Raw genomic sequence first — 143200 nt, 5'->3', positions numbered from 1 at the left:
GTAGGCTGGATTAAACTGGTACCTGCAGGGAAAAGATGCTTAACGATTAGAGCCTGAAAAACAATCAACAAGATGTTCAGTTACAAAAATAAAAAAAGATTTAAAAAAAAAAAGAAGAAGAAGCGAATCATAACAAACATTTGATCTACTTTGACAGATCACACTTCATGTCATTTCGTTGCTGTAAATCCCTTTGAGCTGCATTTCCTGCATGAAAATCGCTACACAAATAAAGTTTATTATTATTATTATTATTGACTGCATCTGTATGGCGTCAGATTTCGGGTTCGTGCAACTTACAGCTTCAGCACCGCCAGGTTGGCCTCCAGGTCGTAGGAGTTTTCTCTGGCTTGCGTCTCCACGTAGCGCTCCAGCGTTGCAAGGTTTTCTGGGTTGTACCTGCGAGGAAAGGTGAGACGGCAGACGTAGATTATGATGTACCTGAAATCTGCAATGCAGGTCTTTAAGGATTCTTTGTGCAGTTTTTTTTTTCTTCTTCGCAGTAACAACAAGTTCTGTGTTTCTATTTTGTGGGTTCAGATTTGCACATTTGATGACGATGACCATTGTAAATAAAAAACTGGAGTCACTGGCAGGTCAGCCAGGTAACATCTGTGTCAGTACTGAACTGTTATAAAATAAATAAATAAATTAAAAAATTAAAAAGCAGCAGCGAAAAGTGAATTGAATTTGTATCCTAAATCAACAAACACGGGAGAATAAAATAATTTATCTTTGACTGCAGTAAGCAGAATTTGATTGTTTGGAGATTCACTCACGTGCTTCATAACTTAATAAACTCAGAAGGTCACGTGAGTCTTTATTATTAATGAACAGCAGAAATAATAAAAAATTAAAAAAAAGTTTGACTTCATTTTAGGATTGTAAAGTCTGACAGACCGGAAAAGAAAGCTACTCGGATTTTAATGCTTTTACTTTCATTGTTTTTTATTGTTATTATTATTATTATTATAATTATTATTATTATTATTATTATTAATACACCGACAGCAGACTCCCAATTTAAACATGATTAATGTCGCTGACTAACGTTAGTAACCGGGCTGAGCTAACGTAAGCTAAGTCGCTCGGTTATTCCGTTCGTCACGCGGATCAATCGTACCTATCGATTCCTCGCAGGAGGTTCCCCACGTTCGTCCTCATCTGTTCTATTGGCGACGACATTTGGTCCAAACTTTACCGGTAAACTTAAAAGTTTTTTTAAAAAAAAACAAAACTGATTATTTCCTGCACGTGGGCCACAAAAGTAGAAAAACGGGGCGGAGGGAGAAAAAGGTCGGACCGGAAAGAACGACGCACAGCAGGACCGGAAGTGTCGCCAGACCGGTACGATAAGCTTTTCTAAATGCGTTTCTATTATATTGACAGAAAAAAAGAAAAGTTATTTAATTTGAGATTGTCTTCGTGTTGTCACTGTTTTTCATTGTACCCCCTCGTAGTTATAATATCGATCATTTTTATTTATCATTTTACTATTTTGCAGTTCCACCCTGTGGCCTCCAGAGGGCGGTAAACAAAACAGTCTATGAGACTTCGGGAATTTTTAATTTTTTTTTTTTTTTTTAAATACAGTAGGGATAGGGGGAAGTTTTTTTTAATGAGAAAAATAACTTCAGAATTGTAATTCTATTGTAAAAAAAAAAAAAAAAAGTAAAACTATTTTGTGCTTTAAGCTGTCACACAGCAATAATTAAAAAACAATTTTTTTTTTTTGGTCACATTTGGCCTCAGTCGTGAATTTAGACTGTGTAGGAAAGGGTGATGACCGAAAACTTGTCTTTCCATTTAACCTCTGCGGGAGGAGAGGAGGGAGGGGGGGAAGCACTGTCTGTAAAGTTGCTGAGCTGATATCATGGAACTAAACCATAAGACAAAACTGAAACATGACATGAAACATTGACTGGTTGATTGATACGGGAATTATTTATCATCAAACACCCACTTTTGTAAATGTTTGGTTCTTACCTGTCAAATATGAATAATTGCTGGTTCAGCAGCAAGTTAAGACGGTTCTGACGTACTGACGTGGCATTGAGGGTTGAGGACGGTTTGTGCTACATCTTTTTTATTTATTTATTTTTTTTATCAATAACCTCTCCATCCTTCGCTCCTGTGTCTCGGTTGAAGTTGAGACAGTTATTTGTGGTTAACTGGGTCGCGTTTGCGTGTCTGTCACACGTGGGTGTTTCTGAGACTGTGGGCAAGCAGCCAGGTCGTCTTGCAGGGCTGAAGGACGAGGGAGGATAAATGTCAAACTATGAAGGTGAATCACATGTTTGGCATTGCAGATGTTGTCTTTATTCTGACTTCCTCTTTTACTTAATGAATAACAGGTTCAGCTGCTTCAGCCCACCAGACTCCAGACTGAAGCATCTCAACAGATATTCGGTGGCTTGTCGTTAAATGTTGTGCGGACGTTCGTGGGACCCAGAATACGGATGCTCCTGATTTTTGGTGAACCCCTGACTTCATCACCGGGTCAACGTGAAGCTCCCGAGTGTTTCATACAATCCTTCTGCAACAAATAGCATTTCACGAGATTTCAGGGACAAACCTGAAATGAAAACGCCCTTTCCGCTGTGCTGTAAGATGCTACAGATACATAACTGTGTGTGTATCTTTCATCAATCCACCCTCATCATTCAGGCCACGATTCAAATCATTTCTTCACAAAAGATCGTTTTCAGACCAGAAATAACAGAAGAGTGTGCGTTAAATAAAATTTGTACTTGTTAACAGGATGTAACCAATGGCCCATTATTTAAACAGCATACGAAACAGGAAACTGACGGGGAGCTCTGAGCACGAGTGACTCTTTTGCACAGCGGGAACACACATTCACACACATTCACACACACACACGCACACACACGCACACACACACACACACACACACATACACACATACCGCACACACCGCACAGACACAGCTCAGTAGGTGTGAAGATGAGACTGAAACTTACACTGAAAAACCCCAAACAGCAAAACTGCAATTATTCAGCTAGAAGCCACACACAAGCAGTCACCTAGATGTTCCCAAAGAGACACACACACACACACACACACACACACACACACACACACACACACACACACACACAAACACCTCTCTATCTCACATGCACACACACTCAACAGGAAACAAAATTGGATTATTCAAATGAGATGTTCAGAAAGCATGAAGGAGGGAGTGACAAAGGCAGGGAGGATCGATAGCAGGCTGAGAAACAGAAACAGGAAAGTGTGTGTGAATGTGTGTGTGTGTGTGTGTGTGTGTGTGTGTGTGTGTGTGTGTGTGACAGCAGCTGAGAGAGAGAGAGAGAGAGAGAGAGAGCGTGTTTCCTCAGCAGCTCACTTCTCTGAAAGTTTTATCAGCTTTACATGCAGATGCAGTGAGTGTGTGTGTGTGTGTGAGAGACTGTGTGACATGACCGAGGAGGATTATTAGCGACGTTAAAGCGACAAGATGGATTTCCAATACAGGGCAGCTCTGGATATCTCCACCAAGAACCCTCAGGACGACTTTGAGGTCCTGCTGAGAGTCGGAGGGGGAACCTACGGAGAAGTTTATAAGGTCAGAGTCTGCTGCTGCTGCTGCTGGATGCCTCCGCTCTTTATCAGAGGTTTTAATCTTCTAGCTGATTTCAATCTTTCACAGAGAAAGTGCTTCTTGAAAAAGTTTGAGACCAGAGTTTTGTTTTTGCTTCTCAAATCAAGCGTGTCCTACTTCTTCCTCCAAGTTGCAAACACATCTGGTGTCCCCCCTTCACAGTTTAATCCAGTACATCAAACGATCTGTTTTTCTTGGGGATGAATACGCGGTGTCGCGCTCACCGGGAACATCCCGATGACCTCCACAAGGACGTTAAGGATGCGATTGATTGTTTTTTTTTTAGTTTCATCGGTTTATTGCAATTATAGCTACAGAGCAGCTCTAATGCTGCTGGAGGAAGTGGTTTTTACAAGAAGTGAAAGTATTTTTGCCGATAGCTGAATGGTTTTTTTTTAGATCTGAAAGAAAAGTCAGTTGAAGCTCTTGATTGTAATGAGCCCACTTGGAAATGTTTGGTCGATGCCCTTTTCAAGTGATTATTTTATATTGTCTAAAAAAAATTTCTAAACGAAGCGTAAGACACTTTAAGGGCACTGCCGATCTGTGTGGGGAGTCAATGAGGAGTCAAACAGAAATCTTTCTTCAGGTGTGATCAAACTATCTTTCCTTTCAGACACTTTTTATTTTTTCTGTTTTTTTTTTTCATTGCAGTGGAACTTTGTGTGTCTTTATTTTTACTTTAAAACTGATTTTAACACCTGATAACTCTCACACACACACACACACACACACACACACACACACACACACACACACACACACACACACACACACACACACACACACAAACATACATCTGTCAGTTATGCTGTGGTCTGATGTGTAAGGTAAACAACAAAATGGTTGTTTCTTTGACTGCAGCACATCAAGATTCATAAAATGCTCTTTAAAATAAATATTTTGATTTATTACTCATTTTTGGGGGATTTAGTTCCCATTTCTGAGCTACAACGTTTTTGTTTTTTTTAACAATTGTTAAAAAGTTAATGCTATAATTGAACCAAATAATGTTCACATTACAGGGACATGTTATTATTATTATTGTACAGGACTTATCTTATCTTTATTTATGTCTGTGCTGAAGTTGAACTGAAACCTCTGTTTGTCCACAGATTAAAAGGACAGTTAATCTAAATCACAAAAGGAACATATTACCCCACTTAAAGATAGCTGACTCGAATCATGCAGATGATTTTGGTTTTGGGAGGTTTTGAGATATCCAGCTCTGAAAGTACAAACGGAAACTGCTTTTCTGAAACAGTGCGTCTGTTTCTCTGTAAAAGTCACAGATCTTTTGGACTACTTCTTGTTGTAGTATAAGATTTAAAGAAGAGTGGTGCCTCACCAAATTGCACTGTGAAAACTTATTTCAGCACCCAGAGTTCCTGTTGGCATGACAACTACAACAGATCTGCTTTTAGAGTACAAAGACCTCAACAGTCACACAAAACTTGAGGACATAAATTTAATCACAGCGTATGTTGCGTTGGGATTATAAATTAAATTATATTTTTAACCTTCTTCCAAAAATATTTATCAAACCATTTAACAGTTGTAGAAATTTCTCGCCACTCTGCCAGCTTATTAGGCAACTGCATCGACAGAAATCACATCCAGGACACTATCAGCATCAGTTTGTGTGCATGTTTCCTGAACGTGTGGCCTCTTGTGTAGATGACAGTATTTTTGAGGATTCTCTGGTGCTTTCCTCACAAGATACATGAAACCAACAGTTGTATAAGTTGCTATCAATCATTGCTCACTCCAGCGTTGCAGTCATCTGATTTGACTGTTTCCATCCTTTCAAGTGACACATTTTTGAACGTGAATGACTCTGTGGTGCTCTCCTTTGTCAGTCACTGAACAGCAGAGACTCATCATTAGAAAAGGACAATAAAACTTCTCATTAAACAGAATATAGGACTTATTTTTGACCTTATCAGTTTGTCAAGAGCTCCATCTTCTCCATCACTTGCCTGGTGACGAGTTGTGTTTGTCCAAACTTGCTCTCTTACTGATTACGTTTATGTGCAGATCATTTTCTGTGAAGGGTTTGAGTTCACTGGCAACCCTTCGCGCCAAATGTAAGCAGTCTGCTGTGATATTAAGATTCTGTGGAGATTGGCGGGTGGACAGAAAACGCTCGACATAAGTCTCATTAAATACTTTAAATCAGTGCTGGCATTTTCAGTGCTTTAATTTTCCAACACAGAAACATTTAATTTGTGCTTTTTTAGTTACTGAGTGCCGTGGTGATTCAAAACAAAACAAAACAAAACAAAACAGTGATTTAATAGTTTACAGTGGCAGATGATATGTGATTGTTTCTGTGATTTTTACGTGAGTCATGAACGCTGTGATGGTGAAGGACAGTTTTAACGGTGACCATGGAACAAAGAGAGTACCACTACAAGTTGATGATGAGCATGATGATAGCAAAGAAAACGAACACTGAGCAATGTTGCTGTCAGGGTACAAACACCGTGTCTTTGTTTTTGTTACTGATATCTGATATCACTGAAACAAAGACCGAACACTGTCATGTGGTGAATCTTTGGTAATTCTTCTCCCTGTTGGGTTTTTGGGCCATTTGTGACACAAAGTCAAAAACAACATGTATTTCTTTTCTTTTTGGTCTTTTAAAAAAAATAAAAAAAATAAAAAAATTCAACATAACATTATAATTTAAAATATTGAATCCAGACTTAACATAGTTTAAAGATTTATGGTCTCAAATCTCACAAATCTTTCTTTTATATCCTGTAGAATCACCGACAGGTCAAAATATTAAGTAGTTCAACACTATTTATTACAGATACCTTAAAATTAATGTTTGGATTCCCATCAGATGCAGTTCTGGTGATTTTAAGCTTTGCAAATGTATGTATAACACTGATGCTGACATGGCTATAAACTTCTCCTCGACTGGTTGGTGTTTTGTCTCTGATAATTTGGGTTTGACATCCTCAGATTTAGCTGAAAGCTTGGATTTTTTTTCTTAATACAGCGTTTTATTGTTTTTGTAGCTTTATGTTATTTAAATAAAATGAAGAAACTCTCTTTTCAGCCAGCATTAGCTCAGTATGTTCATTCTCTACTGTCCCTCCATGGTGTCTTGGTGACATCATTCAAAATATTACTTTATGATATCTTCAGTTGGGCTGTGTAATTTGCTTTAGAGTGGCTGTTGGCTCCCTACTTCAACACGTCTGTGGACAATTTTCCAACTTTGGGGGACGTCAGGCCTTTCAGAGTCCAGCTGTTCTGCCATGTTGTGAAATCAAATGTAGTAAATGGTGATTTTTAACCGATGCATGGCAGGCTATCTGTAGAGCGAGCTCACTTCCTCTTTACAGGTCAGTTGATATCGTTGATCTGTTTTACAGAACGAGAGATTTGCAGATTTGCATAGTTGCCCTTCCTTCGCGTATGAATGCACACCCACACGCAGATATGATTGCACTTACACATGCACTTGTATTGTTACGTGCAGTACAACAGAGGTCATCCTGCAAATGCAACACTATTGCACCATCAGCACTGGTGAGAAAGTAGGCCTTTCATTTATGTGTGTGTATGTTCGTGTGATGGCCGTTATAGCCGCAGGAGAGAGTTTTTAGCTTTAAATTCTGGAAGGAGGAACGTTCAGAAAAATAAAAAAATGAACAGTGCTTCAGCGCATGCGATCCCTCCATCCTTTACACAGATATGAAGTCATGGCGGCCGATGTGGCGGTTCTGGATGAGTCAGATTTGCATGATACAACTTGACACATTTTTGTTTGCGTTTGTGAAAATGTTCGCATGGTTTCTGTATTTCAACCCTTTTATTTAAAAAAAAAAAAAAAAAAAAAAAAAAAACTGGTGCAAACTGCATCACGTTCTATGTGTGCGAAAAGCTGTTTTTCTCTGAAAACAAATTTACATTATGGGACCAGATGAGCGATCAAGTATGATCAACACAGAGTATCAAAACGTCCATTTGTACTGTATATATAGTATAAAGGAATCTGGACATAAAAAGTGTCCAGCTGTGATGGAGCCAAACTAACTCTAGTTTTAAATAACTGCGCATTGTACAAAAGCAATGAAATTAAAATGAACACTACTGGACGTTTTGAGACCTTTCGGATTACACTCACGTCTCCTTGACTTTTGTAAACAAGAAGACATTGTGACATGAACCCAACCAACATTTCTGTCTGATGAGTCTGACCCTCCTTTATGTATTTTTTCACAGTTGGGATGGAAAATAGTACCTTGTTACACCGGTTGGACAACCTCACACTGCTGGTATACAGGAAAGACCCAAACATCAGAGCATTTATTTCCAAGTTACAATGAAGTGAACCCACATTGTTCCTCTTATCAAAGCAGGTTTATCATATCCAAACAAGCTTTTAATGATATGAATACACTTCATTGTGTTTCCACATAAGGAAGCATTTATTTTTAACAGCCATACAACCATGTGTACACACAGCGCCCCCTACAGACAACAGAAAAAAGAAACTTCTTTTTTGCATTGTCCGCAGTCTCATTATAAAGTAAGAAACTATTGCTGCTGCAGCCGTTATTGTTGCTGTGGTGTCTGTATCCTAAAATAATTTACACTGTTTGAATCATAAAGTTTTAACGACATATGATCGCGACCGATGCTACTCAAAATACAGCATTAGCGTGCGAGGGGTTTATTAATGTTTTAAATTTCATGAACCCTCCTTTAAATGGCCCCTTTCACTGATCAGATTTTGCTGGTCAAAGGTCACTGTGACCTCACATCTATCCTGTCCGTCCTTCCCATTCCCTTCAACGTGATATCTCGGGAACTGCATCCTATTCTCGTGAACGCTATGCAACAACTGATCGGATAAAATGATAACATGATTATATTCTTCACCCAAAAGGTCACCTGAACCGCGACATCACTACGTTCTGCAGAGCTACTTTGCTTTCCATTTTTCAGCGCCATGACTCGAGAACAGATAATTGACGGTGACCACAGTTTGAAGTGATACTCATCTTTGGAGTCCACCCTCAAACTGTGCTAAATGTGCAGATCTTTTTATAGTTCTGTTGGGTTGAACATGTCTGTGAAGCATCCACGTTTTACAATTTGAAGCTTTGCAGCAACGTCCAGATTCGGAGGCATTGTCTTCTGTTGCAGGTACAACTTTGTTTTCTATCACATTCATCTTTACTGGCCAAATATGTGCGCACATAAGGATTCCTTCAAAGTCTCCAGTACTTATATGATATGAATCTTCATGGGCAAACATGGATTTAAACTGCAACTTGACGGTTTGGCAGAGGCACACCACTATGTGGTTATTATAGTTTGATATCAGTCAAAAGGTTGAGAAGATCCCACACAAATTAAAAGGTCATGATCCACACATCATGTGTCCTTGAGCAAATTATTGCAATAATATGATATGAACATAGACTGAATGCATACAATTTAATGTAAAAGCAGGCTTTCTCTGTCTGCAGAGGTATGATTGATCTGATCACTTCCTGTGTGTGTTTTTTGTCTTGAAATTCAAGTCTTATTCTGTTGCTCATTAACTGCTGACAAATTTATTTCTTTGCATCTCTAAAAGTAAAATTTTAAACTCAGAAGCTGTTCGCTGCACCTGGTGTGTATTTGAGTGTGTGTGTGTGTGTGTGTGTGTGTGTGTGTGTGTGTGTGCGTGCGTCCGTGCGTGCGTGCGTGCGTGCATGCGTGTGTGTGTGTGTGTGCGTGTGTGTGTGTGTGTGTGCGTGTGTGCGTGCGTGTGTGTGTGTGTGCAACCTCAGATGCAAAATGAAGAAGTGAGATAAATGAGCAGCGGACTACATGCAGGATCTGCCTGCAAAGCCGAGTTAACTGTGTCAGGTGTCTGCTGAAACAATGTGGTTTTGTGTGTGTGTGTGCATGTGTGTGTGTGTGTGTGTGTGTGTGTGTGTGTGTGTGTGTGTGTGTGTGTGTATGTGTGTGTGTGTGTATGTGTGTGTGTGCACGCATATGTTTTTTTTTTTTTTATAATGAAATGTACTTGAATTTAGTTGGCGGGGATTTATCTTTAACCTGAAAAAGAGGAAGAGAGAGATAGTTCTGTTTCTGGGAAAATCACGCAAATGCAAGCACATGCCAGCCTCTGTGTGTGTGTGTGTGTGTGTGTGTGTGTGTGTGTGTGTGTGTGTGTGTGGCTTTCTTTACTTAAATACATACAAAATTAATTGTCCTTGGTGCAAAAGACAAAACAGCGATTTCAAAATCCTGAAATATTTTTTGCCATCACGGAAATCTAATTTATAGTGAAGTCTTAAAATCCTGCAATAAAAAGAGGTTATCAAAAGAGGAAATATTTGTATTTCCCACTGGGTCATCAGGAAGCGTCAGCTTGTTTAGAATAAAGCGGGTTGAGTCCTAACAAAGGTCTCCACAGAAACTGAAATACATCACACGCCTTCACAGGTCTGCACCGGCTTCTAGTGTTCAAAGTGAAGCTGCTTGTAGTCTCTCAGTGCTTCAGCAACCAAAATGCATCATCTACCTGCAAACTGTCTCCAAGTTGAACCACGAGCGCTTCTGTGTCCTTACATCTTTGTAAATGGTCTGCACCGCACGTGTGTATTTCTATTATTCTAGACGCGATATCTCAGGATTGCTTTGAGGAAATTCAGGAAACGTTCAGTGGAAGTAAAGAATGAAGGGATTAGGTTTTGGGGGTCAAAGGTTAAAGGTCACGGTCAGTGTCGCCTCACTTCAACCCGTGCTCATGATCGTTACATCTCAGGATTCCCTGGAAGGAAAATCAAATATTCACACGGCCCTAAACGACAACGTGATTACATTTTGGTGGTCAAAAGGTCAAAAGGTCACGGTAACCCGACGTCCTTTTCATTCTTGTGACCATCAAAACTCGCAAAACTTTGGACCTTCTTCTGATTTGGCATTCAATTTTCACTTGGACTCAAGGTCAGAGGTCAAGGTCACAGTGACCTCATGTCCGTCCCATTCTTATAAATGTGATGTCACAGGAACGCAACAGTGAGCTTTTATGTCAATGAGGCAAATCTCAGTGATTTATTATTCGAGCAAGCCGGATCCACTTCTGTCCTTTTCCTTCATCTCCTTTTCTCGTTTCCCTCGAGGGGGATTGTAAGTTTGCGGACGTCGTTGGTTTCGGTGCGACGCTTCGGGTGTTATCACGGAGGACTGCGAGAGGAAACACCCGACTGGTGATCAGAAGAAAGTAGTAAACACTCACTTCAAGGTGGAAATGTTGCTGTGGAAGGTCCGCGGCTTTTTGTTATGACGTGCAGCTCTCATGTTTATGTGTGTGTGTGTTTGGTTGTTTACTGACTGCTTTCAAGGCGTATTTCCTCCCGGTGACCTCTCTGATGTCCCACACTGACACCACGACACACAAATAGACTCCTCTGGTTGACTGGAGTTTCCGTTGTCATGGCTGCTTTCAAGGTCTTACTGACCTTTCAGCCAATAAATGCTTTTGTTTGTCTCAACACAATATGACTGCACTACTTCTCTTTTCTTCAGCTTCCCACAACAAAGTACGTTTCAGGTACAAGTCATCTGTTTCTATCTGTAAGTATTTTTGAACTTTCCCAGATCGTCGCCGGACGGTAACACCTTTGTGTTGAGAGTTAAAATCAAACAGTGTTACGGTGTCCTTAAAGACGACGGTCGACAGTTTGAAGGGCAGGACACGGCCAACATGTGAAACAATATTTAACGGATTAAAGTTTGCCAGTCTGCACGGCCATCAGCTGGATCTGTATAAAAACCTGAGGACACGATGTCAATCAAACCCCCCAAGCGCTCCTGTCTTTGAGGTCTCATATCGAATTAATGATAGTTTTATTTTCAGAAGAACCGCCAGAACATTATTCAGAAGGAGGGAATTTGGGTAATGAAGGCATAGTGACCTGACATTCATTGACTTTGTATTTCATGAGAGAAGTTGGTGGTTTTTGAACCTTGAAAGGCTGAAGACGTTTCGTTAACAACAAACTTGTTTTGTTTGGTAACCGTGTGCTCCCGGCTCGAGAATAATGTTTGAAGTTCAACTCTGCTGTCATTTTGTCAACTAGTCATTTAGTGTTTTAGGTGAACGGTGTCCTTGAAGTGCTGAACTTTCTGTTATTTAACACTTCATCTATGAGGCGGTGGAGTTTCTGTTCCAGTGTTTACTACCCGCCTTGTCCTCCCTGACCGAGTGCCCTTATGACTTGTTTTCTATTTAAGATCTAATATAGTGTGAATGGATATTTCCTCTTGGCTGGAAGCTCTGTCATGTCTAAACGGTCCTCAAGTTAGCTTCACCTTCACCAAAGGAGTCTTAATTTATCTTTATCTTTGTTGTTCATTACTGGACACCTGTCCATCAAACTCTGTGGATTAAGTTTGAATGTGTAGCGTTAGTGTTATTTCTTCTTTTCTTTTTAGCTAGTGAAGCTAAATACCAGTTTTTAAAAAACATTTTTTTATCATATTTATCCCAGAATATCATAAATTGAAAATGTATTAATCATTTTCATGGGGTGGGGTTGTAAAAAGATGGAAATTAAAACATCAGGTGCTTTCAACCTGTGATGGAAATGAGCCCGATGGACTGTGTGTTGCCACTTAGTACCTGCCAAGCTTCAAATAATCTGAAGCTGACTTCAAACATAACTCGGTCAAGAAAAACAATGTGATTTGTCAAAGATAGTCTGATGTTGGTGTTTTTAGAGAGCCTACACAGAAAAGCTTTGTCAAGTTAGGGTTAGCTTTTTTTTTTTAGCTTTAAAATGTATTTGTATACCAAAAAAAATTTGTGTCATTGTCTCTTTAGCCTGTTTGATACCTGTGATATTAATTAATTAAGACCCACCTTTACATTATAGTGAAGACTGCTCTGGACATGTGTGTAGCTTTAACAGACAAATTTGTAAGGAGATGTAGATCAACAGTGAGTGATTCAACTTCTCTTTCGTTCTTTTTTTGTCTTTTAAATGATAATTTATGAACTCTGATTGCCTTATTTGAGATATTCGAATTTTCAACAGACGCATTTTTGGTAATTTGTTTGTTTAACATGAAATGTGTTTTTCTCGACTCTGTAAGTCGAACTTAAACGTCTCATACAAGCTTCAACTTGGTCAACTTACTCCAACAGAAAATGAACATGTAGAAAATACCAATGCATTATCAAAGTTGTCTTTGTGGTTTATTGCAAGTAAGCAGAACGAAGTGACATCTGCCGTTTGATAGCACACGTTTAAAGGTCACTGTGTGTGTGTGTGTGTGTGTGTGTGTGTGTGTGTGTGTGTGTGTGTGCTTTTTTTGCACTTCACTGATCTGGACAGCAAACATGCAAAGAAAGAAAACAACTCAAGCACACCACATTTAAAAAGTTCCATCATCAAATGAATGACGGCTGCAGCGTGAAAAAGAATAACCTGCATGTACCTGTTTGTCTTATTTGTTTTTAGGCACGTAACAAGCAAAATGGAGAGCTGGCAGCCATCAAAGTCATCAAGATGGAACCAGGTAAGAATTTTATTTGAATTATTGTACTTTGATCTCATATTAATGTTTGCATTCACTTTTAATGTCACATTTTATTATTAAGACCATCAGTTAACTATATTTGCATGTTTTGTTTTTATAACATTGCTGTAATGTAAGATACTAAAATATTAAGACGAAGGTATTACTACCACTCGTTTGGCCCGTGGTTAGCTAGGGGACTGAAAATCAGCTGACCCGCCTCAATCTGGTGAAACACCTCAAACTAGTTGTAATGCTTTGTAATTACTGGCCCACACACTCATTATAATTCTATTGCAGCAGCTTATAAAATCACAAAACATTAAATTGCAGTGAATTTTGTAAGGGCATAGCTGGGCACACACACATATTTAGAAAGCGAGGGAGAGTGATTATTTCTCACAGTGGGACAGCAACATAAATCATGCAAATAGAAGCTATGAAGCATTTGATTCCTCCAGTGACCAAAGAAAATCAGGCTGCAACTGCATTCAATAGTACCTCCAACAGTTTGATTACTCTCATCATCTCCCAACAACTGTTTGTGCAATCAGGCACTCTAATTAGCTTAAACTGCAAAAATGAGAAACCCCATTAACTCAGTGAGTGAATGAGCTCTTTGCTGCACCACAGTAAAACAAAAAAGAAAAAAAAAAGGGTCTGCTGTTCCACAAAGTAGTGCAGCAACAATCTGACCTCGTTATTCAGACCATTAAGATAAAGTGTTTCTGGCTCCAAATTCTAGTGGAGATCTCAAATGTTTTACAAAGAGGAAACAAAGACTGGAGGCGTTAAAGGAAAACAGAAGAAAAGGAAGTTGAACAAAGCTGATACCTCCACCCATGCACATCACCAGAGCTGTTGAGGTTAAACATGCTACTATTTACGATAGCTTAGATGAAGACGCAGATAACAACCTGCTGGCTGAGCCGACTGGAGGATCAGTCAGCACTCACAATCTGACCAATCAGAATGACCTGCAGAAGGGGAGAGATGAAGCACAATATCTATATTTACAAACCAAAAAGTGCAACTAGAGTCTTAACAACATACCATATAACCCAATGACGCCACCTGTGTTCAAATGTAATCCTACGATACTATTGAACATGTGTTTTCTGTCTCTGTCTGGCTCCACAGAGGATGATTTTTCAGTCATCCAACAGGAAATCGTCATCGTAAAAAGCTGCAAACACCCGAACATAGTGGCGTATTATGGCAGCTACATACGGTAAGATGTCTGCTTCTGTTTCTTCCCTCTCACTCTTATTAATCTTTGATGCATCGGTTCACTCAGAGATGCTTTTCTTGTGTCTGCAGAGCCAATAAACTGTGGATCTGTATGGAGTTCTGTGGAGGAGGCTCCCTCCAGGATGTCTACCATGGTGAGAGAGCGTGTCTAGTTATCAGTTAGTCTGAGCATCAATCAGTTTTATCTACAGTGCAAAATCACCATGCAACTCTCTCCGAATTCACTTTACAGTACCGTGAATTAAATCAATGAAAACCACATTGAAATATCAATCGTTGCAAACAAATCTAGTTCTCTTCAAACATCTTCCTTTTGACAATGATGTAAAGTATAACACCTTAAACTGCAAATCAACCAATAAAACCGAAGCAATATTTAAATGAGAAGATATAAGAGGTATTAGAAAGCATGTAAACATATTGAAAGGTGCTTCATTAGCACTATATTAATGAGGCATTAATGCTATTTTTACGACCTCTGTGACCTCCCTTTGAAAACTGACCTCAGTATACACAACAAGTGTTTATATTGCTAATGAAAAATAGTTTGGTTAGTTGATGCTGAAGTTTGAGGCTGCTCCACCTGTTACTGGCTTTGACCTGCTTCCTCTCGTACGACCACGAGAAAGTTTTACAAAAAAGGCAAAAGAATAAAAAAAATAATTCTGCAATTTCGAAATATCAGCAGACAAACAAACATATTTAGGTCACCGACACACTTTTACAACAGAACCAGAGGCTGTCAATAGTGCAGTTGTTGCAAACAGTGCAAGGGCTATTATGAATTTGTGGCAACAGCGTTTATAACTTGTTCCAGTCTTTAGTGCTGCTATGCATATTAATATTCAAGCCAGCATTACACAACAACAAGCACTACACAGCTCTGTTATGGTTGTCATGAGCCTTGATTGCTTTGTTTGCCTTTTCCTGTATTAATTAGTATGGATATATTATAATTAAACAACTGAATTCTGTTCCACAGTGACTGGTCCTCTGTCTGAGCCACAGATAGCTTACATCTGCAGGGAGATGCTCCAGGTAATCACGTACTGAATCTTAATTTGGGTTTTATTATTAATATTCTAAAAACGCCCCACGGTTCGTTGTTTCCTCTTCATGCCTAAAGTACATTTATCAACTGAAGTTACCAAGTCTTTTATTTTGGTGACAAACTTATAGCTCTAAGTTCTGTGTTTGTGTGAGCAGGGTCTGGACTACCTGCACGCACAGAAGAAAATCCACAGGGACATCAAGGTGAGTGTGAAACAGTGTCGTGGGACCGACTGATACATTTCCTCTATTATCTATTATCTTTAAATTTCACAAAGACATTTTAAATAAAGTCCAAGCTCTTTACATTCACATCTAAATCTGAAAAATGTAAATAAAACACTCAACACTCTGTAACAAGAAATGAATAGTTAAAGTCCATTTAATGAAATTTCAGTTTGTCTTTTAGAGCTAGCAGATGTTTATTTCCATCTTGTGTGGGTTCATTTCAAGATTACTGTAAAGAAGAGTGCCGCATCTGTTGCTGTTGTTGTTTTCTCTCACCGTCTTTTCTTTCCAGGGTGCCAACATCCTCCTCAATGATCAGGGCGAAGTCAAGCTGGGTAGGTGGTTGTTTGGTCCGCTCTGTTCTCGTGTGGTCGACATGAGTCACTCGTCACAGAAGTGACGGGTCAAATGACAACCTGTTTGCTGTCTTGTTAAAGCACAACTGATTTGTATTGTTATTGAGGGATTAAGTCCTGAATTAATTTATTAAATTTCAAAAAGATTCATAACAGTTTCTTGTAAATTGTAAATGAATAAAAAAGTCCGAATTTGATTTTCATTCAAAGCTTTGATGTTTGATTTTTGTTGTTGTTAATTTACACACCATCATCAGAAACACAGGGAACTGAAGTCACACAGTTACATGACACAGCAAGCTGCAACAATTCTTTATTTATTTATACAGAAGAGCTTATTTTCTTTCATTATTAAAAACGTAATGTAATGCTGTTGAATGTAACTTTTTTAACTTTGTCTTCTGTTGTTGTTTGTTACCTTGTTTGTTTATTAATTGTGTGTATTTGTTCTGCTTTAAATTTTACTCCATACACCATTAAAAATGAGTGAAAGAGTCTTCAAATATGAAAGGTGTTGTGGTGTTCATATTTTTGTTTACTCTGTTGTGCAGCTGATTTTGGGATCTCGGCTCAGATCACGGCCACTCTGGCCCGCAGGATGTCCTTCATCGGGACACCATATTGGTAAGGTCATCATCCAAACATCATTCTCTTCATCATTCCCCAGTTGATTTGGAGAAACGTTTTATCGTCAGTAGCGTAATTGCTCTACATTATCCTCTTTTTTTCCACTCACGCTGTTTTTCTGTCGAGCAGCTCTGCCTTTAAAAACGTTGTCCTATTTCTATGATTAACTCTGCTTGACTTGTGTGACGTGAAAGCCACTTGCTGCTGTTCCCCTCCTGTCCTCAGGATGGCTCCAGAGGTGGCAGCAGTGGAGATAAAAGGTGGCTACAATGAGTTATGTGACATCTGGTCAGTGGGCATCACAGCCATAGAGCTAGCAGAGCTACAGCCTCCAATGTTTGATGTCCACCCACTGCGGTAAATACACCCCAAAATACACAATCTTATCTGTACACCCACACACAGACATTTTATTTTAAACAGCTTTGACCATGCAGGGTTTGAGGTCGCTGATGTAGCTGTTGCGTGACACACACACACACACACACACACACACACACACACACACACACACACACACACACACACAGTGTGTACATACATGCAATCTTATCTGTACACCCACACACAGACATTTTATTTTAAACAGCTTTGACCATGTAGGGTTTGAGGTCGCTGATGTAGCTGTTGTGTGACACACACACACACACACACACACACACACACACACACACACACACAGTGTGTACATACATGCAAACATATTGCATGTACACACAGTCTCACCCATGCACGCTGACAATCACAGAAAACATCAAGTGTTTCCACCACCCACACGTCCGGACTCATGCACACAATACATGCTGCCCCACTTGGCTGAGTGAAACACACCTCAGCGGTCCAGTCCTAAAATAAGTCCTGTGCATGTGTTTGTGACCTTGATGCACGTATACACAGATTCTCATTGCCTGTCGTTTACTGTGTTTCACAGCGTCCTGTTTCTCATGTCCAAGAGCGGCTACCAGCCTCCGAAACTGAAGGACAAGTCGAAATGGTAAATAAAAAAGCTGGAACACTATTAAAGCACACATTATATTCAATCAGGATCAGGTTCCATTTGAATAGATGTTTTCTCCACATACACTAATCAGCCATAACATTTAAAACTCCTGACAGGTGAAGCATAAAGTATAACACAACATCATTAAATCCTCCGTTCATGAGGATTATAATGTTCAGCTGTTGTTAATTCTGATTGACAGAGGCTGATTTATTTCAACGGTTATTTTAAGATGCTGTCAAACTACAGTTAGACTGTATATTGAAAGCGGATCGTAATGATTTCTCAAACCAATTTATATAAATGGGACACACAAACTCTTATGAATATCTCCATGTTAAGGTTCAGAGAAATCCATAAAAAAAAATAATAATACAAAAAAAAGGACCATAAATGCGATTTAAAAACAGCTTAATCTGTGAAGGCCAGTGTAATTCAACAACAGGCATAATGACTAATAACTGGATGTCCCTTATATGCTCTTCACTCGAGTCCCATGTTGCTAAATGCTACCAACATGTCTCCCGTGCGCAGGTCGTCCATGTTTTATAACTTTGTGAAGGCCATGTTGGTGAGGAACCCGAAGAAAAGATCCAGCGCCTCCAAGATGCTCTCAGTGAGTGCTGCTCACTCACATATGCTCCGCTTCAGGCCTATGTCGTGTCATTTCTGTATCACGCTGACTCATTGATGGAGTCGACAAAGAGCGACTCATTTGTAATGGATAGAAGAAGAGAAGTTGTCAGTTGAAGGGGGTAACTATTGATCACAGGTGACGTGCTCCTACATCATTTTGAAGTGTAGTGACACTGATTTGTACAAAACAGTCATGGGTGACAGTTTGGAAGAGATACTACATCTCTAAAGAATTTTATTCTGGAGCTTTACAGAGTTTTAGCTGTTTGTTTATCTGCTGCTTTTCTGTTTTGGTTCACTCTCACTGCTCTCAGCATCATGTGTGGCCCCAGCAGGCGGCGGTTTTAAAAGAAAAAGCTCTAAAAAAAAGCTCCACTTCATGCTGCAGACAGCAGATAGACTGATGCTGTGTTCCAGATGTTGTACTTCTGTACTAACTCTCTCTATTTTGAGTGCATAAGTGCGTTCACACTGGCGAGTACAGAAACATGCAGTGCACCACAAGTACCAAGATGATGCACTCAAAATGCCCCAAAAAAGAAGTGTGAAACGCTGGGCACTTTCCACCCTAAACAGTTGCCATCTTGGCTCCGTAGAGGAAGGGGCGGGGCCACCGGCGTGAAGAATTTTCAAAATGAAGGCTCTGATGAAGCTGCAGATGTTTCTGAACTACTGTACGCCTCTGAATTCATGATAATGTTGCTGTTATACTACTAAATCCAAAAAACAAGCAACTGTTGGCTGGCAGGTTAGCCATGTGTCGCTAAAGGGGGATGACATATCAGGTTTGTGGTCACAGATTGTTTCTGCTGCCCCCAAGTGTCAGCAGAGAGAAGCTGACACCATCTCAGCCTCTTGTTGAAAACATCCTGACAGTCTGACTCAGGTTTGAGCCCGTCCTTAATCTGGGGTCCTGCAAGCTTTGTCTTCACCGGTCTGGAGTGTGTCAGTTTTTTAATCCCCGCCCTGATGCTGACTTCCTTCATCTTTCTTCTGCTCACTCTCTGTTTCGGTTTGCCTGTACTGATGTTTCTTTTTCCGTCCTTCGCTCTCTCCTCCTCGTCTGCCTCTCTGCAGCACATGTTTCTGACCCAGCAGTGCCTGAACCAGGAGCTGACTCTGGACCTGCTGGAGAAGTTTCGACACCCTGAGAAGCTGAAGACCTGCCTGGTGGTGGAGGATGATGAAATGGAGGTCAGATTCTTATTTATACTAAGAAGCTCTTAGGAATCTGTTTATGGGACTCAACCCTTCAACCCTTGCATGTTATCTCTGTCTTACTTTCAGATCAGGCAAAGAAATATTGGATGTATTACTTTAATCTCCTGTCTTTTCAGTCTTCTACCTGGAATTATGGACTCTGATAGTGTTGTGTTGTTGATTTCAGGTGGCACTTCCTGGATCTTTAAAGAGGATTCAGTCTTTCAACAAACACAACAGGGCAGAGAGGACCAACTCTGACAGCAGTAAGAAAACACAGTCACACAGTAACTATTCATGTATTACACATTATAACAATTTATTTTTCCTCTCAATAGTTTTGTGATTCATCACAGTGAAACTGGAAATATCACATCTGATTCGTTAAAGAAAATGTGCACCTTTACTTTTGAAATTAAAAGCTCACAGAAGATTTAGTAGCTTCAAGATCCATAATGTAGAAACATAAATGTTTATATCAACTGTTTGTCTCTCTGTTTATATCCATATGGATTATATTCTTGTCCATTGCTTCACTAAACTACTTCTCAGCACTTTGTTTACTGTGTCTGTGATACTGAAGATGTTTGGCTATTCACTCATCCATGCTCTAGAGGCACATTGTTGAAAGATTTATTCTGCCACGTTTTGTATTGAAGTTTCTTTGAATATGAAATTGTGGGGGAAAAAAATGACTGAATTGCTAACGTGTTAAATCTTTTGGCTCGTGGCTGCTCAGTGGAACAGATCTACACTCAGAGACCCATGAAGACCGATTCACCAAACGTAACGGTGAGTTGACAAACAAAATAGCACAGAATCTTAAATGCTATGTCTTTATTTTACTTCATGTTTCTAATTCCTCAAGCTGTCTGATTATTGCTAAGTTTTTCATTAAATTATGACCGATTTTCAATGTGGTCTCAGACCGCTGGAGCCCAATTACAGGACTCAGACAGTGATGTGTGCCGTCTGTGTTTATTCCCCGTTCAAAGTAAATATTTTTTCTATTTTCCCTGCGGCGCTGTCACGGTCTTTCAGAAAAATCAACAGGCACAAAATGATATACTAAAATCCCTCCGTGTTTTGTCCTGTAAATGTCAACAAGCACAACGGGACACCTCAGAGGTGACCTTTGTGTACAGGAGACATAATTTGCATTGTTTAGCTCACATTCTGTATTCATCACAATATTTATCATTGAGTGAATAAAACTATTTATCTGATACAGCGAGGAGATGGTGTGGATGGGAAGTGTGATCACTGGGTGCTGTGATTTTTTTTTTTTTTAACTTCTAGTTTTTTATACATTTAGATGTTTTCCCTTTTTTGGCTGTAACTTCTCTTTCATATATTGGTCATTTTATTTGTTCCATACAGTTACGACCTTCAACGGGATCAAGCGGCAGCAGTAAGAGTCCAGCGAGGTAACCGGATCACAGATTAATCCCAGGCATCGAGCCACATCAAAGCTAATATCTGATTGAAAAATGTTCACCCTCTCTTTCCTCTCTCTGCCTTCAGGGACCAGGACACAGAGTCAGACGACGACTACGATGATGTGGATATGTAAGAAAACACCACACACTGTCATCAAATTCAAGAAAATACTGCAGTGTATGAATAATATATTTCTAAAACAGCCTCAATTTAAACTGTTATGTAATGTTGGGTGTTAAATATTTTACAAGGGCAGATAATTGCGTGAAAAACTTTCTTATTTGTTAAATCTCAGATAGTAGAAATATTTTACAGTGAGTTGGACTTCCTCCAGCAACCTTTTCTTCAACTGTTTTACTTGATATGAAGTTGACTGTTGTGAGTAATTTCAGTAGGCTGCATTGACACTTTCTTTCTTTCTGTTCAGCCCTACAATACAAAACTCTGGGTAAGCTGAATGAACTCAACTCACATCTGTATTCATGTGTATTCCCGTCCTGAACACACACAGACTGAACCAACACTCTCTGTGCCAACAGACTCAGAATGCCAGCTCATGAAACGCCGCCTCCACTTCCTCCAAAGGTGATTATTCACCAGACAGGAAACAGATCTACACATGAACTGTATCATGTTTATTGCATGTGTGTTTATTAAACTACCGTGGTTGTGTATGCTAAGACAAATTTTGGTTAAAACTGTTTTTAAATTTTAAAAAAAGACATGATCATGACATTTTTTTGGTTGTAACAATTATTAACTTGTGATTTAAGGAATTTTCTGTTGTTTGTTAATGCGAGATGTCATCAAAGATGGTTGAGTTTTTGTATTTATATTTTTATCACATGACTTTATACTTTACTAAACCATTGTTTGTGGAAAATTGTGTCCAAGAAGTGTTTATCTGAGAAGAGAGATCAGGGTGGAAAAGAAATACGGCACTGTGCAACGGTTTTATGCTCTGAAAGTAAAGTTTTTTCATTTCAGCAATAAACTGCAGTAAACAGAGACTTAGTGTGAGAACAGCACCAGATAAAAACAGCACTAGATGTTCTCCATACTTGGCAGGTCGATTGTTCAGCATCTTGTGGATTCAGTCTGTCTGAGTGTCTTCTGTCTCTTCATGTAACCCGAGACTGACTGCACGCCACAACCATCTGTTGCATAATGAGAGTCTAAACATCTTAAGAGAGTTATATATTTATACTATATGCAGACAGATCGTGCAACTACAGAGGAATTTGAAACAATGCAACTACAGGAGAAGAGCAGCAACACATTGATTTGGTTCCTAGTCGGCCCTTGAATACATCAGACTTCTTTCCGCTCCGTCATTTTACACTGTTTAAAAACATTAGGCTTTTTTTTTTCAATGTAAAATGTAAATGCAGAGACACGAAGGATTCATTTGACCAAAACACCTCTTTCCTGCCTGTGTGTTTCTGTATGCTTCAGCCCAAAGCCCGGAGCAGCTCAGAGGAGAGCATGGCGGGGGAAGACGAGCGAACAAGAAAACCCTGCTCTCTGTACGCCCCCTCCCCTATCATCAGGACTTACAGCGGGACGCACGTCCGACCGACACCCCATCCACGAGCCTCACGACACTCAGGTGAGCTGCCCCCACATTTATGTTTCAGACGGCTGAATACCAGATGCACAACAGAGCCGTGAACTTGAATGTGATTTTATTTCATATAACATCTGCAATGTTTTTACAACTGTAAATCTTTCATAGTATAGTATAACGTACGGCTCTTTATCTTTTTGTGTGTCCATATGTGTGTGTGTGTGTGTGTGTGTGTGTGTGTGTGTGTGTGTGTGTGTGTGTGTGTGTGTGTGTGTGTGTGTGATCCAGACCCTGCATCCTTACCTGTCCAGTTGGCTGACATCCCGGCAGACCTTCTTCCTCCTGAACTCCCTCCTAAGGGAATACGCAGACGGCAACTACCGGACCCTGCTGAGTGTGCCAGCCCCATCATGAAGAAACCTCCTGTGAGTTTTAAAACTCATTTTACCATTAAAACAATAATCATAAAGCTTTAGACTTCTTGTAGAGGCTTGAAGTCATGTCATTGAACAGTAACTTCTGCAGAGAGGACAACATGAAAAGATGTAATAGCATCTCCTGTCTCACCAGGTCTACTTTAAAAAGATCTTCCATGGCTGCCCTCTTAAAATAAATTGTTCCACGACGTGGGAAAACCCCACTTCCAAAGGTTGTATCACAGAAAGACCAGCACAGTAAATTCACAACCATCCTCCGTCTTATTGACCTTCCGTCTGACCAGCTTGTGTTTTCCTCTCCCTCCCTCAGACCACCATCTGATCGTGGGGGCGGAGGAAGGGATCTACACCCTGAACCTCCACGGCTCCGAAACCACCATGGAGCTGGTAGGATCTTTATCTAATTTACAGAGATACAGCAAGTAGGTTGTGAGGAGATTAAAGTGAGTTAATCTGGCAAATGGGTGTAATTGAGTGAATAATGCTGTTTTAGCCATTTATTTAGCTCCTCGGGTTGTTGTGATGCAAATCCCAGAGCAAAACATCCAACTAAAGGAGTCCCACTTGGACTGAAAAGCCCATCCAAAAGCCTAAATGAGCAAGAAGGAAGCAGTGGATGAATGGATGTTTTGTCTTTCTCTTCCAGTTGTTTCCTGGGAAGTGTACCTGGGTCTACACCATTAATAATGTCCTCATGTCTGTATCAGGTAAATCAAAAGTCATACATAAGAAGCGCATCCGTGTTTAGCTGTGTGTCAAATAGGAAGCAGAAGCATCATTGGAATTTGGAGTTTAAAGGACATATTGAGGACCAGCTGGCAGAGCAGCAGCGGATTTACTTACTGACTGAGCCACAATAGCTTTCTAATAACTTAAAAACAAATTAAGAAACTCTTAAAGCTGTAATTAATGTAGTTATAGTCGCATTCCCTCAGCGGCTTGTCTGTAAGGCTGTAAACTATCCACATGTTGTCGTAACCTGCAATCTGATGGGTTCATTTTTTTATTAAACATGAATGTTCAGAGCACGAATCAGGTTTTCAGAGCATAGAAGGTGTTAGCAAAGAGGAAACTGCTCAAAAATCTGGTGAGAAATATAAATATTCCTTAATTCATTATGTTGGTATCTTTTGTTGATCAAATTATTGAAAGTGTTTGCAAATAAATTTCCAGCTCTTAGTTTATTTAAACCAGGACTAAAGACTTTTCTGTTTTGTCAGCACATTTTACAAATTAAAATTTTATCCGATTTATTTGGCAAAGCAAAGTCATTTTTACTCTTTTATGATTGTGTTTTGTCTTTTTTTGTCTTTTTTGTTTTTGTTTTTTTACAACTCATAACATCGACATTTCATATTGCCTTGTGGTTCTTTTTGCCTTTTGTGTATTTCCTTGCTGCTAAACAAATTTGCTGAATCTACGCACTAGTGGTACTTATTCTACATGGTTCAGTGATTTTCACGTTTTTATATTCTCTGCACGTTTATGTGGATTCAATGCTGAGTCAGGTGGACTGGAGTAATTCAAGCATGTCATTCATCAATTGCTTGAATACAATTCGATTCATTTTTAAATTGCGTCTCCTTCTGTGTTTGCAGGTAAATCCTCGCAGCTTCACTCCCATACACTGAAGGAGTTATACGAGCAGGCACGGAAAGACCAGAGGATGGTTCCCTTGCCCACTCACAGACTGTTACCTAGGTAACACTGGACTTTCCCTCTCTCTGTATTTAATTTTCTGACGTGATTGAAAAATGTGTTCATGCCAATTAAAAACCATGTTGTCTGCTCAGAAAATACGCAGTGACGTCCAAGTTTCCTGATACCAAAGGCTGCAAGACCTGCTCAGTTGGTGAGGCCAAATATCGCATTATGGCAACAAATAATCACTAGTAGTTGAAAAGTTTTCATGGTAGAAAATGTTCTACATTAAAATGGATGTTGTCTCTGTTTGAAACCAGTCTGAGGGTTTTGAGAAACTCCTGTGCAGCGTTGCAGTGTTGGTTGGTTCTGAGAGACGAGCGGCTCAGATGTGGTATTTGTTCTTGTCTCTTGCAGCCGATAATCAGCAGCGAGGCTGCGTGTTCCTGTGCTGTGCTCTGGAGTCCAGTGTGGTGCTGCTGCAGTGGTATGAGCCCATGCACAAGTTCATGTTAATTAAGGTATGTCTACCAAACCTTATATATTGCTGTATTTCGTGCCTCAGAGGGGCAAAATCAGCTGAATAACTTACTGTGATGTGAAAACCCATGAAAGCTAAATAGGTGTTTACACTAATAATAATGCAACAAAAACATGTGCAAGCTGAGATTTTGTGAAGTAGTGTGATGCGTTGGTCCTATCTTTGTTACCTGTCTGTCTTTCAGTTTTATTTGATCTTTTCAATGGACTGTAAACACCGACATATGCTCATAAAATGACTGCTGGCAGTGAAACAAAGCCTTTTATGGTCACCATTATATTTATGGGTTAGCTTTAAACCTCTCCCCATAAAATGGTTATGGTTTTGAGAATAGACTCGTTGGTGCCCTCAGTTATAGTGTGCACAATGCCGTGGCTATTAGGTTGCAGGTTTAAGTGGCCTTGAATGAAACACTTAACAAACAGCTTTGTTCGCGTCTGTTAGTGAGATGAAGAAGATAAAAAAAACAAAAACACAGCTGAGCAGCCAAATACATCCAAAAGCAGATTATTCTCCTGACTTGCATCTTGTTTCTTTCATGCCTGCAGAACTTTGACTTCCCCTTGCCCAACCCTCTGCGGGTGTTTAAGATGGTGGTGGTGCCCCATCAGGAGTACCCTATGGTGTGTATCGGCGTGTCTCGGGGGTCCAGCCCCAACCTGCCGGTCATTGTAGAATACATCAACCTCAACTCCAACACGTCCTGGTTCACCAGCTCGGGCCTCGGTAGGCAGATACCGCATTATGACATCAGCTGCAAACACAATCTGACCTCCCCGACAATGTTGTGCATTTTATTCTCTTCTTTTTGTTCTATGCTGATGATGGAGGTGTGTTTTCTGTGTCTGTGTGTGCGTGTTGTTACAGAGAAACCTTGCCCAGATGTTGTTCAAGTAAACCAGCTTGACGGTAGCTCACTGCTTGTCCTCATGGAAAGTAAGCGATAGAAGTTTTCTTTTCACAGTGTTTGTTAGACTTTAGACTTATAGCTCTGCGTATAACTGTGACGACAGTACATACGACAGCCTGTTACCTCCACATTATGTTTTGTTCGTGTGCTGCTGACGTAGCTGACGGTATTAAAAGCCTCTCTCTCTTTTTTACAGAGTCAGTACATATCGTCAGTCTGGAGGGAGAGTTGAAGAGCAACAGGCCTATGCTACATGAGCCCACCTTCTCTCATGACGTTGAATCCATAGGTGAGAACGAGCAGAGACAAAACCAGTGATGGTTAATAATTGTAGACGATGTAGAGCTCAGCACTGACTCTCTCATTGTGTGTGTGTGTGTGTGTGTTGTGTGCAGTACATTTTGAGGACACGCTGTTGGCAGTTTGGCGTCACGGCTGGCAGAGGAGAGGGAAGAGCTTCGCGGAGGTGCTGGAGGAAACCACCGACCACAGGAAGACCTACAGACTGGTGCAGACAGACAGGTAGGGCGCATCTGCACTCGTTGTTTCCTTCAGCTCAGCTTCTGTTTATTGCAAACAATCAGGATACTCATCACTTTGTATGCAACAGACAATTTCCCTGAGAGTCACCAACCAGTGGAGCCGAGCAGCCTCATAGGAGCTCTGCGAGGTGCATCGTGCTAAATAACAATGCTAACATGCTAATGTATGTATATTGTTTACAATCGTTGCGAGTTAGCTCTGAAAACAAAGTACAGCTGAAGCTGCTGGGGATGAACGTTTCGACCTGATGACACAGTGCTTCAGAGGAAGTTATTACGATTAATGCCAAAAGCTGTTGAGAGATTTCTCTAAAATCCAAAGATCATTGAAGTCAGTAGGATTTACACTTGAACAAACATCATTTTCATTGACATTCATCTAATATTTGTTGAGAAACTTCAGTTTGGACCAAAGTTGACTGAAAGACGATGTTCATTAACTTTTAAACGGGTTTAAACTCCACTACAGTCGATGCTTGACATCTGACCTTCTCACTGCAGGATGGTAGTCTTGGAAACCCGTCAGACCGAGGACCAGTCGGGGCTGTCCAACCTGTACGCCCTGGAGATAGCTGAGAGCTACGTCATGCTGCCCTGACTGTCCCGTGTGCCGTGTCTGCTGACACAAAGCATCATGACACACCACCACCACCACCACCACCACCACCCCAACTCCATTTCTATATGATAGATAGATAGATAGATAGATAGTTACTTTATTAATCCCCAAGGGGAAATTATTTCGCTACAGCAGCATTTATAGATACAGGAAAGCAATAAAATAACAGTAAAAAATATTAAATATAAAAATGCACAGTATATACAATAAAATAGAATAAAATAAAATAGAATAATTAAATTAAAACTAACTAAACAATAGTGCAAAGTTTTTTGGTTTTTTTATGTTTAAACAACCAAGAAAAACAGACAACAGACAACGGTGTTATTGTTGTGTGATGGATTTTGCCAGAGGGGAGTTATTGTACAGTCTTATTGCAGTGAACTTCTCTACCAGGATTTAATGCATTCAAGGGAAGAGAACAGACACATAAACATTTAAGTCCGTCATCATTAAGTTCGAAGGGCACTGCCACAGTTTTATTTTAGTTTTTTTTTTTTATTGAGATGAGATCAATTATGTCAGAAGGAAGTGATGAATTCACTCTGACCTAGGAGGATTGTTTTTGTTGTGGTCTTTATCCCTCAATCTGGGGGAGTCCGCTCTTATTTATGTTTTCTTCGATTCAGTTTGTGAGATCCAGAACAAGACAGCTGAGTAAACCCTAAATAAGTAGTGAAAGAGGGTCCTCCTCTAACACTACAGAGGAGTGTCTCCTTTCTTCTTCCACAGTATTGTTCGATCACAGCAGCGGCTGCCTGCAAGGACTGAAATATATGGCTTCCTGAAGATGCCAGATACAAGCTGAGAGCTGCTCGTGCTGTGTGTTTTCTATGACCTGAGCCTGTGTGTCAGTGTTGGCTCAAAGGTGTGTACACTTTCTGCTGCCGTTTCATTGTAATAAAGTTCATTACCACAAGATGAGGTGAATTGTATTGATCTCGGAGGGGGAAACGGGACAGATCAGTTAATGAAAGGTGACAGTATAGTTAGTTCAGTGAGCTCTGTTGGTGTGTGGCGAGCAGTGGTGTCCACCACTTTCATTTGTGTATGTATTACTGTAGAGATAATGCATAATATTTCAAATATTATAATATTTGTATTTCATTTATTTGTGAAGAATTGGAAAAGATGATTGACGCCGGCACAGATTTCATTTCATCTGCAGAAATTGGTTTTGATGATGTTGAATGTAAAATTAAGCATTCGATAATAAATTATATAGACAAATGAAGGGGCATGATGCTGTTGGGGAATTATGTATATTCTAATATGATTTTTTTGTTTTGTTGAAATCACAGCCAATCATATTTGCATCTCATTTCAAGCCAGTTCGTTTAAAGTGTGCATAACAAATCCTTAATTTAGAATAATTTATTCAGAAAAGCAAATTTCCTTTCCTTTTTTTTTTTGTTTTGTTATTTAACAGCTCAATGTGAGAATGAAGGTGTCAGATTTCTGCAATTCTAATAAAATCTCTCTGGTGGCACTAATCTTCTATAAAAAGACGCCTCGATGAGGCACCAGACAAACTTCACGGCCCCGCGGTGCTGTTGCGTTCACGGGGGCGGGGCTGCGAGGGAGCGCGCTCCGGGGTCCTGTTGGGTGTCACTTGGTGGTTAAATGGTTGGGAAATCGAGCTGACCGGAGCCGGATGTCCTCTCCTTACCCCTCCAGCACATTGTCAGTGCGCAGTGCCAGGCTGGGCCAGCAGCAGCAGCAGCAGCTGACGCACCATCACACGCACTTTACGCACAGTGGATGAACGGAGGCAGAGACCCGGTCGAGGATGATGCACACCGGCTCAGAGGGGCCGTCTCCGTGGGTTTATTTACCAGGTAGCGGGGGTACGGGTGTAAAATGCACCGGAGCGGACCGGGTGTGCTGGTCGGCCTAGCTGCGCTCGGCTGCTGCTGCTCCTCGTCGCCTCTCCCATTTCTATTCTAGTACTTTTTTTTATTGCAGCGTTATTATTTCCAGGTCAAAATCCCTGTTTCCTGTGCGGCTTGTTTGTACTAAAAATGGCCGGAGATGGCGGCGCTCTGAAGGATATCAATGAGATTAAATCCCAGTTCCGGACCAGAGAGGGCTTCTACAAGCTGCTCACCCTCTCGGACTCGCAGCAGCGGGGCGGGCTGCCGCGGGGTCCGTCCGCCGGAGCCACGCTGGGCCCCGGGGCTGGACCCGGTCCGATACCCGGCGGAGGGGTCGGGCTGCTGCAGGGGCCCGGGGCTGCCGCCGCCGCCGCCGCCGCCTCTTCCTCGTCCAATGCCGCAGCCAACTCCTCGCCTGCGGGCTTCCTGCCCCCGGTCCGGGTCTCCATGGTCAAGCTGCAGCCCGAAGACCCGAGCGAGGAGTCGGAGCGGGTGTGCTTCAACATCGGCAGGGAGCTCTATTTCTACACGTACACCAACATCAAGAAGGTGAGCCCGCTCCTCCGCTGCTGCTCTCGGCCACAATGACACATTTGGATGGTCAGATTTAGCCCAGCAGGCTAACCTGCACAGCTCATTTGAAGCTGTGAGCGTGTCTCTCTCTCTCTCTCTCTCTCTCTCTCTCTCTCTCTCTGCTGAGGCTGCACAGATTTCCTTTTTCGTTATGCAATGCAAAATGGAGTTGGCTGATAATTGTGGCTGAATAGCCGGTGAAGGGTGCATCATGCAGACGGATGCACGGTGTCAGTGAACGCAGCAGGAAGCAGCCGGAGAGGCTCTGACAGCTCTCCATCCACCGCATCTCCTCTACAAACCAGCGGCTCTTCCTCTCTACTGTTCAAATGTTCAAATGTTCAAATGACTCTTTGCATGAAGTTTTTGCTGCAAGGTGAATTTATTTCGCAGGAGATGGTTTACAAAGTGTAGATTGAAAACCCTTATTGGCACTGACTGCATCGCAGAAGTCTGCCTTCATGTTTTCCTTGACCAGACTCTTTCATAACGGAAGGAGGAATATCTGAGTTTGTTTTTAGCATTGCTAGCGTTCACCTTTTTTTTTTTTTTTTTTTTTTTAAGAGAGAGCAGCACCACTTTCTTCTTAATGAGGAATGCTAATAACCCATTTAGGAGGAGCTGAAGGACTAATGCACAAAAGCTTCCCCTCCTCTCTCACATGGCGTGCAATTACTGACTACATTTCTGGATTTAATCCACAACTACCATCAGTGCAGTTCATTTGTCTGGAGTTTTGTGTCATTACAACGGATGTAGAAGTGTGACCTCGTCCGTGGCACACACGGGTTTCTGTGGGAAATACGCTGCGAACACACTCCCATAAGAGGTGACGGTGCAAGATGTGCAGCAGACCGAAGACACAAATCACATTTACTGTAGTCTGGACGTGCACTCAGGCAGCATGGCGTGCAGTCAATTATACTTACCAAGTTTGTAATCTCTCCTGCTGCCACACTGAAAGATTGAAGTGTGAAATAATTCAAATTCACCCTCTTGCACCTTTACAGATAATCAATAGAGATGCATCTTTTATGATTTGCTTCTTCTGATACAGACTTTGATCCACATATGTGTGCTGATACCGAGTGCTCAAGTTGTTCCTCAATAATACCAAAGAAACCGTATTTAATGGGTCTATTTCACACCCAAAACTTTAGGGCTGCAACTAACCAACTATTATCATTAATCTATAGCTATATATTTTTTTTAATTATTATTTGTTTGGTCTGTAAAACATCAGAAAAAAAAAAAGCCTTTCTTTTGGGAAAGCTGTTTGTGTTTAATCAATAGTTTAAGTTTAAGACGATGCTGGATCGGAAGTGGAAAGTGTTCACGGTGGAGAAGCTGGAAGAATAAATGTTTCCACTGAACCATTAAAGCACTGAACTGATTAAACCATCAAATTTTGTCTGAAGAGTGGATCTACAGGCGCTTCAGAAAGTCTTCTGTCCCTTTCTCTTTTTGTACACTGCTTTAGATTTATTTTTTTAATGGATAAAACTGACATTTTCTCCCTTCAAGCTACACACAATATCCCATAACGACAAAGTGAAAACAATGAAAGAAATATCAAAAGCTGAAATCTGTCGTTTCTAAAAGTAGTCATTCAGTACTTGGTAGAAAGCCTTTGGCTGCAGTTATCTCCTCCTGTCTTTGGAAAGTCTCTATAAACTCATCCTATTCTTTCTTTCTGCTCGAGTGTCTGTTGGCTTCTTAGTCACCCACCTGATTTAAGGACCTTCTTCCTCGTTTACTTCATCTGGCCCGACGCCCGACTCGAGGCCACGGGGCTCCCGGAAACAATCAAAGTCCTAGAAATGTTTTTTTCCTCTTGTCCTGATCTTGGTTACCATTTTATCACTGATGTCTACAGAGAGTTCCTCTGACCTCATGGTTTGGTTTCTCTTTTATAAACTATGTTAAGTCAGTTTTAAACACTTCTGTAAACTATTATAAACACAAACAGCATCAAGCTGACGACAGTTTGGAGCCACAAGCAAACACTCCGAGTACTTTTGTAAACGAGAGATCTAAGCTTTTAATATATTTTGTTAGGTTTGCAGAAGAATACTAAAAGCGTGTTTTCACTCTAATTTCATTCAATTTTATCCATTTAAAAGATTGTAAAGTTTGGAAAAATTGGAAGGGAGTCTGAATATTTTCTAAAGTTGACTATAAACGATTTACAAAAATAATTCATAGTTTCAGCTTTGGTCCGCATCGCTAATAATTGGTCTAAACACCCCCAGAAGTCATTTATTGGAAAAATACTGTTGATTCAATTTTTGGTTTTCCTACAAAGCCTAAATTTCCCAGTAATGATTTATTAAATGATTTTTAGTCAAATTGAAAAAGACTGCACTGCACTAGATTTCATCAGATTTTGGTTGAAGATATTCTGTGATATCCGTGTCAGACGTCAGTGTTGACTGTGTTTGAAAAGTGAAGCAGGTCCTCACTATACAACTGCTTCTGCTTTACTCTGCGGCTCCTCACATTCAACGGGAAATTTCTCCTTCGAGGGAAAGGACCTCGAACAAAAGAGTACCCGCCTGTGCGCTGATTTAAAATGACATGCTTATCTAAATGATCAATTAGCGTTTTACAACATTCGAATGCACGTACATGGGCAGGCCTTTTTTTCACAGCAGGCAATGTGGCACGTCACATAGCAGGAAAAAGCACAGGTGTTTTAATGATGGCTGCCTTCCACTTCGGAGAGGTCAGCTGGATCCCTGCCAGGCTTGACTGGGACACTTAATGGAAATGAGCCAGTTAAAATGTCTGCTATGAATAAGGTGTAGAGAAACACTTCCTTCCTGATGCGCCTACATTATAAGTGATGCGGGACCGAAATCTAGAATTAAAATTAAAAAAAATGCAATTCACACCACATCTAGAAGGGATATCTGAACAGGAGGAAGGATTGACAGCAAGCAGAATCTGTTTCAGCACCTGAATATTGTCATTAAACAATGAACCTCCCCTTTAAATGTGCAACGTTTCCGTTGCAGTTTTCTTTGTCTGTAAATTACATTTCCGGCATGATGTGCAGGTGCTCTTCTCTTATTGTGACTCAGTTTAATCCAGAATGACTTTGTCGAACCCCTGAGAGATCAGCTGTGACCTTTCTGTGTGCCGTCAGTGAAGTTTACTCCTAAAGCCGTGTTGCTTTCTCGGCCGTCGGTGTCGGTTGCTTCCTGTTTGATGGATTGCTCTACAAACAATCTTTGCTCCCTCATTCTGAAACAAAACCCTGATGTTTACTATTGACTTTTTTTTGGGGGGGGGACATGAAAAATGTTCTCTCCAACTCTAGAGTAACGTGGAAATATCTCAGTGTCGCTTTCCATTTTCTAGGTGATGATTGGTTTGTCAGAATAAGAAAAACACATCAGCAAATAACAAATGGACCCAGAAATGGAACAAACTGTCAGCACATTGAGCGATTGTTTTTTGTTTTTTTGCTTTCACGCCCTGTCTGATTGTCTGAATGTTAATCTCTGCGCTCTGTTGTCTGCAGGCCGTAGACCTCAGTAAGCCCATAGACAAGAGGATCTATAAGGGCACTCAGCCGACGTGTCACGACTTCAACCAGTACTCCGCCACGGCGGAGAGCGTCGCTCTCATCGTGGGTTTCTCGGCCGGACAGGTCCAGTACCTCGACCCCATCAAGAAGGAAACCAGCAAACTCTTTAATGAGGAGGTATTTCATTTGTTACAGCTTCTTGTTTTGTTCTGATTAAAGTCTGCTGCAGTACAACACAAGTAATTTGTCATTCATCATATCGATTTTTTTTTTTATTTTTTTTTTTTTCTCCACCCCAGTTTAGATGCTGTGATATTACTTAGAAATGCAGACGGTGTCTCCGGCGTTGTCCCTCTAACTCCTTTGTTTTTTTTACTGTCTTCCTGAACTGTCTCTTTCTGTTTAATGGGATTCTCTTTAAGGAAACTCTCATGCAGACTTTGTGTCTCCTGGATCTGTTCACCTCCCTGGGATTGTTTTCCCTCCTCCTCCTCCTCCTCCTCCCGGTTCTCTCTCTTTCTTCTCTTGCGTTTGTTTCTCGATCTCTGCGGACCTTCTGCCTTCCATTGCTTTCTCTCTGCATGTGCCTCTCTTAAAAGTTTTTTGGTTTTTTGGGTTTTTTTTAATCTCATATTTTCCAACAATGAGATGACTCCACCAACTGTTTGCATAAAAGCAAATTCAACTTCAAAGTTGTAACAACCTTCCTCACCCGTTCCTCTCTACTTTCCTCTCCCGTATTCTTCTCCACTTCCTGCCCTTCTCCTTCTCTAAACTTCCCCATCTTCCCTCTGTCCGCCACCTCCTCCTTGTTTTCCAGAGGTTGATAGACAAATCCAAGGTGACGTGTCTGAAATGGCTTCCCAAGTCGGAGAACCTGTTCCTGGCCTCCCACGCCAGCGGTCACCTCTACCTCTACAACGTGGACCACCCGTGCGGTACCACGGCCCCTCAGTACTCTCTGCTGCGGCAGGGCGAAGGCTTCGCCGTCTACGCCTGCAAAACCAAGACGCCGCGCAACCCGCTGCTGCGATGGGCCGTCGGCGAGGGAGGCCTCAATGAGTTTGCGTTCTCTCCGGATGGCGTGCACGTGGCGTGCGTGGGCCAGGACGGCTGCCTGCGTGTCTTCCACTTTGACTCGATGGAGCTGCAGGGGGTGATGAAGAGTTACTTTGGCGGGCTGTTGTGTGTGTCGTGGAGCCCTGATGGGAAATATCTCGCCACAGGAGGAGAGGACGATCTGGTTACGGTCTGGTCGTTTGCAGAGAGCCGCGTCGTAGCGAGGGGGCACGGCCACAAGTCCTGGGTCAACGTGGTGGCGTTCGATCCGTTCACGACTTCCCTGGAAGACGAAGAGCCGATGGAGCTCAGCGGCAGCGAGGAGGACCTCCACCAGGGGGCGCCAAATAACTCCATGCACTTCGGCCGGGTCCGAACAAGCAGCACGTTATCGCGTCTTTCCCGGCACAGCTCGAAAGGCGGCGGTTCGGCATCGGTCACGTACCGGTTTGGCTCGGTGGGGCAGGACACCCAGTTCTGTCTGTGGGATCTGACGGATGACGTGTTGTACCCTCGCCTGCCGCTGTCCCGCGCCTTTACTAACACTTTTGGGCCCTCACTGCCCAACTCCGGCAGCGGAGGGGTCAACAGCACCTCAGGTGGGGGAGGAAGCGGAGGGGTCGAGGGTCACCATCACCCACCCAACACTAACACTAACACTAACACTAGCACTAACACTAGCACTAGCACCGGCACCCCCAACCCTCCGACACTCCCTTTACCGCTTCCTCGCTCCCTCTCGCGCTCCAACTCTCTGCCTCACCCCGCCGTGGCGAACGCCTCCAAGGGCCAGGGGGCCTCTGAGGGCAGCGGGGGGAGCGGAGGAGGGGGAGGGAGCAGCGGCGGCGGAAACACCACCCCGTTCAGCATCGGCCGCTTCGCCACGCTGTCGCTGCAGGAGCGCAAGTCGGACAAGTCCGGCGGCAGCGGAGGGGTGGAGAAGGAGCACAAGCGGTACCACAGCTTGGGCAACATCAGCAAAAGCAACGACAAGATCAACGTGGCGCCGAGGAGCAACCGGCTGGACGCCGCCAAGGTCCTGGGCACCACGCTGTGCCCGCGCATGCACGAGGTGCCGCTGCTGGAGCCGCTGGTCTGCAAGAAGATCGCACACGAGAGGCTGACCGTCCTGGTGTTCATGGACGACTGCATCATCACCGCCTGCCAGGAGGGTCTGATCTGTACCTGGGCCCGGCCGGGGAAGGCGGTACGTCTTCAATATCTATATTGTCTCGTGGATATAACGGTCTTGTTGATTTAAAAGTTGCCGTCACATGTCCTCACAGCCCAACAGTCACGTTTATGTCTCGGGCCTTCCACGTGACAGTTATGATTATCAGTTATTATATTTATAAACTAACTTACTGACTGGTTGAATACGTTGACGTGTAGTTGTGGGTGGAGGAAAGCGTTAAATGTTTTATAAAGTCTCGCATTAAGAACCTTTAAAATATAAAAATAATTCTTCCCTTGAATTGAGGTCATTCCTCTTTTCTCCCGTGTGTTTTTTTTAATTTATTTCAGGACACTCATTATGACGTGTTAATTAACCTACTTGCTGCTCGTTTTTAGTTGAATTCTTTTCCGTTTTGTCAGTAAAATGATGAACCATGCTCAGTTTTTAATACTCATTGATTGTAGCTACACTGGTCCAACAAAATGGCGACGCTCCGTACTGATGTCTTTCGATGAACTTTATTGTCTCGCTCTCTCTCTCTCTCTCTACACCTCGGACACCGTGAAAACAATAAACAAACATAAATATTTTTGACATGTATGGTGAGTTCTTTCTGGAGTCTCTCAGGCAAATGTCCGTTGCTAAGCAGGCTCACATATTAGCACATTAACAATGTCACAAAGTACAAGCTCTCAGAAATGCCATACATGTCAATATAAACGCAAGTCAACAACAATATCCATAAATATAGAAACAAATAAACAATTTACCATGTGCAGCTCTTGGACCATGTGCAGAGTTAGTTTAGCTTGCGGTCGTTCACTCCTCTCTGTCGCTGCCAGCAAAACGACCCACAATGCCACGGTCACGTGTTCACGGCAACTCTCGGTGAGGCCCGTTACTTTACGGCAATGTATAAAGATTTACGGTAACTTGAGCTCAACCAAATTAACTCAACAGATATCAATTGCATATTGATCAATCGTGCTCATTTAACATGCTTGCACACACAAGGAACATTTATAAACGTGTTAAGCTTCAACATGTCTCTTTGACAGTTACGTTGCTATTCTGTGAGAAGTTTTGTTTTGAAGTATTCAGTTTGTTTTGAGTGTATTTTTACGCTCCACAGTAATGACCCAACAGTTGGAGATGATTTCACGTTTCCTCTCCTCGCAGACAACTGGCCTTTTATCTCCCTGCACTTACAAGTGGAGTAGATCTCCTTGGTCTGACTGTCCCCAGTGTCTCACTTTCCTTTGTGCTTTGTCTCTCTTGTCTCTTTTGTTCAGAACTTGACAGCACAGAACGGGAACTCTCCGAGCGGCACGGTGGTATAGCTGGAGGAGAAGCTTTGCACTCGTCCCTCCCTCCATCTCCTCCCGCCATCTCCTCCCTCGTTTGTCGTCGTCGTCTTCTCCCTGTCTGACATCGTCTGCATCGAACTCTCAAACAAGTCAAATTTGGGGCCAACAAACCAGAGACTACACCCGTACCTACCGCTGCAGTATTATTCCCTCAGTATAATCTCTGTACTCGCCACGACCCAAAGGTGGGAAACGCTTCCTGAAAACCAACTTCACTTCAACAGGTTGATGAAGTCTTTGACTCGATAGTTACAAGTCTGGTTGTCTTGGGAACAAAATACAAAAGCCTGTTCTGGCAAATATCGGCTTTATTTCATCTTCTTCATAACCTGTCGTAACCAGCTACATTGGGCAGTGTGCACTTTATGTCCCAAAAATCTGTGGACGCTTGTTCGGTCTTATTTTCTTAATAGTACAGCATACAGTGTTATTTCAGCAACAGTTTGGGGAAGATGCTCTCTTGTTTCAGTATAACGGTGCCCCCTGCGCACAAGGCCAGATCCAATAAGTTGTCCCAGTTTCACGTGGAAGAAGCTGAGTGTCCGGACCTCGGTCCCTTTCAACAACCTTTTAGGGTCGATTACAAGTGCAACATCAGCGTCGGGCTCCTTTCCCGCCACGGCTACCGGCTCTGCTCAACTCTACTCGCATATGGTACCATGTACGTTTCTGGATTTCAGCAATCAAGTAGTGGAGTGAAAACAACAATCATGACCACTATAGTAGCTTGGCTAGTTAACAATGGCGAGTTTGTGCAGGATGTGTTGCACATGCATTGACGCGGCCTTTGCGATGATTCTCTCGGACCAATCAGGGGTCGACAGTGTTTTTTTTGTTGCCTTATCAGTATTAGTTCAGCTTGCTTGGAACTTCTGCAGAGGTTATATCCAAAATAGTACCAGGCACCGGATGCTATCCAACAACTTTTAGCCAGTGGAAGACCAAAAAAATAAAGTGAGTAGAGTCAGCCGAGCCGGTGCCGACAGTGGAGGTGTTGCTGCAGCTCAGCTCCTTGTCCATTTCAAAATCTGTCATTCTTCAAAATAAGTAATGGGTTGTTTGTTTTTCGGCACTTTTAAAGGTTAGATTCCCAGTCAGAGGTTAATAATTTGGATCGACACCTCCTGAAAACCACAAACGAGTATTTTGACCATGGTGTCACCTCTGATTTGTTGGACAGCATTTCTTCCTTTGTGCTGGAAGTGATAAATTTGAAATGCTGCACTGCAGAGCTGAACTGAACGTGGTTTTTCAGGAAGCGTTTTACACCTCGTGCCACTCTGGGAATAAAGTTTATTCCCAGTGCTTCAGCTCCTCCGTGTTTCTCTGCAGAAAGTCGTTTGTCCTTTCTGTCTGTAAGCCTGAAGTAACCAGGAGCGATCGGCAGGCCAGGCTCTGTCGTCATTCCTCCTTCAGCCCCCCGTCCATCCGATCCCCTTCTTTTTCCCCGTCATGCAAAGGACACTGCAAAAGCCACGGCCATTGTATTTAAGTTATTTATTTTATCACAAGACTGTGTAGTAATTTATACTGTAAATAATGAAAATACTCTATAAATACAAAAAGGACAATGTGTAAGGTAATAATGGCAGGAACAAAGCAATGACAAAGCAGGAAAGATGAAGAATATTAATATATGAAGATCCTTGTATTGTACATAGCAACAACACAGTTATAAATTGAATGTCTGCTGTTTTAGGGAACTTGAAGATGTCAATGTGTTTTTATTTTGCGTGATAAGAGTTTCTCCAGTTTTGTCCCCGAAAGCAATTTGGGTTTAATCCGTCAGCGGCGGCGGAAGCATCTCGGGTCCAGTGTGGCTCTGTAGAGAGCGACTGACCTCGAGGCGAGCACAGGGAGCGACCTTGGACGCGGCTGCAGGCCGTACGAGTCGGCCGACCGGCGGAGTTCATAGATCTGAAGAATTACTAATTCTCCTGAACATCCTGCGTGAACAAAACACCATTTTAATGAATAACATGCGCACGAACAAACATGCACTCTTGCACATTCCCAACGTGAAATGGCTTACACACACGTGCACACACACACACACACACACACACACACACACACACACACACACACACACACACACACACACACACACTCTCAATCCCCTGATGGTGTAGCATCATACTTACTGTGTCTTGGACTCCATTCCTGTTGCACCTGAATTGCCTCTTGCAAGAATTTGCACATACAATAAATCCACAGTCCATCTTGAGCTGCCACATCCGGAGGTGTTGTTTTGTTGTTTGATCTGACCTCCATGTCGGCTCCACGAGCATCCCGCCGTTCACTCGCATACTTTCTGTACAGAGGACCTAACAGGGTGTACATCTCGGGGAAAACAGAGCATCTCTGGGGACTGAACTCCAGCTCTGCCTCTGTAGGGTTCGGTCTCTTTTCGACCTTTTGCTCAGATATCTGACACGTTAGTTGAGTTACAAAAAAAATGGATCTTCTACAAACAAACTTTGTTATTAGTAAATTTTGGCTGCTGGCCGTAATACCTACCAAAAAGGTATTTTGTGAATATTTTTGGTGAGAAATAAATATTCTCCCTTTTGCACAAGTGGAAGATTTTCATTTTATCAGTTGCGTTATCTGCAGCTCCGGCTGGATTAACCTCCTGTGGAGCCCCGACTGACCCTCGCTGCACATATTCATTATATCAGCACACATCCAGGAACCAAGCAGCTCTCAAAGGCTTAAATAAGTTGATTTATCAATTAGTCCATTGATTTGCAACAATTTGGACTTATTTTCTCGGTCGTTATAAACAGTTTTTTTTAATCAGATGTTCACTTGAGCTTTTGCACCAATAATGGACATATTTCACTATTTCTAGCATTTCATTGACTAAATAAGGACATTATTGTCAGATGTATTAGTAATTCTCATGAGTCATGGATGCCAACCTCAGCTTTCCTGTGATCTAATAAGATTACTTTGCCTGAGGTTTTCTGTGTTATTTACTTTACAATTGAGCTCAATATAAACTAAAAAAATTGGGTTTTTAAAACTACATTTTTTTTCGGATTCCTTTTACTAGATTGCAAGATGGAAAACCTGTCAAAGTTGATATTGCAGCTCACTGGTGATAATTATAACATGTTTAATTCATCGAATTATGTGGATCCAAATGATACGTAGTGAACCTGGGGCGTCTTAACGGATTCGCTGATTTTCAGGCATTCTTCAGAGGATTTTCAGAGAAATTAGATCATCAGAGTAAATGTCTGGTAATTTTCATCATTGAGTCTAACAGTGTGTGCATGTCAGCTAATTTCTGCGTGGGAGGGGTCGTTATTAGACGTTAACCACTCAGCAGTGACCGACGGATCTGCCAGTTTCAGACTCAGAAGCTGCAGCAGTTTTGAGCACTTCAGGGTTTTTTTGTGCATCTGTGCTTGTTCAAGAGTTGTCGGCCATTCTTGCATCTTGGGACGGTCTGAATCCGGGTGTGTCGGTCGGTCGGTCGGTCGGTCGGTCGGTCGGTCAGTCGGTCGGTCCACTCTTGCCATGATATTTTATAGACATTCTTATACTTCCTCTTTTGTAACACATTTTGAGTGCCCACTCCTGTCCGCCATGTTGTAAACATGATACATATTTGATCTGTTGTCAGGAATCGATGAGCATAATTGAAAAGCACTTTAAATACCAAGACTTTGGTTGTTAAATTCAGAAGCAGGTGTCGGTACCCGAACCCTCGGCCCTGCTGATAGTCAACACGCCAAATCGTTTCTGCCCACCTCCACCAGTCGGAGAGAAAAAGGCAGTCGAGGTGTTTCTGAGCTGGATCTGTAGCTTTTGTTTTGTTCTTTCAGCATGACTCTTATTTTTGGGCAGAAAAAACTACCCTCTGCAAGCTGGCAGTATTTTTATCCAACTTTCGTGTGTGTGTGTGTGTGTGTGTGTGTGTGTGTGTGTGTGTGTTATTGCATTACCCATCTGCCAATACAACCTATAAATAGCAGAGCAACTTCCAGGACTGCAGGAGCCAAGGTTATGCCCTTGGAGCACCAGACAAACCACCGCTTTCTTGGCACCCTGTCTGGGCCAGCGCCAGTATTGTTGCAGACCTGTACACGCGTCTTCGTTGTCATAGCAACAGCTGCGCTCACTGGCTTTGGCGTCGATCTCTAGATGAATGCTTCATCACGATCTCTGCCTCTTCAGATGTTGAAGGAATAATTCACCGCAGTGCGAAAATCATGCACCTCGACGTTCTCCTGAAATACTGACGTTCACGCAGACACATTTTGTTTCAAAGGTTCAAACTTCTCCGAAACAGGTTGTGCAGGTTAATCCGAGTATTTTAACAGCCAAATGTTTGTTTCAAAAATATATATCTGATTAGAAGTGATCACACATGATTTAAAGGGTAAGGTTGTATAGTGTAAATGTGTTCCTGGTGGCGTTGAAGTCATAATACAGCATTATTAAAAAAAAAAAAATCTCAAACTCAGTCTTCTCAAAGTGGAGAGAATAATCTTTCCCTTTTAATTTGTCTCCCTTTGTTTTCCTTTAATTTTGACATTTTTTTTGTTTTTTGTTTCAGTGTGTAAACAGTGATTTTCAGTCCATGTTCATTTTTCTTTGTTAGCAGTTCCTCAAAGTTGAAATCAAATCACAAGGAATTGTATGATGCATTTTGATTGCAGCTTTGAAAGCTTAATCACATCCCATAATCAGGACATATTGTGTGAAGATGACCCAGAATTATTCTTTACAATGTACTCAACAATAACAGAGAGGTAAATATGTGATTTTTGATTTACTTAGCACAGATATTTAGTAAAAAAAAAAAAAAAAGATTGGATTATGGAGCATGAACTGGATATGATGAAACATTTTAGGCTTTTAAGGGCATTTAAAGGAGCTAAAAGATGAATAATGCAATTGTCATTTCTAAATAGTTTGCTTTTAACATTTACTTGTTAAGTTAAATTTGTCAGGGCACTAGAAAAATACGAGGGGTGGAAGAACTTGGTGCTCCTTCTGCTGAACTCGTGGGCTGAAATAGAAGTGACTTCATATCAGATCAGTCTGTGAAATTCACTGTTTAAATGTTGCATTTAATAAAAGAAAAAAGTATGATTAAACTTTTTAAGAAAGCGACCAAAATCTCCCACAGACTACATTTTGGTTCTTGGAGTACATCAAAACTCCCTCCCACTCATATTTGACATTTTTTTTATACCTTTCAACCAAATGTCAGGTTAACAGTGTAAATGAGGCAGCAGCTCCGTGCTTAGATTCATCGGACTGTCGGAGCAGGTCAGAAATCACTTCAGTCAGGTTGCACAAGACTGCAGAAGGATGATGATGATGATGATGATGATGATGTTCATTCATAAGTCAACAAATTTGGGTTGTCTTTCAAGACTTATGTCACATGAGGTGCTTCAGGATTGGTTTGATTTTTGTGCATCATTCAGTGACAAAAACACTCACTTTTGAAGAAAAGCTGCTTTCATGTTTTATCTTCACTGTGTGAACGCTACGCGCTTCGTGTTTACACCTTCGGTTTCAAGGAAGGTTTCAGTATTCTTTTGGCTTTAGAAACATTGAATCTCAGAACAGAAATTAATCCCAGGAGTATTGCAACTTGAGTAAATTCAATAATTCACCTCTCACATTGATGAATTGCTGCGTCCAAGCAGGAAGGACAAAAACAAACAATGCGGAGTCCAGGGGACAAAAAGCAGAGCCGACAACAAGCTAAAATAAATCACGTTGCCTCAAAACACACACACACACACACACAAAAAAGGCTGCGTTCTTCTCAAACATTCGACACCGCCGCAACAAACATCATTCCAGATGTGCTTCTGTGATCGTTTTTACTTCCAGTGGAAGAAAAATGACACTTTTCTTTAATTTCTACATGTTTTTTTTTTTTTTTTTTTTTTCATGTGTGTGTGTGCGCGCGTGCGTGTGTGCCTGTATAAAATATGCATTATCCATTATCACTACAAACACATTATCACACATGCCTTCATGCCTGTTCTGGTGGAAGTAATAACGTCAGAATGACGTCACTGTATCCAGTTTGTATTTGGAGATGTGTTATTAAAACGTGAAAACCTGAAACAGTCACGTTTTTGTTTTTGTGAATATACTGGTTGAACTTATATAGGATATTTTATTATATCCCTCTGATGATCAGCAGAGGGCAGTACAGACAAATAATCGACTTCTCTTTTTACCTGCATAGGAAGAAAATGACCCTTTCAGCCTTTGCACGTGGGGGTATTTTGCCTGGAGGGTTTTCTGCTAAAAAGCTTTTTTTTTTTTTTACACAAATCAAAACCCCCTTTTCTTTCCCCCTCAACCACAAGCCTTTCTGGCAGAAATCCCTGGATTCTTCTCCAAACCTCAGCCTTTCAGCTGAGCGGAAACACAGGAAGTTTGTGGACGTGACGTGGGGCGTGGCGTCAGCACGGCTGTGACGGAAGACTCAAGCCGGAGACAGTCAGCAACACCGGAAACCAGAATAATGTTGTTGACAATAAAAAAAGAGTCTGCAACCCAGTCAAAAGCTGTCAAAAGTGACAAACACGTATGAAACTTAAAGGGTTTCAATTTATGATGGACAGGACTGATATTTTTCTCGAAAGATTGACTGTTTTAAAATGTGTTTATTTATAATTAGTTGATCTAACATGGACCATAGGACACCAGAACAAAAAGCAGAACAAAAAAGTTGAAAAATGTTCACTAGTTAAAGCAACAAAATGTAAAATGGAAAGCTGCATTTTGATGTGCTAATTTGAACCATAAATGTTGGGTAGTTTTTTCTTCTTTTTTTTTTTTTTACTTTGTCAATATTTCCGTTAATCCCATCATAGGTTACGCAAATAAAACGTAAACACGCCAGTAGAAATTCTTGAAACTGTACTATTCTAATCAAACATGAAGTGGACGTCAGTGACGAGACCACTTTTATTTTGAAACGGTGAAAGCGGAAGCAGCGTGTGTTTACAGCTGTAAACTTGACGTCACTACATGTTTGGTGTTTACAATCTTGTGCAGAAGAAACGAGAAAATCGGTATCGCTGTTCGGTGTTTCGGTTGAACATGGAGCAGAAGGAGGAGACGGTGGCGGTCAAACGGTAAGAAGCATTCATTAAAACACTCACGTGATGCGCTTTTAGATATTAAAATATTTTCACTGTGTGTTTGTTGAGTCTAAATGAGCCGTTGAAGCAGGCAGTGAACAACTGCTGCGATCATGTCCAGCTTCACAGCTCAGCAGTGTTTTATTTAGGAAAGTAATCAAGCACATGTTTCCACAGGTCTTTTCTCTGCAGACTTTAATGGTGAAATCTTATTTTAATTGAAGACAATACTCCACACGACAGGTCGTCTATTCCTCAGCAGTAAAGTAATACTAATTTATGGTGTTTTTTTTATTTATTTTTTTACCAGATTTGAGTTCTGTGTTACAGCTGCTTCAATCACAGACGGTGTTTCACTTCATCATGTCAGCAGTATGTGGTTTTTTTTTAATTTTTAATTTTTTTTATGGAAATGGCTTCAGAGAATTAATGTTCACATGTTCTCTGGCTTCTTGTGACTTGGTGGAGTCATGCTTCAGCACAATGGCATGTAATTATAAAAGGAATCTGCCTCCTGGGCATAAGAGTCGAGCAAGATAATAAATCCCTCTCGACTTGGAGGACATTTACTAATTTAAATACTGATATATTGAGCTAAGTGTGTGTCTACAAGGTTTAAGAAGGAGTGTACAGTATAATAAAGCATACAAATACATGTGCTGGCTAATTTTTTAAGTTTTGGAATCACTTGTTTTTGGATATGATGGACTGTTATCAGAGAGTACGGTGGCCAGAGAGGACAAATGATCAAAATAAACACACTTGAGATTTGGTTTATAAATGAGCCACTCGCATGTCACTGCTTTGAAAAGTAACTGGCAGCTGACTTTTACAGATTAACCTGCTGAGAAATGCAGGTTTAGCGGCTCTGTGATTATAACTCGGCTCCTGCAGCTTTGCAAACACAAAGGCTGGAAATAGCTGTGGGAGTGGACTTCCTTAGTCTTGTCACGACGGGAGAGGTCAAATATGTGGGACAAAGTGCACATCCATGACCATGAAATTAACCCCCTCTCCCAGCCCCCACCCACCCCTCCCCCCTCCCCCCACCCAGCAGGTGACGAAGAAACCTGCTGATCACCTGAACAACACACTTATAGTACAGTTTGGTTTGAGGGTCATGATTTATTACATTTAACTAAAAAAACAAACACCTATTTTTCTATTAATTGACAGTTATCGGTCGCTGTGACAAGAGAGGGTTGAAACTAATAATCAATATTTCAATTAGTGGCTTGACAGAATATTAATTAACCACTTATTTGATAATCGATTAATCATTGAGGTCAGTTACCGAGTGACACTGACATCGTCTTGAAAGAAAGATCTTAATTGTAATAATATTTTAAAAAACAAACAACTTCCTAGTTCAAGACAAATATATTATTATCAGCTAGTGATAGGCGGTGACCAATGTTCTGTTGTTTTTGTTGTTGTTTCTGTATAAAAAAAAAATGATGATTTGTCCAAAATCTCTGTTTACTGCTCATTCAGTAGTGAACTACTTTTTAAAACAAATATTAAAAAAAAAATATCTCAAAATCCTGAAATATAAATTGGTATCATTGTCGTCCAAATTCCTGTGGTGGTAGCAAAGAAAGTTGTGTAACAGCGAGGCTTGAGGTTGTGTGTGTTTGAGTGGACGTGCTCTGACTTGCCCAAAAAAAAAAAAAGAAAAAACCTTCTTCCGTGTTTCCACATTTTCTGTTTTGTTGAACATTATGTTTCGACGCAAACGAGGCCGAGATGAATTTAGTTATTCACAGTTTAAATGAGTTATTTCAGAGTCTACGATCAATTTGAAGTATAAACATTAACTACTGATAATGGAGAACATCTTGGAGTGGTGTGCGTGTGCGTGTGTGCGTGTGTGCGTGTGTGCGTGTGCGTGTGTGTGTGTGTGTGTGTGTGTGCGTGTGTGCGTGTGTGTGTGTGTGTGCGTGTGTGTGTGTGTGTGTGTGCGCATGCGTAGTTTTCAGGACTCTTGTTTTTTTTTTACCTTTCACTTGAATGCCTGAATATTGGGTTTGTTTCCTTTGTTCCCTCTTGAGCACATTGCGTTCTGGTATATGAGGTCAACCTGATCTCTACCTGACACACACGCACACACACACACACACACACACACACACACACACACATTGAGCAATAACAAAGTGCAGCTCTGCTCTCTGACCAGGAACACGTGTTCTCTGAAGCTCCTCCTGGCAGACAGACTGCTTTTTGCTGAGAGGAATGCTGCAGGAGTTGACAGCCTATTATTATTATTATTATTATTATTATTATTATTATTATTATTATTATTATTATTATCAGCAGCACTATGGACTCTGGTTGTATTATTAACAGGAGGAGGAGGGGCTTGGTGTCGCCACCTGGGAGCAATTTTGTTTGTCACTGAGCTCATTGCTGTTGACTTTTTGTTGATTACTTGCAGCATTAGACACCATTTGATACTGTTTTTTAAAAAAAAATCTTGTATGCTTTATTTGTCTTTCATTAATTCTCCCATTATTTTCCCGAGAAGGCGATTTAATAGTGAAATGTGCTCAAGGTGACATCTTTTGATCGGCTCCTTCTGTCAGATCAGTCGTACAAAATCTAAAGATGTTCAGGTTCCTGTCAGAGGTGGTGAAGAAAGAAAGTCAACAAATACTCTCCTGTGATTGGCTGGACACAGTCAGGGTTTGGAGCATTGCAATTAAGGCTAATAAAGATGCATCATTTCGACTATGACTTCAACCATAAGAGCACGAGGTGGTGCATATTGCTGTGTATTGTCTAGTAGAAGCTAAAGGACCTGTTCTGCGGGTTTCTGACTGTTCAAGATCCGGTTACGCTGACAGTAGGAGCGGCGTTGTACACATGAACTCGAGGGAAGATTATACAAACAAATCACAAACTGAAAAGACCATAGCTGGCGGTTTTACCTGAAATTACATTAAAGATCAAATTAAACGGTTTAAACTCACAAACGTGACATGACGTGTGTCAGAAGCCAAAGTTGGACCATTTTAACTCCTCCATGTTAATCTGCCTTCTCAGATGAATCCAGATTTTCTATTTTAAATTAAACCAGTATTTCACAAGAGAAAACAAAGATTATATAAACAGAAACTGTTTTTCTCTTCTTTCTGCCAGTCATTTGTTGACCTCTTAAATTTATCTCACGGCCCTCGGAGTGGTCACGCCCCTCATATTTGGGAACCGCTTCTTTTCAAAGGCAAAAAGGAAAAAAAACAAAAAAACCTGAAGTCTTTCTAATCATAATAATCTGATGTGACCGAGCGAGATGGAGGTGTTTTGTGATTTGGTTATTTTGGGAGTGACCCTTTCAAACGTTGGATCCATTAACAGCAGCCTGAAACGGGTTTGTTTTTCCCTGAAGACGGGACACACACACCGCCGACTGTTATCTCATCCTTGCGGTTGCCATGTGTTTGTTTGGGTGACGTAGGTTTGTGTCTTTGTTTGTGTTGGTGTGTGACGGTGGTGGTGTACAAAATATGCCAATCGGTGGTCACATCTCTGTTTTTGGTCTGCGTACGTGTGCTACGCGTCTCTGTTGTAACACGACGATCCTAAAACATAAAAATACTCCTGACGTGAGATACTGCGTCAGGAGCTGCAGCCGTGTTGGCTTTCAGAGAGCCCAGAGCCTCGGTGGGAAACGCTTGATGTTGTGACATTTCCTGTCTGAGGTACAAACAGCTCTTATGAATGACAAAAGTAAGCAGCATTGTCCACCGGGCCTTTCACTGTTTGTTTTTGTTTGTTTGTTTTTGCCTTTGTTTTCTTTGACAAAACGATTAATCCACGACGAAAAAAGAAACGCAAAAGAAGAAGAAACAACGAGTGTGAAGTCGGAGGAATTATGTCAAAACCGATTTTAAGCAGAAGCGAACTCCGTGCTGTGTTTCCATGGTAACACCCAGTGCCTCCAACTGATAAAATGGAGGAAAATATTGCTGATAATTGGTGACTCGCTGATGATATTGCAGAGCAATGGGAAGGAAAAACGTTTTTGAGATATTTGTCAAAAGTTTCACCCAAACATGTTTTAAATTCTTCTGGGAGAAGCGTGCTCTCGGCCTCGCCGTGTTTTTTAGTTTGTAAAAAAAAAAAGAAGTCTTATTTTAGTTGTGAAGCTCAACTAGCTCAACATCTTTGTGGGACAGATAGTCAGACATACAACTAAAGTCTACATTTTCCGGTCCAAGTCGGTTGTCACTGTTAGATCATACAGATTTTATATTCTGTGATATGCTGCACAAATTATAATAAGAGTCAATATTTTCAGCTGTAACAAGAACAATAGGGAATCACAATCTGATCTCTGAATGAAGCACATCCTCTCAGAGTATGATGCTCATAATGTTGAAAGTTATTTTGTTCCTCTTTGTACTCCATAGTATTGTATTACAGTGTGTGAGACCGCCTGTCAGCTGCTCACTCTCTTCAAAGCTGCAAGCTTGGAAGTTATTTTGGAGCTGGCAGTCAGCTGATATCTCCTGTTGTGTTATGTGTTTTTCTTTTTTAAGTACTTCATTTGGGGTCCAGTTTGATTTTTTTTTTTTTTTTTTTGAAGTGCTGACTCAGCCTTTAGCAGGTTCTGGGTGCTGTTGCAGTGAATCTTGCTTTTATTATTGACTTTCTTGCAGTGAAGGAGGCGGAGGCGGTTTAAAGGCTCGTACTCTTGCTGTTTTGGTTTCTGCGTATGTTTGGATGTGATTGTATTCCCACCCGGCCGGCTCAAATCGAACGGGAGAGAGAAATAAAACCCTGCTGTTGTGTTGTCAGCGCACATTTTTGTTAATTTATACTTTTTATCCAGGTCACAGCAGCAGCGCGGGGTGGACTGAAGAGAAGAGAGCGAGGGAGGGAGGGAGGATCTGGATGTTTTCCCAGTCGCTCAAATAAATAACATTTTGTTCTCTTCAGTTTTGTACATTTCTCCCTTTTTATGCTATCAGTTCTGTTCCCACTTTGCAAAAATATCCAGGAATGTTTATAGAGCCGAACTGTCTGCTCGCACATTTAAAGACTTGTAGGTCTTTAGGTCTCTAGGAGACCAGAGATGAACTTGCAGAGCAGCAAACAGCCCTGACTTTACACTAATGGGCAGGAAGTGAGGCGTTTGTTGATGTAACATGAAGTTAAACAGATAGTTATCATAATGATCACGTTTTATATGAGGGGGTTGTTTTGAATTTCCAGCATCTGGTCCTGAACTCCTCAAGTGTTTTTAAAACCTTTACAGCTGAGTTACTGAGGAACGTTTGGGGATTTATTGTAAATCCTAGATCTTATCGCTGGAGTTGAACAAAATTTTACATGAATTGTTCCTTTGTTTTGTTGTTGTTGGTAGGAAATGTGATATGTTTAACACAAACATTGACAGAAATCACATTCATGATGCAGCTTTCATGTTTCATGTGGTTTAAGATTGCATGTTTAATTTCCCATTTTACATAATTCATTTGTAATACAACGTTCTTTCATCCTTTGACATTCTTACTTAAGTCAACTAAAATGTAGTTACGTTACGTCATACTGAACGATTTAAAAATCTCCTCTGCAGAGGCGAAGAGAGATGCATTATGGGAAATGAACTGGTTATAGAAAAGTGTTGATACTGGGAGAGAAGAATGTGATCTTTAGTTTTAATTCTTTGTTGATTCTGGGCTCCTCACTGAAGTCTTCTTTTCTGTCCTTTTTGTTTTGTTTTCCTTCTCTATTTTCCCACAATCCTTTTCTGCTCTAAACCGACCATCATTCCTCCTCATCACACTGTATTTTATATGAATATCCTATGAGGCTTAATTTCTTTATTCTTCTCATCTTATTTTTCCTCTCTTTTTGTTTATTTCTTTTAAATGTTTACCTCTTTTCTGTCCCTATTTTCATTTCTGTCAATCACGTTCTGACCTTCTATCTTCCTCCTCCTCCTCTTCATCCTACAGGACTAGTTTGGAGCAGAGAAAGCTGCGTTCTCGTGATGCGGCCAGATGTAGGCGAAGTCAGGAGACTGATGTGTTTTACGAGCTCGCCCACACCCTGCCGTTCCCTCACCGAGTCTCCGCACACCTGGACAAAGCCGCCATCATCAGAGTGACCCTCAGCTTCCTGCAGATGCACCACCTCCTGCGACCTGGTAAGATGTCGGTATACAGATTGATAAAGTTTGTGAAAATCAAGACTAAAATAGTGCCATTAAAACTGCTGAATTAGGTCCAGTTAAGGCAACGAGCAGGAAGGAAGTGAATTTAATGACAGCAATAATATCCTCCTTAAGACGGCCTCTAATGAACACATACGGATTAGTGCAAGTAAGACGTTTTATTGGACTGCAAGTCGAGTTTGAAAAAAAAACCTTAAAGTTGGAAACTCTCCTGTTGCTCCTTAAAAACCAGAACAATACGTAGCATAAAGCCTGAGTCGGCTCGAGCCTTTAAAAATATCCTGTGGTGTGTCCTGCACCCTTAATCTTCACGTTCCCTTCATGAGTGACGGAGTAACATTGGAAAAATCCGTCCGGCATCTAAAGCTGCTGAATCGGAGAAGCCGCTCGGATACTTTGCACTTTCAGTGTTTTTCTCTTTCGTTGAGTTATTCTGGTGAGATGAGTCGGCTCATTGCTGCGTCTCTCCCTCGGGGTGTGAGCGCAGAGTCATGAACTCATCAATAGCAAAGCTGTTGGTGAATCAATTACAAGGTCTGAAAATTTAGCAGCAAAATGTCCAGTCCCTGGAAAATGGGTTCCCGTTAGTCAGGCAGCGATTACAAAGTGTTCTGCTTCATTAAAAAACTAAAAAAAAAACTACGGGACATTCAGGCATTTAAAGACATGCACTGAAATAGATCTGTAATAATCTCCTGATTATTTTTTTTATAACAGATGAGGGTGAGAAAGAAGAGTCCGACGAGGACGAGAAGGAAGACGACGATCCGATGGACGTCTTCTATCCTCAGGCGCTCGCTGGCTTCATCATGGTGCTCGCTGAGGAGGGAGACATGATCTACCTGACGGAAAATGTCAACAAACACATCGGCATCGCACAGGTACAGCCTCAACGCGACAGCAGGACAGACGCCTTCACAGTCAGCAACAGTACCACTAATACATTTAAGTAAATTGATGCATTCGTTTTAGTGTGTCACTGTTGTTTTTTGTTCACAGCTGGAGCTGCTGGGTCAGAGTATTTATGACTTTGTTCACCCCTGTGATCAGGAGGAGCTCCGAGACCTGCTGACTCCACGCCCAGGTCAGACGCACAATTTCGAAATCCTGAAAAAAAAAAAAGAGACAGTTTCAAAACCAAACAGGACTTAACTTAGAAGTAACACCTTTTGTTTTTGGCTGAGAACGTGTTTTATTCTGGTTTGGTCACATGAGAACAAGACTGTTTCTGTTCGGTGTCATAAATGTCAAATGAATTCTGCAGGTTCATCCACTGTTTTCAGAAATAAAAAGCCTGTCATTTAAAAACAGAGGTGGTGAGGGTTACTCGGATATCAAACTTTAGCAGTTGAATTACCAGCTGTTCTTTTAAGTTGACTGTTTTTGTAAAAGTCCTGGAAACAAATGTCAACACAGACAACGTAAGTTGCCAGATACCCGTGAGCCAGGCACGTCAGCTTTGTCTTTTTGTTTTCAGGTTTGAGCAAGAAATCCCGGAATGAACAGCCGAGCGAGAGAAACTTCTTCCTGCGAATGAAGAGCACGCTGACCAGCAGGGGGCGCAGCGTCAACATCAAGTCGGCTACCTGGAAGGTAAGCACTGACGAGTGTACGCGAGGACACAGAAACACTTTAACCTATCAAAGCAGTTTCATGCAGCGTTGCTATAGTAACAACACTGCATTAAGGGGATACTATCTATGGTACAAAAAAAAATAGAAAATCCAGAAAAGCACTTGGTACCAGAAGTGAGTAGAGTCCAGTAAAGTACATCCAGTGCTGGCAACGAAAAAGTGGATTAATACTCTGCTGGACTTCTTCTCTTCTTCTTCTTCAGGTCCTCCACTGCACAGGTCGCATGCGTCCGTTCGGCGGCGGCTCCACGTCGCCCCCTGCAGCCAGCGTTATGACTCTGCTGTGTGAGCCCGTCCCTCACCCGTCCAGCGTGGAGTTCCCTCTGGACACCCGGACCTTCCTCACCCGCCACAGCATGGACCTGCACTTCACTCACTGCGAGGGCAGGTAAGACGAGAAACATAAACGACCTTGACCTTTGACCTCCTCCCCGTGGCTGAGAGGTGAGAGAAAACACGACAGGAGGAGAGGAATAGAAATCTGTGAATCTCTCTTCGCAGTTAAAATTATTCTGGTGTGTCTCCTCCATCTTTCTGTTACCAGGGTTACAGAGCTGGTTGGATACAAACCGGACGATTTGATTGGACGCTCAGCCTTTGAGTTTCATCACGCACGCGACTCAAATCACATCAACAAGAGCCTGCGCACATGCGAGTACTCCAGAAACCAAATATCTACGTACAGAATCAGTGTTTAGGTGTTTTGTTTAAAGGCGTGTCGATCGTTTAAGCCCACAGAGGAAATATTTTTATAAGAAATGAAGAAGAGTGACTTTGCAGAAGTTCAGGATGTAAACAAACCAGAGAGGACGAGTTTGCACACACAGAAGCAGGATGTTGACATTTACTCTTTACTCATCTCTTTGTGTCCCCGTCTCCCGTGTCCGTCCACATTGTGCAGTGCTGTCCAAAGGTCAGGTGATCACCAGCCACTACCGCTTCCTGGCAAACGACGGCGGCTTCGTCTGGGCGGAGACTCAAGCGACCGTCCTCTACAGCAGCAAGACGTCGCAGCCCGAGGCCATCGTCTGCCTCAACTTCATACTCAGGTACTTTGACAAGCGTGGAGGTCGTGTAACGCAGCTCCGGCTCCAACATGAGACCGTGCTGGTGTTTCCAGGGCTGAACTAGAAGAAGCGGTAAAGGACAGAAACACAGCGGCTCATTTATCCTACTTCTTCTTTACCTCCTCCGTCTCCTTCTGTTGCAGCGCCGTGGAGCAGCCAGACGTCGTTTTCTCCGCCGAGCAGACCCGTTGTGGCCGGCTGCCGAAAGACGAAGCCGTCTCACCGCCGCTCGCACCAGAGGATTGTTGGATTTCCGACGTCTGCGATTCTGAACCCGAGGACATCGAGCGTCCGGCTGAGACTGAAGACGCGGATTCGGATGTCAGCAGCGCTGCAGAGCTCCTCGTGAAGCTGAAGGAGACGCCAGATGATCTCCTCCAGCTGGATCCTGAAGCTGACGACGCCATGGCGCCTCTAACAGGAGGTGAAACAGACCAGATGTTTTTACATGTAGATGCACAACACAAGGTTTATGTTTCTCAAATTATGTTCACGAAGCTGTTAAAATCCTCGTTGGTGAGGATGTTTGCCGAGATATTCAATCCACCTGTCAGGTGTGGCACACTGACACACACACACACACACACACACACACACACACACACACACACACACACACAATTAACGCCTAATATTGTTTAAAAAAAAAATAGAAAACATTTTTTGTGGCCTGTCGCAGGAACACGTGTTCAATAATCATGTTGTTTAATCAGCATCTTGGCAAACAGGAGATGTTGTGCATGAAGTAGTTTTAGATCTTTTAATTCAACTCATGAAAAAGAATGAGTGAAAACAAAAATGTTTTTATATTTACTTGAAAACTAGTGTTGATAAAAGGGTTTCATTCGTTTTTCAGGTTTTCAGTGTTTGGTTAAAGTGAACAGATTCCTATAATGTTTAATTAATGTCATTTTACATGAGGTTCATCTTGTGATGAGATCAGTGAAGTTTTAGTTCAGCTGCTGAACAAACCACGAAACTTTTCACGCTGAATCCTCTCACTGTTTTTCTGTCCGTCAGGTTTTGTTGAGCTGTCGTTTGCCACTTCGACTCATCCAAACTTGGTGCCGGACCATCCTCAGGATCTGTGCAGTCCCCAGCTGAGACAGCTCCTCTCGCCCATCTTCAACCCCCTCACTCCACCTTCATCATCATCATCATCACCCTCCTCACCTGAACCGGTGCCGGTAGCTACAAACCTTAAATCTTGAATACGTTGCAAGTACTAATGTCTCCGTCTCATTGATTTACCGTCTCTTTATTTTGTCTCCGTGTCTGTCGACTTCCCTCAGAGCCTCTGTGAGACGGCGGCGACGGACACCGGCGAGGTTAAAAAGATCCTTGCCTTTTGTCCAGACGATGCTCAAGAGAAAGGAGGACCACAGGAGGTAGGAGCAGAAAACACACGTAGAAACATTAACATAGAGACCAAAACGACTTTACTTTTCCAGGTTGTTGGTGCACAAACTTTTAAAGTTTGAAAAATGTAATCTTTTGTTTCTCGCGTCTTTTCCCGGGGCGTGGAGGCGATGGATCTGGACATGTTGGCTCCTTACATCTCCATGGACGACGACTTCCAGCTGACCTTACTCAACACGTTGCCCGAGGAAGCTGACAAACCCTCGGATGCGACGCCTGCAGCGGCGGCGAGCAGGAAACGGTGAGACGGAGCAGCTCCTTCTGTGCACTCATGTTGCAAAGACCGTCAGCTGCAGCTAGTTATCAGTAAAGTAAGGACGTCTCTTTGGCTCCGAAGGACAAAGTACATGCAAGAGTGAAAGCAGAAACAGTAAATGCCTCACATCTGAATTCAGAGACTCCTGTACAGTGTTGTTGTTGTTGAACATAGACTACTTGCCTGCTTAAACAGGTTGTACAAAGCAACGGAATATATAAACAAATAAATAAAAAGGCCAGGAATTGTTTACAGTTGCTCTCTTCATTTGTCTTTCATTTAGGACCCATAACCCAGATGAAGAGATGCCGGCCCAGCTGATGGTTCATGACAAGAGACAGAAACACGATCCTTCCTCAATAGAAGAGGAACTTCTTCTCAGCCACAGATTACTGGTGAGTTCAGGACAAACGGGATAAAACACTATTTTTAGGAGGTTTATTTTTAAATGTTTTTACCTGAAGGATCTGCAGGAAGATAATATAACATAACAGAAGAGATTTCTAATTCAGACCTATTTTGGTTGTTTTTAAACCAATAAGTTAAATACTAACAGACTGCAGGCTGATTATTACACGGGGTCTTTCATCGAAGCGCTCTAGTTGGACTCTGTGTGAATATTTTCACTTTTTAAATGCCAGAAAGGACCAGACAGGAAGCACAGAACTTCAACTATATATATATATAAAAAGTGTTAAACTTGTGTCCATATGTTAAACTCCATGTTTCAGGGCTGTCTGGAGGAAGCTGACCAATCGGATCTGACCCTGGACCCGGGCCCGGGCCCGAGAGGCTGCAGTCAGCTGCTCACAGACAGAGACCCCGTTTTAGGAGGCATACAGGGCCTCTGTGATACTACAGGTATGATAAACACACACTCACCTAAATGAACAGTAGACTTTAACCCCAACAGTAAAAACTCTGTTCAGTTTTTAGCTGCTAGATAGGAGATGGTAATATTCAGGTGTAACGACACCCTCTGGTGGTCATATGGGACACTTACAGCTACCTTTTTGTAGATTAACATCTCTCCTGCCTCAACCGGATCTGGTAAATGAGTTTTAATTGGGGAAATAAAAGTTAAAACGGTAAATATTCCAGGATCAGTCAGAACAATCACAAGTAAATCTAAAGTGATTGTTTGGTGCTCTTAGTTTGTTTGTTTGCAGCTTGAGGCCAAACTGTACCGATTTTTTGACCTGTGGAGATCAATTGTTCAAATTTGTACTGAACTGTATTTTTTAGGTCAGAAAAGCGTTTCTAAAGTTTAGTCTGGCCTATCTCTCTCTTCCAGTTCTGATGAGGGACATATTCTCGGGACTTACACGAGGCCCCCCAGACCTCTCGCCACCTCTTTCACCTTTGACCTGACAGGCGTTCCCGTCAATCAAAAGTCGGCTCGACGGCCGCGTTATAAAGTGAGAAAGTCGACGCCGGATCTGTCTGTAAACACAGCAACCTGAGCACACAAGTACCGTCTAAACGCAATAGACCGCAAACATACACGCACACAAATCTAGACGCACATGCGGCGTAACCGCGGTGTTGGATCGAACCCGACTCTGCTCCTTGCAGCTGAACCAGGACAGTCTGTTATATTGGGTTTTCTCATTTCTCTGACTGTGAAACAAAAGCTGGTGACCTAGTTTAGATCAGACCAAAGGTCTTTCTTTAACCCGACGCTGCTCAGTAGCTTGTTTTTCCTCATTAATACTTAGTCAGCGATTTAATGTGAGAACTCATCATTGAGGTCTGTTTGTTTTATTAAAACAGCAGGTGGTGCTAATTTTCTTCACATGAACAATGTGAAGGATTACGAAACCTAAATGGGTTAAACAGTGACACGAATACCGAAACTTAATTCTCTGTGCAGCTAAATTACATTTTTATTGCAATAATATTGCAGTTAATCCACATTCAAGCCGTCTGCTTTAGTGCCGGTGTCAGGAACAGGAACACCCGCAACGCCAGCGACCATCAAGTAGGAACAAACAACGTTCCCTTTCACTTCCTGCTCACACCAGCATTTAAACTTGTGAATATCAGTGGCATTGTTCATTTCAGTGGCATATTTTTTACATCTTTCTATACACATCTTATTTTTAAAAAGATACATTTTCTATGAAGTTCTGAGATTTTTTTACTGCGTCTATCTACAAATCCTGAGTCACCGATTGTCCGCAAATGTTTTCATCTTCCTGAGATGCTATGAGGGTGGGATTTATCCTGTCTAACGCTTCCTGTAAGCTAATGCAAGGCAATCAATCACAGGAAAACATTAGCAAATTGACTTCAAACTATAACAATATGCAGGTTTGATGCCATTTAATTTGTCCTTGTATTGTGATTTTAGAACCATAATTGAATAACTTGCTACTGAAGCCATTATCAGGTAAACAAACCGTAGTCAGTTTGTTTACGTATATGCCGATTAGAAATATAATTTAAACATTAGTTTTAGTTCTGTTTTTCTTTGCTAGATTTTTATGACTAGTAACAAATTTTACTTTGGCTTAAATATTTGACTTGTATTCTTCAGTTGCAGTGCTAGATGAAATATTGTAATATTGATGTGGAGGATTGTTTTTATTTGACAGCCTTCTGGTTTTTTTCTACAACCCAGTTTCCTAAAGAGTTGCAACGCCATGTAAAATGTAAACCATGTAAACCCATATTTGATTAAAAATAGACCAAAGACAACAAATCAAATGTTGAAACTTGATGCATTTTGTTTTATGAAAAACAAAAAAAATTCAATTTGATGCCAGCAACAAGTTTCAGAGAGGCAGAGCCTCTCAGCAGTGAAGATGGGGAGAGGCTCATCACTCTGTAAAAAGACTGCCTGGGCAACAAGTACAACAATCTAAGAATAATGTTCAATGTAAAACTGCAAAGAATTTAGGGATTTCACCATCTACAGTACTTAATATCGTTAAAAGATTCAGAGAATCAGGCTAAAGAGGAGAGGGACCATCCAGCTTGTTATCAGCGCACAGTTGAAAGTCCAGGATCCGTGATGGTATGAGGGTGCATTAGTGCACATGGCATGGGTAGCGTGAGCATCTGGGAAGGAACCGTTAATACTAAATGATATATTCAGGTTTTGGAGCAACATATGCTGCCATCCAGACGACGTGTTTCTTAGGGAAGGCATTGCTTATTTTCGCAGGACAATACCAAACTGTATTCTCCACGTATTCCAACAGCATGGCGTCGGAGTAGAAGAGTCCGGGTAATAAACCGGCCTCCTGCAGTCCAGACGTGTCACCCCTTAAAAACATTTGGAGCATCATGAAATGACAAATACGACACAGTAGACCCTGAAATGTGGAGCAGCTGAAATCCTATCCTAGGCAAGAATGGGACCACATTTCACTTTTAAAACTCCAGCAGCTGGTCTCCTCAGTTACCAGAGTGCTGTTAAAAGAAGAGGTGATGCAACACAGCGGTAACCATGCCCCTCTCCCGATGGGTTGCTGACATCAGATGAAAAATTTGCATATATTTATCATAAACCAACAACATTTGTAAGTTCCTACATTTGATACGTTATCTTTGCTCCATTTTCAATTAAATATGGGTTTACATGATTTGCAAATCTTTGCTTTCCGTTATTATTTACATTTTATACAGCGTCCCAACTTTTTTGGAAATGGGGTTATACATATAAACTCTGGAGCTACCAACTCTATTTGTCTGAATTGAATGCAAAACTTTACGTTTTGTTAAATGCAGACACGTTTCAAACCTCTCTGTGTCTTTTATCATGCAGTGGAAAGCATTTACCGAGACACAGCATTTACTCAAAACGACCCCTGTGATTTGTACTTGTTTATCCTGTATTTACTCATGAACTAAATAAAGCTGTTGAAGCAAAAGCTATTGTTTGTTTGTGTGTGTGTGTGTGTGTGTGTGTGTGTGTGTGTGTGTGTGTGCAGAGGTGAAACATTTACTCACTGAAGGAGGAGCCGCTCCGTCTGCAGGTAAATGTTTATCCTCTGTCCAGGATAAAACCGGTCTGATCACCTCATCGCTGTCAAAACAGGAAAAAAAACCCACTGAACTAGAGAAAGAAGCGTTGGTGTCATCGCCTCCGACAACCAGCACAAACACCTCTGCAGAGATTTAATTTAAGATTTCACATATAAAACATCTATAAAATATGGTGAATCAATAATAATAATGTACAACAGAGTTCTACATATGAGGGTCTAATCTAATCCTCCTCACTGCATAGACTTTTTTTTTTCTTCTTACTTTTGATAGTTTCAGTACATTTTACAAACAATATTGATTTACTTCCTCTCAGGTAACATTTTCATTGCAGGGCTTTTTTCTTTCAAGGCCTTCCACCCTGGCAGACCCTGAACCACGACCGGGCTGTTATGAAGACGCATTTTTCAAAGGTTGCAGTCGAGTGTGTGCGTATTCACTGGAGAGGCCGTCTGCTGCTACAGTTATTAAAATAGATGCACCGTGTGTTGTCTTTCATTTTTGCTGCATTAATATTTGGCTGACTTGCAGGAGAGCATTTTTAGACCAGGCTCAAATCAGTGTCTCTGACTCATTACCAGATTGATTTACACTGTTAATGTTTGGATCAAATGAAAATGTGAATTTTTGCTGTCGTTTTTAAAATCTCACTCTGGTGACGGGGACACAAACACTTATTGTATTTCCGAATTTATAATTTTCTTTAATCCACAGAGTCCAGTGTTGTTTAATTATGGTCTTACAGTTGTAAAGCTGTTCCTGATCTTGAGGTAATAGAAAAGGGGTTGAGGGGTAATTTTACAGTGTGCTATCAGCACTTTTACTCAGGAAAACATTTGAACACTTCTTCCACACCTACATAACTGCTGTACAAGGTAAACAAAATAGTGTCCTTCTCCCCACACCGATTGAATCACTTGTGCGTTGGATAAACCAAGTGTGGGCAGAGCAGGCCGAGGTGCAAAGAAAACAGGAATAAAGAAACCGTTGGGAGCAACTCAATTAAAGCAAGTAAAAACACTTCATGGTCTTAAACGACAAAATGTGGTGGAGATTTTTGCATCAGCCCTGCTGTGTAACCGTGTGAATTCACCCTGTTTGCTCAAACTCACTCGGTAGTGTCACACAGGAAAAGCTTTGTCACAAAGCTGAGCTGAGGAGGGAAATCCTCAGAACAACATTTCATTATTTCTGGTAACAGTTTCAAAGATTCACTCTTCGTTCTTCTGGAGTTCAGACTTCCAGCATGTGACGTCACGTCTTCAAAACACAGGGTGGTGCATGTCACGGTGAGCAAAGAGTTCCTGGATTTCTCAAGCCACAGCAGCAGTGGAAGAAGTGCTCAGATCTTTTACTTAACGTATACAGCAATGCAAAAAATACATTTAAAAAAAATCCTTAAGTAAAAGTATTGGTAGCAAAATGTAGGTAAAGTATTCTGAAGCATCAGTGTGTGAGCAGCATGTTCCCGTTGCAGCTGCTACAGGTGGAGCTAGTTTAAATATCCAGTTTAATATCCAGGGACAGAAGATAAATCTGATCGGTCGTCAGATGATAACTGAGAAACAAGAAGAATGAAGTTTGATCCACAAATCTAATTTTTTGATTTTCTCTGATTTTTGGTGAGATGTTGGAAATGTCACTGGACGTTACGCAGATTTTTGTAAGACGTCAGAAGACAAACAGGATGGAAACCACTGGTTTAATATTAAACAGCGTGTTGTATTTTAAAAGGTTAAAGTTGTACAAAGTGGAAATAACACAAATGCAAGTTACATTACGTAAATACTGTACTTGTGTAAAGTACATAATTACTTTCTACTACAATATAAAACTTTGACATAAAACTCAAATTTAAAAGGAAGCTGAAAAGTGTGCTTTCGATACTTGATTTCGTTGTCCTACATATACACATACTGTAATTCATACTGTATACCAAACTAATATTAGTTTACTGCCCTCATCCAACATGTGAATCACAGTAGACTGCTTACAGTAAATAAATCGAGGCTCTTCTCCTTTTCACTTCCTGGCAACAGACTCATTCAACCAACTTCTCCTTTTTGGGTCTAACTGGATAAAAAACTCCTCGAACACACCCAGGATTCACACAGGAAGTCAGACTTCTAACCCTCATCACACATCACTTCCAGTTTTAGCCACCGCTGAGGCTACGAAAAACTTCCTGAGGGAATGACTCATAACATCCTTCTGCAAATTGATATTTTAATGACACTCCTGCTTCCTTCCTTGGAAAACTCCCATGCCTCACAGGAAGTGTGTTTCATTTGCAATGGGAGTTTGTTTTAAGTAAAGGAAGCTTAAAAAAATAGTGTGTTGGAAGAAAGCAATCGCTGGTGACTGATTATTTCAAGCTTATTTCTCTCATAGAACAATCATTTTACCAGCTTGTGTTAAGTGATGACTTGTTGTCAAAAGAAGTTCTTTTATTTAGGTCAATTTACAAATAAATTCTATAAAACTCTGTCAGGCTGCACTGTACATGATGTTCTCTCTGGCTTCAACACTTAATACGCACAATTTGAGGACTAAAGAGGTATCTGCAGGCATTGAGAAGAAGTACGATTGTCAAAGTCTTTGAAAAGGCAAATATAAGATTCTGTTCATGATGCAGTAAAGATTCTTAAAAATAAATCTGCTCAGTGCAATATAAAAGAAATATTTCTTATGAAAGGTCATATCCAATGTTTAAATATGTTTTGAAAGAATTGGACCACTTTTGACCCAATCATTTATTTTCATCTGAGGAACTGAGCAGAAATCTTTTCACAAATTCAGGAAACACATTCTTGCTGAAATGTTCTTTCAGTGTTTGAAGAATGTTTCTCAACCACTTTTGCCTCCTAACAGCTCAGCGAAAACTCGTCATGATGGCTTTGTGTGTGCGCGTGCATGTGCGCGTGCGCGTGTGCATGCGTGTCGGCAGCACCGACGAACCCAGGTGATGCACGTTAGCGTTAATTAAAGTCCCAAACCAGGAAGGACGTCAAAGAAACACCTCAACATTTATTCATCATATAATTCTGTGCAATAACACAATGTACAAATAATTCATTCTGTAAATATTACAATCCATATAATAGTTAAGGTCTGTTGCCACAAAATAAAACAGAAAATACATTCAAGGTCTGTAAAGGCATCAGTCAGTCTGCAGAGGGAAGTGAGGGCACGAACACGCTTTCAGAAATCAGTGATCAAAGAGTTTCATATCTGAAGGATTTGGTCCCAAATTATTTTTCCAGGTTGTGGAATGAAAACTGTTAGTTGGATGATTATTTTTGATAACAGTGTCCATGTCTCCACAAATTTACTGAATTCATTCATCAAATTATTTCAGTGATTAAAACAGGAAGGTTATTTCTTTTAACAGTAGCTTCAAATTAATCAAATACCAAATCATTCTTACTTCACCCACCACTGAATGAACACTAGAGAAACACTTTTAAAGAACATTTGGTTTCCAAGCATTTTTCTTGAAGTCTCTTAAGTATCTGCTGTACATTGAGAAAAAAAAAAAGAAAAGAAAAGAAAAAAAAAAGACATTTTCAAATTAACCTCACAACAAGCTGTTGCAGCAAAGTGCGTGCACCACTTTGGCACCACATCAACATCGGTTGCACCACGGTCCGAGCACACTGAAAGAGAAACGCTGTGCAAAAGTCCCAGACAGAAAGAGTCAGTTGCCATGGGAACACACATGTTGTTGGGTTTTTTTTTGTTTTTTTTTCAGCTAACTTCAAGAATGAAGCCCCGTCACTGACGGGAAGGATAGATAACGTCTCCAGAACAACACTGAAAACACACACACACACACACACACCTTCATATCACTGCTGTCCAGTGAAAAACCTCATAGTTCCTTTTTACTCTCATCTAAAAATATTTAAACAATTACATTCTTTCTCATCACACTAAAACAAGGCAGCATTTAATTGCCATGTTTTCACCAGACAGCAGAGACACATCACTTCCCTCCTGTGTCACATACATTCATACAATACGCTGTACAATCGACAAATTCGTTTAGAAATGCACTTTCAGTCCCCTTCAGCCAGGTCTGCGTGACCTCAAACTGGCCAATCGGAGCTTATCAGTTTAAACTACACCAGCATGTGATTGGTCCTGATGCTGGTGACCTGCAGCCAACCAGGAGAAGCGCAGGCAGCACGAGTCTGCTGTCAGTCCCGGTTTAGTTTTTTAGTTTTTTTTCAGCCTTTATCTGCAGAATAAACACTGCAGCATTTATCTGTCAAAATCGTGACTTCAGTGCCAAACAATGGCACTACGTGTACGAGGAATTTAGTCATAAGTGAACCCCACGGCCTGTCAATCAAGTGTCCTTGTCGTCTGAAAGTGTAACATGTAGCCTCCGGACGTCCCCGTTGCTCATCCTGTCCCTGGGATGGGATGACTGGACCTCCTCATAGGGAGGTGGAGGGTTGTCGGGGCTCTGGCTGGACAGGAGGGGGCGGTGGCTGCCGTCCAATTGATTGTTCAGAGATGACTGTTGAGCCTCCTGAGCCAATAGGAGCTGCGTGGGTCCGGGAGCCGAGCAGGTGGGGATGCGCTGCCCCCAGCTGCCGTACATAGCCTCCTCGTAGGAGGGAAGAGAGACGGGATGTCCGTCCACCATCAGGTCCAGCTGGTCTGAGGAGCGACGGCTGCTGGAGGGGAGAGACGGCGTTATTTAATGCTGAAAAGGCCGGCAGGATGTACAGATGATGATCTCTGATCTCTTTATCCGAAGCATTCACATTCTATATAAAACGACTGCTTCGGCCCGCTTTTCGCATTAAATCGTTGCTCAGTGTGTCCTGCAGATCGGTGGACCCGACAGTTTTTATCCGAGAGTCCAAACGAGTTAACTTTTCTACTGAAAAAACATGTAGCTGAGCTGCACTACAATGTTTCTACAAAGTTAATCACTGCAGGAGATTTAGTTCGACTTCAACTGCGTTCGACTTCGTCTGACTTGATGGTCGGCAGCTCAGGTTTAACATCTGGACACAGACAGACTGTAGTTTAACATCTGGACACAGACAGACTGTGGTCTATTCTATCCTGCTTTCTGATTGGTCTATTCTATCCTGTAGTCTGATTGGACATTATAATTCTGCCCTGCGCAGCGTCACATAAAGTCTGATGCACCCATAAGCTTCTTCTTACCTGTGTGATTGACAGGGGTAGAGGCGGGACTTGACAACGAGGCAGACAGTGGTGGTGAGCAGGAAGATGGAAACGCCCACCGCTGTTGTGGCCATGCTGGGCATCGAGTTGTTCACGGCGTCGTCAGATTTCATGTTCGGACCATCTAAGGAAGAGAGAGATAAAAGTTTAAGTAAAGAATAACTAACAGATACCAAAAACTGAGCAAACATGTGCAGATTCCGGATTCTCAAATGTAAAAAAAAATTTGGCTTTTTATCTTTTCATACGCAGTGTTGGTTTACAGCAAACAGCCCTAGTCAGCTGCTGCAGTAAGCCAAGTTATGGCCGCTCAGCTGCATACAGACAAACAACAGTTCATCAAACCATCAAACACTCATCAGGAGTTTGAGATGTTTGATTTCAAGCGCTGCGTCTTTGCGTGTTTGTGATGGTGGTTTGTTTTTCTAAAGGCTGCTGAGCACGAAGCAGAGGGATGGTTGATGGTTGGAGAGGAGTTGGACTGCAGAGTGAAAGAAAAGCAGCCAACAAGTACTCAACCAACTGCATCCAGATTGCTCTCCAGAAAGTGTTTCCATGTTGCTGAAGTTTTAAATGTTGATTTGGTCGTGACGTCATTACAAAAACGTCACGACAGAAATATTTGATCAAATACGAGATCTCCGACTGGAAGGTTTCTGGTGGTTCGGTGTGTTTGTGTCAGTGACTCTGCAGCGGTAGCTTTCCATGAGTCTCTGACAGTGGAAACGTAGAGGAAACGTTTAATGGTTAATATGGTGGCGTCGCCCGCTTCCTCTTTACGTGCTCTGACTTCCTGTTGCAGCGTGAGTGAGTGGCGAGAGAGGAAGTCAGAACTGGTCTGCGGAAAGCAAAGCTTGTCGTTTTCCTGCACAGCGTCGGCATGTGTCTGTGATCTGATAAGTAGGTCAAAAGGTATGAAGTGATAAAGCTGCTGCTTCTGCAGCTGGGTGGCTGTTCAAGGCCTCAGTGTGACATTTTATGATTATTAATACCACATGATTAAAATGACACTGCCCTCCTGATTAACAGATGTAAAATGTCGGTCAACTGTTCTTCTTGTTTCTACTCATTAAAGATGACACTTAAGATCTGATCTGACAGGAGACTGCAGAGGGGAAGTGTTGTTGTTGTTGTGATGGCAAGAGAATCAATAAATATCCCTTTTATGGAGACTGAAGCATCACACAAGCCATCTACAGATTACATCCAAAACCTGCTTGAGCACATATTTTGAGTATAAGTCACGATATCCACCTCCAGAATATCAAAACAAGAATGAACTGTCATTGAATGTGTAGTCAGCCCTGAAACCATCTGGGTCAAAGCTGCGATGAGTCACGAGTAGATTATACTCCGAGGTAATCACTGAGGAATGCTATGGTGCCCAGTACTGCTGGGAAATACCAAGAAATGTTTAGAGTTTCACAAGTTTCTTTTAATAAGTTTCTTATTAAAGAAGGGAATTTCAAAAGTCACACAAAGTCACAATCTCCGGAGGAACCCGACTCACTGAAGCACACGGGACGGAAATATTCTCACGGCTACGAATGAGGCGTTTTCTGTTGTAAGTTTCTGTGTAAAACTTTGTGAGTAGAAGTTGCATCCACAGTAAAATGTCCACCACTGACAAATGATCAGGACATTTTATTGTTAAATTTATTCTTTCTTTAATTAACTGATGAAGTTTTTATCATAAAATATACGTCAGAAAAGAGACCGGCGTTCCTTCTTCTGTCTAACAATCAGTCTGAAAGTTAAAAAAAAAAAAAAATTATTTACGAAAATGAAAAACAGAGAAAAGCAGCAACCCAGATTTTTAGAGGCTGAAACTAGAAATTATTTGGCCTTTTTCCTGAAAAATTATTCTAATGATTTATTAATTAGTTGAATTTAATTAAATGGATTCAAAATTTGACCTTCTGGCCTCAAGTAAAAACACTAAACATAAATAATCCTTTCAGGACAGTTCAGTTTTTGCACCCCCCCCCCCCCCCCCCCCCCCCACCCGAGTTATTAGTACAGAGAAGTAGCTTCATGTCAAACACAGCACCAAAACAATTCAACTTCAACAGGTAGTTGGACAGCAAACATAAATATATTCTACTGTATTAAACTCTTACCTCTCACAGGGTTGCAGGCAGGAATCGAAGGCATCCACCTGCCGTGCCGGCACCTGGAGACGGGGACCTTGTTGCTGATGTGGTATCCGGGCTCGCAGAAGAAACGAATGGTGCTTTTCTGAGGGAAACCTCGGCACGGAGACGGCTCACAGCGGAAACCTCCGTGTTCGGGCACCAGAGGGTGAGTGCAGTTGCTCAGTCTGCCTGCAGATACACAAGCACGAGAACAAGTTGGTTTTTTTGTGCTTTAGAATTGGAGGTCATCAGGTGCCGCTCAGAGGAAGAATTAAAACAACATTTTCTCTCCCGGTCCTCCTGGGAAATGTGCATTTGTTTTCTTTCTGCTTTAACGAACAGGATAAACATTTGGGAGGTGATTTTTCTCACTCCATCCTTCCACCAGATGCCAGAAACCTTTTCTCATTTTGTGCAGTAAAGCAGGCGTCTGCATGCAGAGTCGAGGCCTGTCCAGGCTGCAACTGTCCACTTCGGTATGGTAATTGTATGACTATCCTGTAACTAACTAACTTGGTAATAATTGATCGATATTAAAGTGATATTTTAGGATAATAAAACAGGGTTCACATCCCTTTGTCTTTTAGGGTGAGAGGGTGTGAGGGTGAGTGTGACATCAGCCGGGAAGTGAAAAGATCGCAAGATAATAGTTTTTACCTCAAACACATGTTGAATAAAAAGCTCCGTGGTGTCTGGATTTGTGGCCTTTATGTTCACACATGTATGTGGCCATGAATTCAACCTTCGTACTGAAAAACTCTCACATGACTAAATGTTGCTCACAGCCATCTGTGCTTTCCTCGGCGGGCAGCGCCGCCAGACCAGCAGACGATCTGCTGCCAGTTTCCTCTATTTCTTCATCGTTCGCCTCAAAAAGTCTGTGTCTGCAGAGTTATGGCTTCCACCGCTCTTTAACCTCAAACATCGACTTGTGAAGAGTAGGACAAGAGTGAAGTTAGAAGTGAAAAAAAAATCATCACTATTTTTTGCAAATGAAATTTGCAAGTGAACAAAGTCAGAGGCTTTCAAGGGATTTTAGCGGTCGTCTTAAATTCAGACATTTAAACTTATTGAACTAAAAGCACTGGGGGTTTAAATGTTATGATATTAATGCAGGGAAGACATATTTTGAGCAGGTCTGATGAACCAGAGAGTTAGTTTCAAACCTCCAACACAGAGCGAGAGAAACTGACTACGTCCTGATTAAAGTTCATTTAGTGTTTCACAATCAGTCATCTCAAAAGTGTCATAAAACCAAATCAAAATATATTGCTGGTGATCCTTTGTGCGAGTCGTATTTACAAAACCGTAGTCCTGGTTTGGATCGGGTGTTTCAGAATCTCTCCACTGAAATACATTTCTCCTCAAACCAGATCCCCTGAAATAGATCTCAGTTCCTCAATAAGCTGCTCTGAAACAGCCAAAGGGCTCCACAACTAGCGGGTTTCAGTTTCATTACTTCTAATCTGCAGCAGGCGGGCCGAGGAGACTAATGAGCAACAATCACCATTAAGTGTTCGCTGTGAACAAATATCTGAAGATAAACATGAATCATTTCGTCTCCCTTCTTTGCAAAAGAGTTACCAACGGACCAAAATGTGCTTTACTTCCCGTCAGGCAGGATCGGCACGGCGAAAACTCAGCTGTTGCAGGAATGACAGTAAATGAAAGAGAAACCACTGAATGCAGGTCGGGAATGGATCGCAGTCTTATCTACTGTACGCAGTGTGTGTGTGTGGGGGGGGGGGGGGGGGGGGGGGGGTTGGAGGTCAGGGGTCGTACCTGCAGTGAGGAGCGGCGAGAAGGCCAAGAGGAGGAGTCCACACGGCCATCGATACAGGACGGACGAAGACATCAAACCAGACTTCCTGATGACACAACAGAGACGAAGGGTCAGAGGGGGAGAAAGCACACAAACACCAGAGGCCATCTTCACACTGTACACACACACACACACACACACACACACACACACACACACACACACACACACACGGCCAATTAAAAGTTGTTGTTTTTTTGTCAGCTGTGAACCAGCTTGTTGTTTTTCTGACTGACGCTGCAATCCTGCTTGTTATGTTAATTCACAGCTGTCAGCTGCTGAGTGTCACCACACCGCTGGCTTCAACACCTGAGAGCACGTCGGTCCATCGCTGTCTCCGAACAACGAACCAACTCTGACAGCAAAAACCTCAAACCTGCTGTTGTCTGCGATATCCAGTTTAAAAAGGTGAACGATGAACAGATAGTCGAGCCCGGGTGGTTTTCTATCTTCCAGTGAAGGGCAGCAGTTTCTTTCTGATGCAAAGAGGCACCTTTCAGGAAAGAGGAGTGTGATTACGTGTCAATATTCAGTCTAGTAGAAAGAAAACTTTTGTTATTTTAACACACACAAAAAAAAAAAGATGACTATTTGAAGCGGAGCCGATTCATATTCAGTAAACTAGTTGCTGCAGCTCCATTGGAGGTACTTTCCCTTAAAAACAATCTCATTTGCAGAAGTTTTTTCACTAAAACTTCAGCCGTGTTCAAATGTTCCCCATAGTTTGGTTTTCTTCCACTGTAACTGCAATAAAAATGATTTCACCTGTTCTGATTCACACAATGAAATCAGACATATGGTAAATTATTAGAACCACAGAAATGTTACTGCAACTTTTCTTTAAAACAAACAAGCAAACAGTAAAACGCAACGAATCTCATCTTCTTCCACTTCATTCCCAAAGAAATGTGGAAACTGGCAGCCACCACTCCTTCACAGAAAATATAATAATTAAAAGCTGCTTCTGTGTTTCACTTTGACTCTTTTAATCTCCCATCAAACATTTCACAACAGTCTGTAATTACAGCTGTAAGTCTGACCTGACTTCAGCCTTTCAGTTGATCCATTGTGAAACTCCACCTCACACTGTTGACTGTTTCAACACTGACCCTGACGACCGCACGGACACCTGACAACACAACTTTATTCACCCCGAAACTGGAATCGATCACCACAACAGATCCAACTCTCTCTCAACAGCTCATTAAGGCTTCCCGGTGCCCACGCAGCCCGACCTCTGCCACAGCAGCAGCCTAAATGCCATGCTGTGTGAAAATGTGTGTGGGTGTGCTTGTGTGTTTTCATGTCAACAGGGATGCCAGTCATCTCGGGAGCAGCGGGGGAAGGCCCACTGTCTCTCCGTGACAGCCACGCTCAGATGGACACACACACACACACACACACACACATACACACACACACACACACACATACACACACACACACACACACACACATACACACACACACACACACACACACACACACACACACACACACACACACACACACACCTTACAGAGGTGTAATACACACACACACACACACCGAACCACACGCACATTCACAGCTCCATCTTACGTGACCACAACCTGCGTGGGAAGTCTGCATCTTAGTCATCGTGGGCACTCTTGTGATATTATAACTTCTGCTGTAATGTTTGTCAAGTTGGAAACAAGGAGGCAGCAGAATTATTGTAGAATTATTGTGACAAAAGAAAAAAAAGAAAAGAAAAGTAAAAAGTCTCTTTCGTGGACTCGTTGCATCTTCAGCTGCCTTTCCTGTGATAAGCGCGCGCGCTGCTCAACCGGGACTGTGAGATAAGTGCCGGGCTCCAACCACGAGACATTTTGCACAAAGTTATGGGTAAAAGTTGCGATTAAAAGATGTGAGGCATCAACGGCGACACGATCAGGACTCACTCCACACATCAACCGCGGCGAGGCCTGAAATGTCATGTCAGGTCTCCCGCTGGTTTCTCAGTTGGCCCAATCTGGCCCGCTTTGTTCCGGGGCGCCGGCGGCCGGCGGGTGCGCAAACTGTGACTGTAGGAGACGCTAATTAGTGACCTCACACCTCGGGGGACAGGATGTCCTCTTCATCCGCTGCTGCAGACAACAAGGACACACTTTTACAGAGGTTATTCTATGGAGGAGGCTTTTGTGTTGTCCTCCATCATCCTCATCAGGACCGAGGTGGATTACGGCCCCCCCGTGGTCACGTGGTCATGTTGGATGACGTAGCGTCACACCTTTAATACGGGTTTGCAAACTCTTTCTTGAAAATATTTTTCTGCCACACATGACGTGATGCAATTTACTCAAACTAAACGTGTGGACTGCCACTGGAGGTGTTTCTTTGACAGAAGTTTGTAGGGTTGCGTGTCTTCACCCACTGAGCCACATCTGACAGTCTGGTGGATCAGTAGCTGCAGTGGGAGGACACGACTGATCTCTGCCAGTCTGAACTTTGCTCTTTCTGCTCTGCTGCTTCATAACATTTCTCTGAAAGTGTGAAACCCAGCAGACAGCTCAGTTAACATTTAAGTTCCGGGCATTATTTGTCTCTTTCATTAACACGTTGACTTTTAACTCCGAGACAGGAAATATGCTCTGGTTGTTTTTTAAAGTATGTTTATGACACAGCGTGTCACGGTATTATAAGACTCATGTGGTTCAGGTTTTAGCTAAAAAAGACATACCTAAATAAATAAATAAATAAATAATTAAAAAAATCACCTTAATACTTTAGCATTTTCCTAATTTGAGGAGAATTACTTAAATTATGTTGCAGAAAATGATGCATGAGCACTTTTTACAAAACACTCTTACCACATCTCTAATGAGTCTCTCGAAATGTCCGTCAAAACACTTCAACACAAGACAGACGGTAGTAAACTGCAGGTTGATGAAGGCTGTAAGTTAATCATCTACAATTTTAACAACTGTGCATCACAACCAGCTCGGACTTTTATCACGTATTCCCTCCGCTGCTTTGAATCAGTCATTTCCATATCGACTCGGTCCAGGAATCTTCATCCTGTCTGCCCCCTCATCACCTTCCGTATCTCCACATCTACCAGAACTCACAACTCTCAACAGCCTACATTGGCTTCATTTATACATCCAAGAGTCGATATTATGTCTATCTGCAATTATTGTATTCCAATTACTCGATTAATCGTACACAAAATCGACAAGTCGATTAACTAACGATTTCAGCTCTGGATTTAATTCCAGGGAAAGTAAAGTGTTGATGTACAACCAGACAAGGACCCCCTGCGAGGTTGAACCGCCTCAAATTAACCCTTTGAGGAACATCTTCTTCCCCTTAAACCCCCCCGGAGACCCTGCTGGTGTCTGTCAGTGTCTAAGTGGAGGGTTGTTAGTGGATGGTCTGTGCAGCCTATAGTCACACAGTTTATTATGTAAAAAGCTCCTTTGTTCCTCAGCAACATCAGTATGTCGGAGGAAGCTTCATGATGCCCGCCTATTCTTGTGATTTCCAAATAAAGGCGTTTATGATGTAACTTCTTTTTTTTTTATCAATATTTTAAAATTCACTATTTTCTCTTTGCAATAATGTCGTATACGTAATTTCTTTAGACATATAGGCAAAACAAAAACAAACAAAAAACCAAAAAAAACACCGCAGTCGCTTTTTCTCCCCACGAAGAGCAGAATAATCGATTTTCCCACGTTTCGATCAGCGGTTTTTCTCAGCTTCGTCTATCAGCTGCTGTCACCGGCAGGTGAAGGGAACATCTCTCTTTGAATGGACCAAACTGAAGCAGTTTAAAAATGTGTCTCACCTGAGAGCCGACAACGAGGTGATCCTGCAGCGGGGCGGCTGGTCGGCTGTTCGGGCTGCAGATGCGTTTTTTCGGGCAGATTTCAGGCTCCGAGTGAGGACGGATCGATCCTCCACGATCAGCTGACGAGCGCAGCTCCTGCTCAGCAACAAGTGGGACCTTTTCGGCTGCTCCCTCCCCTGACTCATCGATCAGCTGTGTTTGACAGCAACACCCAGCTTTTCTATTGGCCGCTGCGGCCGCCAAACACCGCCCACCTGCGCTGCTACGTCATATTCTGGAAATGCTCCTTTCTAAGTCACAGAAACACACACCAACTGTTGCACACTGTTTTTCTTTCTTCTTTTTTTTTTTAACAAATTCCTCTTTTTACGCACATGTACGCGCACACGCACGCACGCGTTTGTACAGCTATCTTTGTGAGGACTGAACAAAATGTCCTCACTCCGATTGGCTAAAAGGAAAACTAGTCTTTTCAAATATGCAGACACATACTTATTTAGGAAAAGGAAGTTGTGGCCAGTACTAACATACAAAATAAAAATACACAAATAACTAGTATTTGACTTGAATATCAATAAAACTAACTTCCTGCAACCTTTAAAAATGAAAGCCCAACTCGGAGAGTTTGGATGTCGGGGACAGGCCATCCTGACATACTCAATGTGCTGATGTTTGCTGGTGTTTGGTGAGTATATCACTTCAACATGCTGAGGCTGATGGGAATGTCATTAGTCAAACAGGTATTTAGTGAAGAAGACAACCCCACAAAACAAACTAAAAAGACAAAGATGAATTAAATTATAGATATTTAACTAAAAAAAACAACAACAAAAAACACATTAAAAGTCATTATGGTGCTGAAAAAAGAAAAGAAAAGATTAAATATTGTCCCAATCCATCAGAAACATGTTCAGCAACTCCAGTGGACAGACGGCAACTTTGCTTGTGGGCCAATATAAAAACTCAGAACATAACCAGAGTTATAAGAATTATAACACTAATTAAAATGACTTTATGAAATACACCGGCTCGGTCATGCAATTGTCTGATCGGCTAATCAACTCTTTTTACTAGTGTTCATATAACGCTGAATTCTGCAACGACTCTAAACTCAAAAACTGTCACAATGACGTCACTTCTTTATTTTCCAACCTCACACAGGGACCTGTTACCCTGTTGTTGTTTGGAGGAGCCAACGCTTCAGGCTGACTGTTTACAGTAAAAGATGAAGAGCTGCAGATGTGGTTGCAGCGCTCATTGTGACTGACTGGGAGACTTGACGGAAGTGCTAAAAATACAAACTGCGCTGACTCGGCCTGCTGCGATGCTGCTGCTGCTGCTGCGATGCTGCTGCTGCTGCAGCAGTGCAGGAAGATTCTTCAGGGTTTCCACGTCGGGCTGCGTCAGCTCATCAGGAAGCTTCCGTGAGCTTTTTCAGGTACGTATGTTATGGGTCAGTGAGGAGCCTGTGGAGGACTCATAGTGACATCTGTAAACACGTACATACAACATAATGTTGGATTCATGCATGCAGGTAAACCTTCATTATTCAATGAAGTCATGCATATTTCTAAAACTCATATATTCATGTTGTAAAACTCCACAACAAAAACGTCACAAGCAGGATGCTGCAAGTCCGAACGGAGAAACATCACAGCACTTCGACACCTCTGCTGCTCGCTGTTTGGCCCACCCTTCAGAGGGTACCCTGATGGTACCCTGATGGTTCCCTGATGGTACCCTGAGGGTACCCTGATGGTACCCTGATGGTTCCCTGAGGGTACCCTGATGGTTCCCTGATGGTACCCTGATGGTTCCCTAATGGTTCCCTGATGGTACCCTGATGGTTCCCTGATGGTACCCTGATGGTTCCCTAATGGTACCCTGATGGAAACAGGGTTTTCAGACCACAACACAGCGAAGACTAAAACTGTGACTAATAGTTGGGCAGAGCTACGCTAGCAAGTATATGGTAAACATTTAGTTTAAGATCTTAAACACGAGCAGATTTTGCGTTTCATCGCTCACTTTCAGAGACATTCAGCAAAAATCACAGCTGAGTCTCTCAGTAATTTCCGAACAGGCCATTTACATGCGCTCATCTGAAACTATTCGGCACGTCATCGAGCTGCTAAGTCATCTGGTGACAGTGCAGCCAACTACAGGTGACAGCAGTTTCCTGGAAGAGTTCACAGGTGGTGTTGCGCAATACAAGTTAACAAGTTAACCTTTAACGCTAATCTGATAAATGTTAAACAATAAATGTAAACGTCTTCATGCTCGTAACAGCAGAATAACATTAAATATGGGAGGGGGGACATTTGTGTTAAATTCAGAGCCCAGTTTAGCCTGAACAGTGTGTGTGTGTGTGTGTGTGTGTGTGTGTGTGTGTGTGTGTGTTACAGAAAACAGACACCATGGATCTTTTACAAAAATTGTATTTGCAAAAAAAGTAAAATTTGCAAAGTGAAGTCTATGTTTTTACAATACCAGTGAAATTTACAAAAACACGATGGTGCAGGTAGAGTTGCTTGCGTGTCTGACAAAACATGTCAATACTGCAACAGATCAACAAAATCAGCTTTTAAACACGAGGCGAGTCAATGTGAATCATAACAGTTCATCAGAGGAAGAATTCATTTTGCTTTTTTGTTTTTTTTTCCTCCTTCTTCTCACGTTTTAGTGTGCTGGTTGGTCAGTGGCGGTTCAAATGACTGTGTTCGCTGTGGAAACCAGACAAGAGACCCTGCAGGGGGCTTTTCAAAAGAAGCAAGACACAGCAGAAGGATCTCCCCCTCCCCCCCCAAAAAAAAAAACCCAAACATGTCTGTCGAGATGCCGCTAAGCAAGGCACTAAACCCTGAACAGCAGCGCTGAAGCTGCTGCCTGGCTGCTAGTAAAGAAATGAACAGACGAGAAGCTCAGCGGTGGGAAACAAAGAGTTGCTTGGAAAAGAACATGAATCCCAGCGGCCCTGCTTCCTGAAACAAAAACCCCTCAGACTCGACCTCGTCTGGCAAAAATACAACTGAGATGACACATTTAACACACACAAAAAAAGAAGCTCCCTCAAACCTGAAGCGATCTCAGCAATGTGAAAACTGAGGAATGTCACTTCTGAATCACTCGAAGGCTTTTCAGGCGTGAGAAGAGTTAAAGCATCGTCCTCTCACGGTCAGCTGACAGTCGCAGCGCCGAGTCAAGACTTCCAATCCGTCAAAGTAGTGATTGTAAATGTTAAGGCATGAAATCACGACACGCCTGCACGCACACACACACACGCACGCACACGCACACACACACACGCACACACACACATCAGTACACAGCAGTGGGATCTGTAGTTGAAGTCTCCTTAACATCTGTCACACCAGTGGAGTGAACAGATTTGTGATTTTCACATTGGTAAATGAAAAGTTGATCAGACGTGGGGACCGACGACAAAATCTCTAACAACCTCGGAGAGTTGCCTTCGTTCACACCTGGAAAAGAGACGCACACACACACACAAAAAAAGAAACTCTTGTAAACAGACTACAGGGACTTCGATGCAGTTTTAGGGCCACCGTTAGGAAAATCAGTAATCAAGGATTTAATTTGAAGAAACAAAATTATAATGTCCGGAGATAAAAGTTCAAAATTGTGAGAATTTTTTTTTTTTTTTTTTAATTTTAATAAATAATGTTCCTCCTATCGTGATGCCGGGACGTGATGTACGAGTCTACAAATAGACTTGTTTTGATGGCTAAAAATAGAAACTCTGCATAAATGCTATGCATTACATGTCATCACATTAACCTAATAACAATGATACTTGTATTAAAACTGCAGGGTTTTTCCAGTGGCCGATATGAAACTCAATACGATCCAGTTATTTTCCACCAGCAACTCATAACCTCTCATGAACTACAGCATTTAGCAGGAGGCGAGTTCCTGTCTTCATCTTAGTGCGATGAATCCATTTGTGCAGTCGTGAAACTGAAATTTAGAAGATCAAAATTCAAAACGGAGATGTGGATTTGGGAATCAAATCAGAAAACAGGAAGGTTCAGTAACTCTCAAGTAAAATGTCACCACCCGAACAGAGTGATCTCGCTACAGCTGATTGTCATTCAGTCGATCCGCCGTCGTGTCTCATAATGAGCGAAATAAAATATGAACATGAAACATTTCACAAGACATTTCGTACTCCGTGAGTCATTATTGGCTCGCTCCACTTCTGACCAGAAAACAGATCCAGAAAACTGACAGATGAAAATTGACGGTCTGGAAAGCTGCCAAAGAGACAAAATACAGAACGCCCACCAGACATTTCTACACAGAGAAAGCAGAAAGAGGGAAGAGGAATGATTGACTTATGTTCAAACCCTGAAGCCCGGCCACAGAAAACCCTCATGCCTGTTTTTAGGAAGTGGAAATAAAATGTGCTTTGAGAGGGATAATTAACTTCATCTTTAAACTCCACCGGCTACAGACGACAGATTTAAACTGTGTGACAACACGACGAAGAGCTGGAAGATACAGGAAGCAAAGCTGGGAAGGAAGTATTCTCACTGAGGTTAAAGTGCAGCCTATTGAAGCATTATCAGCGACCAATCTAAGTAACGCTGCTTTCAGTTCGAGATCTTCCAGGCAGTAATTATGCAGAAATCATCCACAACGATAGAGAACGTACTTCGAGCTTGAAATATGACTTCCTGCTTAGAAGTCAGTCGTACGCTGTGCTGCTACTCTTTTGTACAAGGCCTCTAAAATGTTGTTTTCTCCATTAGCACATGAAGAATCCACAAAAACTCGTCTTCGGAGGACGTGGAGTACAGGAAGGGCTTGCTGCTCTTTAGTGGTGGTATTTGCTGTAACGTCATGAAATTAACTGATTCCTGATGTCAGGAGTTTGAAGTGTTTCTCCTTAATGGTCGATAAAGGAATCGCAGGATGATGAAGTTCCTGCTGCTCGCTCGTCTCCAACCCAACAAGCAGATTTCCTTCATCCAGTGGGATTCTTCCATCGGCTGAAATCATGAATTGCGTCTGAAACACTGTACCAAAATCCAGCTGTTTTAAAAAAAAAAAAGGAACTAAAACGGAGCCGACTCATTTGGATCCGTTTAGTTTAAAGGAGCCGTGTGTGCTGTGAGAGCCACAACCAGACCACCGTGGTTATTGGTCAAAAAAGGTCTCGTGATCTGATCTAAGAACAATAAATGATCAAACTATTTTCTAGTGTATGTCATCTGCTGAAATCACCTGGGAATGCAGCTTCTATCTCTCGTGAACAGTGCTTAAAAAAATCATCACATCTCACTCTAAAATAAAGCAGGAAACACATTATAATAATAATAATAATAATAATAATAAAACAATCACAAAATAGAGATAGTACAACATCAAAAACTGATATATCTCTCTATGTTCATTGTACTTACACAGGAAATAGGAAATAAAGAGAAAAATTCATCTGTTACCGCGACTCCAGTGTTTACCTTTTCACTTAGTGTGTTTGTTTGTTTACAACAGGATCCAGGGATTTTTATGGCAACAAAATAAAGTCCGTCCGACTCAGGTCTGAGTCAAAAGATTTCCTCTGTCAGTAGTAAGTTCTGGGTGTGATGAGGATTAGTGTCCGACTTCGGGATCTGTTGTTGAGAGTAGTCTTTGTAGTGAAAAAATATCGGCTTTCCAGATTGTCCAATGAGATCAAAACGTCGCTCTCCAAAATCAGCCAATGGGCTCTCGGCTCCTTCAAAGCATTCGACTGGTGTGCAAAAACCCCACCTTCACGCTAGAAATCCAAGTAAGGTCCAAATGGGCCAAATGTGGGGGGGGAATCCACAGTCGTTACACATCTGTCCAGGTCAGGCTCTTCGTTGAAACTAAATGTTGACGTGAAATCAGCTAAAAAAAAAAAATCTAAAATAAATCACCCCACCGGCAAGTTGTGGCTGTTCAGCTGTGTTTCCTCCACCTTCGAGTGAGAGCACATACACGCATGAGCCCTAAAACACTGTCGTTAATCAGTGTTAACACACACACACACACACACACACACACACACACACACACACACACACACACACACACACACACACACACACACACACACCACCTTATTGCCTCTGTATTTAGGGAGCTCACTCCCCACAGTATAAAAAGAGAATACTCCTGCACACCGCGTTCACACTTTGCAGCTCACAACACTTTTTCCAAGTGTTTTGCTGGAAGCGCAGGCCTGAGGTCCGCGACCTTTGACCTCTGCGGGCCCCTTCCTCCGTGTGCAGGAGTATTCTGTTCCACCCGAACCTGCGCGTCTTTTTTTTTCTTTTTTTCCCCTTCCAGAGTGCGGAGGGCTTCGCGGCGCTCGTCGTCTCATCTCATCCTGTTCTGACGCATCAGAGGGACGATGCAGGACGGCGGACCGGCCTTGGTCAGGAACGGGTGTTTGAGCAGCTCGCTGGCCGAGGCTCTCTGAGCCGGGTCTCGCACCAACATCCTGTCCAGGAAGCCTTTGAGCAGAGGGGAGACCTGGGAGGAGGAGGCGAGAGGGAGGGAGGGCAGATCCAGCAGTCAGGTGTTACTGAAGTTACTGCTCAAAAGCACCAAATGAGGAAATCCTGGTGTTGAACACACCAACCGGCCGGCTTCGGTTAAATCGACCGGACTGCAGACTCATAGATTGTGAAACCGTAGAACAATTTTACACAAACGCAAAAGTGTTTCATCAGTTCTCGTTTACTGTCGAGATATACTGGGAAACCTGACTTGTAGTTCAGATCTGTTTCATCACGTATGACGGTGCAGACTGAAAAATTCCCGCAATTTAAGTACGAGTGTTTGTGTTTTCTAGCTGTGGACCCATGACCCCTGACCCATGACCCCTGACCTCGAAAAAAAAATCCAATATCTGCAGTCCACGTGAACACGAACCCACAAAATTCACCCAAACAACCTTCACTGTCAGTTTCTAATTAGTTGGAGGACAAACTTCAACGGCGTTATTATTCCTCCGTTGCCACATTATTCTGTCAAAAACTGCTTTATTTTGTTATTTTGCTCTTGTGTAAGAGTGCGTTGTCTTTTTGGATTACATAACACCGAGGTAGCGTGGTGGCAGTAGTAACGGGTCGATGACGCCTCTCTAATTGTTATTCAATGCACCCAAAGAAAAGTCAATCAAAGGTCACAGATTACGCAACATTCCTGTCAGCTTGTGTCACTTCTCGACCTCAAGGTGCTGAAATAAAATAATGACCACAATATATACTAACCGCACCCTCACAAACTAGACCAACTGCAGGTTTTTATCACATCGAACTATTCCTGATTTTCAGAGCATTTGTTTGTGTCGTTTTAGCCGTCGTCAACGAGAATTTCTGATGTGTCACCTTGTGCAGGTTCTTCAGTTTGGGAGGCAGGTTGTCTCGAATCATTTTCATGGCTTTGAGCGGCGGCTCGTTGAAGTACGGCGGCTCCCCGTCCACCATTTCTATGACCATGATCCCCAGAGACCAGATGTCCACCTGGAGACAGCGAGGGACGAAGACGGTCAACGAGCGAAGGAGACAAATAACGGTGAGAAAGAAACCGTGAGCGAGCGTTTACCTCCGGCCCGTAAGGCAGTCTGGATATGAGCTCTGGTGCCATCCAGTACGGCGTCCCCACCAGAGACTTCCTCCTCTGCACTTCCTTTGACACCTGAGCACAGAAACCAAAGTCCGACAGCTTCACCTGAGGACAGATTTGGGAAGTGGGGGGAGGGGCAGGAAGAAACACAGGCACCGAGATGTTCAGATTACTTTTCATGGACGGTAGACGACAGAGAACAGTTTTAACATCACATCTGCAAATGAGAGGTTAGAAGTACAAAACCCCTCGGGGGACTTTTTCAGTTTCAGCTGTGTAAAGATAAATATCAGATTTGGGTATCTTGAGACACAACTCCCTTCTTCTACTTCAATAGTGGAGTAGTTCAGTTCATTCAAATCTGCCAACCAGGCAGCATGAGTCAAGCCTTGCTGCCAGCCACACCTCCTTCTGAGAAAAGCTTGTGTATTACTGAGTATGTAGAAAGAGGACCTACATGTAATGTTGGCCACAAGGCTGATCGCTGATAACTCAAGAGAGAGAAATGAAACAAACCTGCTGTGAGAAGCGGTGAATTGAATGAACACTAACATCGCAACATGCGTCGAGACATCAACATTCGCTTACAGCTTCTCATAAATATAACCCTGATGTTAACACTAACCTGAAGAAATACAACATCTGACCTAATGTTCAGATAAAATCTCCCCCAAACACACCACAGAGCACACAAGTGCATTCAGATAAATACACAGCCACCCTTCTGATGAGAAACCCTCCAGGCTCGGTTGAGTCTGCTTCCCCTCCTCGACCAAACCGCAGGCAGCAACTCAAACTCAGCATCAAAGCATCAAAACATCAAAACACGACACACTCCTGTGAACGCGAGACCACTCAGAGGTCCTCGTGACATCAAACTACCAACTTTTAAGGCGCACCAAGTACAATTTCACTTCAAATTGAATGTCTATTTTCAGATTTATATCTACATGCACATACAAGCTCCTAATTGTATGTAATTTTACCAAACGTTGAATTACTGCACACAGATGATGCTTTATTCCATTTTTCATGCAGTTACCGGTCGTCTTCTGAGACAATCATTAGCAGCGGCACGAGCAACACCAAACAGTGGCTGCAGGTGCTTCATCTGCCTCACGGAGAACAGCAGCGCAGACGAAGCGCTCGAGAGTGTCGCTGCGGAGGACTGCCGGGCCGTGTATGCAGCTGGAGGCGAACTGTGAAACCACAGCCTATGAAGACATCAAACCCCAAACAACACTCATCAGCTGTCATCAAGGACACCGCGGTTTACACGCTCATCTCGGCATCAAATATGTGACTTGCACATCATACATGCTGTAGGTGTGAGAGAGTCATGTAAAACTACAGCAGGCTTGCGAATCTACGTGCAAGTTAATCAACTTAATGTCATCATAAAGTCATTTTCCAATATTCAAAGTGTGATTGAAGAAGCGGTGGACAAACTCCGATCTCCCTGAAATGAAATGACAACAGTTGCTACCACGGATCTCCAACATGTTAAAGCCAGGCTAAGATTATCATCACATCTGCAATCTCAAGCCGCATTTCTCTGGTTGACTGTGAACCGGCGGCAGGATGCAGCACACTGCAGTGAAAGTTGCTTATCGTTCAGCAAATCTTTGATTATATGTGATGTAATCGATGTGCTTAATGAAAGCCGTGACGACATTCAGCAGGAGGCTCGTTTCAACTTCTCGCTTTCGTCAAAAAGTAAACAACATCTGACACAGATAGTTGCAGTACTGTGTCATTAATTATTATCATCATTAATTAATAAATGGGCCGAGACTGAAACACTACAGTCCAAACTTGTGTTGGGAGATATAGGCCATGTATATATGACCATGTATGTGGCTTTCCCCCCCCCGTGGAACCACGTTGGTTTCATATTCTGTAGAAAGCAGAAACTTGCTTGTTAACAGGCAGGAAGTGATGTGGCATCTGCCTCACGCCACAGTAGAGATATTCAGTTCCTTTTACTTCCAGCCACTATTCTCTTTTTAATTTTGTAAAAGTGGATTGAAATGATCTGCAGCTGCAGTCATGTGTGGAGTTTGTCCATCCTGCGAGACAGCAGCTCCATGTCCACCGTGAGTCTTTCTCATGACTCACATTTTGACACATCGCAGCAGTAAAAGTTCAGGTGGAGCTTAAAAACATGAGTAGTCACAGTATAATAGTGTGCTAGTACTGAGACCTGCAATTAGGTCAAGAAAAAAAACATTCAAATTAGGCTTGATAAATGTTATTAGGTGACACCTGGGCTTGTCTGCTTGTTTCTATAATATATATATATATATATATATATATATATATATATATATATATATACACACACATACATATCACATCAAAAGTGAACTACCATATTCACCTTGTTTCTGTAAAAACACACACTGACAAAAAACAACAACAATTAGCTTTAATGACATTTTAATGCCTTTTATAAACTGCTTTTTCCCACCTAAAAGAAGTAAGATGCAGCAGTTGTATTTAGTTATGTTGCTTGAGTGTGGTACATACCCGGCCATCATGAGTGAGGAGGATGGAGTCACTCTTTATATCTCTGTGGATCACACCCTGAGTGTGGAGGACAGACAGCGCCTTCAGGACAGACAGGCACACGGTGGCGATCTGCTCCTCGTTCATCCTGGAAGGAGAAGGACACGGCACACACAGCAATTCAGACTTTCTTCACCTCCTCTGCTTTTTGTGGTTGTATTAGTTCTGATGTTTATCACACTCAAACACAGACCAAGAAAACGCAATAAAAACAAAACCATTTGAACCTTGTGTCTGTGCGGTTCGCAGAGATATGGTCAGCCAAAAAAAAAAAAAAAAAAAAAAAAAGCCGCATGCATCGAAAACAATTATATAACGCAATCGAAAATGTTGCCTTGGTGAAAAAAAAAAAGAAGTAAAATGACACCCGCCAGAGCAGCACAGCTCTCTGTGCCAAACACATTAGGTAACACTGCCCCCTTATGGACGAAAATAAATAATGTGAGTGACGGATTTAATGATGGAGGAATATAAAAACGGCTTAAACCACATTATACATCGATTTCAAGGGGAATAAAAACTCACATGTCCACACATAATGGACTTAGTTGTGAGGTGCTACATAAATACGATTGATGCGGTTTCTCTCTCCCACCTGGTGTGTGTCACGATGTCCGTGAGAGCTCCTCCCTCCAGAAACTCCATGACGACCCACAGCTCGTCTCCCACCAGGTAGCTGTTGTACATCTCCACGACGTTTTCGTGGTGATAGTCCCGCATGATCACCACCTGTGGTTGCCATGGAAACAAATAGCGAGAGAGAGAAAAGAAAAAAAAAAAAAAAAAAAAAAAGGAAAAAAAAACCCGACATTGAGTACAGTTGTGTTATTATTTTTACGCTGCCGCTCCGCTCTGCCTGATTACTCATCTGGTGATTCCCCAAAGTTTAAATTCTACCAAGACAATCAGCAAATCAGTGAAAACGGAGCCGTGTTGTTGACCACCTACATAAAAGTTGAACCTTTCATTTCGTCTGATTGCAGCTCTGACTCGTGAGATCCACTCACTGGATCACGATCTCTTACCTCGTTGAAGAGGAGCTCTCTGCGCTGCTGTTTCCTCAGGTCCATCTTCTTCACGGCCACCAGTTTTCCTGTGGTCTTCACTGTAGCGATGCACACGATCCCCGTGGATCCCTCGCCTATCTTGATGTAGTGGTCCAGGTAGGTCCGCGGATCGCCGGGATCGACGACCATCTGGAGAGCCGCTCTGAACTGCTCGTGGGAAACCCTCTGAGGCTCTCTCTGCGGTGAGCGGCCCTGGGTCGGAGCAGCTGACGCCGGGGGCCCGGAGGGCACGGGGGCCCGCGGGGCTGGAACACTGGGGTGAGGGGTGTGAGGGTGCTGGGAGGCCTCGGGGGTCAGGCTCGGGTGGGAGGTGTGATGAGACTGCTGGTGGTTAGCAGGAGGCTTGGAGCCGGAGGAACCTCGTGTGGAGCTGCTGGAGGGGCCGTTCTGAGGGGACGATTCATTTGGTCGAACCGGCTGGAAGAAAGAGACAGGAAATGTCCTCACAAACACATCGTATGCCGCTGAATATTAATACCACATTTATACTGTAGGATTAGATGACTTCAATCCTCCCTCACAGCGTAAATGTATATTGTAATCAATTAGAAAACTGTTCATGAATACCTTTTTTTTTATTTGCCTAAATTATAAAATCAAATACCTGGCAGATCAAGGTGCTTCATCACATTGATGTTAAAATCATATAAAACCCCAATGATGATTTGCAGAACTAGTGGCGATTGAATTAAACGTAGAGATATTAAAGGAACAGTTAACCAAGTATAAATGGTTTGGGAACATTTTTGATTGACTGTATATCAAAAACAGAAAGTCATGCGTGGACCTGAAAGTGCCTCAAACAGCATGAATAGTTTAAATTTTATGAGTGTATATTTCTGTGAAGCACAACATTGTTCCCTTCTTGAACTTGAACTGCATAAGTGTCAACATTACCTCGAATGCATCATTAACAGCTGAAGAGAATCGGGACTAAATCTGATCTTGAGAACAAAGAGCAAGGTGATAGGAGGTATCATTCATCAGCCGGTGGGTTCAGTTTGCACCCGTCTGCATTTTTCTCAAAGCCAATAGTTTTCCCTCGGGGCTGCGGTCTTTTTTTTTTTTTTACCTGTCCTGTTGGGCTGCGTCCCCCCTCGCTGTCTGTCCTTGGGTAGGTGTTGAACGGCCGTGTGGTCTGTTGGGCAGTCTTCTTCACGCCCTCTGTTATTGGCAGGTTTGGAGTGCGGATGTTGGGCCCCGAGAGGGGCCTCTTGTCTCGGGGAGACTGAGGACTGCCGTCCCTCGCCACGTAGCTGGACTTTGGCCTCGGGTCACTGGGCTGATCCCTGCGCAAAACCTGCTCCTGGAGAGAGAGAGGCAGGGTTCAAGTGAGAGAAAATTAGATAAAGCAAACATGCCAGCCCACATACACTCTGTATTTTCAGACTTCAAAACCTTAGCTGCCTTTTTTTTTTTTATTATTATTGTATTTTTTACAGTAAAGATATATCATCATTGTGGGAAAAGCAATCCACAGGTTTCAGTAGTAAATATACAATTACGAGAGAGAGCCACGTGAATATAAAGGAGCTTATTATCAACAAATATAAAGTTGTGGTTCTGGGTACAGCTTTGGTCTTTACCTGGTCCCGATCACGAGGCTCCCTGTCTCTGTGGGGGGGGGGAGGCGGGCCGGAGTCGGGTCTGTCCCGGTGGGCCCTGCTGGGCTCCTGTCCTCGGGGCTGCTGCTGGGGCCGACCCTGAAGTCCCTCATCTCTCTGGGAAGGACGAACCGCACGCTGACCCTGGCGGGGGTCTCCTCCGCCCTGGTGCTCGTGTCTGTGCCGTTCTCTGAGAATCAGATGGCTTCAAAGATTAATGAGGATAATTGAGCTCTTTGTCTGCTATGAATAAAATCTCTGTTTCTGTGTCCATCAAATAATTGTAATGTTACATTATCTGAGCAACAAGCTGCTGCTTCAGAAACAAGTACAGAGCCAATACACAATTGTAAATGTACACACCACCAGGACTTTATCACTTCACCTGTCTTGTCTGTCTGGGTATGAGTGGTGTCGGTGGTGAGGATCTCCGTTCTCCTGCCCTCCTCCTCCTCCTCCTCCTCCTGAAGAGCTAGAGTCCCTGCGAGGCTGGATGGGAGGGCTGCCTCGTCGCAGGGAGTTAGAGCGAGTCACAGACATGGTGTCAAACTCATCCAGCAGCCATGTTAGAGAGCCGTCCACTCCCAGCTTGCTGCCACGTACGATGGGCTGAAGATTTTGGACAAAAAAATATTTTTTGGTGACAAGATAAGAGGTCCTAATCTGCCTCCACAGTGAAACTCATCATCTAGAAATGCAAAAAATGGTGAGAACAAACTCTATTTTGGGATTTTCTATGAATTCACAATGTATTTTCCCCAGCTGACTACTTGGTGGTTTGTTTTGATTTTTGCTCATCTCACCTTTCGTGGTTCAACGGTGGTGATGACGGTTGCATCGATGAAGGGTTTGGGCCTTTTGGCTGTGTCTTCGATGAGTGACTGCCATTGTCGTGGCAGCCCAACAAACTTCTGCTCTTGTTCATCAAAGTCTGTGTGTACACGATGCTCAAAATTAGAGGGAGCCGAGATCTGGATACGAGACTTCTTCTTTTTGGTGAACATGATGGCGGCTGAGGCAGCTGCAGCCTCGCATCAGACCTGCAGGGAGGAAGGAGGAGAGAGATGAACGTTAGCAGGAAAAACGCAAGAAAACATGCAAATGGGAAACTTCCAAGGGGCATGTATGTAAAGTAAGACACACACACACACACACACACACACACACACACACACACGGGCCTGTAGATAAACAAAGGCAGCAACATCAGAAAACACTCAATGACCGTCTTCACTTTTTTAAATTCTTTGGAAGAAACTTTTCATGGACGTATGAAGGTAAATTGGTTTCCTAGAGGATGCAATCAATTATTAAATCTAATGAAGCAGCGAGTGACAGTTCAAGAGTTGTTCCCAGGCCTAATACCAACACATACTGCTGGGTGACATTTTCATTTGATGGTTGCGACAGGATTAGGATTCAGGGTGTGGTGCTGTGGGTCCCAACCGCAGGAACAGCATTAATAATAATTCTGCAACTCGATGCTCCAAATAACAGCTAGTGATGACGGTGCAATAATCACAGGAACACGTGCAACATCACAGATGTCCCCTCTTAATCAGTGGAATCATTCAAATCCTCTACTGCTGTGGTTGGCTGAAATAAAAATAAAAAAGCTGCAGATGGTGGAGAGAATGGTCTCGCTGAACCGCTCTGCTTTGTTGGTGCGTATCAAAAGAGGCACTCCCAGTAGTCAAACAGAGGTCTGCAAGCGATCAGTGTGTTAGATGCAGATCCAGGCTAAGAAGCTGACCCGAGGAACTGAGGGGGCAGTTCGGCCTGTTAAATTCAGCCCCTGCCGTCTCTTTGTGTTTTCTACCAAACGGTGTTCCCAACTTTTTTTTCCATTCACTCTGGAAAAGAAAAGAACAAACACCGAGGGGAGTTTAAAAACAAGGCGATGCGGCAGCGATGTGGGGGCAGACGGGATGGAGGGAGGGCGAGCTGACTGTGAGGGCGATCTGGGCGGGTTGAAAGTTAGAGGGCATGAGTCATGCTGCTGAGCTTACAGACTGCAGTGTTAATAAAGTCTTTCACAGCAGGAGTGTTTGAAGTCATGCAAGACCCGCCCAGGAACACACAGAGAAGAAGGGAGCTTCACGGCCAAGAAACGCAACGCTGACACGGAGCTTCAGCACAAAACCCTTCTGCAAAAAACCAGAGGGGGGAAAAAAAAATGGGGAAAATTGCAGTACAAGACATAAAATGGTAAACGGTGTCTTAGATGCTGCTACGCTTAGAAATGCAATAGCTGACAAATGCCCAAAAACACAAATCAAGCTGGTTAGGAAGAAAGAAAACACAACTAACATGCACAGGAATAGATTTACTGTAGTATTATTTACTTATAAAATACTCCCAACTGTCATAGTCTTTTAATGACACCACAAAATGAGGATATAAATCACCAGTGTGTTCCAGTAAAGTTTTAAGCTCCAGATGTTGCAATTCCTGTTATCCTCAGAGCTATTTTTGTTTTGTTTTTTCAAATCTGATGTTGATCTGGTGATAATAGCGCCAGCATCCGCAAATTGTCAGTTATCTAAGCGAAGCTAGTTCAACAATAACATACATGTTCGGTTATTTTCTCTTAGAAACTCCTTTTGTTTCATTAACAAAACTATCTGGGAACAGCACGGTTACAACACTTGGTGATGAATGCCTCTTTTAAACTGGTGACAACAGAAAAGAGGGGTATAAATCACTGCAGAGGCTTATCATTAGTGTTAGGCCGAGACACCGATGCAGTCGATCAGTACGTCTGAAGTGGAGGACACGAGAGAGAAACGAGAGCCTTCAGGAAGGAGGAAGTTAATGATGAGAGTCGAAGGAGGCGGCTGGATGACTTCTGAAAACACCTTCGGAGGATAATAACATAAACCTATCCCGTCATCAGATGGGAACCGACGGATCTGAAAGCACGAGGAGCGTGCAGCGTTGCTGTTCACAGACAGCGGTCTGGCTTTTTCCTGCGTTTGGAAATATCTCAAACTCGGAGCCAAAAGACGGAGGGTGAAAAACAAGATTTTACTGCCGCTGCGAGGAGCCAAGAAGTGATAAGATTTGCGTGTAACGAAGGCCTGAACGGCAAAAAAAAACCAAAATGACGGAGCTGTGAGCTCGATGATGTTGTTTGATTTGAGAGAGAACTCGATTCACCGGGTGACTTGACTGTCGCATGAACGAACACCGACGGGTTTACGTGTCACGACATGTTATGTTCGTGCAATCAGTCACTCAATGGGCAGGAAGTGTCAGGAAATAATAAGAAAGTGGAGTCGGTGATTCAACTCGTTTAAATATGACAAAGTTAACACGCAGGAGTTGAAGTCGAGTTTTCATTTACTATGTTGTGCTTGAATGAGATTTCAAAACCTCGACTACACACCCCACCCCTTTCAAAATCATGTAAATACCAAAAAAAATACTGCTCTAGTATCAAAAGAGTTTTGTACTGGCAGACAGGTGTTGAAGGAACAGGTGAGCTCCAGGCGTTACAGACAGGGAGAGTGATCGCTGTAGCAGGTGTCCAACCAACCCAGACAGCCCCGGTGGGGCTCAGCTGACCGCATCACTCTCCACCCCCCCCCCCCCCACCCCCCACCCCATGAAACTGGATCTCTGAGTGACACCGACGACGGGTAACAGCTAGTGTATGGATAGCTGAGCTGGGTGCTGCTCACACCGTTAGTATCTACTAGTATTCAATCTGTCCAAATATAACGCAGCTTATTCAGATAAAAATAGTTTTATTTTGAAAAACTTTGTGATTGATTTATGTGGGGGTTTTTTTTTGGTACCAGCTACCAAATTTCTGACATCACCGTGTCCTTCATTAAAATTTCACAGCAATATTACCAACAAAAAAAAAAAGCCGTGGATCTTGTAAGTCATTACTGAACATATCTGTGATAATATAAGCCCACAAAAAAACAAACCACTCAAAAATATAAGTGTGCTCACTGATCAAAGGTACAAATTATGTTTTGCAAAAGGAATATGGCTTCTTACACTAACTGAGGCTCCACTGCTGCACCCCCCCCATCCCCCCCCCCCCCCACACACACACACACACTCAAACACTGGTAATTGTCTCACACACACAGTAAACCAGATGCTATAAAAGGACCTCAGAGCAACACAAGCACACCCTTCCCTAGCACAACAATCACTGTAGTTATAGCGTCCCTGTGTTTTTTTCCTTCCTCCCTCCCAAACATAATCCACCTCTCATCATCATCATCTCCCACCCTGAATCTCTCTTTCTCCCTCTACTCCCCTCAGTCGGTCTCTCTGCTCCCCCTTTCCCCCCCTTTTAATAGTTTCCCACCCTCCTCCCACATTTCCCCTTCTTCCTTCTGAATCCAACCTCGCTCTCTCTCATGTATGCCTGGCTGAACAGTGAGAAAGCCTGTCTGGTCAGTGGGCCCGAGCCAGCCTGATGAGCTCTAGATGAAGCTGCTGTCCTTTGGCCTCATTCAAGTATTGTACATGGGTGGTCTTGCACTCTGAAGGACACTGTCACTCAGTGTTAATGATAGGCGCTGCACTATGGAGGATTGGAGCTGGATCCAAATATACACAGCACAACAGGGATTTGTTTCGGAAACACTTTTACTATTTGGTGCATTTTTTATTTTAGTTTTTTGGTGTGTTACTGATAAAGCTGTAAATTACATTGAATAACGACCGGATGAGTTAACGTTTCGTATGCCCGCCTCCCTGTCGTGTCCAGGTGTGCATCGTATCCGTGTCCTTCTCTCTATCACTTCCTCTCTCGCTCACTTTGTTCAGGCCGGTCGGGTAAATGAGGTTTATTTGTTGGCATCACTGATGGGAATCAGTGCTTTGTGTTCTGCAGTTGCAGCAAAACAGATGGCGTCACAGTATGCACCGAAGAAGATTATAAGAAGCCTATTAAAGAACTTACTTATTTCCATTCATCATAGTGCAGCTTGTAAAAACACACTAACGAATATAAACCCCAAAAAAATGATCTGACTTACTTTAATCCATTAACACGAAATGAGAGTTTTTAAGTGCTTATTCAAAATGAGCAAAATGTTTGTTCTCTTCAAAACACGGTTTGATATCATCTGTTTTAACATTAAAGATGCTTCAAATAAAACTGGGATTGAAGTTTTTTTTTAAGTACATAAGATGAATGTCATCTTTGAAAATTCGGTTTGAGCCAAAACACTCAACTGAATAATTTCCGATTTTATTCTCTAATGGCTCGTGTCTGTGGCTCTATTGCGGCATACTTCACATAACTGCCTTCCTAAGAAGACACTAACAACACTCAGGGGTTAAGAAGGTCAAAGTAAACCAACTTCAAAAAGCCAAAATAAATTCAGAAATGGCCTGGAGAATTTTATTAGCTTAATTTTGAGGTCAATAAACTCCTGTAACAGCTTGTTAGTATGTAGTTGATTGATTACAAAATATGCAGAGGAAAACTAAATGAGACCATTTAGGGCTTTGTTGAGCACATATAAAAACTAATATTTAGAAATGCCTTTATTACAAGTACTGATGTTTGAAAGCGTAACATGAGCTGAATATTAATGCTGAACTGAAGTATTCTGAATATTTTCATTCAGTTACCACAACTTTGAAGGCGGTTTTAAGTTTTGCTCACCAGGTTACTTATCTAATGCAAAACAACGACCTTTTTGGACCTTGGAAATACATTTATTTATTTACATATAGGACGCAATAACAGAGAAACTGTGAAATTTTGCAGCCGTCCACATGTCCAGAATTGAGGTATTGAATAGTTTCTAAATGTCGGCCAAAGAAACTAGTTCGACGACGCAAAGTCACCAGCCAAGAACAAAAAATACCAGCCGGCAATTTCTCACGCTATTGTTGACCAAAAGGTAGAACAGAGACACTAATCTAAAAAGCGATATGCCATAAAACAGACCATAGTATTCTCGCTGCGGGGCTTCTTGCTGGTGCTGAATCAGGGTTGATAATTAATAGCCTGTTCTCTCACTTTTGCAAACATACACAGGACAGCGCTTCTCTCCCAGCGTTTTCCCAGATCACTAACTGTGACCTTGGAGCTACTGACTGCTCGAACCACCATCAGCCTGTTCACAACGCTGTGTGACGACAGTCTGAGTTGAAATATTACACAGTAATAATATATACGAGTATTATACTCTCATTTACAGTGGCTACGATTAAATGTCTGCATATAGTATAATACAGTCGGATAGTTCTCCCTGAAGTCTGGTGTTGAATCACAACACTGATGACTGCTCCTCTCCTGTGATATTCATAATGACAACTTTAATAACAAAATTATATCGAATTCCATCAATCGCTAATCAGATTGATTTAGAATTTAAAAAAACTCTAAGTAGCTTAAAGTTACCCAATAAGATTAATATATACAAGAATAAAACCTAGACGGTTAATCAAGGACAAACAGGATCAGACTTCAGTGTGTTTTGCTCAGTTGGCATTATAAAAATAATCCATCAGAAAACGATGTCTGTGCGTACCTCAAACAAGAAACACCAAACTACTTCCTTTGATCAAATACCATGAAACCAACTCAACAAACCTCTGAAACATAACGAGGCCGACAATCCAGCTCCCGAATAAGTTTTAACACAAGGACAGAAGGAAACAACGACTTGTTCTCGACCTCATCTCCGTGTGTCACCGACACTTGTGCAAGCGAAGACAGATGCTCCGGGAGGGGGGGGGTGGGGGGGGTCCAGCAGCTGTCTGGACAGTCACACATATGAGCAGTCAGGAACAGGTTTGAATGGCGATACTCAGTAAGAGGGAGGGAGGGAGGGGAGGAAGAGGAGGGAGGGAGGATGGTTAAAGGAGACAGCCTCGGTCCCCAGCAGCTCCAACAGAAATCATCTCTCTCCCTCGCTGCTTGGTTTCTCACTACCTCCCCTCCCTCCCCCCTCCCTCCCCCCTCCTCTCACACTATGCAAACAATAAAGTTATTATGCTGGGTTTTTTTTTTTTTTTCTTTTTTTCTGACTCACAGTTAATCTCATGCAACGAGATTATTTTAAACAACAGACTTCTCGTTGTGGCCCCGATTAACTTTCCTCTCGGTCACAGCGACGCAGCACGAACCGGAGAAGTTGGGATGTAAAAAAAAACAAAAACTAAATAAAACAAAACCGTCCAAACTCTTTAAACACACGATGAAACTCGGGAGTTAAAAAAAAACCCACCAACAGCGATGCACTCGTGTACGAAAGTTATTGTTCGGGAAATACTCACTTTTTTGTGTTGTTTTTTTTTTTGTAACCAGAAATACTCCTTTAGCCAGCAGCGACGCACACTATCCACCTGATCTCATGTCGGAAACGCAGCTGAGGAGGATGAGGAGGAGGAGGAGGAGGAAGAGGGGTGAAACGCAGGCTCCCTGCAGCAACAAAAGTTGTTTCCGCGGAGAAATCAAACTCGGCTCCACCGTCGGTACGTCTCCGGGAGAAAAATAAACATCCGGCAAACCGTAACCGACACACACACACACACACACACACACACACACAAAACAACAACAACAACCAACAACAACAGCCCCGGAGATGAGACAGGAAAAAGTGGTGTAGCTTTGGGCTGTGAACACAAAGTGTGTCGCATTCCTATGGTTTCAGCAAAACGCGGCCCAGTATCATGACGTCACAGAGAGAGAGAGAGAGAGAGAGAGAAAGAGGAAGAGAGAGAGAGAGAGAGAGAGGGAGGGAGTAAGAGGGAGATTAGCACGAGTTAGCACGGGTCTATGAACAACGCTATGTCCAGTCACATAGAGGTCATAAATAAAAGGCTTTCCTCTCCTCCACGCTCCCTTCTCGTCACGCAGACCGTGTTTTCACAGGTGTTGAGGTACCTGCGCTGTCACGTGACCCGTCCGCGACTATTTTCACTCCCAATTACTCTTCGTGAATAAAATGAACCAGCGTGTGAAATGAAAATCAAAAACCTAGAGGTGTTTAGTTAACGGCATAGAAAAGTAGAAAACAAACTTTGGGCATTTTTGATATAAAAGTAAAAAAAAAAAAAAAAAAAAAATGTTTAAATAGTTTGACCAACTGCTGATTTGTTTTTAGCTTTTAGATTTGGTTGAAGTTGATCTGCAGATAAATAAAAAACTAAACAGACCAACCCTTACTTAGGTGTTGGCTGATATAGCAAAAAGATATATATATATTTCAGGGAATTCCTGCAACAATTACTCTTGACAAAATGACACAACACTTAAAAATATATTCATGAATAATTTCAAGAGCATACAATTACATTAAAATAAGAGCTATATATGTCAGCAAAAAAAAACTAACACTTATGGACAAAAGAGTCGCTCCTAGTGACTCAAATCTAAGAAAATTCTTCCTTGAAGTTTTTTAAGAATTTCCCCTTGAAGTTAAATATAGACCCTGTCAAGATAAGAGATATTCACAAAGCATCTTATCCCTTAAAGAAGGATTTTGAGAAGCGTAAGAATCTCTTAAGCAGAGCAGAAAATGGCAGAAAGACCAAGAGGTTGGAGAAATATTCACCAAACCCTGACCTGCTACAGATTAGGTCATGGAGGAACGGCGTTTGTAATCAATATTATTAGAAACGCCCTCAACGCTACCAAATGAAAGTGATCACAGCCCCAAGATATTTAGCAACTGAAAAAAAAAAATGCAACTGTGCAGCAGTGACGACTTCGAGTCTGCCGTCATAGTGATTTATTTTTTATCATATTAAACATCATATTATCGCAAACAATAAGATCTGGCACCCTCCTAACAAACCTTACTGCTTCAGTAATGAATAGCACACAAAAAGGTCCAAATGCAGATTAGCAATTAAATGGTAGGAATGATAAGACATTTATTCTAATCTTTTGATTCGCGATTTAGATTAATGAAGAGCCTGTTGTTTTATCTTTTAAATTAATGTATTTTTCACTCGACAACATGACTCACTTTGGCAGAACAGCCGCTGACAGTATGGCTCAAATTAGAGCTATTCAGAGTGGTCTGATCAAGACAGGCTGCTGTGAAATATCATGTCTGCCTGCCAAACAGATCCATCAACCAAACTGAGGCTGAATGACAAAACACATTATCATACATGTAACAAAACTGTAGGCAACACCTGCCAAAGAATGAAGTGAGCACTTGTTTTAATGAAATATTTAATGTAATAGAAATATTTTGGACCGTGTCCCACTTTGACTTTGGTGCCATGAGTGCCGTCAATCTAATTCAATAGAGGAATACCTAAAATACTCTAAGTTGACCAACTGAGAATGATTACATGACTTTTTCTTCAACATATTATATTGTGAGTGGTATTTATGGATGTCTTGTAGTCGTATACAAAACTAACATTACAAACACCGCAGAGGTTACTGGAGTCTCATGTGAGGAACTTACTGAATGAATGAACCTGCTGCTTCAACATCTTTTGACGACACTTTCGTCCCCACGTCCGGCAAATTCAGCATCTAATCACACATTAGAAGACGTGCGATCACCAGCAGGAGTTTCCTATCAAAGCCGGCGTGAGAGCTTCTTACCCGAAAGACAATGTCCACCTCGATCAGGAAAAGGCCTGTTGACATTCCTTTGAGGGTAAAAATACAGCAGGAACTGGTCCACTCAAGATCAGAGCCAGAAACACACAAACCTGCCAATCCCGAGACCCGAGTTCAAACAAAGCACGCAGTGTTGCGGCCAATCAGGGCCGACTTCCAGACGCAGGTTGTGGAATGTGGAAAGGTCAAAGATAAAGATGGCAGAGAGAGCAGAGACCCCGTCGGTCAGCTCACGCATATCTCAGGGCATACACGTGAGCTACTTTGACCGTGAACACAACCGCCGGGATCGTTTTTCTGGCTTTTGCACCTACAGAAATATTTGTGTCTAGTTTACTGGGTGGAGTTCACGAGCTTCCTACAGGGTCAAGGATCACTGCAACGCGCATGATTTGAAGGCATCATGGGAAAAAGTGTGCATAGAAATTCAGGGCCGCGTTTCCTGCAGCTGTTACAGTGTGTGTGCAGACGACAGCCCATAACTCCGAGGCGGTGATGTAAATTCAACATTATCCGCTAGAAAAGAAGTTCGAGTAGTGTATATATACACGAGTGGTTAATCCCTGCATTAATTGTGAACCGCCGATGTTTAACATGTAAAGCAGTTGGGCAGTTGAGAGCTGCAGGATTTTAAGCGCAGCTCCAGCTTCAAACACAAATAATCAAATGAAGCAACGATATTTCCTGGTCTGCTGCCCACTCGTTACATGACGCGCTGCCTCGGGAACGTTGTGGTAAAATCATGTTGCTTTTGAATGTGCTCACAGTCTTTTAGGTTGATTCTGAAATATTAAATTAAGATCAGCAGATATATATATATATAAAAAAAAAAAAAATGATGTGAGCTGAACAGTACATTGACTTGTGTTTAACTCCATTAATTGTGACCAAGCTATCCTCATCATAACCTGCTACCGATAAGACGCTTAATGTCAAACATCAAAACATGCTGTGAAACATGTGATTCACAGCAGCACCGTCATTACATAATGAGGGCGTGCTGTCAAAAACAGACAGTGAGGTAATGCTGCTGTGGTGATCGCATCCATCTGCCGTCTCCGTCGTGAGTCCGGTCACCATCTGAATCTCCCCTCTCATCAGCGAGGTCATCCCATCTGACAATTATGGTCGATAACGGTTCTGCCAAATACCAGTTTAGTGTTTGTTGTTTCGACTCAAAATCCAGGAACGGTTAGAAACTGCGATCAGAATAAGATGCTGTTAAATATCTCTATAACGTTATCCAGTTCCTCTGGGAATCTTAATTGTTGTTTTTAAATTTGTTTGATTTTCTTTTGCAGTAGAGTGTATTTAAACTACACCTATATGATAGGTGATATAGTGATATGCAATCACTTCCTTACAAAATAGCTGTAAATATAGTAAGTGCATGTCTTTTTTTATTTTCTGAACTTAAAGAACCATGAATTTAAAGTGGCAAAAAAAATACCTGATTCATAAAAGTCATAAAAATAAGTAATTCAAATAGTATTTAAACAATATCCACTCAATATATTAGATGCACAAAAATGAAGTGCAATCTGGTACAACTCTAAGTGTATATAAAACTCATGTAAATTTGGTAGCCTTATAGTCTCATGATAAGACCACAAATCCCACAAAACCCGTCACTTTCTGCTTTCTGTTTTGCAGATGAGACGAGAGGTGGAGGAGCTTTGGAGTAAATGTGGAGTAATTTTTAATTTGTGCCATAATGTGCCTTTAAGGTCACAATACTGCAGGCCCAGGATTGGTTAAATTTGCATTGACAACACCTCAGAAATCCCTTTCCTTCCTAATTTATTTCATGTTATTCATCTTAAAAAATTGGCTAACAACAGTGAAACGCTTAATGATACTGGATCCAATTCAGGATCCTGAGAAAGAATCTACAGACTGCCTATGTCATCTAGATTATTCCAGCAATATGGGGATGGAAAAAAAAAAAAAAGGTAAACACAAAAGCAGGTTTTGCCCTCTTGTTTCCGCTGCCACTATAACATACCGCCATTCACTACTGCAACACCAGTACTACCGAGGTGAAGTGCAGCTCCCATCCAGAAGTCTCTCTGCATTGTGTTTGTGATTGTGAAACCTCCATATAGGCTGGAACCTGCAGGCTCATGCTTGATTTTTCAGTCTGAAAATGAAAACAACTACATGAGCAAACACAGAACAAAATTCCCCTCTGTTCCTCACACTGGGATATTTTATGTTGAATATTTTTATCTATAAAATGTCAATTTTACACAGACCAAAGCGACGTCTCTATAGTTTTGTCCAACTAACAGTCAATACTCTTAATTTACAGTAATGTGAATAAAATATAAGAATCTCTAAAGCAACTTTCATGTTTTGTCTTCAGCCTTGCAAACTGCGGCTGAGAATGCAGTTCAGGACACAAGCAAAACAAGAGGTAAGTATAACCTCGTGTAAATACTAATAATTTAACACCTTCATGAAAAGTACAGGAATCTTAGCATTGACATTTTTCTGTTTAAGGGAACGTCTACCTGCAAGTTAAAAATACCCGTTAAGCCTCTCCTTTACATACATACGACCCAGTTACCTAAAATAACCAACAAATTATTTACATGACTCCAGAATAAAAGCAGGAGGGAAGTATGATGGACTTGGTGTTGTGGGGTTTAAGCATGTTGATTAACCTGTTTAAAATTAATGGATAAACTGGACTGTAAATGGCTGAATATCAACAGACTCATGAGATTTCACAAACAAAAATACAAAAAGATAAACATATTTCACCTTTCCGTTTGTTTAAATAAAATGTTTGAGCAAGAACTACATATCAAACTCTTATGATTCTTTTGCAGTAGTTTTTTTGTTTTTTTTAATCGTATAAAATGTTGGTCTAATGCCCGAACTTGATGGTTGAAAGTAAGTGTCATAAATAAGCCTGTTATTGTTATGAAACAGATTTTTTTTCTTGCCTCTGTTCCTGAGCACCCAGAGGGCTGTGTTGATGTTGGCGGCTGCACTCATTCCAGAGAGGATTTTTTTTTTTTTCCTCTCTCAGGCAATAAGCCGGCGTTTTCTCCCTGTTACAGAGGGAATCATAACATCGGGATCTGACAAGACCCTCAGCGTGTTATTTCTTTTCCCCCGTATGCTTTCTCTTCCCCACCCACGGCTTCCAGTTCAGTTTGATCCTCCTTACACTTGGATGCCACAGGATCATTTTAATTATGTGTAAGTGTAGCTGTTTTTCATTAATATATCTTGTTTCTGCAGATAGATGATATCTCAATAAATATATATTTAATTAACCATTTTGACAAAAGATGAACAATGAAAAGGGAAAAAAAAAATAATCAAGGAATACACCAGAAATGAATAAAACAACAACAACAACACAACTGTGAAAAGTCCATTCACACAAAGTTCTTCTTGCTCTCTTCTCAAAAAGTCTTACAATTATTACAACTATTATAGTTGCACAGAACACATTTGTTTATACTATGCACATTTGCATTAGTACACATTTTTGGGACTTCTTTATGGTAATATTGTTTAAATTTGACCATCTTGTCTTTTGTGTTACTTGTATTTTTCTTACTCACAGATTCCTTCTATGTAAAAACTTACTTGGCTATAAATCTCATTTTTCAGTTGATATATGGTGAAGTCGGGGCTTTTTTTCCCCTTGCAGTGCTCCACTGCTGAGTTTCCTCTACAGATCTGGTTGTTTGGCTCTTCAGGCTTAAGCTGAATGTGTCTCCCGGTGTCTAACCTCCCCCCTTCACTCTCTGTACTCCCCAGAAACACTCACACCTACCTGCACACACACTTTCCTCTCGGCTTTCTCTCTCATTTCCCTCTCACATGTCCAACACCCCTTTGTTTTTCAAGCCAATGCCATGTTTTTCTGTGAAACCTGATACCAGGAAATATATGTTCATGTTTCCAACTTGCTCATCCACAACAGCATAAATGTAAGGACACACGACAGACAGATGAAAACGGTGGGAGAAGGTAATTACTACTGCGAGTCAGGTCCAAAATAAATCCTTCACTTGATAAAAACTCAGAAATTAAATGTACAGCTCATCTGTACAGCAGCCCAGCAGTACTAGGCTTTCTGAAGCTGTACTTGGCAGCTATTAACTTTTTAAAACAAATGAAATACTGAAAAACTGGATCTCTGAGGTGTCTACAACCAACTCTTATTTGTAAGTGTCTCCAGCCCGAAGTCAAATGTAATTTTACAAACCTTCAGCTGCATCTTTCGGCTCTTTGAGTTTTTGTTTTGGGAATAAACCAGAAAATTGCATTATTTTCCAACATCATCGGTTTCACGCTTGATAATAAATTACCACACACGACTCCCGGCCTCTTTTTTTTGCTTCTAGCTGTCACCTTGTAGGTCTATGTGAAAGCCGTTTCGAGTTCACAGAAGATGCCTGAACAGCAGCTGTGTTTGTCTCTTTCTCTCCCTGAGGGACCCCCAGGTCATCTCCCATCAAAGAAACCACAACATCTCTGCTGCCCTCAGCTCCGCCCCCTGCTGGACGCGTCCGTCAACAGTCATCTACAGTTCCTGCTGTCTCCACCTTTAAGGCTGGTGATCCGCCACGAACAACACCCCTCCTCCTCCCAACCCGGGTTTCCCGAAATGAGCTGATAATCCAGAACAAACCCCCCCCACCCCCCCACCCACATCTACGACGCAGGCTACCTTCAAACTGAATCGACTCAAAAGTGCTGCTGTTCTCCTTTTTTCTGAATTTGAACACCGCAAATGTAAAACAGAAAACAAATACGGTGGCATGTAGTGAATGGTTGAACACATAAATAACTCGTATTTCCTCCTACATAGCTCATAAAGATAAGGTCTTAACAAAACTCCAATTCCTCATTCAGTTCATCGTCAGCGTTTTTGTACTTTGGTCGTTCACACATGTTACACAAACCTGAATTGAGTGGACATCAGCCAAGATTTTAATTTTATAAATAGCATAAATTGTATTATTTACAGGAGCTGCATCTAATAAAAAACCTGCCAGCAACAGGTGTCATTTCAACCACTGAAGTGGATGGTTGTCTAAAATTGTCTCTTAACGTTTCTACACTGAAGAAACAAAACAAATGCAACTCTTGCGTAATGACTGTTGTTTTTTGTATATTTTTTTTTTGCAAAAAAAAAATGACAGGAAATTAAGAAGAGAACGATGCAGCAAAGTTCACCAACTGGACTCTACCCAGAGTTTTGGTTGTTGTCTGAGCTTTGGCACATAATCCAGGGGAAATGATTTTGAAATCGTAAAACCGAGCGCGGTTGAAAGTCTATACATCTCTTATCCGGCAGGTAGGCCGACAAGCTTACCGAGTGAATACAAATCAGATCAAAAGTTCAGTGTCAGCTAAACTTTTAGGACCTGAACCACAGTCTCTTCTGAGCTGAAATTAATTTCTTAAGGACATGCTTTATTGCTGAAAAATTGAAAAAGCCTTTTTTTTTTTTTTTTTAGGTTTGTTCTGCAGCCTCTGAGCAGACTGAGGCCTCCTAAGAACACGTTGCTATGATGTCCTCGTTGCTATGATGTCCTCGTTGCTATGATGTCCTCGGGTACACTGTGATGTGTGAACAAACAAACCCCCCCCCCCCCATCATTTACATATTATAACGTATATTATTAACAATGCTGTACACGTGACCATCACTTGTTTAATCAAACATCTGGTCTGAATATAGTGTTGAAGCTGCCAGCCTTGTTTGTTTGGCAGCTCGCTTTTACACGGGAGACAAGCGGTTTCCATGACTACCACCGAGCAACAGAGGATGCTTCGTACGACTGCGGTGGGACACCAGGATTTAGAGATGATCATTTACACAGTTTAGTAGTTCAATCACTCACTCTGCTGATATTTCAATAGGACGGTATCCAAGGGCAACCAGCTCATTGTCAGCAGGAGGACTTTGTCACCGGTGAAATCTACCGACACCTCCGGGAGGTTACTTAACCTGACCCCCCACCCCCCACCCCACTCTGAATGGAGGTGTTTGGATGGAGGGTGTGCAGGCTGGAGGGGGGGGGAGCTGACCCCCTCCTGGTCCAGCTGTGGCATCCCGGGAATGTGAGGCCTTGCCGGGCATGATCTCTTAGTCCCTGCTGACACCGACTAAATGTCCCACTTCACTGCAAACACACGAGAGTCTCAGGCTGCAAGGCTCCAGGATAATGTCGTCATCACACGCACGCACACACACACGCACACGCACGGACACACACACACACACAGGTTGTTGTTTGTTGTGGTCTCCTTCCCGCGGTGGCTAACGTTAGCCGCCGGACGCGCCAACAAGCTAAGCGCGCTCATAACTTGAGTTCTTAAAACCAGACGTTACTTTTTACTCACCGGGAGGAAGTCCGAGGAAAACGTTTTGGTGACGGGCTTTCCAGAGATCAGAAGAGCAGGAGCGGGGCTAACTTTTGGGCAAACTGTGATACATCTAGCCGAAGTCTCACTTTCCCGACGCCATGTTGAAACGCGTGGGGGAGGGGGGGTGGAGAGAGAGAGAGAGAGAGAGAGAGAGAGCAATAGTACATCCGGGACACTGCAGGGAAGCAACCATGGAAACCGAATCCGCGCCGGGCCGCCGCGAGACTCCGCAGGGCCTCATTAATATTCATGAGTTTGTTATTTGACTTTAGGCTTGTTTACACAAACAGATCCTGTTGTTGTTGTTGTTGTTGTTGTTGTTTTTATGGACAAAAACAAAACTTTCATTGGCTTTTGGAGGTTGTGACATTTACCAGAAGGTGTGATAGCCGACGTTTTAAATCGATTTTTTTTTTTTTTTTTTTTTTTTTAATGTAGGCTTTGACCCCGGTATGACCCCGTCCATCAGGAGGCCCTGTTCAAGACAGTCTGTATACGTCACCTTTGATTATTTATTCATTGTATTATATAATTATTATCATTTACACACACATGTGACACAAATATCAGTAAATTAATAATTGTGGCCTCTATTGTTTATTTGCCATCCCACTGTGCCTAAGAAAAAGGTATTGAATTTATTATTTATTTATTTTTTTTATTAAAAAGGTCACAGAAACCCTGTAGAAGAAAATAAATAAATAAAAAGAATCCAGGAATCACTTATTACATTTAACAACCCAACAAACTCCTCTTCATTTGTAGGTCAACGAGACTTTATTGACCGTGTCCAGGCTCACTCAATCAACACAGGGACAGGCAGAGTGAAATACTGCTGCATTCAGTGCTTCTTGTAAACTACTGTTTGTGATTTCACCGTGAACAGCTGTTTTATTTTTAAATCTGCACAGAGCTGCAGACAGATTCAACCAAGCAGTGCTTTATTTATTGGTCACCAGCAGGTTATTTTCCACGTCAGACATGTGATGATCCTAAACATTTTGATGTACTTATTGATATTAAACTACACAAGTATCATTACAATTAGTTTTACCTGCTACAACAGTAAAATGCTTCTCAGTAATAATGATCAAATAGATTCATGTAACATTTTAAATACTTTCAGTTTCACTAATTTTTTTAATCTTATAAGATAAGATAAACCTTTATTTGTCCCGCAGTGGGGAAATTTACATGATTTACATTATATGATGCGATAATGAGATTTTGCTGATGATACTAAATGCTACAAAAGTCAATTTATACATTTAATGGAGAATTTATAGGAACTGCTACTTTTACTTAGGTTATATAAAGGGTGTGAATATTTTACCACTAACTGAAGAAAAACAAAAAGGAAGACAGAAAACACATCTACCATGTGTTTTTGTTTAATCAATGACGACAACATACATTTTTAAGATGGCCAAAAGTTAATTTGCATAATCAGCTAATTAACCTGTCTGCTGCTAAACGTTATCACTTTGTTGACTAAAGTAATCTTATATCTTGATTACAATATTTACAATGTCACTATAAAAGGCAGTACATTATTCCTACAGTTTAATTTGTACAACACTGGCCTCTAGTGATCAAACACACATACTGCTCTGTGATGTCTTGCTCTGTGGTTTCTAAGCAGGAAGATGTCCAGTGTCTCTTGAGAAGGTTGAACTGTCTCAGTTTAATGAGTGAAGGCCAACGAAGTTGAATTTTTGTTCCTCACACGTGAATCAAAATCATTGTGATTTGTTCGCGGCACAACACAGAACATTCGGCATATCCAACAATTCAAATCAAACCAAACAGCTTTACACAAATGAACCCAAATCATACAAAAATTACCATAAATTCCACATGCATGCTTCGATTCACGCCACGTGTCAGATTTAAGAAGTGAATACATTGATTGTCATCAGAGAAACCAAAGTATGAGAGTTTAATTCATAATTTTGTCTCCTTTTCCATAAATTTAAAAACACAAAGGCCATTTCTAAAAATCCAGGTGAAGTGAAATTTAATTTGATCATAAGCAAATCCTCAAGATGAGCATTCAATATTAAGCAGTAAGTTTTCAATCTGAGCTTTCACCAGGTTTCCTCCGCCCATATTTGTATTTCCAGTCGGCACAGAAAGGAAATGTTCATGAAATTACTGAGCATGTTCCAATGAGTTTATTAAAGTTTGACCTTAAAATGACACCTTGAGAGTAAATAATTATTTACATGATATTACTGCTCCGTGATTTTAAAACAATGCATGTGAGAGACGGTTCATTTTGATTAATTTAGTAAATCTTCAGAAACAGCATTTCTTTCTCAGAGTGCTGAAACTGCTGATTCCTTCTCTGAGTTTATTTCCAGTCTTTATTTGTGCAGGGGGGGGGGGGGGGGGGGGGGTTTGCTGAACCAGCGATACTCGCAGCTTGTCACGTTTATTTTGTGACATTCAATATGTTTCCTGTATATCTATATTCACCGTGTGTTGACTTTTGAATCACGTTTGTCCTTTAAAATTCCTGCTACTTAGTCCAACTTTCTTTTCTGCCTGTTCATTTTGGGTTTCTTGATTTTTGCGGCTGAACATAATTTCTTTATTTCCATTGCTGTTATTGTGAATATGCATTTCTTTGGATGTGAACTGCCTGTTTCAATAAAGGTCATATTAAAGGTCAAAAGGTAAAGGAGTCACATTGACTAAATCTATAACATCCTCCATGAAAAGTCCCTTATTTTTGTATAAACATGACTTCATTTTAAATATCACAGGGTAAACTGAGGTTATCGGCCTGACTGTGATTAAAATGTGAAACACTTTGGACCAAACTGCTCGAACAGGAAACTCTTTAATAAATTGTTCTGCTCCACCGCTCAGCAGTTTGCCGAGCGGCCTGACTGGTTCCCAGCCTCCTCTAAAGTAATGAAATCCCCGATTGGATGGTACAGAGCAGGTTACATCATCAATCCTGCCCGTGATCACCGGCTGGCTAATTACTTTAACAGGAGGTCAAGTGTATCGGACAAACGTGGTGAAAAGGAGGGAGGGAATCCACTCTAAAATATGGTCTGGCCTGTTTCATCATACCTCATTAATTTCAGGTTTTATTGCCTGAAGATCGGAAATATAAACCCATAAAATCAGACGTTAATCAAGTCTTACTATTGTCAGCTCAGTCTCCAATAAAATACAAATTATATTTGTTGAAATAGTCATATAAGTAAAATATCAGGAAGAAAATAAGAACTGTGTTTCTGCAAGATGTATTAGAGCTATTAAAATGTGCAAAAGTCACAAAACATGCTATAATTTAATCAGTTTTGGTACAGTTCAAAATACTTAACACATCACCGACAACAGAATTAAACTTCTGATTATACAAAGTATGATTTACTGTCGATAAAATGCTCGTCACTCGTGTGACCTTTGGATGATGAACCTCCGGCTTACATTAAAATCTGCCCTTTTACAGCTTTAAGCCAGAAGCGAATTGGCTTTAAACCAACGTGCCTGAAGAGAAGCAGCAGCCCCCGTCCTTCAAATCACCTCTTACACTGCAAAAAATGTCCATCCTGATACACCGATCTTGAAATAAATGGTAAATATCATGACCAAAACATCCAAATGATCTCAGAATCAGAGAGAAAAACGTAATATGACATTAATTGGCTCGTTTTAAGGAACTTTTTACCCTTCTGATTGTATTTTTCTCTGTGACTGCTTTGCTTTTTAAAATATTTGTGGTTCTCCAGTGTATTAGTGGTACCAGTCAGATGAATACACGATGTTAGATATGAAGGAATCTTTTACAGTCTTCGTCCTTCTTCTGTCAGCTCCTGTAAACATGTCATTTACCTCAGCTGATGTTCGTTCACACCGTGAGCTGCAGCTGCTTCTGTCCGACGCGACGTTCGGCCTGAAACACATCCTGTCACGTTGCAGACCGGAGGACGCAAATGGAAATCAGCTTTGTGTTGATTCAGTCAGTTAACACTCCCTCGTGCCCTCACACGAGTTCATGCACAAGAAATCACTTTTTATCCTCTGCGGTGTCGTGTTATAAATTTGTATCCTTGTGCGACTTCTGTGAAAGTAAATAAAATACTAATGCAGAACAAAATGGGCCCAGGTGCAGCAATGACCTGAGGCTAGTATGAGATACGAAAAGCAGCGGTGCTCAGGCTGTGGGTAAGAACCCTTGTCAGGAAAGAGAAGTTGAAAAACAGTCTGTGGCATTTCATGATTTTTTTTTCTACTGTTTTTTCAGAGTTTCCAACCTTTACTCAGCTGGACTGAGTCACACTACCTATAACTGCTCACCTCAATCTCCAATATGCTTCTTTTTTTTCCCCCCATGAATACGATTTGTCTTATAAAATTCAAGGTTTTAACCTGGCTCACAACTTCCTCGTCTTTTCTTTCTCATTTGTATTTGATAAAGAAGCAGGAGAAATATCTTCACAGAAGAAAACAGATAAATTAAAGATCTCGGATGGTGTTGTGGTTCAGAAGAAGCCATCAGTGTGACCGCACATCTTCTGCAGGGGCCCGGGACAGGAAACCACCAGAGTCTTCTTCCTGGAGCTTCCTCGAACTGACAAAAACCTCAGCTGCTTTCAAACGGACAAAAACACCATTAAAACCCCGTGAACCGGCTGGTCTGTGTTCGGGAATACCACAGGGACTCCAGACTTGTAATAGCTGCCCTTGGCTTTCTTTATTAGCCTTTCAAAAATCGAAAAAAGGAACAAATATGTGAGTCATGCTTGCGGTGCTAATGGTGCCTGACACCACAGGCTCGTTTTCTCAGAAGGAGTGAAGGATGTGATTTGTGCACTCGTGTTGTTAGAGGCTCCAGCTTTGGAAATAAAGAGAGTAAGAAAGAGTCTGTTGATCGCTTGATATCGTGAAATTACAGATGCTCCGACCTGCCAATTCCTTTAAAATGATGTCAGTCAACATGAAGTTTTGTGTGGAGTCTCAGAGGCACAAATGAATTAATCCGTGTATTAGTCAGTAGAATTAGAAAAAAAAAAAAACGGCCTCAAATCTTAAAACCGCTCCTCTGATTCCTCATGTTTTAATTCTCAGACGTGATTCTAATCTGTGCTTTAGTCAGACACGTTTGAAGTGAAAAACCTTCCATTTGAAGAGCCTCCTTTTAAGGATCAGCGAAGAATTGATTTAAAACATCTTCAACTTAACCACATTTAGTTTTAAAATTTCCGAGCAGCTTCAAATTTGACAAATAGATTCAGATTTTCGTACTTTTCCATCTGGCCTGCTCATTTTGAAGACGGAGAGGTGGGGGACTCCAGCGGCTGAAAGAAAGGTGTAAATGGCTGCAGAGTGTTTGTTATTTGTTGGTGCTGCAGTCGGGACAGGACGGCGAGTTGTGCTGAGTCACGGCAGGCTTGTCGGCGGGTCGTACCTGCTGCAGCCGGCGAGGAAGGACGACTGCTGACAACTTGAGCTGCTCATTTAATTATTGATCGAAGGAGGCACTGGGACTCAGTGATTTGTGATGAGCTATTACAAATAATACCAGCAAACTCTGACGAGGTTTTGTGTGTGTGTGTGAGAAAGGTGAGGAGAGGAACTTGGCTGGAAACCATCTTTGTACTTATTGGCCTCATGTTCACTTCTATATTTAATTCAGAGCATATGCTGGTTAAAAAGGACAGAATGAGTTATCATCTTCATATCAGGGAGTAGTATCAAATACAATCTGGCATTTGTTTGAGTCTATTTTAAAGGAGAAATTTAGATAATCAATGTGTTCCTCAGCTGAGGATTTCAATACAGTTGTGTTTAGAAATATGAAATAAAGTTCGTCAGAAAACTGTAATGAATTTTAGATTTTTTTTTTATTCATCTTAAAACATCACATATTAGTTGACCAATTTGGGATGTTCCAGTCTTGGTCGATTTTTTTTTTGGAGGAATTTGATCACTAACCAGTCAGTATTTATACTAAAATGTCAGCACACGAAACCATGCGTTAAACTTAAAATGATCTTTATACTTGAAGACATCTTTAGCTTTATCTAGTTAGCTCACATGTTCCAGGACTGCAGTTGTGACTCCTGGTGGTTAAATTCTGGGTTTCTGAAGTGGTGGATGATAATTTTGTGATAATTTTCCTGCTGCATCTGCGGCATCAATTATTTACATCCATTGCTCGTCTTCTGCCCGTATTGTTCGACGGAGATTGCTAATTGCTTTTTGATAGAACAACGTTAGTCAATAAAGGTGATGTAATCCGAGCAGCTTTTCTGGATCTTGAAAAGCCATTTCACACAATAAATCATAATCCTCTTATTCATAAACTGTCCCATCAGTTCTCAAATAAAACTTTACAGTGGTTTGAATTTGACCTTTCTAATTGTGAAAAGTGTGTTATCATTGATGATCTTCAAAGACTAAAGCAGGGTTCTGCTCTTGGTCCACTTCTCATCAGTTTATAATAAATGACTTCCCAGAATCAGGTCAGTGGAGCCGGTTTTAAATTAAATGCAGATGATACAATCGTATACGTGTGCAGTGAAACTACAGGTAAAGTTTTCACACAGCTGTCATATCATTTACAGTTGAAACGTCTTCCTTTAAACCTGAAGAGGGCTCCAGGATTCGGTCCTCAGGAGACGTAATGAGGTGAATTAATGGAAAATGTATTGGAGGCGCAATCGGTTGAAAGGGTTTGAAAAGAGTGATTGTGTGGTCATAGATCATCTGCTGCCTCTTCCTTGATGGTGTCTTTATATTTGTATGTTGTTGTTGAGGTCAGAGCTTTGTGTTGTTATGTATTGTTGAATTTGTGTTTGTGCTGCCCCTTTATGTATTTGTTGCACAGTAATATGTATTTCACAGACTCATGGTCATTTAAAATTAGGTGATAAATACTGTGGTGTATCACATCACTTCATGCTATATTCATGTCCCAATACACATAAACATGAAATAAGTCATATTTGAATTAGTGTATATAGTGCATTTTAATTGTATTTGAATCCATATTGATGTTTTTTTTCTACTCAGATCTAAAGATCGAATACTGTAATAAAAAATTATCTTAGACATCAGATTTGTGCTTCAGAATAAAATAGCACTATCACAGTCAGTAGGTGATGATACAGAACTACTTATCAGCTTGATTGAGAAGGTAAACACTGTTTTCTGAGCAGTGTTTGGAGAAGAAAATTGAACTTCTTCTAAAACAAAGAAAGAGAGAAAAACTCCCAACATCTTACTTTAAAGATAAACAGCATGTTGGGAGTTTTTCTCTCATTAAACCAGACGTGCGCCTGCGTCCTCTCCTCGTTACTGTACTGAGGAACTTCTGAGGTTCACCCGTCAGAGAAGCCTTCAAGGACACTCTTCAAGTTACCGCGGCACGCTAATTAGATAAAAGGTCAGTGGACGTCAGCGGTCGAGGAGAAGACCGAGCAGCTGTCTTTTTGCTGGAGACGGTAAATGTTCTTACGCAACTCTCATTTCTGTGTAATTTTGGAGAATCTCGCAGCACTGATTTGTGTACAGAAAGTTGACGTCGGGAACGGAGTTGATTTACACAAACAGAAAGGTTTTAGACGCCGAACAGCACTCGGCTGATGTCAGCTTGGCCTTTCCAGAGGAAGAAACACAGCCTCCACCGCCGTCTGCTTTTCCTCATCTGTCGACAGCGGTGAGAATAACGACACGCATACGTGGAATAAATGCATAGTTTATCATACCATATTAGTAAATTATCAAGGCTACATTGTAAAATAAAACAGTCTAGTAGATTTTAGGGATTGTAGCCTAAATTATGAACAGGAAGTGAGGTGAACAAACCATGTCATCAAGAAGAGGTACAAACGTGAGACAGCACTGGATATTTATGCTCATTTCTGTGAGGCGATGAAAGACAAACGTTGCTCTAAAAAGGTAAAGTTGCTGCAACTACTGAGAGTACACGGCGTGATCGCCTTGCATTTCATAAAGCTACGAACTACTAGAGATCACAATTTAGGCTACTTCTGCTACAGTACAGTATCGCTTTAAGTTCCTCTAGATACCTGAATAAAAACAGCATCCTGCTGTGGAAAGAAAGAAAGAAAGAAAGGAAGGAAGAAAGAAAGAAAGAAAGAAAAGTCAACAGTTCCTCGACAGGCATGTTGTGAAAAAGAAGTCTCCATCGGTGCAGAGCAGTGGATCTCAGAGTGACGTCCTGGAGGAGTTTCAAGGGTTCTTGAAGAGGTTTTCCGAGTGGGTGCAGACGGATCTTTGAGGTTTGAGGGCAGTGGTTTCGAGGAAAATGACTGAAGTTCCAGATCGGTGTTCCTTCAGGGTTTTCTACTTGTTAAAGTTCACCAGATCTGGTAGAGGGATGTTCCTCGGGAAAATTCAGGGGGATCAGGGGGGGAATCAAGTGTCCCCAGTTGGAGGGGGGGAGGGGTGTATGGGGGGGGGGGGGGGGCTTTGCTGTATTAAGTGGTTCAGAGTAATCAGTTAATCATTACAACTCGACTACAATACATTTCATTGCAACACAGATCGATAAAACCTTTTTGAATCTATATTTTTTATGCTTTGCTGTATTCATATCTGGGCACAGACGTGTTGGCGTGCTGTGGTCAGGACAGCTTCTCTGCATCGCCACTGAGAAGCTGCGAAACACTGGAATTAGCTGCAGCAGCTTTTAGAGAGGTCTGCTTTTACCTGCAAAATGTCACGGGGAGGGGGGGGTTGTTGGGAAGGGGTGGTGGGGGGGTCCAGGAGGAGTGTGGGGCCTTAATTTGCATGTCCATGCCCAGGGGCCCATTTTCTCCAAATCCACCCATGAGTGAAAGGATGTATGCATGTATGACTAAAACACCCCTTTATGTACGATGTTTATCAGGCTTTCTCTTATTAGACAGCGAGGTAAGAATTATGCGGGTCCGAGTTCTGAGAAAAGAAAATGCTATATTCCTAAAAAAATTAAATTAAAACAAAACACCTTAGGACTGGGTGTTCAGGTAAAGCAAGCAAAATTTAAAAAAAAAAAAAAAAAAAAAAAATTAAAAAACGAAAAAAACCAACAACAAAATAAAACCTCCCCTCCCCACCTGCATCCTGCATGCGGAACATTGATGCATCCATCCAGGCATCACTTGCCCTCTCGGTCCTCCCTCGGTCCTCAGGCAGCGTCCCAAACTCTGGATGCGGTCTCGTCTCTGCGTGCTCTCCGTCCTCTCACATCCATCCTCCGCTGCAGTCGCGTGTCCGGTGTGTGCAGTCACCTATGTGGGCTAGCGTGTGCGCGTGTGACTGCCGTAGCTTACCGAGTCATCCGTGACTCGGTGCGCACTCGGTGCGGTTCGGTGCCTCCGTGCTGGTGATGTTGCGCGTGTCGTTCGGTGACCAGACAAACACATAGTAGATCACCAGGATGAACGCGGCCACGGAAACGCAGAGGAAATAAACAATTGCCATCGCCACTTTCACCCAAATCTTACTTGACATGTTGGCGTGCTTGGCCCGCAGCTCGCCAGGATAGCTCGGCCTCCGGTTCATGTCCCCGTTCAGCTTCTCCGCGGTCATGGTGGCTTGCCTGCTGGCCGCTTTCATCTTGGTATTAGGGCTGAAATCTTTCAAATGATTTTTCCTCTGCTGACTGTTGTGTGTTCATTGAAGTCTGGACAGAAGAGACTGCTGCCCCCCCCCCCCCTCCTTTTCGATTCCAGGGCTGTCCCCTCCTCCGGTCCCGCAGGGCAGTTGCTCGAGGGTCCCGCCGCCTCCTCCGGTGCCGTGTCGCTGGGATGCTGGAGCTCCCTGAGCCCTCCAAGTCCTCCGTGCGCACCGGGCAGACTGAACTCAAGGAGGCTTCCCCTGGCATTAGCTGGATGGGACCAGTCAAGCTGGTTGTGGTGAAAGAAGGCGTTTCTGGTATGGCTTTTCAAACTAAAACCAGTCAAGTACGCAATTATATGGAGAAAAAGACGTAAGGAAACCTGTAAATTTAAAGTAGCCTTTTATTTCCCTTTAAGATTTTGTGTTGGTAAGCTATAATTGTATTACGGGCTGATCATTTTTAACAGACTTGGCTCACAGTTCGATATCTTGAAATAGAAATATAACATTGCCCCACTTGCTGCAATCAGCACTAACGTTTGCCTCATTTGGATGAGATGAGTTACAATAATTATCCTGTAAACGACGGAGACGAAGCCATCAGCAAAAAGGGTTTTCACAGTCATTTTAAACATCTGTAACTGTACATCATTTCATGTGAAAGCGAGACTGCGTTAAACAGATGTTCTTCATAATCTTAACTGGATCATTAAGAGGAAAACAAACAAAAAAAGTTTACTCTTATTCTGAAGGAAAACTCACCACATTTCCGGCTCCGCTGCGCGTTTCTCTGCCCGACTTGACGCAGCTTCTGACGAGGAGGAGCTCAAAGTACGCAACACCCAACGATTGGGTCATAGTTTGAGAGAAACGTCCCGCAGCAGAAGATGGGAGAGATGCAGGATGCAGCGCAGCGTTCATCCACAGATGATCACCGCCTCGGATTTCCTCCTCCAGCCCGCCAAATCTGCACAAGGGCCGCTGGCCAGAGCCCACAAAAGAGATCAAAACCATGACAAAATAAAAAGAAGGAAAGCTTTGCCTACACTGATGAGTCACACGGCAGCAGCCACAGAACCGGCTACAAGCGCTGTGCATTAACTGGGAGGATTTCTACCCTCCATTATGTTCTGCTAACAGGAAGATGAATAGAAGGAAGTGCAGGCCATTCTTCTTCCTGTCCTGCAGCCGCCAAGGTCACAACCCGAGACTCAAACACAGCACGGCTCTCTGGTTGCTTCTTCTTCTTCTTCTTCTTCTCGTCTTCCACGGACACACCGCCTCGGTGAGCAGGACAATCAATTCACGCGTCTTCGTGCTGGATGAACAGAGGAGCGGCGAGGTTATCGGCTCACACGCTCCACTGGATGAAATCATCAGCAGTCAGAAACAAATAATGAACAGCATGCGGTCGTTTGTTATTCCAGAAGTCTCCAGAGTAAAACGCTGAAGATGATTTTTCTGTGTTCCTTCGCACGAAAAGAAGTCGTCACACCGAAAGGCGTCAGAAACACATTTATTGGCTAAACGAGAAGAACATAAACAGATAAAGCAAACGGAGCGCTTTACATTTCATTTTGGAAAGCTGTACAAACATCTCTCTCTGATGTGGACAATTTCTATTTCATCAACAGCTTCGATAACATTTTGGATTCATGCTAGTTCTGATAATTTTATGAAAACAAGCTGAACACATCCCCTCCACCACCACCACCACCACCACCCCCCACAAAAAAAACAAACAGGAAGAGGCTGTACAAACTGATGTACACCGAAGTATCTGCAACATTAAATACAATCAATCATCGCAAAAAAACAAAACAAAAAGTCTGAGCGAGGAAACAGCCCTTAGAGAGAGGAATCAGCTCAAGAGGCGGGAAAATGATTTCACATAAACCAGCAGCCTCGCCGCCGAGGCGGCAGAAAAAGAAAGGAAAAAAAAGAAAGGTGAAATTGATTAAAACCGCACTCGAGGTCGTCGTCAGACTTCTTCTCTGACGGAGGAGGAAGTTCATCTCCTCCAGACGGAGCCGATCGCCTTAAACGTCCGGTTTCAGGGAGACCGACGATCAAAACCACCGCGGGCCGTAAAAGCACCGCCAGACCGACGCCGAGCCGCTTCGGGACCGGCTTCGTCCACGAGAAGGAAAAATGAAAGTGAGAACTTAAAAGGGAGACCGAGAGGGGCAACTGGTGGCCGGTGTACCCTACGGGAGGTCGAGCACAGCTTCGCTCCGGGTCGAGTCAACGCCGAACATTCAGCTCATTTTGGTGTCACAACTGAGTGAAGTTGTTGATAAAAGCCCTCAAATAAATGAGTCTCTTGACACTCCTGAAGGTTGTTGTTTTTTTTTCCAGCTTTGAGAGGAGCCATGTCTGACCAGAGGGGGCGACAAATGCTCCCTTTCTGGCTCTGCTGCGCATTAATACCACAAAGCAATGGATGACCACGTCCTGCTTTCCCACCACGATGAAGCACTGGACAAAAAATATAAATCAGAAACAGTTTCTTATACTAGAAAGCAGAACTTGTTTTGTTCAGCGAAGCTAATTGAGGCTAAATCTTTTTTCAGCTTAACAAGTCCTAATTTATGAAATTTGCTATTTAAATTGAAGACACCTGTACAGCATCAGCATGTGGGCGTTACATGATTATAATTAATTAGCCTGAAAGTGGTGACTGTACAGGTGGAGGACCAACGAGTTGTACAGAGAACGGAAATGTGGTTTTAAAAAATCGGCCACGACGCTGGACGGTAAAACATGATGAACCACATCCGGCTGCTGAAAGTGGCTGTCGGGACTCAGCAGGAGGGAAAACAGCGGTTCTGTTCCCGCTTCTCTGACGAGGATTCACACACCTGTCGGCTTCACCAAACCACAGTAACCTAAATCAAGGCTTCCTCATCCTTTCTTATAAAAATGTTGTTGATTTTTCCTTCCAACTCTCATGCATAACTTTTATTCCTCAGATACAAGAACGCAAAAAATGAAATCGAGCGCCTCCGGAGAGCCGCGACACGACCGACATGATTCAGAACGAAGCGCAAACTCAAACACCGACCGAACCGCAGCGCTTCGGTCTGCTGAGGTACGAGAGACGAGTTTCATCCCAAGATTAAAATTAAAAAAAAAAAAAAGAATCAAGTCCTCCAAACGCTCCGTTTCACGTGTGACCGACTCGATTAAGTCCTGAAGTGTTGTTGTTTTTTTACAGCCACAATTTTTTAAAATCTGCATTAACAAAACAAATATATTACAACACTGTACAGCAATATTTTGTTTTTGTTCATTGGGCTGCAGTGGACCCTGATGGAGATCCCAAGATTATGGACCCGTGTTGCCTTCAGGTACTCGGATCAGACAGCAGCCATGCCAGCGCGAGTGGATTAAAGAGTGATCAGAGTAACAGGTCTGCAACGTTTACGTAATGTTTTTTTCATGCATTGCATAAAACATTAATTATCCACAAAATATGTCATTTATTTTGGGGTCCTCGGTTTACTCGGTGTGAACAAAGAGGTCCCATCAGGGTAAAAAGGTTTGGAAACGCGTGCTGAATTCCACCTGAATTTATTGTTAACTCGCTGCAGACATCTGCGCAGGCGAGCAGATGATTTTAATGAAATAACAGGTATGTGACACAAACCAGACTGGATATAAAAGTGTTCGTAGCTTCCGGCTCTGAAAAATTAGGCCGATGTCGAAGTGCCTTAAGCTGCAATACCACCGAGTGCCACTAGAGGTCGGCTCCCAAAAAAAAAGAGCCTCCATAGACTCCCATTCAACTTCTCTCATCAAATTCTCAGTTAATAAAATGTGCAGACAAATTTTCTGCATGTCATTCGCTCAATTCACTCCAGATTAGAAACTTGTGTTTTATGGGGGCGTGTCTGTTTGATTGACAGGTCTGTGGTGCAGTCAAGGTTACAGCTATCGGTGGGCGGGATGTAGTATTTCCGGGTTTCCAGCCAGATCGAGTCAGATACACGGGCTCCAAACCAAAAAGTGAAACCAATCAACCAACGAAGTCCTGATTATTTCCAAAACCAACACAGAAATTAACCACGTATGTTTCTAAAAGTAAGAGAGAATTTTGTTCTCCTTCAGCATGTGACATAAACAAAATCAGATCAGTTCAATCTGTCAGTGCAAAAAAACAAACAAAAAAAAAAGCTTGAGAGCCAGCTATGAGAATAAAACCTTGTGAAGCTTTTCGGTATTCGAATGATGGACATTTAGACTTTTGATGTCTCTGTACTGAACAAAGCGCAGTGAAACACTTGTTGTGGTTCAGACTCGGTGATCCAAAGATGAAAAAAAACAAAAACAGCTCAGAGCTCTAAAAAAGAGGTCGGTCCAGTTCCTCCTCATGATGGTTCAAATCCTTTGTTTTCTGTCTTTTTTTTAATTATTTTTTGAAATGTAGATACGTGATATTCACTCCAGTGATGAGTAGTGTGATTGCTCTTCACCCGACTCCTCCGCCATGCGTCCGTCCTCCATCAGAAGCGAGTCTCGTTTTGTTCCCAGCAGCTTCAGCCTGTTGGTGCAAACACAGGGAGGAAGTGGTGGTGCAGCGGTGGGAGGGTGGGGGTGGGGGGGTGGGAGTTACACACTGGCATTGCACTTTAATGCTTTGATCCGAAGAACCTCAGAGAACCACGTGTGCATATTTTGAGAGCGAGCGGCCCCCCGGGGGAGATTCTTCTCTGGGACATTAGCAGACTCGGCACATTCAGCCACTGTGGAAGAAACCTTCACAGGGCTTCATGATCAATACCCGACGTATACAAACGCATCTGAACGACAAAGCTTTGCTTTTATGTCCTAAATATAACATACTATAGCTGAAATAGGGTTTTAAAGATGTAAGAACAAGGAATAATTTAATCAGTGGGAGTTACAAGATCAATATGAAGCTTCCAGTCATAAAAAAAAAGAAAAAGAAAAAAGAAATTTAAATCCACAATTGCCTCCATTTTTTTCTTAATTGTGTTTTTAACTGATGTTCTTTTGTTTTATATCACCACAAATGCGGAAACCTTCGTGAATTTGGAAAAAAATAAACATCCCCTTTTGGGCTCTGCAGCTCGTGATGAGAATTTTTCAGTGTAGCTCGACATTTTTGATAAATAAGCTGCAGAGAGAATTAACAGGACTCATGTCTGAAACTTAAAATTAAAAAAAGTCTGGAAATTGGAAATGGAGTCTATAACCTCTCTGTCCAAAAGTAATAAACTCCAGCACCTTTAAATCGAACTAATTAACACATTATATTCTGCGAATTAATGTGTAGTCGAAGTATAAAGCAAAACAAAGACAACAACGATGAAGCCTGACATTTTTTTTTGGTAAGGACCGGTAACGTCTTGAAGCTCAGGAGAAATAATCCAGCACATAACGCTCTGTGAAACAACAATTAGTTTTTACACTTCCATTTTAATACCAATTATAAAAAGGCTTTGAGTTGTTGGACAGCTGATTTAAGTTTTTATGTTGATTCATCCAGCTGGTGACGGTAGCTGCGTATTAACCAGACGTGAACGTAACATCCATCTTTTCATTCAACTCTCAGCAAGAAAGAAAACAAGTGTAAATCCCAAAATGACAAAGTTTAGCCGCTATTGTTCGATTTCTTTGTGCCACTTGTATTAAGACACTGGAACCGTGTTAGTGGCGGTTTTTTTGTTTTTTTTAATAGGACTGTTTGCCGGTACCTTTAGTGATTCTGGGGAGCCTCGGAAACATCACACGATTTAATTCAATCAGACTTCAAACGGCCTCCTTTGTATCAGCTCCATCATCTGTAGCAGGCTGCGGCTCATTTCCTCTCAAAAGCCTTTTAAAAGCTTAATTGTGCCTCTAATTTCCCTGGTTTCCTGATCTCCACCCTGACACCAACACACACAATTACATATGCACACACACACAACACACACACACACACACACACACACACACACACAGCCCAACATGAGCTCATCTGTCTTCTGTTGTTTGATCAGAAATGAATCATCAGAAGTGTAAAAAACAATCAGTGCAGCTTTTTACACCAAAGACCAAAAGCCGACCACAACAATCTGTTCTTACAATGAAAACTGTTGTTTGGTCATGTTTCTTAAAAACATTAAGAATTAAAAAGCCTCACAACATGTTTTCGTCTTTTTTTTCCCCGAGTGTTTAAGTAAACAACAGACTCAGTTGGACCAAATCTATTGCATTAAAGGTCACTTCTGATTGTTTTCTCCATCAGTCCATTGTTTAGTCGAATACATTTCCCAGAGCTCCTGTTCACGTCTTCGCACGTTTATTTTTTCCAAAAACCGAAAGATATTCAGTTTAATGTTATTATACGACAAAGTAAACCATTGAGTCCTCAAACACAAAAAAATACGAATTTGCTCGACTTGATAAAGAGTCCAAACAAACACAATCCAACTGTGTTTGTCATCAATAATGTATCTCGACTTGTTTGAATCCTTCTAACAGTCTTTTAATGGCAACCTGGTTTATACTGACAACATAGTCAACTGGTTCTTCTTCATAAATTATATACTATACTGTATTTTAATGCCTTATTTGTTTTTTTAATAAAAGAAAACATTCATTTTAATTCTCTATTTCACTGTTCTATAAAACAATAAAGGATCAATGGCAGTAATTGAAATGATAGGAAACGGTAGTTGAGTTTTCTTTTGGTTTCTGAGACTAACCCCCAACCGAAGATCACTTTTCCATTTTTAATGCCTTTACTCTATAAATTGAACTCCTCTTACACTTATAATTGGGTTTTCACATGACAGCAAACCTTAATTTGTATTAATTTTTTGTATAAACTTTGCCATTAGCCAGTGACGAGCCCCAGTCACAAAGTAAGTGTCTCTGAAGAGAGGTCTAATGACTGCACTTCCTCCAGCCTGTGGTTTATTGTCCGACCTCACTATTAAATCACTGCGTGCAGAAAAAACAAAAGACGGATGGGCTGGTGTAGTTCAACGAGGAGAGCGAAACATTGATTGTGACCACAGTGAGTGATTCGTCTCCCCGTCGGTGGCTCCCACGCTGAAAGTGTGCGCGCTAATGATTCACGACGCCGCGAAGTGCTTCGGATCAAAGTGCTCACACAAGTGCCACTTATCATGTGGCGCGATTTAAACAAGTGCTCGTTTCTGTCTGAATCTACGACTGCATCACGGCCAACGGCGAAGAGGCCGTTTCACGAAGTAACGGTGAACATGACTTTGTACTTCGAAGTTATTCCTGGAGATACAGGAGAGGGGGGTGGGGGGGGGGGACGGACGGACGGACAACAAACAACAACAGAGGCAAACACTTTAAAACAACGTGATCAGTGAAGCCGTGCAAAACAATCATTTGGGAGGTTATGAACTGGGACGGCAGACAGATGATCACATTCATGGCGAGAAGGAACGACCAGAAATCAAATTGAAATTTCACTTTTTTGGCCGATTGACCAAGAACTTTACTCACGCTGACATCAGCAGTATTTCAAAGTACTTTACAATACTGTACATTTGTATTTAACCATTTCTTTTCTTTTCTTTTTTAACATTTTTTTTTAAGTTTTTCGATTTTTCTTTTAATTCTAGTTGAAGGCAAAAAGAGAAAAGTAAGAATTTCCTTGTTCAGTGTAACCGCCTCCATTTTTTTCTTTTTTATGTACATTATAATTCAAATCTCTTCATTTCCTTCACATGCAGTAGTCAACCCAGTACCACAGAATTACAGTACCACTGAATTATTACCCAGTATTACAGATTCAACACCTGCTTAAATGATCTCTTTCTGGGGATGTAAAAATCGGCGTGGTTCCTTAATACGCCATGAATGAACAGCAAAAGCAAAAAGCTCCTATCTGACTTTTAACTCTTCTTTTTCCTCCTTATACAATTCATTTAATCACCAAACTCACATCAACACCAGGAGAACTGAAGGTGTCGTAATGAAAGGTTTGGTAACACAGACAGCATGCCATGCGGTATTTTTAATCACAGCCATAACAAAAAAGAAAACAAAAGCTTTTTCAGGTTGAGGAATATAACAACAGGAGGAGAAGGAGGAGGAGGAACAACGGGGGCAGCATACAGCACAGGGGGAGGAAGTCCAACACAGACCATCACAGGGGGCGGAGTTAATATTTTCAGTCCATCAAAAGGAAAAGCAGGAAGACAGTCAGGAGGAGTTTCAAACAAGGAGTGGGGGTCCTGATTGGCTGAAGGAAGCGGTGGCGTTGCGAAAGACAGATGTCAGATCCCGTCATTATTTATTCAAGAGGTGGGAGAGGGGGGGGGGAACACAAAACAAGCAAGGGGGAGAGAGCCACAACGAGGAAAATGAAAGATGAGGATATCAAAACCAACACATTCACAAAAACAAAGAGAGAGTCGAGGCGTGGGAGGGCGTTAGGAGAGCACGGGGGATTTCTTAAAGTAAGTCACCGTCTCATAGTCAGTGATAAAGACCGCACCTGAGGACGTCCGCTCCTCCTCCTCGGTCTCCGTCTCCGCTGTCGGAGCAGCGTCGGCCTCTTTCCCCCGTCGCTGGCTCAGTGGAGCTCTGCTCGGCCTCCAGGACGGCACGAGAGGGAGGCGCGTCGGGTTTGTCTGTTAAAAAAAAAGAAAAAAGAAACATCCATTACTGTGCATTATAATGTTTAATCTGGATTTCTCCAATTTATTTTAACACCCAGGAACATTTTGGGGTAAACTAAAGCTGTGTTCAGACTCACTTTAGGTCTGCAAAAAAAACCAAAACAAAAAAAAAACCAGCCTTGTAATTTATTCAAACTCATTTCAAAAGTTGAGCTTAACTTAACTTTCAGTGCAGAGCAACACAATGTCGTCCAGCACGGTGTCGTGTTGCTCAGATATGTGGAGGATATTTTTTACTGCTTCTCCTCATGATCGCCACAACGAAAGATAAAATAACTACCGCTGTGATGCAGCGATTTAAAAAAAAGAAAACCCGCAAAACTGAAGACTTTTCCCCCTCAGTCTCAGATGTTGTGTTTGCTTGTATGCCAACTTATTGATCCAAGATACTGATCAATATTATACTTGCTTAACATCAGCCCGTTGGCCTGCCAATGTTCACGCTTTTAGGTTGCAGCCTCGCAGCATCGTCAGCGTGGCCGTTTTATCTTTTATTACCTTGTGATGGAGCAGCAGGTGTTTCCTGTTCCGTCGTCACGGCAACCTCGCCGACCTCAGAGGAGACTGTGACAGAAAAAGAAGAGGGGGCGGGGTCAGACACCTCGGACGGGGCGGGGGTCGCATGGCGGTGAAGCGGGGGCCGATTCTGCTTCTGACACCATGACAGTCTGCTGGCTTTCAGCCTGTTCTGGAGGAGATGAAACATCTACGGTCCAGCAGGGAGGACAAGAGAGGAGGTGAAGAGGAGGGCAGAAAGGACAGGGACGGTAGAGGGGAGGAGATGAGAAGTGGAGGAGGTGAGGAGGCAGGGCGAGGGGAAAAGAAAAAGAAAAAGATCAGACAAGAAAGAAAATCAAAGAGACGGAGACGAGCTCCATTTCAAAGAATATTTCTTTAAAACTTCCTCTTCGAAGGGAGGAGATAAATACAGGACAGACATCTGAAGACAAGAAGAGAGACATCAAAGCGATAGAGAGGACCTCTATCAATAAACTGCGAGTAGCGTGGTGGGTTGTCCTTCTTGTATAAAAGCTCGTACACCTTGTGAGGCAGCTAAATTTGCGAGATCAGGAAATCACAACGGGGTCGGTCAGTAATTATTAGGAAGATGAACTCGTCATCACGTCCAGATCGGGGAAGAGGAATCAGCAGCGTTGGCTCAGCTGTCGGTCAGTAGTTTATTTTATTGGTACAACAGCAGCGATGGAGATATTATTATTATTATTATTACTATTATTATTATCATAACGTCATGTCATGGTTTCAGTAAGTATCCTACCTGTTTGATCCACTTCCTGTGGCTCAGCAGGTTCACTGGACCTGGCAGCTTGGCTCTCATCCTCATCATCCTCCTCTTCCTCTTCTTCTTCATCCTCTTCCTCATCTTCCTCATCATCCTCCTCCTCATCCTCCTCCTCTTCTTCTTCCTCTTCTTCCTCTTCCTCCTCCTCTTCCTGGACCTTCTCCTTTACCTTCTCCTTTTCCTCCTCCTTCTCCTCCTCCTTCTCCTCCTCTTCCTGGACCTTCTCCTTTACCTTCTCCTCCTCCTCCTTTACCTCCTCCTTTACGTCTTCCTTCTCCTCTTCCTTCTCCTCCTCCTCCTTCTCTTCCTTCTCTTCCTTCTCTTCCTTCCCTTCCTTCTCCTCTTCCTCCCCCTTCTCCTCCTGCTCCTCCACCTGGTCCTTCTTCTGAGGCGGGCTGGATTCAACGCTGGGCGGTTTCAGCGGGCTCTCGGCCCCCATGCTGCTCCGGGGCGACAGCATCTCCATCTCCTCCCCCCAGTCCGTGACAGGCTGGTGGCCGTCCAGTGGGGAGAAGGGGCTGAGGGGTTTGCCTCCCTCCGGCGACTCCTGAGCTGCTGCCGGCGGCGGGATGTGGACCTTCGGCCGGGGAGTCCGCTGCTCCTTGGGGCTTCCCGCCGATGTCGGTCGAGAACGAGGTTTGGGAGATGTGGGCGAGTTGTCTTTGCTCTTGGCTGGTTTCTCCTTCCCGGTGTCTTTCTTCTCCTCGCCCTTGGAGTCATGCTCCGAGTCGCTCCCGTCCTCCACTCTGTCGTCCTCTCCATCGCTGGCATCCTCCCATTCGTCCTCATCTTCCTCTCCGTCTGCGTTCTTCTCCTCGACCTGAGGAAAAGATGGAAAGAGGGGAGTTTACAGGGAAAGCAGCTGAACAACGTTGGCTTTCTTAACCACGCAATAACTGGATAACTGTTTGTTTTAGTTTCCCACCTCCTTTATTATTGGTATTACTTCAGATGAAGCCTCCTCTACCTTCTGAGTGGGGGGAGGTTTCGGTTTTTCTTCCGCCTTCTCCTTCTTCTTCTTCGTCTCCTCTTTCTTTGTCTTGTCCTCCTTCTCTTTCTCCTCCTCTTCTTCTTTCTCTCCTTCCCAGCGGTTGTCGTGCATGCTGGTCAAAGACACAGATTCAGAGGTTCAGCGACAAATCACAAACAAACACCTGACAAGAGTGAAAATCACATCAAATAACAATAATAATAATGACCACAATATCAAATCAAGTTGAATAATTGTTTGATCATTTATTAATATATAATTCTCAATATTTGTAAGGTCAGCGTTTTCAGTGAGGATTTGTAGATGAAATGAACAGTAGTTTGAAAGATGACGCCTTAGTGTACCTTATTGTTATAGACTGGAGAATAATTAATAGGGTGAAGGGTTAGTAAAAGAAAAATCCATAAATTAATCTTGAAAATAATAAACAGCGACATGTTTAACAGCAGCTCCGTCTCTCCATCAGCTTTGCCAGCCATCTTTGAATGAAATGAGGAAAAGAAACATCCCATTTGAAGCGGTGCAGTATATTTACCTGTAGCTCTGTTTCTGTCCTCGGCCCCTCCCTCGGCTCCGGTCCCCTCGTGGTCCCTGGGACAGGAAGTCGCCAAATGTCGGTACTTTAGGAGGCCGCTTACCGTCATCTGGAGGAGACATTGATAGCGAGTTGAAATCAAGTACTTTTTGTTTTGTGATACTTGATGTAATCTGTATACTTTTTTTTATTCTATCTAATGTTTTGTGTTTTTTACCTGAAAAACAGTTCGATTGAGTAATTAATAGCCACAATGAACACTAAGTTGTCAAATTGTCCGAGCGGTAAGTTACAGTTTAATGGCATCTAAATACAGACAAATTTAAGATAAGTTAGATTCCACTTTAATTCTACTCGGGCTAACTGTGTTAAAACTTTGTTTTGACTGATGGATCCGAGAGGGAGGGAAGAACAACCTGATGCCTCGTGTGTCTTCATCATAATGTGAAACGGGAAAAAGGAATAAGGAGAGTTATAGACGGGTTTCCAAAACACTGTCGCACTAATACATATTTTAAAAGCCCCCTTTTTAGTACAACCACGACACTTACCCCTTCAAGTGGAAGCCAGCAGTTATAGAGGCGTTGCTGTTTATTTCCACCCAATTCATATCAGTGAGGGGAAGGCTAAACAGCTGAAATACCTCACTGTATAAAGCAAAACAGCTCAACAGCTCCACAAAGTGCAGCCTTCAAAGTTTCAGCCAAAACAGACAAAGATTATGAGGATATGATTTACTGCAGCACCATTATTGGACTGCAGTGATTTAGTTAAATAACATAACAATCCCTTCAAAAGTAATAATTCCAGTCACAACCAGCGAGTTATAAAAGGGAAAGCCCACTCGATCACTCCCCTGATTTCATCATGGAGGATTATTAATGAAAAAGGGAAACAAATTAAAATATTGGAAGATGAAAAAGATACAGAAAATTTACAAGAGGTAGAAGGTGACGAATATAAAGCAAACAAAGGTAGAGAAATGAAGTAAATGAACAGCTGATGGAGGACTAAAGAAAAGCAGAGGAGAAAGAAAAGAAGAAAAGCAAGGAAGGAGGGAAGGAGGAAGGGAGGGAGAAGGTCAGAGACTGAAAGCTCCAACAGGGGAGAGGACGTGAAGGGGGAGGAGGAGGATAAGAGCTTTAATGGAGACAGAGGAGGGGAGGATGTGATAAAAAAAAAAAAAAAAAAAAAAAAAAAAAAAAAAAAAAAAAAAAAAAAGGTCAGACAGAGAAAGATGCAAGTACAAAAGAAATGAGGGGATCAGTGAGGAGAAAAGAAAAAAAAAAACCCAGAGGATGAAGATGACGAGATTGAACGGAGCCCGGGGCTGAGGAAGAGGAAGAGGACACTCAAGTCATTCCAGAAATTAGAAATGGTGGAGAAAAAAGAAACACACACACATACAGCCAAAGCCAGTGCAGGCTTTAATGCGGGGCAGGTGCAATGCCATAACCTGTGATATACACACCCCAGTTCATATACACACACACACATATATATATATACATGGAAGTGATGTGGAAGAAACAGTAGTTAGAAATAATTCTCAGCTTTTGCTTGAACCTTCTCACGGTAACAACACTGACCGTTGAAAAAGGCAAATATCAGCCGTGAGAAGGAAGCACAAACACAAGGAACTATTTACTGACACTGTTTGACATCCTGAGGTCGTTTTGTGTGTGTGTGTGTGTGTGTGTGTGTGTGTAGTCAGAAGCTTTTGAAGTGTTGCCAGCCACAGGGAAAGATGAGAAAATCATTACAGATGCTCACCCAATTCCAAGGCGACACCCTGAGGACCGCGGTCGAGGTTAAACCTTCACTTTCACAAATCAAAAGCGAGGCACAAAATCCAGATTTAATTCAATTTAAAAGTCCAATACGTAACAAAATGGGAACATTATCGGGCAGAATAGGTAAATAGAAAAACAGCACAAGATTGAATCGTTGCATAATTGTTGTTAAATGTGCATATGGTTAGGTCCTAATTTGAGACAGGATGTACTTTTCTTACTTTCAAAACCTGAAGTGAAAACTACAATTAAATAATATCAGAACAGTTGATGTAATTAAAACAAACCAAAAAACATCAGGGGCTGCGTTGTCATAAAGGTGAGTCATTTCATGGGGGGGGGGGGGGGTTTGGTTTTGGATGCAGCCGTTGTGCGTCAGACAGACAGACAGACAGAGCAACACACAAACACGGTGATTTCAGTCCCATGCTGTGGTCTAACCTGAGGCCCTGCCCCGAGGCTCTGTACGAGAGTTACGCCCCCGCGCTGCAGAGAGGACACACAAACACATTACACAAGCAACCTACACACACACACACACACACACACACACACACACACACACACACACACACACACACACACCTTCTCCATTCGAGCCTGGGCATTAAAAGATATTGCAAACAATATTTATCGGTATTACTAAGCCAGAAGTAATCATCAAAGGCAAATGCATGTAAGACGCTGAAATATGAGGGATGTAATGTAGAGAAAAGGCCGTCAAAAAATGTCCAATCACTTCTTGTCTGATGAGGTAAAGTCTACCTACATTTCAAAAAATAAACATGCACCGACCTTAAAACTGCATTAAAAAAATATAAATGCACACAAAACATCACATTTAAATGTACAAATGTGAGTTTAAATGGAAAAATTTCTGCACTTGATTAAAAAAAAAAAAAAAGTCATAACTGATTTAATTATCATATAATTGTATCCCAGGATGGATGCTAAATTACATCCAGGAGTGTGACTGATTGATACTACAGCAAAAGTTACCAAAAAATATCTTCTTTAGATTTCAGTAAGTCCAGACTGACATAAAGTGACTGATAAAAGCATCCAGCTGTGCACATCTGCATCACAACACCAGGCAACCAGAATAAAGAAGAGCAGCATTAAAGATGCAAAGCCACTCAAACAGAGTTGGATTTGCTTTGCTGCACCGTGTCAGATGTGACGTTGGTCCTGGGATTACAGTCCCACACTAAATTTTTTATCATTTGGATGACTGGCTAAAAATGATCAACACGCAGGAACAAAATCAAGTCGTGAAGCTCTGCTGCTGACACAGTTGGATCCCCTCAGAGCCTCAACGTGAAGCCTTTTGGGGTTAAATGTGAATTTATATAGAAAGACAAAGGGACTAAAACTAATTTTAATCTTGTGCTGATCTCGTTTTCTTTTAAAAGACTCCGTCTAATAAAAATCACGTTTTTCCCCAAAGAAATCTGCCTCAAATCACCTTCATATGCGGTTTGGAAATTCTTTATGTCAGCTACTTCTGAGCTCAATGTCATTACCATAGCAACCAGAGTGGATAATAAACGACGACTGCAACTCAAAACACACAGATCAGGTCTGATAACTTCAGGTCAAATTCTGATTGAATATGAAAAAAAAAAAAAAAGAGGAAGATTTATACCGACAGTCTGAACGAAGCCAAAGTGTTGATTTTTAAAACATAACTTGACTCGAGTGCCTGCAAGCAGCTTAAGGCTGAAGTTCATTTGGACTCCGGGGAAATAAAGAGAGCATTTACATGAAGAGCTTAATTAACGGGAGGAAGGAAGACGGATGATCAACGTTTTGTGTTCGTGATGCGTGTTGTGACAAAATGCTGGAGCGACATCATGTCAGACGGGTGGAGGAGACATGGGGATGGAGGTGGATCGCGGGTCAGTCGCTGCGCTCGTGCTGCCAGCTGTTGTGTAACCACAGCAACAGCACGTTTGTTGTGTGTGTGTGTGTGTGTGTGTGTGTGTGTGTGTGTGTGTGTACTTGCCTCTCCCCTTGCCCGGCTCAGATGTGATGCCCTCAGCAGCCACATATGGGTCCTCCTTGAACCTGTGAAAAAAAGCCGCAGGGGTGTTTAGTTAAGACAGTTAGTCAGACAGACAGATAGACACGCGCACGCACACACACACACACACACACACACACACACACACACACACACACACACACACACACACACCAAATATCAGTGTGTCGTCTTCAGTCATAATCTTGATCCCACCCGACAGCCACCGAAACACTTTCTATCATGATATTATCTTCACGCTAGTAGATAGTTACGTCACAAAGGGTTATTTTTTTTTTTTTTTTAATTTACACTTTACTGTGTTGTTTTTAATTTTGAATAAATAAAACTGTCATTTTCCATCAATCTGCACTATTTCAGACGTGTAATTCAGTACTTGTAGACGTGTCTTCCCGGTAAGCCTCGACAGGCTTTACACATCTGAATTTGGGTTAGTTTATAGTTTTTAGTCCTCCTGACAGACGCATCAGTGAACTGCCATCTTCACCTTGATGAACAGTAACCGGTGTTCACCTGACACAAAGCTACCTGCTTTTTTTCTGATCATACCGGATAATCGTTATCCTTAAGCTCTCAAAGTTCTTTCAGAGATCTACAGAAAGTTCCCTGGACTTCATGGCTTTTATTCTGAAATGAAGTGTGACTTGTGGGATCTTAAATATTAAAAGGTATGTGTCTAAATTCAATTATTTAAATATGCCACATTTTGGATTTTTTTTTTTTTCAAACGGTTCCTTAGCAAGAGTAATGTTTCATTTGAAAAGAAACCCTCCTCCTCCTCCTCCTCCTCCTCCTCCTCCTCCTCACATATTCTCCGTCTTCTGTGCGTCCCATTCTCGTCTCCACTGGCCGGTGGCGTTACGATGGCGCGCTAATCTCTCCTCATCGATCTGCTCGCGCTCTTTCTTCCAGCGCAGGTACTCCGCTCTCTCCCGGCCGGTCATCGACATGGTCATGTCCATGGAGCCTTTCGGACCGGGCCTTCGACTCTACGGAGACAGAAAGGAGGTCACAACGTGCAAGATGTGATGACAGGAATGAATAATGCTACAGCAAAAAAAAAACAATACCCAAGAATGGATTGGTTTCTAAAAAAGAACAGAATAATTGAAGTTAAGAAATGACATTACTCACAGTCCACTCTTTCTCTAGTTCGGCTCCCGTCTTCACGTTGTCAAAGTCCAGCCCTCCCCAGTTTCGTACATGCCTCCGACTGCCCTCCTTGCGGTCTATGTCCGGCGCCGGGCCTGAACGTCTCGGGTCGTCGAGGAAGTTACGAATCGGCTTATCTCCATCCAGCTAAGGAGAGAAATCGTGAATGACACTCTTCACATTGGACCAGTTTCCTCTGTGTTCATTTATACTGCTAGTATAAAGGCTTCAAAAAAAGTTTAAAAAAAAGAAAAGAAAATACCATCATACCATTTCCACTTTGGGGGGGGGGGGGGGGACAAAAGGGCAAAACATAAGCAATGCTAATTTTAGTTGAAAAGAAAGCGAGCCAACTGAACAATAAGCATCTTTGCGGTCTGTGTGGGTTCAGATAATCAGATGAGGAATCAAACGCATGACATATAAAAAGCCCAAAATAGCGACTCCTACCCGCTGTCCTCTCTCGTACTCCGCTATTCTCTCCATTTCTTCATTCATCTTCTCGATGTTCTGTCGCCTCTTCTCCTCCCATTCCTGGTCCAAAAAATAAATAAATCATTATTAGTGAGGGATCAGTGTTGTTACAAATACAGGATATTAACATTCAGATTTACCAACGCTGAAACGTTCACAGCAGAGAACAAACATGGATTCTGTTTACGAAGTAATTAACCGTTAATTAACAACCTCCACCGTTGTTTTAATAGTGCAGACAAAGTTGAGCTTTGTGAAACTGTTTTTCTGGAAGACCCGGTGTTATTTTAAGATCTCTGCAGCCGTACTTCTGCTGTGCTGCCTGACCGCAACCATATAAATGAATAAAAGGTTTCTGGTCTGAATGCAGTCACAGTCATAATCCAGCTCGCCCATCCTCTCTCTCTCTCTCTCTCTCTGCGGTGCACTGATAAAACTGGAGTTTAATTTTTTATTTTTTTTGTGTGTGAATATAAAATGAATTTTAAGTCAGAGCATTACATGCACTTTAAAAGTCACAGTTGGGGAGATGATTTCCTAATTGTCATGTAAACAAGAAACTGGGAGTATCCTGATTTTTTTAAAGTACATTTCTCCTGGAAAACAAAGATTTCTTTGCCGTGAATTCAGACCCGTAATTGGCTTTTCTTTTTTCTTTTTTTTTCACATGAGGAAGGAGACAGGGGACATTGACTGAAAGGAGAGATCACTTCACTGAACAATGTACCCGGTAATGAGGATCGCGTCTTTTAAAGCCGGGCTGAAACGGAAACGAGCAAAGTATCGTCGAAAAGTTTGACTCCCGTTTCGACCGAGTACTGAACAGTACTGGATCTGAACAAAGCCAATGGAAGAGAAAAAACCCTGATGAGTGACCGGCTATTTGTCCACGCAGCTTTACCTTAACTCGGTTCTTACCGTGCACACGATAACCTGCTTAATTGGCTTACTGAAGTGCATGTGAGCAAACGTAATGTGACTTCCCATCAAAAAAACAAACAAAAGAACAACATACAGTCGCTCATCTGCACTCACCTTGGATTTCCTGTCCATGCCACCTGGTGTTACGTCTCCTCCTCCTCCTCCTCCCCCTCCGCCTCCACCTCCCCCGCTGCCGCCGCCTCCTCCTCCGCCACCTCCTCCTCCTCTTCCTCCACCATCGCCTCCTCCTCTTCCTCTCCTCCCTCCTCTGCGTCCTGGACCTCCTGAATCACCAGCCTCTCCATCTCTGGGTGTTCTGGGTTCCCACTCTCTCCTCTCTTGGCGACCCCCCCCCACCCCCACCTCCTCCTCCTCCACCTCCTCTCTGACCTCCCCGACCCATTCGTCCAGACCCAGACCTCCTGGGGGGGCTGCGGCCGTCGCTCTGCCCTCTGTGGTCGTCGCTCTCCTCCGACGTCTTCCAGCGAGGCGTTGCAGATTTCCACTCGTTCACGACTCTCTTCTCCTGCAACGTGGACAGTTCCTTTATTTTAAAGTACTATATTCTAATATAGGATTATCAACTCTCAATAAAAGTTTCAGCATAAATTTTTTTATTTTTTATTGTTAGTTTGGAAGATGATTTATTTAATGTAGAAGTTTTACTACAAAATCTCAATCTGTCCACTCTAATAATAAACCAAAGAGCCAGTCGCTACTCTGCAGTGAAGTTTGTTTTGGGTCTCATTAACCTAACAGGCTGTGAAGCAGTGATTTGATGGATATGTATTATAGTAAATTGCTAGTAACACACACACACACACACACACCAGAATCACAGCTTCTGGGGAGCTTTGTGTGTGTGTGTGTGTAGCCTATTCAAATGGAGGGTTTATGGATGTGCACTACTACTCTAGAAATTATATTTGGCTGCTAACAAAGTGGTAAAAAAAAAAGTCCCAAGTTCTGAACATCTAGCAGCCAGTGAGAAAAACTATCTTCCCTCCTTCTTCTTTCTGAATTTAAATCATGTACTTTTAATTCAGATTCTAACTCCGCAATCTGCTGCCAGAAAAAGTACAAAAAACTAATCTGGGCTATGGATTATGCAAAACTGCAACACGATGAATTCAGAGCGAGGGGATGAGGCCTGATGAACACGAAAGGGAGCGAGCAAGACACCAAAGTTTTTAACTTTGTGCCGCAGCGGTTACTTAAAGTGACTATATTTAATTTTATTTATTTAAAAAAAAAAAACATGTTAAAACCTGGCTGGTAAACAAACAGCAGCATTCAGCAGCTAATGAGACAGATGTTTCTCTCAATGGTTGAATACAACTCGACGTGAATGAGAAAGCTGCTCTGTCAAAAGTTCACCATAGAAAATGATGGCATGTCAAAGATGTGCTGTTTTTTTTTATATTACTGGTGAATAGTGCTTCAAATGTAATGTTCTGGACACGTGTTGTTCCACACTGATATTAAAAACCTGCAATGTTCTGAAAGTTAAATATGATTTTATCTAACAGAATAGAATACAAATTAAATACATACATGCTGATGTTTTTGTTTTTTTCCTTTTCCACCGTCTGTATAGGTTTTTTTACTTTAATATAATTTATCAATGTGCAAAGAGGCATCACATCAACACGCTGCAGCTCAACTGCTTTCCTGCAGTTTAAAAGGAGATTTTAAAAGCAAAAAAAAAGACAAATGCAGCCGACATGATCCGTTTGTCCGGCCTGTGTTCATGTAATGTAACTCTGTTTGAAAACCTCGTAGAGGAGAATAACAGACGTACCAAATGGAAGAGGACTGAATCTTGACCACAACAAAGTGGATAAACAGATTACAGAGATGGTTCTTCAGGACCATTTGATATGTCGACTTGAGCTCATTCTCCACCAGCATCTGCTGTTATGACATTATGATGGATTAGCAGGTGCAACATGTACGATCATCTCAGCTCTGTTTTCAAACAAATTGCCAGATCCAATGTTTACCAAATCAAATCTTTACACAGCAGAAGCAGAGCTGCACGGATGGCTAACCACGCTCAACGGAAAACAGATAAAAACTCTCATCTGGAAACTTTTGGGTTTTTAGTCCGTGTTGTACTTTTAGGCCGGCAGCTTGACGGTTTCCTACAGTTAGTTCTGCTTATAATATGTTTTAATATGTTTTAATGAGCCATTGGGAGCAAATTATTCACCAGGATTGGATTTACAGCATTTCAGCGTCAATTGGACAGAGTACTCCGATTTGAAAGTATATAATACACAAGTTCCAGAAAATGTACTCCATCAAAAATATACATGACAAAGTACAGAAACTGTAATAGAATATTTGATCGAGAATCTCTCACTACAAATGCAGCTGGCTTTGTGTCAGATGAATCAACAACTGGTAGTCCTGTCGAAAGTCCTGTGATGTCATTTTCTAAACAAATCTCGATGTTCAAGCTGCTCCTTTATTTGCTTACACCCACTCAACATGTAAATATTTAGTGAAAGCACCAATAATCATTCCCATGTCATCGCTGCAATGTCAAAATTGAGGTATTAGTTAAAAGAAATATCCTCATATTTGATCAAAGACCCATCACGTCTTACCGGTGTCGGTTTAGAAAGGTCAACTGTGACGGTAAAGTTTTCTTTCTCCGTCTTCCGCCTGTCCGTCTCTGGCTCGTGGGGGGGGCGGGGCTTACGAGGTGTCGTCACGGCAATTCCCTCCTGCTCCGCTTTCTTCTTGTCTTCCTCGATTTCCTGTTGAGGTCGTGCGACATAATGAGCGAGATCAGGACAGTGACCGAAACCTAAACTCCAAAACATCAGCACAACATACATCACTGATGGTTACCGTGGATACCTCGGGTTATCAGTTCACGTAAGAGTTTCAATATGATACCAGTTCACTCGGTTTCCCTTATCTGAAATCTGTTTACATGTGTGAATCTTTTTTATTTTTAAGGAACATGAAGCCAGGAATCTCTGTGGCGCTAAACACAGATTTGAAGGCGTGAATAAAAGTTTCTGAAAACAGAAAACAACTGTTAAAACACTGGAAAATGTATTTTACTGTAGATTTGGTTAATAAATCAGCGATAATCTTCTCGGCGATGGAAGTGGATTTTTTTTTTTTTTAAAGCATCCTGCAAAGATCTCCATACCTGGTACCTCTTGACCAGAGCTTCATTCTTCTTCCTCAAAGCTTCGATTCGTTTGTCCAACTCTGCATCCTTCTCCTCCTTGGTCTTGAGATCAAGTGCGGTGGACTGATAATAATAATAAGAAGAATAAAAAAAATTAAAAAAAAACAATAATAAACACTTATTCTCTAAAGGCTCCACTATTACATTCGCTCTCAGTTACGTACCATAGCTGCCTCTGACTCGTCTTCACACGCAGGTGGCCGACTGCTTGTTCTTCCCCCTGTGACAAGGAAGATGAAGATGAAGAGGAAGATGAAGAGGAAGATGAAGAGGAAGAGGATGGTTGCTGCAGCGAGTCCGGGGATTGGACAGGTTTTTTTTTGATTATTATAAAAATGTAAAAGTCAAAATGCTACTTCACTTCAAAGTTATACTTTCACTTTAATCCTTTTAGGAGTTGTTCCGTCTCCAACTGTGCAATCTTGTTGATGTGTTGTGTTTTCTTTGTGGTTATTATTTAAACATTTGGTCTCTTGTGTGTGTGTGTGTGTGTGTGTGTGTGTGTGTGTGTGTGTGTGTGTGTGTGTAAATCCTTCATGTGTTTCCAAAGCTTGTGTTAAGCGTCTTAGAGGATGCCCAAACGTTACCCGAGCCACAGCAGCGACAACAACACAACAACAACAACAACAACAACAACAACACAGACTAGTACGGCCTACGGGACCACATTAAACGTGACACACACTATGACTCCGGTGTGCTGTAATGTCCGACCTGATGCAGAGACCCGACCATTACACGGTGGGAGCAAAACCACAACACGGACAGCCGGCAGGGAAACAGCGGAGTGAACGTTCATGGGTTTAAGTCACACTTTGTTTTATTTTTACCTTTATCGGGTGGAGTTGTAACGCCAAGTGGTTTGAAGTCGTTTCTTTTTGCCAATTCCTGCTCCTCAATGAGTCCTCATTATTCGGCTTCCTGCTAGCCGCTTGCTAACTTCCTGCCAAATAAAGAGCCCCATCTTCTCGGCGCTTTTTAAAGAGACAGCGCCCTTCCTGAACCGGCGGGTAAAAAAAAATAAAAAATGTGGCTTCGTGTTTTACCGCCGCTTCACCAATACGGACAGAAAAAAAACAAAGGGGGGCTCTTTAAATAAAATTTGGAAACAAGGACTTAAGATATCTTAACCGAAACCGAAAAGTTTTGGAGCGGATGTAATTCACAAGCTGTCCACTAGAGGACACCAGCGGCCAGCTGACCAAACTTGACCTGATACTTCACCGGTAATGAGGCCACGAGCTGCCGCCCAAACTCTTAAAGGAAAACACACACAAATGTAGGCTATATATATATATATATATATATATATATATATAGACATATACAGTATAGACATATATAAAACACAAATGAAACATAGCACTGAAATTCTATACCAACAAAGATTCATGCACTTACATACAGAGATGTAAAATAATTGAAAGAATATTGTGCATTTTTTTCCCGCTGAGATTTATAAAGTATGTTCCTATTTCATGCACAATACAGTCAAGTACTTGTACCTCATTTAAGCATTTACGTTTTATATTATTTTACCCGTAGCCTACATCTACTGCACTTTAAATGAAAACATAGTACTGTAAAGTATAATTACTTTTTACAAGAATAGTAATGTGGTTCACCTGCAATGGTAAAATGCTTTTGTAATATTAGACATAATATACCGTGTATAATAAGAAACTGTAAAAAGGAACATTTTGCAGAAAAACTTTTTACTTAAAAAACCTTTTTTTCTGTCACTACAGCTGATATGTTTTGTTTATTTAGTTCATTTGTAGGAACCTAGTCAATAGGTCATTTCACAAGACAATAAGACATTATTCCATATTTTTGACATAGATACAGACATTGTTTACTGGGACACTTTACTGGGAACACTGTGCTTTTCCTACTGTGGCAAAGTAAAGATATTTTGCTGTGAAAAAAAAGGGAAACTGACTTAATTTACATCATATGCAACCATTTGATGTGTTGCAACGAGAAAAAAGAACAGGACACATGAACTCATACACAACAGTACAGCCCATTTACCACATCAGCAAGACAATACAGTACAATACACACATTAAAAACCGTGGTTAAATAATTAGCAACGTTACAATAAGATGCTTTTTATTTTTACAGGTAATGCTCAGATAGCATGGACCACATTGTTCAACATTATGCCATATATCCACTGCAATAACAAATATATTTTGAATTCCAGGATTTACACTTTAATTATGTATTTTAAAAAAATCCAAATGGTTGACAATAATGAAAATATTCAGGTACTGTGAGCAAACATAATTCAGTGATCTCCAATCAGTAAGACTTGATTCATGCTTCTCCAGGGGATCGCTGGCGTATTTACAGGCTGTTTTCAGATTATTTTTTAGTAAAAGTTATTTAATGTAGGTGAGAAAATATTTATTATTATTTTTTTATAATATATCAAACAGCATCAGTAAATAGCACCTCTTTTTTTGACACTTTTACTCGTGCTGTCTCACTCACACAGAGATGCCAGACTATCCCGTGGCCCAGTTTCTGGAGGTCCCAGTTAAAAACAAGCAGCTTCCCTGTTGTTGGGCAGAACTCTGAGTAATGACCACGCAGGACTTGACAATCCCTTGATAAGATCTTGCAACCAGATCCGGTGCATCTGTGCCGTCATATCACCAGAAGACCTGCAGAGGAGACCTGCTGTCTCGGAGAGAACCAGCCTATAATAATGACACAATAAAACTGTACACAAAACAACTTCACACCACTTTACGTGAACTAAATGTGCCTTAACAACAAATCACCATGTAGACCTGACATACAATGAAGCGTGCCATGACGTTATCTGACACCTGACCTGAAGTGACATGACGTGGTCTTTTTTCACAGAGGAGATCTCTAACATTTCACAGCAGGAAAAGCGCAGATGTAAATAATAAAATGAGTAATCTCTGAACTCCACGTAGCTCCTTTAGTTTCAGGGTGCTCGTGTTTTGAACGCTGGTTCACCGTAACGCTGTGAGGATTTACTGGGGCACTTGAATATTATGGAGACATTATTAATGCTATTTATGTACAGTAACTGAACATGACATAACATAATAGTACATAAAGTGGTATGATGGGAAAAGCTTCACGTTTTAAACTAAACACATGTGACATGATACTAAAATAACAGTATGTGATGTAACCTGAGGGGAGTAGACCTCATGACACAGCACGGCTTCATGGTATATTTTGCAACACATATTGCGGCGTCATGTGGGTGACATTACATGGTGTAAAGTGATGTAACATGAGGTCAAATAAAATAACATCATATGAAATGATGTGACTTAACGTATCAAGAAATGATGTAAAGTTAAATAACAGAAATAGGAAGTGAAACAACAATCGATGATTGTAAAAAGAAGACTGTGTGTGACAAGTTGTCATTTTGCCATGAGTCTGTGTGATTACTACAAAATGCATAACATACTTTTGAACTTGAAAACATCCAATCGATGCTTTTTTTTTTTTTTTTTAATTTTTATAACATAAAACAAGATGCCACATATTCAGCCACCTAAAGTCACTCAACTACTTCAAGCTAAAGGACAAAATACGATACAAGTTTATGAATATTCGCCATCAAAACATCAATTCTTATGACAGTCACAACACTTTTACACAAACAAGAACAGTGATCCACACGAGCAATACCTACATGGAGAATATATTAGCACAGTTACCAATATATTATAGAAATGTTCCTGTATATTGTAACATTTAGTACTAGTAAACCTGTTCACACATTCTTTATAGGCTTATTTCAATGGTGTCTCAGTTAATAGACAAACTGATTTAATGCTCATAACTGATTTAAAACTCTTTACTAAAGCTTTAATGTTGCTGAGCTCTTGATTCATCACTTGTGATTAATTATGTCACCATGTGATACAGGTCAGCAGCAATCCATGTAAGATGGGTTAATCACAGTGTAATTATCCTGGAGGTCCACATGCCGGTTTGAGAGGGCAGCCCGGTGCAGGGATGTGGATCCCCTTTCACTTTGTCCTGAGATGGAGGGAGGGAGGGATGGAGGGGGAGTGTGTGTGTGTGGGGGGGGGGGGGGGGGGGGGGGCTCAGAGATGAGCTCATTGTTGTGAGAGCCAAAACAGCAGCCTCCCCAGGGATGACATGAGAACCCTGGAGGCTCTGATCACGGACAGAGGAAAGTGACGATGGTTTCTCCTTGTTGATATAAACAGCCAGCTCTCCAGGGTTTTCACCTTGTCAGTGACGGCATGGAGCGTCTCTGACACAGGTCACAGCTGCCGTTTATATATTTTATTCAAGGGGGGACGTCACTACGTTTTTATCTGAGAAATTTGGAAAATTTCCAAAGAAAACCAAAATAATCTATCCGTCAGTTGACTCTGGCTATCGTGTTATGTCTGTTGTGCTGATAATGACGTACAGTACGTATGAATGTGCTCCAGTTATTGTAGTTACTTCATTTATTGTGAAAATTGACACATAACAACAACTAAGCTCCTGCGGTAAATCACCCATATTCTAAATCCTTAAACCTTTCCAGGTTTTTTATGAAATTATGACAGATTTTTTTTTTGTGGTTTGTTCTAAAGTCTTTTGGACATCTTCCCATCCTGCCCCGCTTCGGAGGAGAAATAAGGCCTTGTGAATAGAAACGATGCACATTCCACGCTGTATTGACTTTACTTATCATAACAGGGATTTGGTTGGCTGACACACACACTAACACTCACACTCACACTCACACTCACACACTAACACTCACACACTAACACTCACACACACACACAGAATAGGTCCATCTGTCCTGCTCCGTTTGAGGTGAAGTGAATGAGGTAATGCCTTTTCTCCCTTTTTCATAAATGTGTCCCTCAGACTTTTTCCTGATACCCAACCGTGGCTTAGTTTGGTGTCTATTTAACTGTCCATCCTTTCTTTTCTGTGCCCTTCTGTAACAGCTTCTGTAACACTGGAAGGAAGAACTGTTTCTGAATCTACAGGGAAGGAAAAAAAAAGCGTACTTTTCCTCAATAAATGAAATAAAAAAAGGCGTAAAGAATAGTTTGACACCCTGTGTGCCATGCACTTTGCCAGTAAGCATTAGAGTCCCATTGTTGAGTTGGAGCTGTATTTTATATATATATATATATGTGTGTGTGTGTGTGTGTGTGTGTGTGTGTGTGTGTGTGTGTGTGTGTGTGTGTGTCAGCCATCCAAATCCCTGTTATGATAAGTAGAGTCGACACAGTGTGGAGTGTGCATCTGAGGATGGTGTCTGTTCACATGGTTTTATTTCTCCTCCGAAGATGGAAGATGTCCAAAAGACTTTAGAAGAAACCAGAGAGAGCCTACCTACGCAGTCATAAAACTCGTTTGTTGTTGCCGTCATCAACAGTAGAGGCCGCTGTTGTTGACCTCCCGGTTGAATTTTAAATGTGTGTCGGCATCCACAAATGAAACTGAAATGTTTTGACATTTCAGAGTTGGGCTCTTTATATTTGGATAAGCTAACTCAAGAAAACTATCACCACAAGGGAAACAACTATGACCAAAAAATGTATAGTGATAAATGATATTAGCGTGAAATACACATTGATTTTTCTTATATAATTTAGGTAAACCTAATATTATCAGACACAAATACACAACCCAAATGATCAGTGATCACAGCTACAAAACCTGTAAGATTTCTTGCTAAAATTTCAAACACGTCCATCATGAAAACTAAACTAAAGGCGGGAAAAAGTTCTTTGGTCTTTCCCATTTATACCAGCACAGCTTATTTTAATGTTTTATCTCTGGCTGCTAAAACCTGACACAAAGCATCTTAATCATTCCATCAGCACTCTGCTAACATTACAACGTTCACCTGATAAGGTAAAAGCAAACTTTGGGATGCCCCGATCCACTCAGGTAGCTTCACCCTCACCCGTCAACAGGTGTTGATCGGGCTTCTTTTTTTTTTTTTTAGCAGCAGCAGCTCTGTCATCACCTGGTGACACAGAGATCCACGGCTTCTCTAATGTCTCTTTAGCTGATACTTATCACAACAACAACAGGCGCTAATTTGTTAAATGCAGGTGAGAAAAGAGAAGGAGGAGCTGAAGATGAGCGAAACCAAAGAAAGGCAAATATAAGTGGAAATCAAATACGGTATTATGTTTGTTGTAACATGTTTTTTTTGTTTTTTTTTAAACCACAGAATTATGCATTACCAAAAACAAAACAAAAACAAAAAAAACTCCTCATAATGTCAATCATGGCATGTTAGTTTGAAAACTTGGCGTGAAGTTATGGAGGTTGAAGTAATAGTTTATGTTAGGACGAGACTAAATAAAAGGGAACGAGGACACAGAAAGAAAACATGTGGATGAAGTGAAGTAAAAGAAAGAAGAAGAAAAAGAAGAGACCTGAGTTTGCTTACTAGTTTCAGTTTTTCTATCTTGGCTGGACATTCAGTTGAAGCACCATTTACGACTATTTGGATTAAGTTAAATGATTTTTTTTTAAACTTTTTTTGCCATTTATGGTAGTATGACTTGTATAGACTTCCTCTGACATCAGAAGTCATCTCCTGACTTTTTGTTTTGTTATTTGTTTAGTCCCATAAAATAAATAAAGTGCCATGAAATATATTTGTGGACAGTCCCCTCAGTATGAACTAAGAAATCACGTTTTCCATCTAAGCACAAGAATTAGGTCTAAATTTTCAAAATCTTTGCTTGTTCAAAATGCCCCTTGTAAGTTATTTTCTCATTTAAAAGCATCTGTATATTTTCTAACAATATATCAAATCACAATGCTAAAATGTTATTTCAAAGATTGTATGGTAAAATGTACATCGCCTGCTCAGCAACAAGCAGCAGACAGACTCAATTAGAGACAAGCTGGTGGACATAGTGAAGCATTTATTAGCTATGAAGTCAGATATTTTCTCCAATGACAGAGCTGAGATAAAAAAAAAAAAAAAAAAAGAAAGAAAGAAGAGTTTTGTAATAAACACACAATTTATTTTGTTTCAGGAATACACTTGAGTTTTAACACATTTTTGATTCATTTTACGAGTGTGCCCCGGTCTGAACTCGGCCCTGGATGCAGGGAGGGAGGAGGAGAGGGATGGAGGAGGGGGAGGGCGAGGTGGAGAGTGTGAAAACGATGATGTCATTGTAGCAACCCAAACACTGGCTCAGCTTTCAGCTGTGGGGACAAATGCTGGGTCCTTCTGCTTTGGTTACCGCAGGACAAATAGAGCTGCTACACACTCATGATGGGGATTCCTCAGGCCTGTCAGATGGCTTCATCCTCCTCTCATCGTGTTTCCTACCTGCTATCAGATGTAAAAACAATAAGAGAGAGGAGGAAGAAAGCGTAACAGAGAGATCGAGTGCGAGGTTGATGTTTGAGTGACAGGCCTGGCCATTAATTTTGTATTAATTAATCAGCAAAGGTAAGAAAAGATCACACCAAATGGATACATGGAGGTGTTGGGATGTTGATGCTGAATAAAGTCATGAGATGTCATGTAATCACAGTAAGGCAGTATCCAAGTCAACAAACACTTGAGTGTGTTCGAGCAGAGTTTAGAAACTGTTCAGCAACGTGACCTTCATCTTTTACTGCTCTCAACCGAGACCAATCCTCTACAAACTGAAATACAGTTTGACACTTGTCAAACTCGGGAAATTGGCAACGGACACCTTTGAAATGCTTTAAAAAAAATAAAAATCTCAGTCAATGATGCAATGACCGGGCAAGGGGCTTTGAGTGGCATTCAAGAAGACAAACGTCACTGTTGAAGAAGGCTCGTAAGGTCGATGGATTTTCTATGAAATAAGTGTAACTCTGCAGCATGAATGTGTTCCCTGGAGTCAGACTGTCAACACGAAGTTTTACTGTGACATTTTGAGTTGTTTGAGGTAAAAACGGTCTGAACTGTGACGCAATGACACTTTTGGTTCAAGTTTCTCACCCGTATCAACACAAGCCGTCAATCTCCACCACCAATGTGCGCTCTCTGCTCAGGTTTGGTGAAATCACAAATGTGCACACAGTGATCGCAGTGCAACTCGGGTGCTGATGTTGATCGAGCAACGTATCTTCTGCGCATCACGATGCTGCTCAGTTCACATGGAAACAAGAGCAGTCTGAACTTTTTCAACCTACATATGAAGTGTACTAAACATTTAACCTGCGTTGGTCACGGTTCAATCGATCGTGCAAAACTCTGTCGCTTTCACAGGAAATAATCCTCATAACGAGGTTTTGCTTTATTCAGTCATTTTAAGAAACAACATTGTTTTTTTTATTTTTTATTATTATTTGTTGAGTTTTTGAGGATGAGGTTCGAGTGTGAGGTCGTTGGGCTGAAAGGTTGAGAGAGAAAGAGGGAGAAAAAGAAGCGACCCGGTTCCACTGCAGAGGTGAGAGACGAGTTGGCTGATCTCATTTACATGCTTATCACAGCAACACAGGTATAGATTACCTGTCATTGAGTGTGTGTGTGTGTGTGTGTGTGTGTGTGTGTGTGTGTGTGTGTGGTGTACACCTTATCTGGTGCCGTCATTATCGTCTCTCTATTGCCTGACTGCTCTCAGGTTACAGCGAAAAACAGAAAACAACATTGATGATGCAGTTCGGAACCAAAAACCTGTCAGGTGACTTGATCACAGGTGCCATCACTCATCGACTGGCATCAGCAGGTGTTTTTATTTTTATTTTATTTTGAGGGGTCCTTCAGTTTACACTTGTTCTTCGGATTCAGGGATCTACAGGAAAAATCCAAATGAATCAGAAAGTTGAGATTAACAACATAGTGAAGCACTGAGCACCTCAGGAGGCAGATATTTTCCTCAGGAGTTTGTCTTCATGAAGGTTTTTGTCTTCAACATAATTTCTTATCATTAATAAACCCTTCAAGGAATATTACATCGTTATCAAACTGGACTTTGTCCTTGAAATCCCTTGGCATGTGTACTTGAATATTACATCCAGATTTTGCAGTGCAAATTAATAATGCAGTCATTCTAGCAAAGCATAGCTCCCCATATTTGTTGAGATACATTTTGCTGATTGTGGTGACATTACTCAGAGCATTAAAGAATCTCAAGAGCTTTTTAACCAGCCATGAAGGATGAGGCAGGTTTGAATCTTTAAACTCGGCAAACCAATAACATTCACGGGCCCGAGATTCGTTTGAGAAAGTTTTGACAGCCTTTTATTATAAAAGTAATTAATGATATTCATAATAACCCCCCTAAAAGCAACAATACTACAAAAAGCAACCTGACAGGATTTTGGATGGTGTCAGTCATGACTCTCATTAGCATTCATTATCTAGTTATCCGTTGACCACAAGTCATGCAAAGTCTGCCGGCGTCACATCTGGTGGAGGATGTTCGCCTGGGCATGTATCATGTACCTGCGTGGTACCACTCCTCCCCCCCTCCCTCCCCCTCAAAACAAGGCGGTGTGTACCAATCTGCTGCTGGTAGAGGAAGAGGTGGAGAAGGGTGCAGTGTGTGTGTGTGTGTGTGTGTGTGTGTGTGTGTGTGTGTGTGTGTGGGAGGGAGGAAGGGGGGGGGGGCTGTGGGGGAGTGCCTTGAGACAAGCTGCCATTTCCAGCCGATTAAACAGCCTCCGACCCCGCAGCTCGGCTGAGCCGCCCCCGTCTCATGCCCTGCAGCTGAGGGGTGTTTCCAGAAGACAATGAGATGAGGGTCAGGGGTCAAGACAGCGGGGGGGTTTTCTGAAGTTATTCAGGAGGCTAATTTTATGCAGGATTCTCAGACTAGAGGGTGTAAAAGCTTGAACAATTAGGCTGCTGTTGTGTGTTGCAACTTTACTGCAGGTTTCTTTCATGAAAAATGACTGTTATGATCGTAAGCGCTGCAGCCAACAGCCTGAACATCCAGCGATGAAGAGTCAAAGTGAGATGAATATGTAGGGACACTTGAAAATATGTGTCTGCTCGGTGCTCCTGATATGGGCTAATAACCGTACAGTATGTGGCAGATGTGTTTAATGGACGACTGCATATTTAACGATTTGTCAAATTTGGACTGTTAAGAAAAAAAATAATTTATCCCGGATTATAATTTCCGATGTTTGGGTTTATGAAAAGTTTCCAAAATGCCATTATAATGATTTTCATTGGAGCTTCAATTGCAGCCTGATAGGTTTGTGTATGTTCATGTGTTCATTCATGCATGGTTGACATTCAGGACAAAAAAAAACACAAAAAAAAAACAAGGTACACAGGGTAACAAAAAAATGTGAAACCTTTCATTTTATGTCCATATTTGAGTTATAAGATTCAAAACAGGTCCAGAAACAACAGCATTTTTAGGTGAGAGTGTTGGAAGTAGTCGCTGGCTGGGTGACCATCTCACTGAGCCACAGCCAAGTCACAGATCAGTGAACCATCTGGATCTAAACTTGTGTTAATTTTCCTCTTAGCCCACACAGGAAACTGAACTTCTTGTATTCTGGCTTCAGTGTGGAAAGAGGCATTTGTCTCTATTCGCATGGATCACATGCAAAAATCTAAATCACAAGAGTCAAAAGTTTTGACACTCACTGCGTTTGCATTGAATGTGTTGTAAATGCTGACTCAGCTGCACTCCAAACAGGTTCGTATTGTTTTGGTTTACAGCTGCTGAAGACGTGTCAAACTGGGGAAAGAAAGCCAGCTGGGGGTGGGATGGTGTGTGTGTGTGTGTGTGTGTGTGTGTGTGTGTGTGTGTGTGTGTGTGTGTGTAGGTGTGTGTGTGTGTGTGTGTGTGTAGGTGTGTGTGTATAGGTGGGGGATGTTTTGTTGATTCCTGTGTGAGGCTGTCAAATGAAGAGGAAATTGCTGAGATGAGAGATAAAGAATTTAAAGAGGAAGGGAAAGGAAAACATGATAGGGGGGGGCATTAACTGTTGCATGACAAAGTTTATCAGACAGAGAGAGACATGGAAACAGTCGAATAAATTTAAGATAAGAAACGTGGTTATTACATCTCAGCTTTGATTAAAAAAAAAAAAAAGAAGAAAAAAAAAAAGAGCATGTGAATGTGAAAGAAAAAGAGAAGGAGAGACAGATGGGTCGAGAAAGGAAAAGTGAGACAGCAGCATCCTGTCAGGGAGCATGTCAGCACTTGTTTTGGAGGAGAGAAGGAAGGCAAAAGGAAGTCAAGTGAGCCAGACAACAGAGAAGGACATCCTTCAAAATAAAAGCATGTCGACTCGATGCATTATGAACAACACGGACAGATAACCAAATGGAGAATTAAATTGGTATCAAAAGTGCACTGTGCATTGGTGCAATGACAATAGACTATAAATAACTGGACAAGTGACTTTAAATTCACATCATGTGAGATGAAACGGGTTATTTTGTGGTATTATATTAGTTATTGTTCATCACAGTCTTTCATTCATGTATTTCACCCAAGTCAAGCCTGATCATTCACACCCTTATCAGAGGCCAGTTTGGATCCTTTCTAAAACATACGGATGTAAGATGTGTTATCTTCGAACAAACGTTGCCGTGGTATTTTATTGTGAAAGCGCTGACCGGATGTTTACTCCACTTCTTTTCACTTTGACAGAGCTCTTATAAACTCAGCGCAGGGAGTGCTCAGACTGAAGACCGCGACAGACAACAACACGGGCGACCTCGCTGCTGCGGAGTTTTTTTTTTTTTAATCCCCCATCACATCTCACCGGCTGCGCGTCGATATTATTGTTTTTGTTTTGATGGGTTAATCCGAGACAGAAAAACAGCAAATATTAACGAGACAATCCAACCTGGGAACACTTGAAATGGAGTGACACGTTTCCCTCCGAGTGGACATTAACATCTCCCCTTGCGGTCCCCCGCCGGGTGCATTCACGGCTGTCTTTTTCCCCTGGTACTCTGTGTCCCCTCTGATGTCCACCTGTCGGACCTGCAGACAGCCTCACCACGGATCGTCACACACACCAGGTACGCGCACCTGCATTGCTCATTTTAGTTGCTGCAGAAGTTCAATTTGATACTTGACAGTTGCATCATCTTGTCCAGCTGTCAAAAAAATAAAAATAAAAAAATAAAGCTGCAAAGTTAAACTTTTGAATGACAACATTATTTATTCTTCTTTAATTTTATTTCCCAGCGTTCACTTACATTTTTATGAATTTAACTTTCATCTTATGGATAGTGT

General features: G+C 41.9%; 8 protein-coding genes across 16 annotated transcripts in view; 4 read left to right on the top strand and 4 right to left on the bottom strand.

Annotated features, from left to right (window-relative positions):
* Nucleotides 1-1301, bottom strand: part of eif3k (eukaryotic translation initiation factor 3, subunit K) — a 4301-nt gene extending 3000 nt beyond the window's left edge. For both annotated transcript variants that reach the window (XM_069161463.1, XM_069161464.1), the window contains exons 1-3: nt 1124-1301; nt 301-399; nt 1-22 (exon numbers count right to left, since the gene is read on the bottom strand). The exon at nt 1-22 is cut by the window's left edge and continues 99 nt beyond it. In XM_069161463.1, the coding sequence (XP_069017564.1) occupies nt 1-22; nt 301-399; nt 1124-1185 (183 nt within the window). In that variant the 5' untranslated portion in view covers nt 1186-1301. The remainder of the gene's footprint in view (nt 23-300; nt 400-1123) is intronic.
* A 2063-nt stretch (nt 1302-3364) lies between these two features.
* Nucleotides 3365-28138, top strand: LOC138205442 (mitogen-activated protein kinase kinase kinase kinase 5-like). 2 transcript variants are annotated; one of them, XM_069161468.1, is made up of 31 exons: nt 3365-3595; nt 13117-13174; nt 14315-14405; nt 14495-14559; nt 15408-15463; nt 15632-15679; nt 15996-16038; nt 16611-16683; nt 16912-17043; nt 17618-17680; nt 18221-18302; nt 19400-19516; nt 19710-19788; nt 20262-20314; nt 20903-20949; nt 21047-21091; nt 21390-21410; nt 21502-21547; nt 22418-22571; nt 22818-22954; nt 23100-23178; nt 23277-23353; nt 23613-23673; nt 24565-24667; nt 24760-24818; nt 25025-25128; nt 25697-25874; nt 26016-26084; nt 26255-26347; nt 26454-26580; nt 27102-28138. In XM_069161468.1, exons 1-31 carry the CDS (start codon nt 3488-3490, stop codon nt 27196-27198), a joined length of 2565 nt encoding a protein of 854 aa, XP_069017569.1. In that variant the 5' UTR covers nt 3365-3487; the 3' UTR covers nt 27199-28138. The 2 variants fall into 2 exon arrangements, with proteins under 2 accessions (XP_069017569.1, XP_069017568.1); XM_069161467.1 differs by having other exon boundaries at nt 19710-19809.
* Nucleotides 28139-28805: 667 nt separating this feature from the next.
* LOC138205248 (WD repeat-containing protein 20) lies at nt 28806-40750 on the top strand. The gene is made up of 4 exons (XM_069161037.1): nt 28806-29642; nt 33193-33375; nt 34019-35464; nt 36727-40750. The coding sequence occupies exons 1-4, from the start codon at nt 29241-29243 to the stop codon at nt 36772-36774; spliced, it is 2079 nt and encodes a 692-aa protein (XP_069017138.1). The 5' UTR covers nt 28806-29240; the 3' UTR covers nt 36775-40750.
* Nucleotides 40751-43814: 3064 nt separating this feature from the next.
* On the top strand, nt 43815-58964 carry hif1al (hypoxia inducible factor 1 subunit alpha, like). 5 transcript variants are annotated; one of them, XM_069161033.1, is made up of 16 exons: nt 43815-43928; nt 49898-50088; nt 50833-50996; nt 51115-51199; nt 51593-51708; nt 51953-52137; nt 52294-52400; nt 52651-52798; nt 52960-53240; nt 53837-54003; nt 54109-54204; nt 54343-54476; nt 54775-54886; nt 55223-55352; nt 55786-55909; nt 58836-58964. In XM_069161033.1, the coding sequence occupies exons 1-15, from the start codon at nt 43822-43824 to the stop codon at nt 55860-55862; spliced, it is 2100 nt and encodes a 699-aa protein (XP_069017134.1). In that variant the 5' UTR covers nt 43815-43821; the 3' UTR covers nt 55863-55909; nt 58836-58964. The 5 variants fall into 5 exon arrangements, with proteins under 5 accessions (XP_069017134.1, XP_069017135.1, XP_069017136.1 ...); XM_069161034.1 differs by having other exon boundaries at nt 58819-58964; XM_069161035.1 differs by lacking the exon at nt 58836-58964 and adding an exon at nt 58430-58452.
* Nucleotides 58965-61491: 2527 nt separating this feature from the next.
* On the bottom strand, nt 61492-71606 carry LOC138205438 (sushi domain-containing protein 6). Of its 2 annotated transcripts, none has more exons than XM_069161460.1 (5): nt 71461-71606; nt 67610-67695; nt 65813-66016; nt 63672-63816; nt 61492-63169 (listed from the first exon to the last, which is right to left on the bottom strand). In XM_069161460.1, the coding sequence occupies exons 2-5, from the start codon at nt 67680-67682 to the stop codon at nt 62836-62838; spliced, it is 756 nt and encodes a 251-aa protein (XP_069017561.1). In that variant the 5' UTR covers nt 67683-67695; nt 71461-71606; the 3' UTR covers nt 61492-62835. The 2 variants fall into 2 exon arrangements, with proteins under 2 accessions (XP_069017561.1, XP_069017563.1); XM_069161462.1 differs by having other exon boundaries at nt 61492-63166.
* Nucleotides 71607-73885: 2279 nt separating this feature from the next.
* On the bottom strand, nt 73886-100406 carry pak4 (p21 protein (Cdc42/Rac)-activated kinase 4). 2 transcript variants are annotated; one of them, XM_069161306.1, is made up of 11 exons: nt 100278-100406; nt 85126-85362; nt 84708-84931; nt 84305-84512; nt 83791-84024; nt 82677-83135; nt 82247-82380; nt 81613-81739; nt 79063-79188; nt 78846-78980; nt 73886-77985 (listed from the first exon to the last, which is right to left on the bottom strand). In XM_069161306.1, exons 2-11 carry the CDS (start codon nt 85324-85326, stop codon nt 77830-77832), a joined length of 2004 nt encoding a protein of 667 aa, XP_069017407.1. In that variant the 5' UTR covers nt 85327-85362; nt 100278-100406; the 3' UTR covers nt 73886-77829. The 2 variants fall into 2 exon arrangements, with proteins under 2 accessions (XP_069017407.1, XP_069017408.1); XM_069161307.1 differs by lacking the exon at nt 100278-100406 and adding an exon at nt 91586-91934.
* Nucleotides 100407-111392: 10986 nt separating this feature from the next.
* Nucleotides 111393-131942, bottom strand: ccdc9 (coiled-coil domain containing 9). Its single transcript, XM_069161031.1, is given in 17 exon segments — nt 111393-114435; nt 118384-118519; nt 119066-119131; nt 119847-120690; nt 120838-120973; nt 121397-121505; nt 123631-123675; nt 125195-125256; nt 126041-126222; nt 126368-126532; nt 126836-126919; nt 127895-128161; nt 128163-128306; nt 130393-130545; nt 130950-131054; nt 131156-131211; nt 131822-131942. Coding segments are annotated over 16 exon segments (2604 nt in total). The 5' UTR covers nt 131159-131211; nt 131822-131942; the 3' UTR covers nt 111393-114332.
* A 10711-nt stretch (nt 131943-142653) lies between these two features.
* Nucleotides 142654-143200, top strand: part of bbc3 (BCL2 binding component 3) — a 9742-nt gene continuing 9195 nt past the window's right edge. Inside the window, exon 1 of the mRNA XM_069161440.1 lies at nt 142654-142983. The gene's annotated coding sequence lies outside the window, so the exon portion shown is untranslated. The remainder of the gene's footprint in view (nt 142984-143200) is intronic.

Source organism: Embiotoca jacksoni, unplaced genomic scaffold (genome assembly GCF_022577435.1).
Source record: "Embiotoca jacksoni isolate LCO1_2020_lvr unplaced genomic scaffold, fEmbJac1.0.p SCAF_28, whole genome shotgun sequence".
Taxonomy (NCBI): Eukaryota; Metazoa; Chordata; class Actinopteri; family Embiotocidae; genus Embiotoca; species Embiotoca jacksoni.
Note: the sequence above shows the minus strand (reverse complement) of the source record. Positions and strands in the feature narration are given on the sequence as shown.

Excerpts from the sequence above, each read along its gene's own strand:
- hif1al (XM_069161033.1), top strand. The coding sequence starts at position 43,822 with ATGTTTGGTGTTTACAATCTTGTGCAGAAGAAACGAGAAAATCGGTAT. Across the intron at positions 52,401-52,650 it reads CAACAAGAGCCTGCGCACAT|TGCTGTCCAAAGGTCAGGTG; the intron begins GCGAGTACTCCA and ends CACATTGTGCAG. Across the intron at positions 54,205-54,342 it reads AGAAAGGAGGACCACAGGAG|GCGATGGATCTGGACATGTT; the intron begins GTAGGAGCAGAA and ends CGGGGCGTGGAG.
- LOC138205442 (XM_069161467.1), top strand. The coding sequence starts at position 3,488 with ATGGATTTCCAATACAGGGCAGCTCTGGATATCTCCACCAAGAACCCT. Across the intron at positions 17,681-18,220 it reads CTGAAGGACAAGTCGAAATG|GTCGTCCATGTTTTATAACT; the intron begins GTAAATAAAAAA and ends TCCCGTGCGCAG. Across the intron at positions 21,411-21,501 it reads CCTACAATACAAAACTCTGG|ACTCAGAATGCCAGCTCATG; the intron begins GTAAGCTGAATG and ends CTGTGCCAACAG.
- LOC138205438 (XM_069161460.1), bottom strand. The coding sequence starts at position 67,682 with ATGTCTTCGTCCGTCCTGTATCGATGGCCGTGTGGACTCCTCCTCTTG. Across the intron at positions 66,017-67,609 it reads CTCGCCGCTCCTCACTGCAG|GCAGACTGAGCAACTGCACT; the intron begins GTACGACCCCTG and ends GTGTATCTGCAG. Across the intron at positions 63,170-63,671 it reads TACCCCTGTCAATCACACAG|CAGCCGTCGCTCCTCAGACC; the intron begins GTAAGAAGAAGC and ends TCTCCCCTCCAG.
- LOC138205248 (XM_069161037.1), top strand. The coding sequence starts at position 29,241 with ATGGCCGGAGATGGCGGCGCTCTGAAGGATATCAATGAGATTAAATCC. Across the intron at positions 29,643-33,192 it reads CGTACACCAACATCAAGAAG|GCCGTAGACCTCAGTAAGCC; the intron begins GTGAGCCCGCTC and ends TGTTGTCTGCAG. Across the intron at positions 33,376-34,018 it reads GCAAACTCTTTAATGAGGAG|AGGTTGATAGACAAATCCAA; the intron begins GTATTTCATTTG and ends CTTGTTTTCCAG.
- pak4 (XM_069161306.1), bottom strand. The coding sequence starts at position 85,326 with ATGTTCACCAAAAAGAAGAAGTCTCGTATCCAGATCTCGGCTCCCTCT. Across the intron at positions 84,513-84,707 it reads TACCCAGACAGACAAGACAG|AGAACGGCACAGACACGAGC; the intron begins GTGAAGTGATAA and ends TCTGATTCTCAG. Across the intron at positions 83,136-83,790 it reads GACGCAGCCCAACAGGACAG|CCGGTTCGACCAAATGAATC; the intron begins GTAAAAAAAAAA and ends TCTTTCTTCCAG.